Source organism: Pinus tabuliformis, chromosome 2_2, assembly GCF_031772625.1.
Source record: "Pinus tabuliformis cultivar Carrire ecotype Pingquan chromosome 2_2, CPIR1, whole genome shotgun sequence".
Taxonomy (NCBI): Eukaryota; Viridiplantae; Streptophyta; class Pinopsida; order Pinales; family Pinaceae; genus Pinus; species Pinus tabuliformis.
In genome coordinates, this window is record NC_142300.1 from 153,640,039 (window position 1) to 153,784,217 (window position 144,179).

Sequence of the window (144,179 nt, forward strand, 5' to 3'; positions counted from 1 at the left end):
CCCAACTTACCCTACTCCTATATATATTTACAACCTTCCATGTGCAAGAGGTTGGATTTTGGAGAGTGATTGTACCCTTATGCTGTTGGTGTGAGACTGATCTTCTCATACATTTAGGGTGATTGAAGGTGCACTTTGTGACAAAGGAAGGACAAGTCATAAACTTGGAGGAACTCTTCTACAAGATCAAGACCTATTTATGGTTGTAACTCACTCCATTTATATCAATATAAAGAGTTCTTTTTTTTTTCTATATGTGAAGTTGTTATTTCATGAATTTCAATACCATGTTGATATGTTGAATAAGGTAGATAAATGATACTACATAGATCTCGTAGTTTCTTGCCTTGTATTGTCTGGTTATGCAAGTTCTAATTTTGGTAGTTGGAACTAGGATTGGAGCATTCAAGCCAAAAAAAGATCAAAACATATGATAGATTCTAATTAGGTTTCATCCCTTCATCTACTTACTTTAAGGAAAACATTGGGTCCTTTGTCATTCTGTTGTTCTAGGTTAGCCATCAAACCTAGGGAAGATACTTTTTCCCAGAATCGTAAATCTTGCATAGAAAATTGGAAAATTTGATGGGGATCAGTGTATTCCCTTGGTGGTTTCTTTATCAATTGTTCTAATTTTACCTCCTTCATTTACCTTTGCTGCTTTAATCAGCCAAGAACATACCTAGGAAGTGATTGCATTGATTCTTGTTTGTAATTTTTGTGTCAGAATCCTCTTTCCCAGGACCAACACATCCTTTGGTCCACTGATAGAGTGTTTCACCCCAGCTGGGAGCTGTCTGTTCCTACATTGTAAATCACTGGTGCCTCTTCTGCACCTATGTTGATCTATGTTTTTAAACAAAATTTTCCTTTTTTGCTCAGTGTTTCCTTGATTAGCCTACTTCCAGCTAACCTTCCATGAGTCTTGAGCATCTTGTGGTCTCTCTAAAGTGTCCATTTAGTTTGCATTTGTGTTTGATTGCTTTCGGTAAGAATTAGTTTCATTTTTTAATTGTTCTTATCATTGGGTCACTTGCAAATTTATCTTGATTAATCATTGATTTTCTTGGATGAATTGTTTTTCTAGTCCTCATTCGAAAAAGTGCATTTGAATAAGTGATTATAATTTACATATTATTTTTCCTCATTTTTGAAATTTAAGGGTGGTGAAAAGAAACAATTTGCATTACCATTTAAGTTTTTGCATCTTTTTTGATTTAGGAACATTTACATGAAAGGGAATTGCATTGTGCATCTAGTTTGCTACATTTTCTATGTTGCATATTGTTTGCCTCTTCCCTTCCTTAGCTATATTTTTATTGAGGAGAAAGATTACATTTCCTCATGCTAGATTTGCATTTTAGGGAATTTAGGTGAATTCGTGGTGAGCCATAAAAATCAAACTTAATTCAAGATCAACTTAAATTTTCCTGTATCAACCTAAAGAGATTTTGTAACATTAACACAAACACATAGAGGTCAAGGCTAGAGATGTGTTCTAGCATCGTTAAACATAGGAGTTTTCATTTTTTTCCAGTGTTTCATCCTGGGGGTGAAATCTCATTCCATGTATGTGATTGTATAGGATCATTCTCCATGAACCTGGGGGTATTGGTGGCACTCCACAATCGTAAACTATATGGGAATGATACCATCAAAAAATTACACATTAGACAACAATACTATGAACTACACTCCCATGTACCATCATGTGTATTTTGGGAGTCCACATTAGATTGCTATCCATCAATAGGTAACCATGTTTGCCACCTTTTATACCATGATACACTAAACACAACATTCAGGGAGATTGGCTATCATATGTTAAGTCCTTGGCTCGCCAAGGTGTATATTGCAGTTCATGGTTGCTTGATAATACTTTATGCCTAGATTACCCTCTTTTTGATTTATTTCTTTTTATGTTAATAAAATTTACTATTCAACATGGAAGAACAAAATCCCCCACCCCGTCGTTCACGTAGAATTCAAAATAAACATCCTCTTCCACTAGAGGCTACTCTTGGCCATCATTAGATGCATAAGAACATGCAGACTACCAGTTCAGGAACTTTAGGAACCACTTCTGGTCCTTCTCCTGAATTTGATAGACCAGAATCATATATCCCCTTGAGTATCTAAACCGATGCTACATCTACTTTTGTCAGTGAAACTCACACAATCGATACTGAATTACCTGAAACTTTGTTTCCTAAGGTTATAGAACCTGACCTTCCTGAGTCAAAAACTTTATTTCCTGAGGTCATCAAACCTGATGAGCCTCAGTCATATTTATATGTTACTTCAGGTATTCCATCTTGTCTTCCTTTATCTCAGGCAAATCTTATTACTATATATCTCGGTCCTGACGGTGAACCACTTCCACCTAGACTTGCGAGTATTGAGGAGATCCTACAAGAAGAGCCTCATCCTTATACGCATTTGGAGGGAGTTTTCCTTTATCCAACACATCCTCTTCTTCCTCCTCCACCTCCTATACAAACAAATTTACCTGGTTCTTTTTGACTCACCCGCGAATTTCATGTGACAATCTATATCAGGATTATTAACCATGACTGGAACCGATATCACTCCCCAGCTTATGTTTACCACTATGGTTGAGTACATCAAATGTTGTTTCGGAATCTTTATTTTTGACATCACCAAAGGCACATCTGTATGGTGGCCCACCCATCCCACCAGGTTATCAGTTCTTATCTGGTACCTCCTCTAGTGCATCTTCTAGTTTATGGATATCGTCCATGTCTTGCACTTCGCAAATTCCACCTGATGTTGCTCTTATGAGTGTTGCTCAACATGCTCATTCTCCTCCTCCTACACCAACTATCGAGTAGTAGGCTGGCCCTTATATTAGTGGGCAAGGTCCTCTTCAACAACCTAACTATGCTTATGTTGGGTACCCTCCACATGGGGGATAGTTGCCTCCATCATCCCCTCCCCCTTTGGCAAGGGGGAAACCTGTTGTTGGTATCCCTCAAATTGGAAACCGACCTTATTATAGTCCTCCTTATCTTGGTATGGATGCTAGTTTTTGGAAGCCTACTTTTCCCATCCAACTTGGTTTGATGTTGGGTTCATTGCTTCTTTCCCAACCTATGCCATCTTAATCTAATATTCTTATCCCTTAATATATACCTCAACAAGCTCAAATTCGTGTGACTCAACCTGTATAGACTGCGATCGCATCTCAACCCATTCCTTCAGTATTTGGTACCTCGCAGGTCCCACATACTCAGCCTTTACAGGTTCCTTTACAATATCAATCGCTTGCAAAAGGTATTCCCCAAATTTCCATAGGACAGACTATATACAACATGAGATATCCTCAATCAAGCCCTCTTTATCATGGGACAATGCAAACTACCATCGGGAAACAATATAGACCTTATTATAATATACCTCAAGTGCCTTGTCAAGGCCAATAAATTCATGGTTATCCCCGGGCTAGTCAACAAGGTCATTTGTATTATGGATATAAAAATCCTCCTTATTCTGGTACCTAGGTTCCTTATTACCAAAACCCTCCTTATCCAAGAATCTAAATGCCTATTGCCTAGGTTATTCCTTCATATCCAGGTCATCCCATGTCAGACTTTAATCAACAGTTCCCTTTGTGGCCACTCTCAAGTTACCAGATTTGACTCAGGCTCACCAACGACCCCATTGCTCATTTACCTTGGTGGATGATTGTTCCTACTAAATTTCCTTCGAATATCTCTAAATTCAATGGGAATCTAGGAGAAGACCCATTGACACATGTCATGACGTATCATCTATGGTGTTCATCAAACTCCCTTAATGATGATTCTATTCAATTTCATATTTTCCAAAGAATGCTTATGAGTACCGTTACTAAATGGTATATTGAGTTACCTAGAGCTTCATTCCATGATTTCAGTTCCTTAGCCACAACCTTCCTCACGCACTTCTAGTTTCCCATAAGATACAAAATTGGAACGGAACTGTTAACTAGCTTCAAACAATCCAATTCCACTCACATTTCAGAACAAATTCATGAGTGGAGGTGTTGCCACCAGTTGGTCAAAACTTATGTTCTCAATCAGTTGTTGGCGGAATGGTTTACCAAATCTTTGTTGGCACCCATAACAAAAGATGTGGCCAAAGGTAGAGTCATGAATGGATATCAATTAATTGCTCGTGCACAATATTTGGATCTAGTTTGTACCCAATCCATTATGCTCTATGATAAGATACCTAACACTCCAAGACCTTCGAATATTGTTCCTTATCTTCCTGGTAAAGAATCTCATGCCATTAATGGCACTATTGGTTCTAGCAGCTTGTTAGAGTCGGTCTGTTCAGACCTCCATCAGAGATCAAAACCTCTTTGTTTCATTTCATTTTAGGTGTCTCATTCAACTCAATCATCTACATTCCATTAGGAGCATCGATCTTCTGATGAAAGGGTCTTGTCTCCATACTTCCCTCATGTCATGTACCTGCTGGCTTGTGTCTAATCATCAAAGTTCGTAAAATCAATTTTACAGTCATTAAGGATGGTCTTTTGTTCAACCAAGAGTCATTTCAGTCATTAGGTCTAGAGTTTCACAAATTTTGTCTTCAAAGTGTCCAATAATGCCAGTAGGCCCATTAGGATGTCTCCAATAAGTTTTCATTCCGAAATTTTCATTATCAATAATGCTTGAGAATGATTCTTCTTCAAAACTCTGTTTTGAAGAAGAAATCGTCAAATGCATTTTTTGTAATAAATATGTAATTTTTAAGGTTTTTAAAAGTTCTACAGTTCTTCGGTGTAGCCCTGGTCATCCTTTGGCGAAATCCAAAGCCATCATCCCTGCAAAAAATTGCCAAGAGTTTCATCATTTCAGTCAAAGAGGTGGGCTCTTCTCTAACATGTCTGCCACACTTACAAAGCCTCCTCGGTGCATGAAGCTCTGTGGTAGAATCACTGTCTTGCACTAGATTGAAGATGATGAACATTCCATATTTCATGTGCTGAAACATTGAAAGGATGACTACTCTTGTGCAAAAGAAGACTCCTGAATAGAAGTACAACAGCATTTATCACTCCCGCTCATCAAGATCGTTATTGTGTATCAGCTTGGGTTGGAAAGTAGACAGGCAGGGCTTTCCAACAAGCTATCATGGGCTCAATTTGGACTTCAGGAAGTGCCTCAAAATCAGCTCGAAAGTTGTTCTACGCATACAGGTTCTGGGCGCGGTGCATAGAGAATTTTTGCCTATTTTTCACTCAGCAGCTCAGAATTTCGCCCAGTTTTGACTAGTTTCACTTTTTCATGTAACTCTTGATCTACCTTGATGTAATTTCATGAAGATGATGTAATTTTGGCACATATTTACTTGTTTTAGTATATTCATTCACTAAAAATTGAAAAACAACTGAATGAATCAGTTTCCTAACATATAGAGGCAAGTTGTTTCATTGCCTATTTTTCAGTTCCTTGTTTAGATATGGTTGAAATAGCTCCTAGAATGATGAGCTCAACTCCTAGAGGCATGGGAATGAGTTAATATTTCCTATATCATGTAATTTCTCAGTCATTTTTAGGGTTGAACACTTGGGATTGCTTGGCACTCCATTGTACATCTGATTTTTGCATTTTTGGCAAAGGAAAGACCAGGGTTTTGCAACACTCTTTGGGATTCCTATGGCTCTGTGTTTTGATGGTGTTCCTCTCTATGTAATTTGTGAGTTCACTGATATTTATGTGCATCATTTCCTTCCCTCTTTGCTTCTAAAATTAAACAAATGAGTGATAAGGGTAGAATTCATTAGCTTGTTGTGCTCTGCCTATTAGTTTTGTTTAATTTTCAATGTTTTCGTCAGTTTGAAGAGGATTCTTGGTACCCTCTCGCCCTCTTTAGCTTCTCACCAGTCTGAAACCTCCACCCTTTACAAATCAAAGCATCAAAATGATTGCCTTTCTTGCCCCAATCAGAACTCTGCAAAACTGGCCTTCATCCCTGGACCCAAATTTGCCTTTCCCTTGATTCCAACAAAACTCCCAAAAAATAAAATCAAATCCTTACACTTCATACCTAGCCTAACATTAGAAGATATTTTAGTCATCTCAAGACCCATAGATCATCATTTGCTGAGATTGACCCAGAGAGAGCCCTCTCCTGTCCTCGTAGGGCTAGCTACGAGGCTGAGCGTGGTTTGATGTTGGCCCTAGATCCTACCTTTTCAGCCTGAGGTAGATCTAGGCACTAACACAACTCACAGACGGTGAGTAAACCATCTAGTATTTCTCCACCCGCATCTGCTCAAACCCTCAATACCAGCCTCCTGCAACTTCTACTTCAGAGATAAATATCGTTTCATATGATAAAGGAAAGTCTCAAAAGAAACATGGAAGCAAGAATAAAGGAAAAGGTAAGAAAGATAAAGATCCCTCTCTGCAGGACAAACAAAATAATCAGTCTTCTGCTGAGAAACAGAAGCCTTGATATCCTTGCTTGATTTACAACTAGGAATGCTTTACACGTGACTATCCTCACTGCACCAAAGTGAATCAATTTCTTAAATATTCCACTTCTCCCACAGTGTTGACTAACCTATTATGTAATCAAGATACTCATATGGTTTCACGACACTCATCTTCCTCTAACACGGTTTTGATGTTGTCCTCCTCAAAGTTGAGATCTGATGTTTTGGTAGCTACTTGAAACATGGATTATGGTAATGTGAATCCACCAAATGGTTAGGCTACTGATCAACATGCCAGTACGACAACATCCTTGTCAGATCCCACTCCACCATTGATTCCTACCTAATTGACTATGAAACCTTTGAAGGGCATTATTCATAAGTCTACTTTCAACCCTCGTGTAAGATCCGCTCAGAATTATAACATAGTTGAAGAATTGGTTCAGTCTATGTCATCTATGTCGACTCTTGAGGTGTTACAAAACTTCCCTGCCCAAAATAAGGCTTTACTTTTAGCTATTAGAAGTGTGGATCCATTGGATTCCAACCTTGTCATTTTCCCTCACGAGCACTATACGCCTTGGCTTCTAGCCCAATTAGCTTTTATAATCCAATTCGTCGTTTGTGGTGAGAATATTCATCGTTCTATCATGGATGAGGGAGCCTCGACTTGCATTATGTCCATGTATTTCTAGAAGGTGATTGGTTCTCCTCAACTGATTCAATTGACTACCACACTAAAATCCTTTGACAGGAGAATTTACAAACCTTGTGAGATTTTGAACTCCCTGCAAGTTGAATTAAGGGGAAAAGTTTTGTCCATAGAAGTTGAAGTTATTGATAGACCCCTTGATTACAATCTTCCATTGGGATGTACATGGGTTTATGCTATGGATGTTGTTGTTTCGACTTACTTTCATATGATTGCCTTTCCTCATAAAGGCGAGATTGTAGCCATAGACCAACTCACCGTTTTCGCCTTTGATTCAAATGTTACTAGAAGTGTCCCTCTTGCAGGGTAAACTCTAAAGTAATATCAGCATGTTGAAGTTGGATTGTTGAAGGATTCTTCACTGATGGGAACCTTTTCACTCCCTTCTCCTCTTCTTCCTGACAACTCATCGTCGGTAGCCTATATCAACTTGATAACGTCTTCTACTAGCCTAGCTAATCCATGGATTGTACCAGACAGAACTAACATCCAAAATTTTGGTGACCAAATTTTGCTAAACCCTATTGAGCTAGATTACGAAGCCATTTATTTGGCTTGTGTGGTTTCTTCCTTTGATTCGATTAATTGGGTAAATAGATCATAGGATTATGGTACGTCTTCCATTTCTTTCTCATATGTATTCCCTACTGATGAAAGCATCATGGAGATCATGATGTCAGATGATGCACCGTGGGATGGACATCACCATCGTTCCTCCTTACCTAATTCCATTGAGGATAGTCTCAATGATGTATACCTGTCGAACTCTGTCGAATTCTTTGCAAATTATATTTCTATTCATGAAGTCGATTCAGAAAAAAACCTTTCGATATCGAAGTGATAATGCCTCTTGATATTTCCATTAAGCTAGGTGTTGTCAAAAATATACACATTGGAGCATCTTGTTCCCCATCCAAGATCAAGACTTATTGAGGCCCTTTTTGTGAGTTCTGAGATGTGTTTTCCTAGACCTACGAGGAGATTCCAGTTATTGACCCAAATATAGTTGGACATGAAATTAAGATGTACCATGATGCCAAACCAATCTAAAAACGCCTCCATTCAGTTCATCCCAAGAAGGTTGCTAGAATTAAGGTTGAATTTGAAAAGCTTCTTTGATCTTGTTTTATATACCATGTACCTTTAACTGATTGAGTGTCGAATGTAGTTCCTGTCATGAAGAAATAGGGCACCATTCAAGTGTGCGTCAATTATTGGGATGTAAATTGTGAATGTCCAAAGGAAAATTATCCCACCCCGTTTATTGACCAGATTGTTGATGACTGTGCTGGCTGTGAAATTTATTCGTTTATGGATTGATTTTTGGGCTATAATCGAATCAACATTATCCTGACAAACCAATGTAAAGCTGCTTTTATCTGTCCCTGGGGAATTTTCACCTATAGGGAACTCCCATTTGGTATAAAGATTGCTGGGGCCACATTTCAATGCACTATGGATTACACTTTTCATGATATCAAACACATCGTTCAACCATATTTGTATGACCTCCTTTCTCATTCGAAACATTAGGTTGATCACTCGATGCATCTTCGGGCTATTCTCCTTCGTTGTAAATATTATAACATTCGACTTAACCCAAAAAAATGATTGTTTTGTGTTAGTTTTGGTTGACTTCTGGGTTTTGTCATATCAAAACAAGGAATTCATATTGATCCCCTGAAAGTGTAAGAAATCATTGATTTTCCTGCATCTTCTTCTCTTGTTCAGTTACAAAGACTTCAAGGGAAAGATAACTTCCTATGAAGATTTGTCCCTAATTACACTGAACTGGCCAAAGGATTCATTCGCTTACTAAAAAAAGGGGTTCCCTTCCATTGGGATGACACTGCTCATAAAGCGTTTGATGCCCTGAAAGATGTACTGGTTCGGGCATCTCTTCTATATCCCCATGATTATCAACGCGAATACTTTCTATATCTTGCTACTGCCATTTCTACTATAGCGATGGTATTGGTCCAAGAAGATAATTTAGGGACTAAACATCCAATTTATTATCTCAGTTAGAATCTTAATGACATCAAAATTAGATATTCCCATGTAGAAAAGTTGGCTTTGGTGGTTGTTCAAGCCATCCAAAGGTTTCACCATTACATCTTGCTTTGGAAAACTACGGTCATTTCAAATTGCAACCCTATGACATAAGTTTCGTCATGTCAATTACTGGGGGGAAAGTACTCGAAATGGATTGTCATTCTACAAGAATTTGACTTGGTTTTTATCAAATCCAAGTAAAAAAAATCCTTGATTTTCACAGAACTAATGTGTGATCTCGCTTCCCATGATTCAAAATCTAAATTTGAAGATTCTATCCCCGAAAAGTCTTTGTTTCTCATCTCATCATCTAACCGTGGTATGGAAATTTCCTGATTTATATCCAAACTCAAACTTTCTGGTCTAATACATCTTGCTCTGAGTAACAATTTATTCGTTACCAAACTTGAAAGTACATCATCATAGGTGACACCCTTTACCATCATGGTATCAATACAATATTATGAAGGTGCCTCACCCTTAAGGAGGTTGAAAAATCCTAAACGAATGCCACTTGGGGGCATGTGGTGGACATTTATGTGGTTATGCTACCATCTAGAAAATTTTATGTGTTGGTTACTTTTGACCCACCATCTTTCGTGACTGCATCCTCGTTGTCCAGAAGTTTCATGCGTGCCAAATATATGATCGTAAGAATCGTGCTCCACCCGCTCTATTGCATTCTGTTATCACAGTTGGTCCATTTTATGAATGGGGTATCAACTTTATGACATGTAACCCTCACTCATTTAAGGGGAATGGTTATATTAGTATCGCAGTTTATTACTTTACTAAATGGGCCGAGATGATGCCTACATTTAACAACACTGGTGAAATGGTTGCACACTTCTTTTTCAACCATGTCATCAAACGGTTTGGTGTTCCACAAGAAATAGTTATTGGTTGAAGGGAAAGTACCCCTAGGGTCCTTTGGGCTAGGACTCTACCAGACTGAAAATTGCTTATTCAAAGAAACACACACACAGCCATTATCTTTACTTTAAGCAAATTCTAATGTTAAGGGTACGTACCTAAGGTCCTACGTTCGAGAAGGCCTTTAGGGTCCAAACCCTTCTTGGAGTTCCCTTCTTCTTCCTTTGACCTGTAAAATAGAAAAATCAAAGAACACAACAGTACATGGACCAATACTTATATATAAACCATCTTCATGCTATAAAGTTAGTTATAAAAATCTTTAAGTAACTACTTGCATAAGAATTCAAGACAAGAATCTCATAAGCATAAAGAAAGATTGTTTCGGGAACCAAGACGTGTTTCTTTTATATAAAGGCAAATAAATTACATATAACGGAAAGATATCACTTGAAACACCTTCAGTAGGCTCCAAGCAAAGCTTCCTCCTGGATTCGTTCCAGCCTCAAGCCTCCAACAAGAGCTCCTTCCAAGTCTTACTCAATGATGACATAAAGGATGAATGATCACTAACACACATGGAAACAAGGGTTTCCTATGCAAAATGGGGGAAGTGCAGAAAGCACCAAGGACTTCAGACCTGGTCTATGGGGAAAATCTCAGCATAATAATCTTGCTCTTCTTTTCTCTCTCCCTTAGGCCTTCCCTTTGATGTCTTTTTATACCATCTCCAAAGTAGTTTTTTAGTTAGGAGTTGGTTGGGAATAGTTGGGCCACGGGCACTAACAGGTGATCAGCAGGTAAAACCCGCGATCTTCGCCCGAAAATGAGGAATTATTTATTTTTTTAAGTGTTTTAATACATACACGCGGGTTGGGTATACACAGACCCGCGTGTACACGCGTTTAACTCAAGGCAATGTCGCGTATAGGGAATAAAACACTGTTTTTTAAATTTTAGGACCAGGTCTGGAAGGAGGGGTTGCCCTAGGCCATGAGTGCAGCATCACAAACCATAAGAGTGAGATTTGGAGCTATAACAGATGCCCCCTAATATATGAGGTTAGAAGGGGAACATGATGGCCGAAATATATTATGTAAGTACATGGAAAGGAACTCTGTTGAAAAACCGAGGAGGACTGCACCATAATTCAGCCTGCCAAGCCACCGAAAGGAGATCAGAAAGAAACACTATCTGAGGCGGGCATACCCATGCTCAGAAAAAGTAAAGCATGTCTGCATAGCAAGTACAAGCGGATCCACTAAGTATACAAGTATAAATGACTGGAAGATACATAATGGATCATCTGATCATAATGAGTAAGTACATGTCTCATATAAAACTGTCAATGATGCTGAAAGATGCAACGGATCACTGATATCAAAGGTTGATCCCAAAAGGTACCAACTGAACATGATGGAATAGGATGGTACTATACTGCAAACTCAGGTGCCAACATATAGAATGTCGCCATGACTGACTGCAACATATAAGGTGGAGTGGTATCAACTAGCAGTAACAGGAGCAACTGTCAAGTGAACCAATGAATGCTGATACAACCTGAGGTCTTCACCGACCGCTGTGGTACATTTCTACACCATGGGAATAAATGATCTGAAGTCGACCATGTGAGAAATCGTTTGATTACCGGTCATTGATGTATACCGTTAACAAACGCGAGACTACTCACCGATAATGATAATGAGCGTCAAGGTACCCAGTACAATCTAACAAGTGTGAATAGATGAGATGAAGTCGAACACCTGTAAGAATCTATCGATCAGGAGACAATGATGGTTTCCCACCGTCGATAGCGAAGGATCTGCCACTAATGACTACAAACCCCAAGGTACTGCCAAATGGACTCTAGATCTTTGCCCCAGAGTAATGAGTCGGAGTCGATAGGGAAAGATCCGCTAGAAGGAAGGCATTAAGGCATCCTCCATCAATCTAGCGCGAGTGTAACCCGTAGGCCAATAATGTGGAAGGAATCGGACGAAAAAGATGTAGTAACCCAACCGAAGTACGTTTCCGCCGTACACAAGATGTGGCTAGCGCACGGTAGAAACCCTCTGAACCAACCAATAATGAAAGCTGACACAGAGGCGAGGTATCCACCAATAGGGTCAAATGGAAACCAAGGTACTGCATAAATCCCAATGTGTGATAATGTATGCTGACGTTGAACACAAGGTAAACCACTCAGTCAAAGACCCATGATACTGATCGATGTTGAGCACAAGGTGACCTATCAATAATGAAAATAGGGCCAGGGTGCGGCTCTAGGCATGTCCTCAGAGCAAGGTGTCGTCGTCGATAAGGACAAGACCCGCCAGCAAGAAGTCAATGGGGACCTTCTCAAACCGGCACGAGTAAAGGACCAATATAACTGATGTGATGATAGACATGACACTGACAACCAGGGATGGCCGACTGAAAAATGAGTCAAGAGACACCGCAGAAAGGACAACTCAGGCTAACTTCCCTTGAACAAAAGCACGACTCAATATGACTATGTGGCAGCATATGATGAATCTGTATAAGTTCGTCATGCAGGAGGCACGAACGAACCCTCCATATGATTGGAAGAGATAACCAATTGGGGTAGAACTGACTTGATAACAAGGTTATGGCGTACCTAAGTCAAACTAAATCCCACCCACGCAGAGGAGACTTTGTTTTGAGTGCTTTGTTCAAGGGCGACATGACTGACTCTAGCTACCAACAATAAATGGAAATAATGTCCCTGTTCCCGCTCTTTTTTGGAATATTTAATTTTTTTTTCTTTTTCTGATAAGCCGGAAAAAGAATAAAAGAATGCTATGGTACAGTGGAAAGAACGAGTGTCGGTGAAACAAATGATCTAGTTCCTGGGAAAGGAACGTTCCTATGCTCAATGCAGGGAGGTGAAAACTGGTCAGTGACACTCAGAGGTATGTTCCTTCCACGGATCTGGGTATGTCAAGCTGTAGAAGTCAAAGGTATGCAAGGTTGATTTTGCAGACATCATGGTCAAAAGTTGGCTTAAACACGAGTCCAAGTGAAGCCGGCTCTAGGCCAAAAGGTGCAAATGGTCAACATGCAATGCAAAAGTACAACTCGACACTCATAGGAGCCTCTAGGGTATAAGGCCAGAACGAAGCGAAGAAGCAAAGAGGAATGAGTCTTCAACGCATAAGTCATGGTGGGACTACAGAGGACTCCCGAGCCTACTCAAAACGAATCAGCATGGGCAACAAATGTCAGTGAGGTGCTAACTAGGATGCCCATGTAAAAGGATGGCTCTACCATCGTGTCATGATTTAAAGAATCGGCGAGTGAAAATGGCTTACGAACCATCACACGATGGGGTCGACCCTATGGCAGATGTATCGGTCAAATGGAGGCTAGTATGCATAATGCAACGGAAAAATGGCGTCCCTAACCTATATGCCAGTGAGAACACGATACCTGCCATGACGGGTCAGCAGTCATGGAACCATCTCGAACCGTCGAAGAATGTCCAAAATGTCCTGAAAAACAACCCAATCTCGACATTCCAAGCTCCCAAGTTAAAAGTGACATGAAACCAAACAAAATAAAATTTTGAAAAAAATTTCATTTTCAAAACTTATAAAAAGAAATTTTGGACTTACCATTTTCACCGTTTGACTTGGAGAGCAAAAATTGTGGAGCAAAAGGAGCAAACTTCCATGTGACTTATTCAACCGTTCAAACTTGCCGAAAACTTCCAGGTAAGCACTAAACTTGTCTTGCAATTAATTGTGATAGTTTTTAGGAAGTTTAATTGATGTTTTACCGTTGGATTTTTGCAAAAAATTCCTTTGCGGCGTACACGCAGGTTGGCTATATAGAAATCGCGTATACGACGGCCCTACACGCGACTGTATACAAAGGAACCCGCGTGTGCACAACAAACTAATATTATACACAAAACTAACGGATGGAAATGATTTTTTCTTCCAGGATGACTCTCACATGGCGTGAAAGAGAGCACTCAGCCGTGGATAGTGAAGTTATGAACAATGATGAGGCATTAGATGCCCTACGGGGATGCGGGTTGCTAAAATTCTTCAAATTGCCAAATATGAAAGCCAACACGCGTTTGCTCGAGAGACTCATTGATTATTGGGATGTCGATGAGGAAGCATTCATCATTGATCAGATGCCACTCAGGGTAGAAGTGGAAGATATATATTTTATCACGGGCCTTTCCCGAAGGGGAGAGGTAGTACATTCCCGGGGCAGGACACAGAATAGCCTCAGTGTAGATGACTATGTACAGATTTATTGCCCGGGTCATCGGAAGGTCGGGAGCCAGATCTCTATCCCACATGTGGCGAGTTTGTCACTCAGGATAATCTTGTTCACCATAGGTCGAGTGAACGGATCATCCTCACTACATCAGGCGTCACGGGTAAACATGAGCATGGCAGTGGACTGTCTCACTACAGTGTTTGACTGGTGTACTCCTCTCCTTGCCAACATGAAGGAACAACTCACTTCTATCAGGAGGGGACAGACCAAGAACTTTGGGTTCGGAACCATCTTGTGCACTTTCTTCTTCGAGAAGGTTCCCGCACTCCGCCCCAGGGTAGCAGTTTCCATCAGTAGTCCACGTGATCCACGCATGGGCCGGTGGGCTGACTTGATGAAACGTCTGGGGGGTGGGGAAGTCCCTAGGAATGCATTTAATGATGATTTCTTTACCTGGTGGGAGCAGCAAATCATCGCCGTGGATGATTACCCCTATGCCGGACTAGATTTCCGAGGAGATCCTGATCTAGTGTTACCACCGGATGCGGCATGGGGCGAGATTGGTAAGATTTTTTATTTTTATGATTTTATGATTTTTATTGGATTTTTCAAATATAATGATGAAATTTCAAAAATATTTTTTTGATGAGATTCAAATGACTAATATGATGATCATGTTCCAGACATTGGGTCCCTACGACCAGATGGATTCCCGCGGCATGGACGGTGTGGCCGAGGAGCCGAAGAGGCGGCTGCGGATGCGAAACAGACCTTAAACAATGTCCAACAACACTTGGCGAGACTAAGCTGCCAAGTACCGATGGCCGAGATAGAGGACCTTCCTCCAGATATGCAGCGTCATGTGGTTGGGATGCCACGTGACTGGGTTCGCACCTTTCGGTGCGTGGCCAATGCTATAGTTACTTATTTAGCTGCTCATCCAGAGCCGAGGCATTAGATATGCCTGACATGATTATGGGCATTTGAGTCCCAATTTTGTATATTTTTGGACACACATATGTACACTCGAGACGCTTTGATATATATATATATATATATACAGTTTGACTTTTTGATGCATGATTTTATGATGATGAATGATTGATATGCCAGTCTAATGCTTGATTAGCGATAGAATCAGCTAACCAATTTTGAGATCTTGGAATGTGCAAATAATTAATGTAAATAAATGATCTTTGCAACAACCTCACCCTTAAATATTGGCGATATAATAATGGATCTCTAACCCGATAAATGTTATTTAACTGAGACACTATCAATTGAGAATCAAGATATACTACCAACGAGTCGATCCCATAAGAGATTGCCTCGGATAATAAATTGATAACAGCTGTATACTCGGCCATATTGTTTGAAGCAGGACCGATACACACGCCTCTCGATATCATCAACTGACCAGTTGGGTAATAAAGTACCCAAGCTGCGGAAGCAAGATTCCAAGTGTGCCGACTAGCACCATCGGCGAACCCAAAATAGACCAAATCATCCATCAGCACCTGCCACAGTAGACCAAAAATCACTGATATCAGAAAACGCTCGACAATATATGTATAAATATATACATAAAGTACAAAGAAGTCATTGCCCAACCTGAACTAAGCAAAGTACTTCTTTAGGTAGAGCCCATCAGGAGGCTCCACCCATTGACTCCTAGGGTGTTTATAGGTACGACGATCGAACCAATCAATATACTCTCTTCGGCAAATGAATGTGCTGGAGCCAAAGGGACCGTACAAAGTACCCCTAGGGTCCTTTGGGCTAAGACTCTACCAGACTGAAAATTGCTTATTCAAAGAAACACACACACAACCATTATCTTTACTTTAAGCAAATTCTAATGTTAAGGGTACGTACCTAAGGTCCTACGTTCGAGAAGGCCTTTAGGGTCCAAACCCTTCTTGGAGTTCCCTTCTTCTTCCTTTGACCTGTAAAATAGGAAAATCAAAGAACACAACAGTACATGGACCAATACTTATATATAAACCATCTTCATGCTATAAAGTTAGTTATAAAAATCTTTAAGTAACTACTTGCATAAGAATTCAAGACAAGAATCTCATAAGCATAAAGAAAGATTGTTTCGGGAAGCAAGACGTGTTTCTTTTATACAAAGGCAAATAAAGTACATATAACGGAAAGATATCACCTGAAACACCTTCAGCAGGCTCCAAGCAAAGCTTCCTCCCGGATTCGTTCCAGCCTCAAGCCTCCAACAAGAGCTCCTTCCAAGTCTTACTCAATGATGACATAAAGGATGAATGATCACCAACACACATGGAAACAAGGGTTTCCTATGCAAAATGGGGGAAGTGCAGAAAGCACCAAGGACTTCAGACCTGGTCTATGGGGAAAATCTCAGCATAATAATCTTGCTCTTCTTTTCTCTCTCCCTTAGGCCTTCCCTTTGATGTCTTTTTATACCATCTCCAAAGTAGTTTTTTAGTTAGGAGTTGGTTGGGAACAGTTGGGCCACGGGCACTAACAGGTGATCAGCAGGTAAAACCCGCGATCTCCACCCAAAAATGAGGAATTATTTATTTTTTTAAGTGTTTTAATACATACACGCGGGTTGGGTATACACAGACCCACGTGTACACGCGTTTAACTCAGGGCAATGTCGCATATAGGGAATAAAACACTGTTTTTTAAATTTTAGGACCAGGTCTGGAAGGAGGGGTTGCCCTAGGCCATGAGTGCAACATCACAAACCATAAGAGTGAGATTTGGAGCTATAACAGTTATGGATCATGGAAAACATTTCTGGAATCCCATGATGACTGAACTAACTACTAAGTTGAGACTTTCCCATGAAAGTTCCACTCCCCACTATCCTCAAGCTAATGGACAGGTTGATGCGATCAACAAAGTTCTTAAGACGATGCTTCAACTCATGGTAGGGCTCCACAAATTAGATTGCCATTTTCTCATTTACACTGCTTTGTGGGCATACCAAACCTTAGTCATGACATCTACTAATTTCACACCCTTTTCGTTGGTATATGGCCTGGAATTTATTCTCCCAATTGAATGTGAAATTCCATCATTGAAATTAGCTATTAAACTTCTTGTTTCCACTTCCATAGAGGAGGAGTGTCTTTTACATCTAACTCATTTAGATGAAGCCTGGCGTGATGCTTCTATGGCCAGTGAAGCTCATAAAAGATGCATCAAGGCGTAGTATGACAAAAGTTTCAAGCCTCGTGTCTTCTCGGAAGGAGATCTTGTTATGTTATATGACTAGGAGTCTAATAAGTTAGGTTCAGGAAAAATTGAACCCATGTGGCTAAGTCCATATATTGTCAAGCGAGTCCTTGCAAAAGGGGCCTACGGGTTAGTAGATTTTGATGGAATTCCTCTGGCATAACCTAGAAATGGGATGTACCTCAAAAAACACTATGCTTAATCTCAAGTGTAGTTTCACTATGTACATACTATCTATAGGTGTGATGAATGTGTTTGCAGTGTGTCTTTTCAGAGTTTCACACAGTTTCTGTTGATTCCATTTACGTTTGGTTTGCAAATGTTAGTATCTCTTGAAACTTTTATCAGTTATGCTGATCATGCCAGTCGTAGTACCCAAAACTTATTAGTTGCAGCATGGGCTATGTTTGCTCTGAATGGTGAGTTAGTGAGTCTACAAGGGATTTGTATTGGTCGCTCCACCAACAACATCACTGAGTTTAACACAATGGTTGAGCTATTTTCTGATGCTATCTCACATGGTATCTGCCATATAGTTGTCAAAATTGACTCAACACTTGTAGTACTATAAATTTCTAGTTTTGTTCCAAAATCTTATGCATGGTTTTAAGAGTTCACCTTCTAGAAAGACATTTTTATTTCATACAATATGAACACATTTCTAGAAGTATAAACAAATTCAGAGACGCCCTAGCTAATCATGTTTTAAATAGACATTTGCAACTAATGTAATTAATTTTGAATTCATATCACATCATATTGAAAGTAGAATAGAAACCCAAAAACACTGAATATATAAACACTGAATATATATATATATATATATATATATATATATATATATATATATATATATATATATATATATATATATATATATATATATATATATATATATATATATATATATATATATATATATATATATATATATATATATATATATATATATATATATATGGCTACATTTCCCATATGAAAAACTACATACAGATATCTAAGCAGGCAAATCAAAGGTGCTCATGATAGAATAAAACTACACGAGCCATTTTTCACAGTAGTTGACCAATACGACTAGGCACTCCTATAGTGTATCACTGCAGTCATAATGGAATCTCATCGACCTTGTTTCATAAATCCCATGCATCAACCCTTCCACGTGGTGCTCTACCTTCTATAGGACATCTGCTACATCTAGATCTCATAGAAAATCATGTCCTACTGCAACAACCCGTGTAGGTTCTACATCCTCCTCATGTTGTTTTTCCCCTACGCAATGGAGATATGAAGCACCAATAGGTCATGTTACACTAAAATTTGTCACCATGACGATTTGCAGTTAGTATGGCTCCATCAACTGTCATACTATCCTCCTTGGCAAGTCTTATACCTCTAATCTTCATGTCAAACTCCAAGAAAGAGAGAAAGTCCTTAAAAAGTCAATTAACTCTGGTTACGCAGTTTCTCTTAACCTTACCTGCGTGTACGCACCCCAAGTTCACAATTCCTGCGTACTTGTACACTCTGTCTGTAAAGGGGTGGGTGCGTACTCCTGTAAAGGTCAAAAGGCGCAAGTTTCACTTCAAAAAAGTTACTTGTGGTCATTTCTAGAGCATTCTAGAAGCTTGTTTGACGTGTATTGAGATCCTCCAGATGGTTCATGTATCCCTATGAAAGAGGAACTTATCACATCAAGAGGGGAGCTATCCCATTCAAAGAGGAGCTTATCCCATTGATGGTGGACCTGATTAACTTCCTCTAAAGCACTATAAATACCGGCATTGGGCCAGAGGGAGAGGAGGTTGAAAGCTGAACATTCCTAAGGGTAGATGCTGCTGGAATTAGGACTCCCTTGTAAAGCTTGAGAGGAAAGATTCTCATCCTTTCCTAGCCTTATTTGGAAGTGGGTGAGCTGATCAAAGTAAAGGAAAACTCTTGCTGGACCCTAGGAGGGACCTGCACAACACCAAGGCTCAGGTTGTAATGGTTTCTTTTGTTTCCACTTAATACAAATGAACTCATTTTTCTCAACAGATTGTTATTCATGATTTGTTTCATATACTCCTTGGTCTGTATGATGGATATGTATTATTTTATGAGTTTATCAGGTGCTATTTAATCTTTTGGCTTGTTAGTGAATGCAGGTTTCGAAGAGAAGGAGGAGCTCATCCGGATCGGCGAGGCTGGACTACTACAAAGCGTTGGACTAAAGGTATGTTATTATCACCTGATTACTTGTATTCTAAATGCATATTTAGAGAAAGGTAGTGTTTACTTGTCTTGTTTTGCGTCATTATGCTGGGGGCATGCAAACTTATAACAAGCATAGTTTTTGTTTCAAGCTTGCGTAAACATGAAACTAAATCCAAGCATAGTTCTTTTCCTGTGTCAAGCTCGTTAAAAAATGAAACAAATCCTCCTCTTCTTGAGTCGAGAGATTGACTGGATCTCATAAATGTTAAGTATTTAGGTTAGTTATTTTAGTTTCTTGCATAATTTTCTTACAGTTTTAGGTCGAGTCTTTCAAATGATCTCGTAACTCAACCTTCATTTCATCCAACTGGTTGAATGAAATGAAGCTGGGGGGGGCATGCGCTCTAGCAGTTATGCTTAGGGGGCATCAAGCACAGTTTTCTCTCTGTTTTAAGCTTGTGTAAAATGAAACTACTTTGAAGCATAGTTTTTCTCTGTTTCAAGCTTTTGTAAAAATGAAACCTATCTCGAGTCAATTTCAGTTATTTTCAAGACTCGTTAAACTCATGAAAATACCGAGATTATTTTGCTATCTTTCATTCTCGTAAAACAAATGAAAATGCTGAGTTCTTTCCGTCTTTTCCTGCTCGTAAATTAAATTGAAAGTCGGCCATATGAGTACATTTTTTATCATTTTTTTGAACTCATTAAAACTTACGAAAAAAATGAAAACCATGAGTACATTTTTATCATTTTTTCGAACTCGTTAAAACTTACGAAAAAGTGAAACCTTAGAGTCATCTTTAAGCCCTTTTCTGACTCCTAAAACATGAAAAGATTGCCAAGCATTACTTTTACACTCGTTAAAACGGAATTAAAAGACGGTCCCCTTATAGCCCTTTTCTGACCGTAAAAACAGGAAAATATTGTCGGGTTTTTGTCGTTTCAAACTCGATATTGGAAATAAAACGACGTGTCCTTGATCGCTTTTTACTTTTTAGGTCAAAGACACTAACTATGAAAGTACTCCTTGGTCGCAAGATCAAGCGATTTCTCAAGTATTATTTTATACTTTTTCGGGCTTGGGAGACACAAATTTACGAAAAAGTTCAACCCTCGAGTCTTCTTAAGTTTTTCAGACTCTCTAAAATTGAAAAACACCGAGTTTCTCCTATACTGGACTCGTTAAAATTTCACAGTAAAGGACCTGTTCGATTACAAACAGGAATGGACCACTCCTTCTTAGGGTTCAAATCTAAACTATGTTGGACTCATCCGAAGGATGAGCTTATAATCAAGCATTTGTTATCCTCCTCAAGCTTGTAAAAACTAAAGAGGTACTTGCTAGAAATGGTGGGGGAAAAGAGAGGAAAATGAGCCTATTTGTTATCCTTTGTCTCAGAAGAAGCCTTATCACCACTCTTGAACACGACACTTTTCATTCACCTGGGTTGGGAAATCCTTTGCCTCACAGTTGATTGAACCACATTGAAAGTCTTCAGCCGGGTATTAACTTTGGGTCAATTGTCACCAAGCCATCTGTCGTGTCGTTACGTGTTCAAGAGGTCATTGCAAATAAACCATTCATCTGCAAAATACCCGTCATCCATATCGACCATCCCTGAGTCAGTCCTTACAGCTACATTTCTTCAACTTGATCTATGATTTCGTGTTGTGGGCTTGCCTGCAACGGGTCTCTTTCTATCGACATCAGCACATTATCTAGAAGGATGACCTAGAAATTGTTAGTACCTTGAAATCTGCATGCATCAATGGCAGGTTTCTCACCTTTGACGACGGTTTACATCATTGACTTTCGATCGAAGGATTCCATGAAATGTTCGAAATCAACTCATTCATTCACATCTCATGGATTGTACTGGGTACTTTGAGAACCATTGACATCACTGGTGGTCTCTCTCACACTTGTTAACAGTTTACATCAATGACTGGTAATCAAGTGGTTTCTATCATGCTCGACATCAACTCATTTATTCGCATGGATAGAATCGTACCTTTTCGGGAAGTAGAAATGAAGACCCTGGATCTAGTTTCCACCATCCAGGCTGCAAGGAGTTTTGTATTCATTGTATAGTAGACTAATCATAAACATATGGCTGCGTCCATACTGTGTCTACATGAGTCTATGATTATGATATACTGCGAAATCATTCCTGTATTAGAGCAATAGTTAGTTTGTTAGTTAAAGTTTTTGATCTGAGTATGGGAATGCCTACCTCAGCGATGATATGATCTCATACATGTATTTTGTGTTGAATACTTGCAGGTTCCGACTGGGCTCTCCATAAGATAATCCTTGAAATGATAAAGTACTTCACCCTTCCTAGATGATATGAAACCCTAATCTACTACAGGCTTCGCACTTTAGGGGGCAATCTGTTACACTAAAATTTGTCACCATGACTATTTGCAGTTAGTATGGCTCCATCAACTGTCATACTATCCTCCTTGGCAAGTCTTATACCTCTGCTCTTCATGTCAAACTCCAAGAAAGAGAGAAAGTCTTTAAAAATCTATATATCTCTGGGTACGCAGTTTCTCTTAGCTTTACCTGTGTGTACGCACCCCAAGTTCACAATACCTGCGTACTTGTACGCTCTGTCCGTAAAGGGGAGGGCGCGTACTCCTGTAAAGGTCAAAAGGCGCAAGTTTCACTCTAAAAAAGTTACTTGTAGTCATTTCTAGAGCATTCTAGAAGCTTGTTTGACGTGTATGGAGTGCCTCCAGATGGTTCATGTATGCCTATCAAAGAGGAACTTATCCCATCAAGAAGGGAGCTATCCCATCCAAAGAGGGGCTTATCCCATTGATGGTGGACCTGAATAACTTCCTCTAGAGCACTATAAATACAGGAATTGGGCCAGAGGGAGGGGAGGTTGAAAGCTGAACATTCCTAAGGGTAGATGCTTCTGGAATTAGGACTCCCTTATAGAGATTGAAAGGAGAGATTCCCATCCTTTCCTAGCCTTATTTGGAAGTGGGTGAGCTGATCAAAGTAAAGGAAAACTCTTGCTGGACCCTAGGAGGGACCTGCACAACACCAAGGCTCAGGTTGTAATGGTTTCTTTTGTTTCCACTTAATACAAATAAACCCATTTTTCTCAACAGATTGTTATTCATGATTTGTTTCATATACTCCTTGGTCTGTATGATGAATATGTGTTATTTTATAAGTTTATCAGGTGCTATGTAATCTTTTGGCTTGTTAGTGAATGCAGGTTTCGAAGAGAAGGAGGAGCTCATCCGGATCGACGAGGCTGGACTACTACAAAGCGTTGGACTAAAGGTATGTTATTATCACCTGATTACTTGTATTCTGAATGCATATTTAGAGAAAGGTAGTGTTTACTTGTCTTGTTTGTCACTAGAAAGCCTTAGCTTCTAGGGAGTTCGGTTTTGTCCGCAAAATTGACTCTTTCCGCATGACAAAATGGCGACTCCACTAGGGTATCTCTCACACTTGTTAACAGTTTACTTCATCGACTGGTAATCAAGTGGTTTCTACCATGTTCGACATCAACTCATTTATTCGCATGGATAGAATCGTACCTTTTCGGGAAGTAGAAATGAAGACCCTGGATCTAGTTTCCACCATCCAGGCTGCGAGGAGTTTTGTATTCATTGTACAATAGACTAATCATAAACATATGGCTGCGTCCATATTGTGTCTACAAGAGTCTATGATTATGATGTTTTGCGAAATCATTCTTGTATTAGAGCAGTAGTTAGTTTATTAGTTAAAGTTTTCAATCTGAGTATGGGAATGCCTACCTCAGTGATGATATGATCTTACATATGTATTTTGTGTTGAATATTTGCAGGTTCCGACTGGGCTCTCCACAAGATAATCCTTGAAATGATAAAGTACTTCACCCTTCCTAGATGATATGAAACCCTAATCTACTACAGGCTTCGCACTTTAGGGGGAAATCTGTTACACTAAAATTTGTCACCATGACTATTTGCAGTTAGTATGGCTCCATCAACTGTAATACTATCCTCCTTGCCAAGTCTTATACCTCTAATCTTCATGTCAAACTCCAAGAAAGAGAGCAAGTCCTTAAAAAGTCAATTAACTCTGGTTACGCAGTTTCTCTTAACCTTACCTGCGTGTACGCACCCCAAGTTCACAATACCTGGGTACTTGTACGCTCTGTCTGTAAAGGGGTGGGTGCGTACTCCTGTAAAGGTCAAAAGGCGCAAGTTTCACTTCAAAAACGTTACTTGTGGTCATTTCTAGAGCATTCTAGAAGCTTTTTTGACGTGTATTGAGTGCCTCCAGATGGTTCATGTATCCCTATGAAAGAGGAACTTATCCCATCAAGAGGGGAGCTATCCCATTCAAAGAGAAGCTTATCCCATTGATGGTGGACCTGATTAAATTCCTCTAAAGCACTATAAATACAGGCATTGGGCCAGAGGGAGAGGAGGTTGAAAGCTGAACATTCCTAAGGGTAGATGCTGCTGGAATTAGGACTCCCTTGTAAAGCTTGAGAGGAGAGATTCCCATCCTTTCCTAGCCTTATTTGGAAGTGGGTGAGCTGATCAAAGTAAAGGAAAACTCTTGTTGGACCCTAGGAAGGACCTGCACAACACCAAGGCTCAGGTTGTAATGGTTTCTTTTGTTTCCACTTAATACAAATGAACTCATTTTTCTCAACAGATTGTTATTCATGATTTGTTTCATATACTCCTTGGTCTGTATGATGGATATGTATTATTTTATGAGTTTATCAGGTGCTATTTAATCTTTTGGCTTGTTAGTGAATGCAGGTTTCGAAGAAAAGGAGGATCTCATCCGGATCGGCGAGGCTGGACTACTACAAAGCGTTGGACTAAAGGTATGTTATTATCACCTGATTACTTGTACTCTAAATGCATATTTAGAGAAAGGTAGTGTTTACTTGTCTTGTTTTGCGTCATTATGCTGGGGGCATGCAAACTTATAACAAGCATAGTTTTTGTTTCAAGCTTGCGTAAACATGAAACTGAATAGGTAGTGTTTACTTGTCTTGTTTGTCACTAGAAAACCTTAGCTTCTAGGGAGGTCGGTTTTGTCCGCAAAATTGACTCTTTCCGCATGACAGGTCAAATAGGTCCCACATCTGCATGAAAGTTCAATATTTTAGTCTCAGAAACATAAAAAAACACAAAAAAATTGTAAAACTTTGCAAAACTTAAAAGGTAAAAATTTCTTACCTGGAGAATCCCATTCCTCACCCTTGGGAAGCACGAACTTAGGTTCATCGTGGAAATCCATGCTTGTGTAAGGATAATTTTTTATCATAATAAAATGTTTGTGTAGCCATCTGAAGAAGGTTGGTGAAAATCTGATCATCGAAGGGTCGACATGTTAGGACATATGGTCTATACACCTCCTCATTTGTGGAAACCTCGGATCAATAGGCTCAATTATAATCTCCTGAGGCCGAAGTAATGGAACCCTCTCTAGTGCAAAGGAAACTAAGATCACACCATATCTAAAGTTCTTTAGTTTTCCCTCTTTTTATTTAGATAGTTGTTCTTTCATATTGACCAGAATTCCCTCACTCCAGTTGAAAAGTTTTGGCTCTAGACTTTCCAACCGATATTGCATGTATGATCAGCTTGCTACATGTAATGGTGGGCTACCTTCCAATCATGCAATAATGAATAAGATCATTCTCAAAGGTAACTAGGTCACATATTTTATGCTAATATTTCCATATTTGGTTGGATGGTCTCGAGGTCTGCAATAGGTGGAGATATAATATTTCACTATCTCCCCACCACTTCTCCCACCTAGGAGAGATGTGGGGGCACCTATCATAGACAAACCTGTTAGAAAATTAATGTTTTCTACCTTTATCTTGAGCATATGTTCTCCAAACCTGCACTCTTGTTTCTTAACATCCTATGATTAAACAAGATATTTCAATAATTCCATTTGTTGCCTCATACCACGAAGCCAGAAGAATTTTAGTAATCCATAGTTCTATAATTCCTAGATGGTAGAAGGATCATTTGATGCATTCAAATCATGTTCCTCATGTTCTCTTTCTCTCCAAATGAAATCCATTTTATGCTAATGAACCCCCGAAACATCAACAAGATATTCATTAGGATCCTTTTTATGAAAAAAATAAATTAAAAAATTTTGAGGGAAAACTGCTAAACAAATCTTGATTTTGCGCCCAACGCACCCTAGAATAGAAAACTAGAGTCTTGCACCCATGCATACAATGTATGACTCATTAGGTGCAATGATGTTTTCGACCATATGGGTCTGTGTTGGTCCTAGGGAGAAATTTTGGAACCCAAAGGCCCTCAAAACTCAGAAATGTTGGATGAAATCATAAAATGGAACCACAAAAGGAAAGAGGAAGTTTTTGACTCCTACCTGGAAGTGACAATACTCAAAATGGTCCATTGGATTGGTTTCAATCAACTGCACAAGATCGAGGGAAAAAGTACTCAGAGCTCTCACTGTTAAAGTTAAATGTGAAATGGTAAAAATGAACAATCATTTTTTAGTATATATGGTCATATTTTCATATTTTATTCATATTTAATGTTTTTACCTAGTCATGATTCATTTTCTCTATGAAACATGTATGTTTAATCCTTTCTGTGTTGTTTTGAGCATGTTAAAAACTCTTAATAGATGTTGTTGTGCTTTAAAAATGTTATTTTGACTGAGTAGTACACCTTTATATCTTTTTTGGGCTCTTTAAACCTAAAAAAAAGGAACCCCTTAGAGTCCTCTTTTAGCTCTTTTCAGACTCCCAAAACATAAAAATATTGCTGAGCACTTGTCTTTTCAAATTCATAAAAGTAAGTGAAAAGATGTCTACTCAATATAATTTTACCCCTTTTTCAGAATGAGATAGAGTAAGTACAAAATGAATAACTTAGTGTAACATGGCTAAGAGGTTCTCTTGAGTATTGTTTTCTACCTTTGTGGACTTGAGAGATTATCTACAAAAAGTGACATCTGGAGTTTTGTTTTTTGCCTCTTTTTCAAACTCTCTAAACATGAAAGAGATGTCAAGTTTAACCTTCACTGGAATCAATAAAACATCAAACATCGATGGACTTGTTGAGTATCATAAGGTCAAACCACTCCTTCTTAGGGTTCGTTAAATATAATTGGAGGGATTCATCCGAAGGATGAACTTACAAATCAATCATATGTTATCCTCCTCAAGCTTGTTAAAAAATAAAGAGGTATTGACCAGTATGGTTGGGGAAATTGGGAAAGCAGTGTACTCCATTTGTTAATGGCAGCGAGTCACTCTTGCACATGACACTCTTTCACTTCATCTCCATGTATGTTGGGTTGGGTAATGTTCTTGTCTTCTGGTTCACCAAACCTTCATAGAACCTCCATTTAGGTTTTGGGACAATGCTGCCAACTCCATTCAGTTTCATCAGTGTGTTTAAGAGAAGACATTCAGTTGACATTCGTTACAATACTATTAAGCCTTCATTACATGTTTTCCTTTCCTGATCTACTTCCATATCAACATCATTGTGATCATTCTCTCTCAATCATCATACCCGTTTCATGCCATTGATGAGGGATACATCAAGACCCTCTTGTGATGGGTCGCTTCCTGTCAACATCAACACGTTATCAAGGAAGTTGACTTAGAAGCACCCATCGATATCTGGGTTCTTGCATACATCAATGGAAACTGTCCTCGCTCCCGAAGACAGATTTACATCAATGGACTTCAAATGAAAGATTCTATGTGGTGTTCAACATCGACTCATTTATTCACTCTATATAGATTGTACTCGAGTACCTTGAGAGCCATTAACATCATTAACCAATAATCCGATGCTGTCTACCATGTTCAACCTCAACTCATTGATTCACATTGGTAGACTCGTACATTGGTTGATCATGTGGATGATATAGAGGACCTTGGATCTAGTTTCTGCCATCTTGGCTGTGATTTCACGAGTTGTACAAACATCATAATGTATTGTTGGTTGTAGTATACAACCGAACATTTAATTGTCAATCCGGGAGTTCGTAAACTTAGAGGTGCAACACTGGAAATTCTAGAGAAGGACTTCAACAAGTTGCACTAGTTAATACAATGACACCACACCATTCTTGAAACTGGATTCACTCAGTAAAAATAATTGTCACAAACTTTGACAGAAAAATTAAAGCATGCCTTGAAATCAATCTGAAATTAATGCTGGAAAATGAAATATGTTCCTGTAATCAGGACTCCAGTTCTTTAAAAATTACAAAAGTAATGATATTCTATTATACTTATAAATTCGAGTCCTTTAGTAAAGATATCTCATTCCTATACTAGAGCAACCACGTGCCTTTATCGAAACGAGTCTCATTCCTACACTAGAACTTAATGAAAGGAACTTGAATCAGTAGAAACAATTCTGGTACATAAAGGAAATAAAGCAAATCTTTTGTGACCGATTATCAGTGTGTTAAGAGACAGAGAAATAGTTAGACTTAGGTACATTTGTCTCTATTAAAAAATTTCCATCCTGGACTGAATTTGCTTTCCTGCATCGCAACAAAGTTCCTGCATTGGAACAAAGTTCCTGTACTGGAATGATATTTCTATACTAAAATGAAGTTCTAATACCAGAAGTATATTTGGTTCCTACACTGAGTAACCTGTTGGAAATACTGAGAGGGGGAGTGAATCAATATTTCTTTTTCCGACTATTGTTTTACTAGTTAAAACATATATATTCAGAACACAAGATGAACAATAAGAATAAGTGCTTTTATTAATATAAATTATGTAGCAAAATAGATACAATATATAGATGGTTGCAATCAGTTGCCAAGCTCCAACCTCCAGAGCACCAACTCTATTTCGCCAAGACACCAATATTGGAAGTAGGAGCACCAACTCCCAAGGAATTCAATCCTTCCAGTTCCTGAGACACCAGTCCCAAAGACACCTATCCTTGCTACTTCTGAGGCATCAACCCCAAGGACTCCAATCTATCTTACTTCTGAGGCACCAGCCCCAAGGTGTTGGGTGTGGAGCCTGATTATCTTCTATAGTACCGGTATATTGGACCCCAGTTCAAACGTTGCCGCCCGTAAAATAATCGCTGCCGTGGGGGGTCTAGGGGGGGCGGCAGCGACTTTTGGGAGCCCCCCCTGGCGGAGGGTTTCGGGGGCAGTGCCCCCGAAGCTAAAAACAGCTGTAAAATTGCCTTGTAAAAGTATAGTAATTTCTAGTCAATCTGGGCCGTTCATTAGGCGGATGATCTGACGGTAGAACTTATGTTTAGTTTAGGGTTTTTTGCCCTAGAAGGCAACCCCTCTCTTTATATGAGGGCATTATATTTGAGGCTGTGATATAGATGTGTATTCGGTGAGCGATAAACATAGAGGTGAGACTGTGAGAGAAAACAGAGGATATTACATCGGTTTTGCTGTAGGTTGTATCTCTTCATTTTGCTGGATAATAGAAAGGAAGGATTGGCTGTTCAGGGTGGACGTAGCCCAAACTGGGTGAACCACGTATATCTGTGTCTCTCTTGTTTTGTGCGTTTTCTGTGTTTATATTTCTGCAATATTTTATGTGTTCCATTGCTCCGTAATATATAATTTTCTAACAACTGGTATCAGAGCCGAAGGTCTATTTGGCTGATAAACTCGCAGGAAAGAAGGGTTCCTGGTTCGAGTGGGAGCAATGGCGGAAGATGGTAAGTTTAGGGTCGAGAAATTTAACGGCCAAAACTTCTCGCTGTGGAAGATGCAGATGGAAGATTATCTGTATCAGAAAGATCTATACCTACCATTGGGCGGAAAAACAAAGATGCCGACGGGTATGAAAGATGAAGAATGGAACCTTCTTGATAGAAAGGCACTCGGAACAATACGGTTGTGCCTTGCTGCGTCAGTCGCCTTCAACATTTCGAAGGAAACCACGATAGAGGGTTTGATGCAGACGTTGTCGAAACTATATGAAAAACCCTCGGCCTCAAACAAGGTATTTCTTATGAAACAGTTATTTAATATGAATATGTCGGAAGGTGGATCTGTTGCAAACCATTTAAATGATTTTAATACAGTTACAAGTCAGTTAAGTTCTGTAGGGGTAAACTTTGATGATGAAGTTAGAGCTCTGTTATTCTTGTGCTCATTACCAGAAAGTTGGAATGGTTTGGTAATGGCCATTAGTAACTCCGTTTCTGGATCTAGTACTTTAAAGTTTGATGATGTTGTCGGTGCTATCCTTAGCGAGGAAATGCGACGGAAAAGCTCCGGTGAGACATCGGGAAATTCTTTGAGTGCAGAGTCTAGAGGAAGAAAAATGGAAAGAGGAAAGAGCTCAGGATATCGCAGTAAATCAAGGAAAGGCAGATCCAAGTCCAGATCGGGGATAGTGTGCTGGAAATGTGGAAAGAAAGGACACCTAAAGAAAGACTGTAGATCTCGGAAGGGAAAAGAAGGAGATGCACAGCAAGAAAACAATCATGAAGCAAATGTGATAGGTGAGGTGTTACAAGATGCTTTGATTCTTTCTTTCGAAAATATTACTGATTCCTAGGTGGTAGATTCAGGGGCTTCATTCCATGCCACACCTGATAAGAAATACTTTCATGACTATGTTCAAGGAGATTTTGGACAAGTTCGTCTAGGTGATGATAAACCCTGTAAAATCGTTGGAATGGGTAAGGTTCTTGTAAAATAGCAGAATGGAAACCAATGGCTATTAAAGGAGGTAAGGCATGTTCCAGATCTAAAGAAAAATCTGATTTCAACAGGGCAGTTAGGCGGTGAAGGTTGTGTGACAACTTTCACAGATAAAGCTTGGAAGGTCACTAAAGGAGCCCTGGTAATAGCAAAAGGCGAAAAGGTTGGTACATTGTATTTATGCAATGGTATTTCTAACTCTGTTAATGCTTTAACTTCCATAGGAGCATATGCAGCATTATGGCATCATAGGCTCGGACACATGAGTGAAAAGGGGATGAAGATTCTTCACTCAAGGAATTTGTTGCCGGGTTTGAAGAATGTTGATTTGGACTTCTGTGAGAACTGCATTTATGGAAAACAGAAGAGAGTCAGATTTCTCAGAGTTGGGAAAGAAAAGAAGAAAGAAAAATTAGAGCTTGTGCATACAGACGTATGGGGACTTGCTCAGGTATCATCTCTCGGTGGCTCTCGTTATTATGTTACTTTTATTGATGATGCAACTAGAAAAACTTGGATTTATTGTATTAAGAATAAATCTGATGTATTTGATACTTTCAAGAAATGGAAAGCTTTGGTTGAGATTGAGACAGGAAAGAAATTGAAGTGTCTTAGATCAGACAATGGAGGTGAATATTGCAGCAAAGAGTTTGATAGGTACTGTTCAGAGCATGGAATTCGCAGAGAGAAGATAGTTCCAAGAACACCACAAGAAAATGGTGTGTCAGAAAGGATGAACAGAACAATCATGGACCGTGAAAGGTGCATGAGATTGCATGCAGGATTGCCTTTACAGTTTTGGGCAGATGCTGTAGATACTGCTGTTTATTTAATAAACAGAGGACCTTCAAGTTCCTTGGATGGTGGTGTTCCAGAGGAAGCATGGACAGGGAAAAAGGTAAACTACTCTATTTTAAAACCTTTTGGTTGTGAGGCCTTTGTCCATATTGATAAAGAAAATAGAACAAAGCTTGAGGCAAAGTCAAAGAAATGTACCTTTATTGGATATGGTGTTAATGATTTTGGTTATCTCTTATATGATTATGAAAATCACAAAATCATTAGGAGCAGAGATGTAATATTCAATGAAAAGGTCTTGTATAAGAATCAGTTGCAGGAAAAGAAACAAGAAAAAGATAACAAGGAATACGCAGTTCTTGATGAAATTACTGAAAAAGTAAAGGTGCTCGAAAATAATAATAATCAACAACCACAACATCAGCAACCATCACAACAACAACAGGCACCCCAAACACCTGAAAGTGGTGTTAGAAGATCTACCAGGACAAGTAGACCTCCTGAACGATACTCTCCTTCATTATATTATTTATTGTTGACTGATTCTGGTGAACCTGAATGTTATGAAGAAGCAATGCAGGTTGAAAGCAAGAAGAAGTGGGAGGTAGCCATGGAAGAAGAGATGGACTCCTTAATGCATAACCAGACTTGGGATTTAGTCAGGTTGCCTGCAGGAAAAACTACATTGAAGAATAAATGGGTTTACAGGTTGAAGGAAGAAGATGGAGGAAAGCAAAGGTACAAAGCTAGACTTGTGGTGAAGGGGTTTGCACAGAAGAAAGGTATTGATTTTGATGAAATATTTTCTCCTGTTGTTAAAATGACTTCAATAAGAACTATTTTAAGTCTTGTAGCAGCTGAAGATTTGCATCTTGAGCAGTTAGATGTAAAGACAACCTTTCTCCATGGGGATTTGGAGGAAGAGATATATATGCAGCAGCCACAAGGATATGAGGTGAAAGGGAAGGAGAAACTTGTGTGCAGGTTGAAGAAGAGCTTGTATGGTTTAAAACAGGCTCCAAGGCAGTGGTATCTAAAATTTGACAAGTTTATGTCTGAACAAGGTTATACTAGATGTCACTCTGATCATTGTGTTTATCTGAAAAAGAAAAATGATGGCAGCTATATTATATTGTTATTGTATGTAGATGACATGCTTGTTGCAGGATCTAACATGCAGGAAATAAATGTGCTCAAAAGAAAATTGGCAAATTCATTTGCAATGAAGGATTTGGGTGCTGCAAAACAAATCCTTGGTATGAGAATAACTAGAGACAGGAAAAATAGAAAATTAACATTGTCTCAGAATGAGTACATACAAAAGGTGTTGAAAAGATTTAACATGCAAAATGCAAAACCAGTTAGTACACCTTTTGCTAGCCATTTCAAAATTAGCAAAGAAATGTGCCCAAAGACCCAAGAAGACATGGATTATATGTCTAAAGTTCCATATGCATCAGCAGTGAAGTTTAATGTATGCAATGGTCTGCACAAGGCCTGATATTGCACATGCAGTGGGAGTTGTAAGCAGGTACATGAACAATCCAGGAAAGGAACATTGGATGGCAGTGAAATGGATTCTCAGATATTTGAGAGGTACCACAAATCAGGCATTATGCTTTGGTGGTTCAAACATATCCCTACAAGGATATGTTGATGCAGATATGGCAGGTGACAGAGATAATAGGAGGAGCACTACAGGATATGTATTTACTGTCGGAGGAACAACTGTCAGTTGGGTTTCAAAAATCCAAGTGTTGTTGCACTTTCAACAACAGAAGCAGAGTATGTTGCTGCTACAGAGGCTAGTAAAGAAATGATTTGGTTACAAAGGTTTATGGGTGAATTGGGTAAGGAGCATGAAATGGGCACGTTATACAGTGATAGTCAAAGTGCCATTCATCTTGCAAAGAACTCAGCATTTCATTCCAGGACAAAACACATACAGCTCAAGTACCATTTCATACGATCAGTGTTGGAAGATGGAGAGTTGAAGCTGGAAAAGATACACACTAGCCAGAACCCTGCAGATATGCTAACAAAAGTTGTAACCAGGGAGAAACTGAGAATATGCTCAATTTCAGTTGGTCTTCAAGGATGACGGTGAAGATGAGAAACAGCCAGGTCCAAAGAGGAGTCATTGTCCAGCAAATGGAGCAGCGGTGGAGTTGCTACAATCAGTCTCCAAGTGGGAGATTGTTGGGTGTGGAGCCTGATTATCTTCTATAGTACCGACATATTGGACCCCAGTTCAAAATGGGGCGGCAACGCCGCCCGTAAAATAATCGCTACCGTGGGGGGTCCAGGGGGGGGCGGCAGCGACTTTTGGGAGCCCCCCCCTGGCGGGGGGTTTCGGGGGCAGTGCCCCCGAAGCTAAAAACAACTGTAAAATTGCCTTGTAAAAGTATAGTAATTTCTAGTCAATCTGGGCCGTTCATTAGGCGGATGATCTGACGGTAGAACTTATGTTTAGTTTAGGGTTTTTTGCCCTAGAAGGCAACCCCTCTCTTTATATGAGGGCATTGTATTTGAGGCTGTGATATAGATGTGTATTCGGTGAGCGAGAAACATAGAGGTGAGACTGTGAGAGAAAACAGAGGATATTACAGCGGTTTTGCTGTAGGTTGTATCTCTTCATTTTGTTGGATAATAGAAAGGAAGGACTGGCTGTTCGGGGTGGACGTAGCCCAAATTGGGTGAACCACGTATATCTGTGTCTCTCTTGTTTTGTGCGTTTTCTGTGTTTATATTTCTGCAATATTTTATGTGTTCCATTGCTCCGTAATATATACTTTTCTAACACAAGGACTCCTATCCTTCTTGCTTCTGAGGCACTAGCCCCAAGGACTCCAATCCAACTTACTTCTGAGGCACTAGCCTCAACGACTCCTATCCTTCTTACTTCTGAGGAACCAACCCCAAGGACTCCAATCCTACTTACTTCTGAGGCAACAACCTTAAGCGTTCTGACCCAATCTTGTCAAGGTCAATTTGATAGTAATGTTCTGCTCTCAGAACTCTTCTCTACTGAGTTCTATTTGATTATAGGTTCACTGCAGTCTCCAAGCTACAACATCAATGACAACCAATATTCTTATGAAGTAGTCTTCCCAATTCTTCATATTGCCCACATAGAGTGTCTAGTTCCCTTCATGACTTTTGATAATATCTTCACACAACTTTAGTCAGTCTACTGTTAGCTGCACTAAGCTCTGCATAAAGAACAAATTTTTGTTCAATCTTATGTACTCTGCTGGCTACTACTCCCCTTCGACTATTTGTTGTTCTATTGGCCCTTCAACCCTCTTTCTATTCTGCCAGATCCTCTCACTGCCTCAATCTCCTCCAGCTTATTTTCCACTGCGTTCAACAGCCTTCAACAGTGTTAAAACAATGTTCTCTTATTTTCCTATCTTTTATTCATTCCACATGCCTCTGTCTCCTCCAGCTTATTTCCAAAAAAATTCTAAACAACGTTCAACCACGTTCTTGTTCTCTGTTTTAACTATTTTATTCATTCCCCATGCCACTGTCTCCCGGTTTCCTCTCTTTGCTGGCCATTTTTCTTCCTCAACGCTCGCTTATCCTATCAGGTTCCTCCTCGGTCGCTGTCATTTCCTCTGTCTCTTCATGCTCACTAGCACTCCTGAGACACATTACTTCTTAAGAGAGGTCCAAAAATGCATAGAGAAATCATGTCTTACGTTAAACTATAATAGCACTCCTTTTTACAATAATTACAAGCATAGACAGAGACAACATTGTTTAATAGACAACCACATCCCAATCACAATTGAAATTGGCTTGATTCAGCCTCCTGAACTATAGTTCAGGCCTCTTGAACTATCAAGATCATTATTATATTGCATTTCTACCTCAAAAGCCCGCGCACAACAAATATCAGATACACAGGAAAATCAGAAAAAAACACAAGCGAAACACTAAGGGCAGACTTCAATTTTAATTCACCTGCAACTATTCCTGTATCGGGTCCGGTCTTTATCGTAATAAAGGCTCAAGACTTCCTGGGGTCCTTTATACATTGACCCCATGACATCGCCAATGGCTGACGAGCCAATCCTCTAGCGGATGCGATCTAGCATTTTACAGTTGGACCATCGGGTCCATGTTATAATTGCAATCGTAGGTTCGGGGGTGACAACTCTTTATTCATTGCGATTATCGTGGATGCGATATAACATTAGGGTGTGATATAATAGGACCATATAGTCCACATACATTATCGCAATAAGAGGTTTGTGGGATGACACTTAATAGAACCCACCGATATAATGTTCTGCTTCGCCTCAGATAGTGTATTTGTAATATATATGCTTTGGCTTCCGTTTGCGCCTCCGATAGTGTTAAGTGCATATATGTATGGGTTTTTCCTTCATATGTATGTTTATGCCATGGATATTCTTAAAGCATATATATATGGTTTTTTGGCCTCTGGTTGTGTTAAATTGATATATATATATATATGGTTTTCTCCTCCGATAATGTATTCTGTGCATACATATATAAACTCTACCTTTTCCGCTCTGATAGTGTATTTGCATATGTGTTTAAGTCTTCTGCCTCCGATAGTGCATTTGCTAGCATATAACTCTTTTGTGGCCTATACGGCTCCCGATGGCTCCCGATAGCTTTGTATGCTTCCTCTGTGGCTCCGATAGCTCTGTTTGCTGCCTCCCATGGCTCTATTTGCTCTTGTACTTTGGCATATATGTATGGTTTATGGCTCGTCCTTTTGGTTCTTCTTGGGCATGTATTACATTTAGCGCTCCTCCGATATGGCTCCTCTTGCTCTGATATGCCTATTTTGGCACATATATATATATATATATATATATATATATATATATATATATGGCTCCTCCTGTAGCTCCTCTTGTTGTCTCTGTTCTTCTGCAATATGCTTTGATATGACTCCTTTGGTAACTCCTCTTGCTTATGGCTTCGCTATCCTAATGGCCTTGCCCGTGTATCTTCATGGATCTGTTTTGCTTCCCCTTGGCTTCTAGTATATACGATATTTCCATATTAGTATCTAGAATATTGCCATATTGACATCAATGACAACCTAGGTCAAAAATGACCCCCTTTGTTTTTGATGGCAATATTATTCTTCTCTCCCCCTTTGACATCAATGGCAAAGGACTCCCCCTATCAAATTGCTTCTGTTCTTCATGAATGGTAGATCTTCATGGGTTTGTGACTCCCCCTGTCATAGTGCTCTTCTTCTTTTTACTCAAGATAGAAGGATTGATGCTTTATCATCAATTTGCACATTATTCCCTCTTCATGTCTCAGAACTACTCTATCATGGATTCAAAAATGCTTAAAGATACACTACTCTAATGCTTTCATTCATATTACAAATGGCCATATACCAAGTCTCTAAGTCCAGGATTTTATGCTTCAATCCATATTGTTTTCTTCATAGGAAGAATTGAGAGACCTTCATAGTCCGAATCAGGAGAAACTACCACCGAGATTGTCTATCTTTCCATCTTTCTTTAGATCTGCATTTCTTTGTGTCACTGTGCTTCTCCTTGAGTAATTGCCATCCAGTATTCAACTTCACTGCATTTGGATGAAAAAGTGAAAGGTTGTGCCTTGTTGTTGCTATATTTTCTCAATAATTTGTATCAGCTTAAGTTATATTTGACTACACAACATTCTCCTTTCTATGAGCCATCTTTTCCTTGTGTCCTTGTATAGGTCTCTACATGTTATTTCTTTTAGAAAATTTAGATATACAATCTGTGACAATCTTTTAAAAACATTCTACTGATTTGCATCTATTTGCAATGCTTCAGTTTGTTATATGTTGCCAGCTGCTCTTACTTCAAACTCCATTCCAAATGTATCAGATCTTATTCTTCAATGGAGTACTCCTGAGACATGATCTTCATAAAAGAATGATTGTTAATATATCTCAACAAGGATTTCATCAGGACCCTTTTCACTAATAGCTTCTGCAACAGTGATCAAGAATTACAGGCTCCCCCTAATTATATGCATCATCTCCTTTTGGCAGAGTCTTCTCATAAAATGCTTAGATTGTCAAAATTCAGGCCAATGACATATGTTGTTGGCTAGAGAGCTCAAGGGACTTTCGGATTATATTTCCTTCCTTCTGCATACTTGTGTAACTTTCTTCTTTTGCATGGTGCTAGCTTGTGTAAGAGACCAAGTTAAGTTACAGTCTCGTGCCATATGACCAATGTTATGACACTTGAAGCGTTCTACATTGTTCATGAATAAGAATTCATGTTTTCTTCCTGCAAAATTGTTTCTTGGAGATTGTTGGGGACTATAACATCTATCTCTATGAGATGATTGGGGACCATAACATCTATCTTTATGATATGCTTTACAGTCTTTTTCCATGTGACCAAAGTTTGTACAAGAATAACAATAACCAAAAAATGAACTTTGGTACCTGGGAGATGGAGGTTTCCTTGATGTACTTCTGAAGCCTTTCTACCTTGAGATCCTTTGATGATAACCATTTCCTCTTGCATTTTTCACATCATCTACGTTTCTTCTTGGAATAGGATTTCTTCTATTGTAGCCTTGATTTTTCTCCTTGCCTTTGCTGGAACTGGGAGCATCACCATTTCTTTCTGGCTTCTTCACATCTCTTTTGTTTAAAGCATTTTCATTTTTGTTTGGGGATTCACCTACATACCGAGACCTGATTTATCAGATGGACATCTGTGATAGCTGAGCATGTCATCCAAGGCTTGAGAGCTCTTCAAGATTTTGTTTATCCCTTCAAACTTTGTTCTAAGGAAGACAATCTCTTCTTCCAATCTTTCACACTCATTATTCTTCTTGGCAAGTTGTTTCTCAGTTTCTTCCTTTCTATGAGTAGCTTCATCTACTAATATTTTAAGGGAGATGATATCTGACTTCATTTTGAAGATTTCTTCATCCTTTTCTTTCAGTTGATAGATCATGGTGTTTCTTTCCTTTCCTGCTTCATCAACATGTCCTTCTATTACTTCCAATGCTTCCATGGCCTTTTCAGCTCCATGTGCTTGTTTCCTTTATTCTTGTAGTTGAGACTTGAGAGAGGAGACCTATACCTTGTACTGACCAATATCTCTTCAAGTTTGTTCAAGCCCTTGTGCCTTTGTTCAAGTTGACTTGACAAGGTATCTCCCTGCTTCTTTGCTTTATTCAATTGATTTGTCATGGATATGACTTCTTCATGATGCTTTCTTTTTCTTTGATGATATTCCTTCTTAAGCTTGGCAAGCTCTTCATCCCTTTCTTGTACTTGAATCTTGATGATGTCAACTTTCTTTCTTGTTTGATATTGTCACCAACTAGTGTTATCTTCTTAAGTTCCTCATTTTTCTTTTTCAACTTGTTAATTTCTTCCATGGTAGTCATAAGTTGAGCGAGGAGTTCTTCTACAAAATCTTTTTCATTCTCTTCATCTTCTACGATGGGTTCTAGATTTCCTTCTTGATTTCCATCATCTTCATGACTAATGGTCATGGTCAATGCCCATTTTGAGTGAAGGTCATGAAGTTTGTCCCATATACCCTTTGCTGATGAACATTTTCCTAGATTGTTTTTTACAGAATCAGGTAGCCCATTCAATATTGCCTTCATTGCTTTTGCATTGTACTCCTTGGATTCTTCATCCATCCTATTGTCAGCAATCACTGATTTCCATATTTCAATGCCTTGAGTCTGTAGGAAATTCCTCATTCTTGCTTCCCATATGTTAAAGTTCCCATTGAGCCTTGCAACCTCCTCAAATTGTTTGTCTTCTATTTTCGTAGTAGAGGGAGACATATCCTTAGCAGGATTGGAGATTTTCTTCCTTGACTTCGCCATTTGTGTTCTAAAGATCAACCTTCAAGCTATTAGGCTTTGAATGAAGGTACTGGCTTTGAAACCAATTGTTGGAAATACTCAGAGGGGGGGTAAATTAGTATTTCTTTTTCTACCTATTGTTTTACCAGTTAAAACATATATATTCAGAACGCAAGATGAACAACAAGAATAAATGATTTTATTAATATAAATTGTGCAGTAAAATAGATACAATATATAGATGGTTGCAATCAATTGCCAAGCTCCAACTCAGACTTTGGTGAGGCTCCAACCTCCAGAGCACCAACTCTATTTCTCCAAGACACCAATCTTGGACTTAGGAGCATCAATTCCCAAGGACTTCAATCCTTCCAGTTCCTGAGACACCAGTCCCAAATACACCTATCCTTCCTACTTCTGAGGCATCAACCCCAAGGACTCCAATCCTTCTTACTTATGAGGCACAAGCCCCAAGGACTCCTATCCTTCTTGCTTCTGAGGCACTGGCCCTAAGGACTCCAATCCTACTTACTTCTGAGGCACCAGCCTCAAGGATTCGTATCCTTCTTGCTTCTAAGGACCAGCCCCAAGGACTCAAATCCTACTTACTTCTAAGGCACCAGCCTCAAGGGTTCTGATCTAATCTTGTCAAGGTTCATTTGATAGTTTTTTTCTTCTCTCAGAACTCTTCTCTACTGAGTTCTGTCTTATTATAGCTTCACTGCAGTTTCCAAGCTACAACATCAATGACAAACAGTCTTCTTATGAAGTAGTCTTCCCAATTCTTCATACTACCCACACAGAGTGTCCAATTCCCTTCATGAATTATGATAATGTCTTCACATAGCTTTATTCAATCTACTATTAGCTGCACTAAGCTCTGCATAAAGAAAAATTTTATGTTCAAGCTTATGTTCTCTGCTGGCTACTTCTCCCCTTCGACTGTCTGCTATCCTATTGGCCCTTTAGCCCTATTTTTGTTCTTCTTGATCCTCTCGCTACCTCTGTCTCCTCCAGCTTATTTTCCATAGCATTCAACGGCCTTCAACAACATTAAAACAATGTTCTCTTCTTTTCCTGTCTTTTATTCATTCCTCATGCCTCTGTCTCCTCCAGCTTATTTCCACAAAAATGTTCAACAACGTTAAACCGCATTCTTTTTCTCTGTTTTACTTGTTTTATTCATTCCCCATGCCTCTGTCTCCCAATTTCCTCTCTTCGCTGGCCCTTTTTCTTATTCAACGCTCGCTTATCCTATCAGCTTCCTCCTCGGTCACTGTCGTTTCCTCTATCTCTTCGTGCTCGCCAGAACTCTTGAGACACATTACTTCTTAGGATAGGTCCACAAATGCACAGAGAAATGATGTCTTATGTTAAACTGTAACAACGCTCCTGTTTACAATAATTACAGGCATACACAGAGACGCCATTGTTTAATGGACAACCATGTCCCAATCGCAATCAAATCAGCTTGATTCAGCCTCTTGAACTATTGGGAGAGTTATTGTATTGCATTTCTACCACAAAAGCCCACACATGGCAAATATCAGATACACAGGGGAATCATAGAAAAACATGAGAGAAACACTAAGGGCGGACTTCAATTTTAATTCACCCACAACTATTCCTATATCGGGTTCGGTATTTATCACAATCAGGGCTCAAGACTTCATGGGGTCCTTTATACATCGACCCCATGACATCGCCGATGGCCGATGAGCCGATCCTCCAGTGGATGCGATCTAGCATTAAGTTGTGTTACAGTCGAACCATCGGGTCCGTGTTATAATCGCAATCGTAGGTTCGGGGGTGACAGCTCTTTATTCATTGTGATTACCACGGATGCGACATAACAATAGGGTGCAATATAATAGGACCATCGAGTCCACATACATTATCACAATTGGAGGTTTCATGGGTGACACTTAATAGAACCTGCCGATATAATATACTGCTCAGCCTCCGATAGTGTATTCGTAATATATATGCTTTGGCCTCCGTTTGTGCCTCCGATAGTGTTAAGTTTATATATGTATGGTTTTTTCCACCATATGTATGTTTATGCCGCTAATAGTCTTAAAGCATATATATATGGGTTTTTGGCCTCCGGTTGCGTTAAATGCATATATATATGGTTTTCTCCTCCGATAATGTATTATGTGCATACATATATAAACTCTACCTTTTCCGCTCCGATAGTGTATTTGCATATATGTCTAAGTCTTCCACCTCTGATAATGTATTTGCTAGCATATAACTCTTTTGTGGCCTATACGGCTTCTTATGGCTCTCGATAGCTTTGTCTGCTTCCTCTGTGACTCTGATAGCTCTATTTGCTGCCTTGCATGGCTCTGTTTGCTCCTGTACTTTGGCATATATGTATGGTATATGGCTCATCTTGTTGGTTCTTCTTGGGCATGTATTACATGCAGCGCTCCTCCAATATGGCTTCTCTTGCTCTGATATGCCTGTTTTGGCACACACACACACACACACAGATATATATATATATATATATATATATATATATATATATATATATATATATATATATATATACATATATATATATATATGGCTCCTCTTGTAGCTCCTCTTTTTCTCTTTGTTCTTCTGCAATATGCTTTGATATGACTCCTTTGGTAACTCCTCTTGATTATGGCTTGGGTATCCTGATCGCCTTACTCCTATCTCTTCATTGATCTGTTCTGCTTCCCCTTGGCTTCTAGTATCTAGGATATTGCCATATTAGTATCTAGAATATTGCTATATTGATATAAATGACAACCTAGGTCAACATAACCTTACTTAATAGTAGGATTTTGGGTTCTTGTACTAGGGTGCACTATTCTTGTACCAGGGTATCAAATCCTGTACTGAGAAAAATGTTCCTGTACTAAGAACTTATTGCTCCTGCACTAGAAATTCATTGTTCCTACACTAGAACACACTATTCCTGCACTAGGACTGTCTTGTTCCAATTATCCTTCACTTGAATATGAATGCTTTAAAGGTGGGAATAAATGAAAACCGAGAGGAAAAACTTAAGCTTTAACTTTCATGAAAGAAGACTCCAAATCCAAAGCAAACGTTCAATGAAAATGACTATAAAAGCTGGAAAGGAAATCTTGTAATGGTAGAAAAGGAAACACACTTGCATTTTAAAATAAAAGTGCCTATCCAAAAGTCAGAACTTAACCCTTTTTAGATCTCAGTCATAATAATAGATAAACTTTGTTTTGAATGATAAATTCCATAAAATTATTAATCTCAGAACGACACCATAAACGATCCCTGTAATCAATAATGTTGAAGTTGCGTTCATATTCGAAATCGTTATGGTTTAATCCTTGTATACAAAGTTGTTGTTATATTGTTGAAGTTTGTATTCATATAAAATCACACATATGTTGGAAAGAAAATGATTTAAAATTCAAACTTATAACCTTAATCAATCTTTCAGAAATAACTCAGAAAACATTTCTCATAAAAAAGGACAAAACAATGCAATGCTTTCAAGAACATAAACAAAAACTAAAAATGGAAATGGAAATTAACTTCAATCACATGAAAAATCCTCAAATCTGAGATCATGCACAAAAATTCACGAGGGTTTCATAAAATCTACAAGCTCAAGCATGTAAGAGAAATTACTTTGTTCACACCAACATAACCAGATCTAAACAACCTACGAAAGATAGGGAGAATGATTTGGGTTGGCTAGGCCCTAGCCAATCAACTCATTTCACTTTACGAAAACTCTGAACTCAAATGCATGAAGGAAGCATAAAAAATAATGACAAGAATATAAAATGAGTGAAACCAACATTAACTCCTTCTTTATTGAAATTCTTATGCAAATATTCATTACAAAACAACTAATCCAACCTCGAACTGATCATAGGTAAGGGGGGAGAGCCCCCTAAAATTGATCCAATAGCACGCAAGCACAATGAATGGTTTATTTTCTTTCCTCCTAAGCCATGATTTGGCTTTTATATAATTTACAATTACATGCTAGGATTTGAGAAAACCAAACCTTTGAAAACAAGGTGAGGGATTGAATCCAAACTACTTCCCATTAATAGGATACCAGTAAAAACATTGTCCCATTAAGGAAATTCAGATCTGATGCGAATTTCCTATTTTTTTGGCAAATCCGAGCAAGATCCTAAAATTATGGAAAATCAGTATTTTTTTATAAAACTGCCTCAAAGACCCTCGTGCAACTTTTAAACCATTGCAAATATTGGGAAAAAAATTGGGTTCTAGATAAATTTTTATACTGGTAAAATACCCATATTCTCAGATTTCCAAGATTCTCCTCCATATTCACACAAATCAAGGTCAAACTTGGTAGTTTGGAAACTGTGCAGATTTTGAGAAGATTTGTTGATTTACTTCTAGACACCCATACGTGAGACTTGGGTGCAATCCAAATCATGGTAAGGTGTTAGAACATCATTTTTAACAAAAACCTTCATTGGTTTTCCTCGGAAGCATGCCAAGATGTCAAAGCTCCAAATTTGTTGCTCTCTAGTGCAGGAATGCTACTTTATAGTGCAAGAATAGGTCAATGAAAGATAAGTGCACCTCTGACTGTCAAAGATGATTCAAGGTAATTCCACATGAATTTTTATACTACCAGCTAGCATTTTCCTCTGTGGAAAGCTTGAATGATGAAGTATTCCAGATATACCTGCATTTTGGTGGAGGATCTCTATGGAGTGGAGGACCTACATTAAAAATATTAACGAACATCAAACCTAATAAATGCATATAAAGAAGGTATAACATACAAACCAAAAGTAAATCTTCTCTATTGTATCAAAATAATGTATAAGTGCAACATAAAGGTTCATAAACTAGTAAAACAAGGGTGCATTAGAATATGACAATTCTGGGACCTAACATGTATCATGGCTATGATCATACTGACAATCATCTAGTCATGTATCCACAGTTAGTCATGAGTGGATAGGTCTTTTTATCATTTTACATGTAATGTTAGCTTACGTGCTGAGTGTGGGTATGCCTCCCTTAGCAAGAGGATGCCTGTTAGGAGGAATTTTGAATCTATGGATAAATACTAATTCCCTAGGTAGGTAGCTACCTAGAACAACATATTTAAAGAGATTATCCTTTTTTCTATAGATGAAAAATAAGACAAGGGAATCAAAGGACATACTTGTTTTTTTTTTCCTTTTGTCTCCTTTGTATGGCTCTCGTCGCTCCTTCTTGAACTTAACTCGCTCAAAAAGTATCTGCAAGCATAAACAGAAGACAAAGAACCAATTAAAGAAAGAGATATATCGACTATAAGTAAATGGAATCAGATACATTCACACATATAAACATCATATATCAATATAAGCATATAGAAAAAGGTGTAAACAACTTTATTAAGTAGAAGGAAGAATTACAACCATGAAGTTTGATCCATTGTCACTGTTCCAGCTTGGGTTCCAACCAACATCACATTAATAACACATCACTCTGGCAGCATAAAAAGACTTTCTTATACTCTCAATTCTCACACCAATAGTATCTCCTTACAAATTTTCAAAGTCCAGCCCTTAATCACTTAGATGAGTGCTCAATTTATAGGCAAATGGAGGAGGTTTGGGCATAAATGAGGGTATTGAATGGCTTCCCAAACTTAGAGTTAGTTTCCATGAAGGAAGTGATGAGAGTATACGAGGTTACTTAACTCATTCCCTATCCAATTTCGAGCTCATGGGAGATGATAAGTGTGGGAATCTTCTAGATGGCTCCAGAAGATAAGAATATTCCCAAACTCCTATGTGAATTTCACTCAATCTCGCCTAGCAAAGGTCAAAGTGGGCCTAGGTGCTCTGAAGAGCACCCTGACATGGGCCTACCTGAATTGAAGCGCACTTATCCTTGTCCAAGGTTGCGCTGGTCCCTCAAGGAGGCATTTCTGGAGGTATTCATGCCGAGAAACTCTCAGGGAAGGAGATATTCAAAATAATGACTTTTCTAGGGCATGTAGCAACTGAATTGGGGCTTGATGAGCCCTAAAAGTACTGATCTGAATGATGGGAGTGATGTGTCCAAATGGATCTGTAACAGCTGCCCCCTAAAGCATGAAGTTGAAAACGTTAATGTCGAGTGATATGCTTTACGATGTGATGAGGACATCCGAAGTGGTTGGTGACCTGCATCGATTACAATACATATTATCATGATACTTTGATTTTTTCTCATGAATCATTGAGGGAAGGCATACCCATGCTCAACATATAAACTTTCTTTACAAGCACATAGATAGTCGTCTACAGATATAGACCCATGATAGGATGACCGTCAATGTAACTCCATTGTACGGATGATTTGGTACATTTCCCGAAATCGTAGCTCGGATGGATGAAACTAGATCCAGGGTCTTCTATCTCATTCAATCATTCACTTAAGTACGAGTCTAACCATGCGAATATGTGGTCTGAAGTCGAACATGGGAAGACACCACTTGATTACCAACCAATGATGTAAGTATTTAACGGACGTGAGAGAAATCACCGATAATGATAATTATTCTCAAGGTACTACAGTAAATTATGCATGGTGTGAATTGATTTTTTGATGTCGAACACCATACAAAGTCTTTTGGTCAAAGGCCAATGATGTCAACCTATCGCTGGAAGCGAGAAATTTGCCATTGATGTATGAAAGCCTCAAGGTACTGGAAGGGTGTTTCTAAGTCAACTTCTTGGATAATGTGCTGATGTTGATAAGAAGTGACTCATCGCAGGAGGGCCTTGATGGATCCCACATCAACGACACAAAATGAGTTTAAATGATTTTGGAGATGGAATTTGACTAACGACATAAGGTTCAGGAATGGCGGTCATGAAAATGAAGGTTTATGACTATTGCAAAGTTTGAATTTCAAACTGAGTGACTTCTTTTGAACATGTCAGTGACACTGAATGGATTGGTAGCATTGACCCAAAAAAAAAGTAATGGATGGTATGATAGACCAAGGTATGATGACCATCAAGTAGATAACCCAACCCAAATAGTCACAATGATGAAGTGAAACTGTCATGTTCAAGAGTGACCTATTACCATAAAGTGGTTTACCCCTTTTCCCATTTTCCCCAATCATTGCTGACCAGTACCTCTTTATTTCTATCAAGCTTGAGGAGGATAACATATGCTTGTTGTATATTTCCACCCTTCAAGTGAATCCATCGCTATATAATGTTTTAACGAGTCTAGCGAAGGTGAAACTCAGTCTCTTCATGATGGACAAGTTTGTCGCTATTTGATGTTTTAACGAGTCTAATGACAATGATAACTCGGTCCTTTTCATGTTTAGAGAGTTTGAAAAGGGAAAAAGAGAAAACTCGACAAGTTCTTTTTTGTAGTCTCTCAAGTCTGAAAAAACGTAAAACCATACAAGAGAGAACCTATTGACCATGTTCTGTCAACGTATTCCTTTTTCGTAAATAATCTATCACAGTCCATAAAAGGGTTAAACTTATACTGAGTAGATGTCATTTCAAATACAATAATGAGCTGAAAAGGACATGCGCTCGACAATCTTTTCATATTTTTAGGGTCTAAAAAGAGCTTAAAGAGGACTCCATTTTGAGGAATGAGTGGTGTCTAGGATAGCAACTGGTTCCAGTGATGTTAGAACTTCTCAAAAAATGTTGATTTATGTGAAGAGGTTGGCTAATAAGACCACTCATTGCAACTGTTCCTCAAGAAGGGTAAACAACCAAGTGAAAGCATATGATTGGCCAAAGAGATGGTGGTGATGGAATGAAACAACCAAGGCTCATCTAACGGAAGAGGCTGATAGAATGGCAATCACGAGGGTTAAAATGGAGATGGGTTCATTTTTACACAATCTTGAACCATAGGGAACTATGCCTGGATTCAATTTCATGTTTACACAAGCTTGAAACAAAAAACTATGCTTGGATTCAGTTTCATGTTTACACAAGCTTGAAACGAAAAACTATGCTTGAGATTGGTTTTCATGCCCCCAACATGATGACTCGGTTCTAGGTGCATGCCCCTCAAGCTTCATTGCATTCACCTAAGTAGGCTACTCATGGCTATGAGGTGGATGGAATGAAGGTTCATATACGAGATCAAGTGAAAGACTCGACTCGGATTTTACAAGATCTAATCGAAGACTCAAATTGGAACTTTTCTCCAAGGGACCTTGTTTCATTTTTTAATGAGTTTGTCACAAGACAAGGAACTCTACTTAGATTCCTTGTTTCATTTTTCAACGAGCTTGACACAAGACAAGGAACTATGCTCATGTCCTTTGTTTCATTTTTTAACGAGGCTGAAACAAGACTAGGAACTATCCTCATATTCCTTTTTTCCTTTTTTAACGAGCTTGACACAAGACAAGGAACTATGCTCTGGGACTCGTTTCATTTTTTAGTGAGGTTGACACAGTAAAAGAACTATCCACATTTTCCTCGATCACAACTCATAAGAGGTCATGACTTCCAAGAGGTTCTCATCAGATGGGAGAACAATGCTCTGGAAGGGATCCATAACAAGGAATCCATTAGAGAGATCTGGTTCCAATGCCCCCAATACATAATGTACAACGTCACTGAATTGATCGTCAGTTGATGTAGGCATGGAATGGATTGCCACATAATTAACCATGGTGGGATGATACCATTGGTACAAAAGGACCATTTAGGGAAGATAGTTGACTGGAAGCCATATTTGGACTGGGAAATGAAAGCTGGTCAATGGTGACAATTTTGCCTTCATGCGGGAAACACATCACTTGAAAGAGTGTTGAAACAATAGCTCCCATGTCATAAACATAGTCATGCCCAAGAAGTAAATTGTAATCTAAAGGGCCTGTGACTACCATCACATTAAGATAAACAAAATTTTCTCCCAAAGTAATAGGCAACTAAGGAAGGATCCCTAATGGTTGACTGGTTCCTCTATTAAAAGCCAACACATTCTGGGTAACAGGCACAAGTGGCGGTGAACCAAGCACTTGCTAAGTAGTGGAGGAAAGGATACTCTTATATGCAGCTTCATTTATAATAGTGCCAGGTACAATCATATTACAAGCCTGTAGTATGATCTGGAAAGGCACATAAGATGGAAGATGACATCCTGCTAGTCATTCTAATCGAAGGAAGTGACTAGACTTCTTGGAGGGGGCACCATAAGAACGAGAGAATTTCCCCCTTGAGTTACAAGAATGGGAGGATTTTCCTCCTGTCTTGGTGGAACAAGAGGGTTGCCTCCAAGTACATTGGAGTTTGAAGAAATGAAAAGAACCTGAGTGGTATCATACTCACTCTCTACGGGAATGGTACGATTAACTGAAGTTGAAATCGGGTTAACTGTTTCCTCGACTTGTGATTGGTCAGGTATAGACTCATGGGATTCACATTCAGAGAGAGTGGGTTTGACCGATGTTTGATTTGGGTCAGTCACTTTATCAACTAATGAAGGATTAAGGGAGAGTCTCCTATAACTAGATGTAAGTCGTTACAGCGAAGCAAAACGGTTATCCAACACTTTTTTGGCTTCATCCAGATAGGGACAAAGGTGAATAGGGTGATTCCCTTCACATAACCTATAGGGAAACTTAACTTTACCCTTCCTTCCATGAACTTTGCTACTACTATTTGATGGTGTGTCACCAGCATGATCTCCAGAAGTTTATGACGCAGGACAATGTGAACGAGAAGACCATTCTTCTAATATCTGAGGAATATGAGGACAATTTCGAAGAAGATGGTCTCGCATACAACATTTGCATGGATATCAAACTTTGTGAGGCTTATGGGATGGTTTCTCATCAAAAGTTTCATTCGAAGCAATGGTTGCTTGGTTTCCCCCCTGCTGAATTGGCTTTTTCTTCTTCTTCTTCTTCTTCTTCCCTTTCTTCTTCTTCTTAGCCACCTAGTTACTAGTATCAATACTTTCACTAGGTGAAGAGGAAGAAGGGGAGGAAGAAACAACCGACGAAGAAGGAAAAGGGTCAACTTTGGGATCAACTAGAGGTTGGTTTTTTCCAGTTGGAGGAGTACTCGATTGTGGAGAAATCATGACATTTTGAACCAAGGAGGTTGAAAACAACCATACTAGCAAGCCAATGGTAAATCTCGGAAAGGATAATGTAGCCATATAAGGAGCACCAATATTTCCAAAAGGAGGAAAAGTACTAGGATTCCCATCAAAAGGAATTCCTTGATTGGTCAACTCTGGATTTGTTGCCATATGTCTCAACCTAATATCAACTAAAGAGCGAGCGTCGAGGATGTTATCTGCGGTCAATTAATTTTATTTTAATTAAAATAACTTTACAAAATAAAAGAGGTGTGACCTAGGAAAAAGGATTACCAAGCAACTATGAACTGCAGAATACCTCCCGATGAACCGAGAAGTATGGGCAGACAATCTCCCCGAATGTTGTGTTTGGTGTATCATAGTGTGCAAGGCAATCGAATCAGTTACCTAAGGATGGATAGCAACCTACTATTGTCCTTCCATATATACCCAAAAGTACGTGGAGTCCCAATTCGTATTAGCGTTGTCTAATGTGAAACCACACAGTGAGATCATTCCCATATACTTTACGTACTATAACACCGCCCTATATACACAAAGGTACGTGGATGAGCTACGATATACTCACATATGTGGAATGAGGTATCACACTCGGGATGTATCATAGACAAGTTAGCGACAGCTGCTATGTTTTACGAAGTCGGAACACATCTCTAGCCTAGAACCTCTAAATGTTTTGCATTAGGTGACAATGCTCCATTAGGTTAATTCAGATGAATTTTAAGTTGATCTTATTAACAATTTTCCTTTCAAGGTTCACCACATGACGTATGTTTGCAATTCCTAGAATGAAAATAATATGATAAGCATTCTTTCCATTCAATTTAACAATGAAAACCTTAGTTAATAGGGATATAGAAATCTAATTCTTTTAATCAATGAACAAAGAACCCATTTAATGCAATTTCCCTAAAGTATTCCTATGAGCACACACAAACTCTTTTAATGCACAATGCAAGTTTTTATTTTCAATTCCCTTAATGTTGTGATCAACAAAAGGAAACTAATGCACATACAATCATCCAATATTTTTGCAAGAACAAAAAATTTACGACAGTTCCTAAGGAGGATCAGCGCAACCTTGAATGGGAGACTGTTCGCTTCGGAGCACTATCCTCAAGCCAAGGGTTCTCTGTAGTGCTCTGTCTCTAGACCAAACCTGCACTGGTGCTAGAGAGGCCATCCTAGGGGCTTACAAGCACAATTTTCACCAAAAAACACTTCAAAAGGCTGAAACAAGATCTATGGAAGAAATTAAGTTCTACTAGAGTGTACTAGGATGAAGGTAAAATAGCTAGAACGATGATCATTCCCTAGTGAAGTTGCCAATTTGTTATTAGGATTTTTCATCTGCGGATAAATACTAATTCCCTAGGTAGGTAGTTATACCTAGAACAACAAATTTAAAGTGTTTATCCTTTTTCTACAGATGACAAATAAGACAAGGGAATCAAAGGACCTACTTGTTCTTTTGCTTTCCTTTTGTCTCCTTTGTATGGCTCCTGTCGCTCCTTCTCGAAAATAACTTGCTCAAAAAGTACCCGCAAGCATAAAAAGAAGATAGAGAACCAATCAAAGAAAGATATCTATCGACTATAAGTAAATGGAATCAGATAAATTCATACATATAAACATCATATATCAAGATAAGCATATGGAAAAGGGTGTAAACAACTTTATTAAGTAGAAGGAAGAATTACAACCTTGAAGTCTAATCCATTGTCACTCTTCCAGCTTCAGTTCCAACAAACATCACATCAATAGCACAACAATCCGGCAGCATAACAACACTTGCTTATACTCTCAATTCTCACACCAACAATATCTCCTTAGAAATTCTCAAAGTCTAGCTCCTGATCACTTAGATGAGTGCTCAATCTATAGGCAAATGGAGGAGGTTTGGGCATAAATGAGGGTATTGATTGGCCTTCCAAACTTAGAGTTAGTTTCCATGGAGGAAGGGATGAGAGGATAGGAGGTTACTTAATTCATTCCCTATCCAATTTTGAGCTTATAGGAGATGATAAGTGTGGGAATATTCTATATGGCTCTAGAAGTTAATAATATTCCCAAAATCCTAGTGAATTTCACTCAATCTTGCCCAGCGCAGGTCAAAGTGGGCCTAAGTGCTATGCAGAGCACCCTGAAATGGGCCTACCTACACTGAAGCGCACTTACCCCTGTCCAAGGTTGTCATGGTCCCTCAAGGAGGCATTTCTAGAGGTATTCGGGCCAAGAAAATCTCAGGGAGGAGGCATTAAAAATAGTGACTTGTCTAGGGCATGTAGCAATTAAATTAGGGTTTGATGAGTCCTGAAAGTACTGATCTGAACAATGGGAGTGATGTGCCCAAATGGATCTGTAACAATGTCATGATGTAAAAGTATTATAATAGGAGACAATCTCGCGAGTTTTTCTTAATCCCGATTTGTCACAAGGTAAAACACTTCAGTTGTTAGTCATCATCTTTGCCTTTGCACTTTAGGGGGCACTCTATTATAGGCCATTTTTTCACATTTGACCAATAGGCCTCATAATGGGATCAATCAACATCTTATTCCCCTTTACATCATCATTACACAAAAACCTATGCATGACTCTCTCATTCCTCATAATTTCTACCTTAGATTGCATCAACTAAGCCATTTTTAGGACAAACACACCTTGGCCTCTTTTTGTATAATGTTCACCTACAGATTGCTCCACTGTGGCTTGCGTTGATCACCTATAGGTTTCTCCCCTTTGCACCTATGTTGGTTCTAGAAATTTGGGGAAAAGAGAGAAAATCCCGAAGCCCCCATTTGCAAAATATTCTAGGATCTATTGCAACCATTTACCTCAGATAAAACATTTGGATCGTGTCCTATCCTACCTTGGATTTTCCATCCCTTATCCTTAGATCTCATCCTCCTATAGAGAGTGAATCTCAATCCCAAGATTGCTAAAAGGGTATATACGAAATCCCAACTTATCCTACTCCTCTATATATTTACAACCTTTCATATGCAAGAGGTTGGATTTTGGAGAGTGATTCTACCCTTATGCTGCTATTGTGAGAGTGATATTCTTATACATTCTAGGTGATTGGAGGTGCACTTTGTGACAAAGGAAGGAAAAGTCAATAAGTTGGAGGAACTCTTCTACAAGTTCAATACCTATTTAGGGTTGTAACTCACTCCATTTATATCAATACAAAGAGTTCTTTTTTTCCTATATGTGATGTCGTTATTTCATGTATTTCAATACCATATTGATTTGTTGAATAAATTAGATAGACGATGTTATATAGATCTCATAGTTTCTTGGATTGTGTTGTGTGGTTGTGTAGGTTCTAGTTTTGGAAGCTAGAGCTAGGATTGGAGCATTCAAGCCAAAGAAGGAGAAAAATATATGATACATTCCAAGTAGGGTTCATCCCTTCATATACTTACTTTAAAGAAAACATTAGGTCCTTCTTTTTGTTGTTCTAGGTTAGACACCAAACCTAGGGGAGATACTTTTGTCCGTAATCATAAATCTCGCATAATAGTTGTGATGGGACATTTTTTTTTAAAGACTACAAAAAGGACTGATCACATCATTTATAGATATTTTATGCCTGAATATATATCTTGCCAATACAATAATCTAGTTATAGCATCTTAGATCAATCTCATAGAAAAAAAAAATGGTGGACGAGGGAGATGGAAGATGACAGGATCAAACCATGAATGTATTATGGAGACTTACATTCCTATGATACATTGGCCATATTAGTAGATGATGCAAATGGAAATCCCTAAAGCTAAGTCTATAACATTCAATTGTAATCTAATCTAGTATAAGAGATCTCAAAGGTATGGTTTTTGTAATTTATAAATGTGGCTATTGAATACTCTTGTAATTTTGTAATTTTGAATAGAGAAATGTTTCCCTCTTATCTAGGATGGATTCATAATGGTGTATATATATGTTATATAAGTTTTAGTTGCCTTTACGTGCTTAAGTTTACAAAGTACACCAAATTTCAAAGAGATGCTTTAGAATCAATAAGGATTTACATTTAGATTTAATTAAAACTTCTCATCTTAAATTTTTGAAATGTTATGTGTATAGTATTCATGTTGAGCATGCAAGAAATTTATAGATCTATATACATGTCATACATATTTGGATTCTAGAAAATCTATTTTAGTATGCAAAAACCAAGTTGATATGGTCCATTTTACTTAAAATGGAAATTCAACAATCTAGGTTATGAACAACATTGAAATAATTTTATGTTAGTAATAATAAATGTGTCATGTGTCATTTTGATAAAATATGTAATTGAAGGTCTTAAGATAAAAAATTGATTGAAATACATGCATAGACAGGTAAATTTAGGAAAGTGAATAAAATTATATAAACATATCATTAATTGTTTAAATTAACATACATTGACTACACTAAAAGACACTTTCTCAAATTGAATATTAAATTGATATACATGATATATTTTAGGTCATTTTAAGTATTAAAGTGACTTGCATCTTTGTAAGATTGTACTTATTTCCTTAGTCTATGAATCTAGAATTCAAAATTGTTATTTTGTAAATTTTTACTTCGTGGTTGTTCTTAATTGAATGTCTTAAGTTAAGGAATTGATTGAAACATTTTATAGCCAACCAAATTTAGGAATGTTCATAAAATTATATAAACTTATCTAAAAACATATCATTAATTTTTTTTTGGTATATTAAATTCTAATACATATGAATTATATCATGTGTTATGACTAAGTTGTTGTAGATGACCTTAAAAGAAATAAAATTTAATAAAAAAAGTTATTAGTTGGACATTACTAGTTGAAGACATTTTTTAATTTGAATTTAAAATGTATTTAAATCATATTTGTGTATTTTAATTGAACCATGAACATATATTTTAGTTCATTTTACGTATCAAAATGACTTGCATCATAGTCTAAGATCGTACTTATTTTCTTAGTTTATTTTTTGAAAAGTCAAAATTGTTATCTTGTTAGCTATGCATGATATTAAACTATCCATATGAAAATACATACAAATTACATTATACACAAGAACATCTACAAACTGAAATAATAAGAACCCATAAACTGAAATATTTCTCATGCATCCTTAAATTATCCATGAATGAAAATATACAAAGTCTGTACGTCACATGTGAATATGCCCAATGAAATGGGTCTGAAAATATACACACTATTTATGATCCACTCTAGAAAGTATCCCTTCTAGACCTCTTATGCATGTTCCGCTGTGTAGAGTGAACGTCCATAAGATGGTATTGTGATATAACACATTCAAATTCAAATTAATTAAAACATTATTTATACAAATATAAACAATCTGGAATAAATGATTTTGAACTATGCATTTAAATAGTCCCTAACCTATGACTCAGTCGAGTGCAAATTGAAGTCAGGTGGGATGGGGGTCTGATCAATATGGGTTTGGTGCTTCCCTACCTGTGGCTCAATGCCTCCATAGCCAACATCCCACTCATGTGTCCACATAATTGCAACATCGACACCCCTCTGCATCTAGGCCTATGTACACAATGAAAAACACAGATTATAATTATTATATGAATTAATTAGCATGCATACATGTAACCTGAAAAAAAATGTTGAAATCTTAAGAATAAAAAAAATAACCTGAACTATTAGTTCATGAGTGTTATGAGGTGGAGGAGACTGAGCCATGGAAACATGTACTAGAGGAGGTTGCTCTGGCAGGTCAACTGCCCCCTCAGATGACTTCCGAAACTCATCTATGCAGATGGGCTTTGCATGCATGTTATCATGAAATTATTAATATAAATGCATTCTAATACAAACTTATTAATATAAATAATATCAAATTTAATGATAAGAGTCAAAAGTTTCATATATGTATATATGTGTGTGTGTGTGTGTGTGTGTGTATATATATATATATAGATATATATGTATGTATGTATGTATGTATACATACATACAGATATATATATATATATATATATATATATATATATATATATATATATATATATATATATATATATATATATATATATATATATATATATATATATATATATGTACTTAGTCTGTGTCACGTGGTCTGTGCACCCTCCAAGTGTCACAGATGGTATCACGACAAGTACGTGCATATGAAAAATGTTGGTCATGCCCTAGACTCTGGAGATATGAATCATCATATAATGAAACTAGTGGGCCATGATGCAACGAAGGTGGTTTGCTCATCTCCCCATGTAATGTGACATGTGCAATGGCCAATGTCCTTTGCATGTTATCTGCTATGGTATGCCTAGTCTCAAGGCCAAGATGTGATGATTTCTCTAGCCCTGTCGGCAATGCCACACTCCGAGATGGTCGTGGCAACAATCTCAGAGGTGGTGCTACATCCACATGGTCCCTACAAGCCCTAATGCATTCATAAATATGTCCCAAACTGGGTCCATAAAACTTAGATCCGGTGCTAGTGTAATCTGACCTATATGTAGCAAAAAGTCTGCATATATATGCTTTACAAAGTAAATGGGGACCTAGTCACGGTGGGGGAACTAACCCCAAGCTCCAATCAATCAATCATAAACAGAAGAGGCATCATCAACATTCTTAAAATATTTTAGCATAATCTGACCAACATGTCTAACATGAAATTCCGGAGGGATGTTACACAACTCCACACGAATATCAATGTTCTTGGTGGCATGTTTCACTACCTTTCAAGTATGTGGGACTCTAACCTCTAGCCTCCTAATCCTATGTATTGAATATAAGAGGTGGCTTTGTGGGCTTGCCCTCCGGTATGTCTCAATCAACTTATTGATGATATCTAGCATCAGAGACAAACTACATCTAGTAGGTGAACTAGCAGAGATTTTATCTAGATCTCATGTGATCCATGTTTGTTGGGCCCTAAAATCCTCAATTTTGATACTAACTATAATGTAACAGCCCTAGTGAAATTTTCATGTAATAAAAGTTAATAAAGGAAAAATAATACAACGGTTAAGGGACACTTATTCCAAGCTGAATGTTGGGAAAATATATCCTAGTGGGAATCATTGGATGTGTGTTTTGGCTAAGGAAAATTAGCAAAGGCACTAAAAGGAAAAAAGGTATTTTTGGCACATTTATTTATGAAAATAAAGGAAATTAGGAGAAAAGTAAGGTGAAAGGTCACAGGTGGCATGTGAGGAGGAAATTGAAGGAAAACAATGGAAAATGAAGAAAATAGAGGCCTCATGCATAAAAATGCTTTTGAGGATTAGATCATGGCTTTTGTTAATTCAATTTTGGAGCTCGCTCATTATTCTCTCTCTTTCAATCTCTTGGTCACTTAAAGTTTTCTTGGAGCACTCTAGTTTGGAGTGAAGGAAAGGGAAAGCAAGGAAAGGAAAGGAAATGCGAGAAAGGATCAAGGAAAGGAAAGTAGGATCAAGCAACTTTAGCAGGAATACCTGCAGGTAACCTTTTGCATGTGTGATTAAGTAGCTTGTTTGGACATGCATGGCGTTTCATGTTAGTGTATGGTTCCCTTGTTATTGGTGGCATGATTTTTCCAAGTTATGGCAATGGATTTCAGCCTAGCCTAGCCTCTTTCCAGATGCCATGGTATGTTCACATGTTATTTTGATTTTAGAACTTTGGAATTGTCATATGGATTTTAGAATCTGGGGTGGAGGTGGTCTCAAGGTTCATTCCCAAAGGCCTAGGAATTTCTTGACTGGTTTTGGTGGGATACACGGTAAAGCCTGAGGGAGCAGTATCGATTTAGGGCCTAGTGATCTAGGTTTGGATTACGGTAAAGCCTGAGAGACAAGGAAATGAAAAATTCCTCAAGGACAGTTATGGATTCTAGATGGCATTCCAAGTTATGTTCGTTTGTGATCAAAGCACTAGTTTTGGTGTGATCATGGTTTGATGATGGTGGAGGTGTTTTAGCCTCTGGATTCCCTTTCTTGTTCTTGGATTGGTTTTTATATGAGATCCCACATTCATGCTTGGAATATGGCATGGGGGTGACTCGCTGAAAGAGAAATTTGGTTTAGCCATGTCTATGGTCTGGTGGTATGTGGAAGTCCCGAACCTATTCGGATTTTCCTATGATTAATAAAAGCTAAGTTCTCTTAATTTTGCATTGATTTATATGTGGATTTAATGGCTGTCATATCTTTGATATTTATATGGTTTTATGATGGTTATAAACATGGTTGAATGACTAGTTCATGTCATCATTATTTCATGTAATTACTTGTAACTGTTAAATGGATGGATGCAAGACCTAATTTATGATGTAGTAGTTCAATGGAGAAGGAGGTGATCCTTCTGGTTATGTTTCAGAAGTCGTTTCAGTCGTTTATAGTTTGTCTTATATTCTAGACATGTAGGTTGCATTGATGCCAAGTGTTTGATAGAATGTTAGTCCCAGTTGGGGATGATCAGGACTAGTCCTAAGGGTGAATTTTTTATTGATAAGCATTGTTATCATGTTTTTATGAATTCTGAAAGTTACAACAGGTTCTGGGTAGAGACCAGGATTCTGGGCTAGAAAAGTGGCTTAAATCTTGGGGTCTCTGGCACAGAACTAGAAATTTTTGTCCACAATCATTGGTAGGAAGGACTGTGACAACAACTTTGCGTTTCTAGTCACTCCCTTGGCCATATCATGAGAGAAACTATGGCCTAAGAGTTGCAGAATAGCAGTGCGACCCAGGAACATGCTGTCTAAGCGGTTGACATGTCTCTTGGGGGTTTTGTGGATGATGTTGGATGATTGTATGTGATATTCCATTGATTCCATTTCCTTAAGGTGACATAGGAGGTTGAATATGATTGTAGTAGAATCTCTCCTCATGTTTACCCTGGTTGTCATGGTTACTTTGGGTAGACCCGGGAGGGGGTGTTACATATAACATCGTTCCATGGAGGGATCGACACTACATTTTGATCCTCTCCTTCACCCTGTTGAGGGTCTGCAAATCATATATATATATATATATATTATAACAAACTATGATCATAATAAGATATACATTAAATTCAAAGACATTAATTGAAGATGATTTAAAAATTAAAGACAATTTCAAGAGATAAACACATAAAGTTTAAAGAGGATTTAGAATGCAAGATGTATAACTGCAACAATTGAAGAAGGTCCTCCATCTATAGCAAGATCATCAACAGACACATAAACATTGCCTCTCACACTCCAACTTGTGTCAGAGCGAGGATCTACAAGTGGAATAGACACTCTAGTATGGCTATGTGATCTAGCCTGACCATATATAATAGATCCCCCAACACTCCAATGAGTTGCGGTTGGAGGGTGTCCAAGATATGGCTTTGTAAATTACATATAATACATATAGGCTAATCCAAGAAACAAATGTTGACATAGAAAGAATGTTTACAAGCAAGCTATTTATCAACTCAAGTAGAATAATCTAGGTTAAAGTCCTAAACTAAATAGAGTGTCTATTTTGATAAATTGTCAACCTAAGTATTGAGTTCCTTGTAAACACAATAAAAAAATGTAACCTTGGAAATCTAACTTACACTTTTTCCCATTTACAAATAATGCATTTTATTCGTAGAGTTGAAATATGTAAATATCTATAATTTTTTTTGAAATAAACCTATTTGCAAAACTAATCAAACTTCATGCCAATTAAATACTCCATAATACAAGTTCTTGTAATGTTTGATTTTGACACATGACATGTACTAGGTGCAAGCACATGAAGACAATGTTTCTGGTATGACACACTACATAATGAAATGGTATGATACAAATTAGAAAAGAGTCAAAATGCTTATATATTCACTTTAATGCACTTTTGATCATGGATTTAATGTATGTATCAATGATGCATTGTTGAACCTTAAACTTATATATATAATTTATTATTTGAGTAATGATTTTGTAACTTACACGTCCTATATTTTTATTTAACTATATAATGCAACATAGCATAACTATAATGCGCACACACACAAAGATATATATATCTTTGTGTGTGTGCGCATTATAGTTATGCTATGTTGCATTATATAGTTAAATAAAAATATAGGAAGTGTAAGTTACAAAATCATTACTCAAATAATAAATTTAATAAGGGTGGTAACTAATAGATATATGGTTGTCATGTATCATTATATTAAATAATTCTATAAATATGAGTAATAAAAATTTTAAGTAAATTAAAAATTATAGATCAACTTTAGTCTTCAAAAAATTGTTGAGAATTACCTATCTTATGTTAAATTATGAAGAGCACATTATGTTAAATAGTTATAAACTATGTTAAATGTTATATATGTGTGTGTGTGTGTGAGAGAGAGAGAAGTGTTATAATTATAACTATGTTTTTTTTTTCCTCTAAGAAAAGTCATAATTTTATTAATGAAAACAAAATTACATTTTGTGTATGCTGAGTCGCATTCCATCTACAAGTCAAAAGACCTCAGAACAAGGGTTCATTAGCTACAGTTAATGTACATATGGGGGGTAAAATCACATTTTCCTCCCCTTTTTCTTCTCGACCTTGCGCCACTCCCCTTGAGACGACATCGTGGATACAAGTTGAAGTGGATTTTCAGCGCCTGGTCAGGGATTTTCCTTGTTAGAATCAGAGGTGTATGATGTGTGTAGTATTTTGGTTTCACCATTTTCCATTGTATTTGGCATGTTTTCTGGTTGTGTTTCCATAGGTCCTTTTGTAGATGTCTCCTAGATTTCTGCTTCTTTGTCTGTTTGATTGTTCTCATTTGGTATGGGCTCTTCCACTTCAATATCCTCCTCCTCTTTAGGATTTGATGGGGGGAATTTCCATCCCTTGTGTTGTTTCCCTATTTTTTCTTCCTTCGGCGGCCTTTTTTGTCTCCAGGACATGTATTTTTTAGGTGTCCTATTTGTCAGCATATTCTACACCTAAATGTTGTGTTTTCATAGTCTAGTGTCTGTATCCAGCTTCGTTGTTTGTGCTTCAGCTGTATGCGATCTGGTAAGCCTTTACTGAGATCTACTTCCACACAGATGCATGCGAATGTAAAAATTATTTCCTCCACTCTTTGTGTGTCCATTTTAATATATCTGCCAATGGTATTGCCTATACCTACTAGAACCTTTTGGTCCCAGAAGTGTATTGGGAGGTTGTGCAGACAAACCCAAACTGGCATCCTGGAAACAACCATAGTATTGGCATCGAATTTTGGGAACCATTGTGTGATGAAAAGGCCTGAAGATCCCCAAAACCATGGTACCTCAGGTATCACTATGTCTCTTAACTCTATTGACTGGAGTTTGACAATGAAAAACCCCTTAGAACAGATGTGGATCTCACAATGTAGAGTCCATTTTGTGAATATCCAATGGAAAAGTTCAAAAGGTTTTGGCCAAAAACCATTGAAACAACAAAGGATGGCTTTTGATTCATAATTATTACATTCCTTGTCTGTTTCTGGTATATCTATATTTAGTTTTGGTGTATAGTTCAACTACTCCACTATGTATGGACTGTGTTCTGTTCCAGCTTGCATTGGGACTGCTGTAGGAGTTTTTTTCCCCTTGTAAGATGTTCTTGAATGATATTCCTCCATTTTTGTGCTTCTGTTGTGGATCTGTGTTGTTTTTTGTTCCTGTGCTTGTCCCATTGCCTCCTGCTGTTTGTTTTATAGGGCTGAAAGTCACTGCACCACCTTACAGCCTTAGATTGAGTGTTATAGTAGATTCTAACATAATGTTGTAGTCCAATATGGATATGAGATCCTGTAGAGTTTTTCCCTCATATAATAGATGTTGTAGTCCAACTAGGTAGCCAATTTATTGTGCAATGATATTCTTCAGGTTCATAACACAGTCTGTTGCATGGACCCAAATCAAGGTAGATTTCCCCGATGGGGTTTTAATAAAAATTTGGAAGCGTTTAGAAATTACCAGGGAAGGGGGTTTTGTGGCCCTCTGGGTCATGCATGATCATGTAGCTTCAATTTATCCATAATGCTCAGTAGTCTGTTGGTACTCCTCTTGCATCTTGTTAGCTTTGACAATTTTGGTCATCCTTCGCGATCAGGTGAACACGTCTTTGATTCTAGTAGACTATAGATTCTCCAAAGGCATTCGAGCATCCACAATCCAGTCACCTTTGGGGGCGGGCATCCGTCTGACTATTCGAGAGCCACATTTCTTGTCAATTTCAATGTGGGGTTTCTAGTTACCCCAATAACCCCTCCTCCCGAGAATAACCGATAACTTGGCCAAATTAATGGCTCCGTGTCTTACCATGGCCTCCTTTTTTCTGTACTTATCACCTAGCTTGACATGGCCATTTCCATCACCCACGATTTGGTTCTCCTCAATGGCCAACAAGAAGAGATAAATTTGCTCTAGGGAATGGATTGTTTTGTCTTTTACTAGGCGGTCGGGTTTTGTCACGAATATATTTGCTCGAGGGAACTTCCCTTCTTCATCTCTTCGCAATCCTCGGCATCCCCCGTGACTATCCCCACGGCCTTTTTTGCCTTGACTTCGCCCAAGCTTGTGTCTGAATCCCCCTCCTCTTTTCGCCAATGCTTCATTCTTTGTGGTTCTGCCAGATCCAGATCCAACCTTCTCATTCTTGTGCATGACCTCCAAGCCCTCTACATCTTGATTAATAATGACATGCTTGCCATTCAGCCATGAGTTCTATGTGGTATAGATGAAGAACTGGGAGCCATTAGTGTTAGAGACGACATTGGCCATGGCGAGGATGCCAGGACCCGTGTGCTTCTTTACAAAGTTCTCATCGGCAAACTTCTTGCTGTAAATCAACTCCCCACTGGTACCTTTGCCCCTTGTGAAGTCACCACCCTGGCACATGAACCCTGTGATCACGCGATGGAACACGAACCCTTGAAGTGCAGGGGCTTTCCTGAGCGGCAGTTCTCACCAGTACATAAATCACGGGAGTTCTCGACCATCTTTGATACCACATTCACATTGAGCTCCATCACTATTCTGCTGATTGGGCCACCGTTGATCTACATATCAAAGAAAACCTTTGGGCTCAGCATCCTGAGTTCCAACTCCTCAGCTCCTCCTCTCTCCCATTGTACCCTCTGTACCTTCTTCTCAACCTCCAAAAACATAAAACCACCATAACTATAACTATGCTATAATATCTAATTATATAGTTATGTTACATACTATGTTATATTATATAATTATATATCTATTTATGTTGTATATATAATAGTTATAGTTATGCTATACTTTACAACTATAAAATGTTATAAATAGTTATGTTAAGTGTTATATATATACATATAGATCAGGGGTTAATAAAATTTATTTAAATTAAAAAAAAAAAAATGAAATAAAATTTCTTATTTGATTTAATAGAAATTCACCATGAGCAACCATATTCACTATATCAATTGAAAGTTCCTAATTTATTTATTTATTGAAGTTCTATAGTTTAATTGCTTTATGTTTTGAAATTTTTTTGGGCATATTTCTCATCAAATTTGTTAAAAATTTAAAATGTATTTTTAATAACAAAAAATCACTTTTTTTTTTCACTAAAATCCTAAAAAAAAAAAAAAAAAATCTTTAAAATATAAAATAATTAAAAATAAAATTTACCATAGAAAATATTTATAATAAACATGTTAATATTGGAGGTATACAATGAAATTACAAAAAAAAAAAAAAAATTAAATCTAAATTGTAGTTTTTTTTTTTGCTTTTCAAGGGGTTTTTTTGTGGTTTTCACGGGTTTTCTTAGTGGTTTTTTGTGGTTTTCATGGTGACTTTCAGGATTTTTTTTTTGTAGTTTTTGTATGCTAGTTTTTTTTTCAAATTAATTTATTTTATTTTGTAGAACAAAAATTAAATAAAAGAGACAAAAATGACAAGAAAAATACCTCATCTTGAGCCTCTGGGTCATTCGCATGGTTGATGGGTAGCTGGATTGAGTTCCTCCATCCCGGTTGAGCTTAGAACTCTTCTATCGAATTCCTTTTCCTCTCACAGACCAAACAAAATAACTTGTGAAAGTTGTGTTTAGGGTATTTGAAGTAAAAATAACACTCAATTGAGCTATATCTTTTGATTGAGCCATAAATCTTGATCGAGTCGTTAACCCAAGTTAAAGTGAATCTATTGAGAGTTTTTTTAAACGCTCAATTGAGTTATTTTTAAGTGACTCATTAGCTCGATCAAGCACTTAATTGCTCGAACAAGCACTTAAAATTTCTCGATCGAGCATTTGTTTTTTAGAAAAGCGTGCCCTCATTTCGCCAAAACGCATAACCCAACTCCATGCTTTGTCCCCCATGCAACTAAAGCCTTTTAGCCACACAAATGATGTCTTCCTTATGATTTGAAGGTAGGGTTTGCTTTTTACAATTCCTGCAGTTGACCACAGATATCTGAAGTTGACTACAACCTAGTGAAGTGATATTTGTCAGTAAATATGATGGAATCATCTCTCTAATGTTGTTTTGTTGCTTTTCTAGATAGTTGTATGGATGAAGATATGGATCATTGTACTCTCTCCTTTGCTAATCATTGACAATGACAATCTAATAAAAACAAGAATTTGAAAGTATTTACCCGTAGTGGGTTTTTCCCTAGTCTCTTACCAATCCTGGTGTCTATATGTGTGAATGTTTTTCTTCTATTGTTCCTTTATGTTCTGTTGCATTGATGATGATATTGTTCTTTCTATATAGTTGCAGATGTTGCTGAATAATGTGGTAAATTTGAATAATGACATAATGTTTTGGGGTGAATTTAATATGCAAATAATGAAATGAAATTATCAAAGCAAAGAACAATATAGCCCTAAGAAAAATTTAACATGGTATCAGAGGTGAGCTGAAGAAAAGTCATTGAATATCACCTCTATGAAGACACCATTGATGGAAGAAGGAGAAGATGGAGGAGACATAAAATAATACTAGGGTCTGAAGGAAACCCTAGGCAATCTGGTTATTAAGGTTTGATGGATATTATGAGGTTAGGGTTTTGAAGGAAGCTTAGATTATGAAAAAGGTTTGAGTAATGCAATCTAGAAACCCTAGCATGATCAAAGTGAAGATGTTCAAGAATTTGAGATAGGTTTGATGTAGCACTAGATGGGATAGTCTCTATTAGCCCTAGTTGTTGATGAAGTTGGTTGAAATATATTGAAGGCAACATTGTTATATGGGAAATGAACAATCATGACTCTTGAAGGATGGTTCAAAAGGGAGATGATCACCTCTCATTCAAGATAAGTAGTTTTTCCAATTTATGTTACTCCTTTGTGTTTTTACTCTTCGTTAGATTCATTGATTTGATCATTGGTTATACTTTTTGCATGTATATTTGAATATTTTGATGCTTCTAACCTCCTCATATGCTGTGATAGGAATATACTTCTTGAGGATCATCTGAGGTGCAAGAAAAGACGACTAGTGCAAGAAGAGAAAAGTTACAGTTTCCCATGACAACTAAGTTATACAAAGTACAAAGGTATATGAATGTGATAAGGTATGTATATTGCTTTAGCTGCAACATTGGATGGCAAGGTAAGCACTAAGGTATGATTAGAATATCGCCTTCATAAATGACCCAAGTATGCATATGAAAGTAAGTTTGATTTATTGTACATGTGATATATATTGGTTCTCTTGATATTGGACAAGTATCTTACATTCTATTAAGTCATGGTAAAGCTACCTAGAAACATTGATTTTTGATATGGTAGGTTGATATGGTAAAGCTATCTCACATCTAAGACATAATGGATTTCGTGATCCCATAAATAAGGTTAGCACATTGATTCTTATATATGGTAGCTTGATACTATTGATATTATTTTTGATAAGCATGATAACCATGATGATAGAAGTGTAACAATGGGATTGCTATTCCAAATTTTCTTGTTGACCATGGTTAGGTTTTGATAAGTTTAGTAATTATGACATATGGTAAAATTGGGCGCCCAATCTTGATGATTGGATAATATAATAAAGAAGTGATGAAGTGATTATGATCCTTGAATTATGATGATACACTTGTTAGCCACCCTAATCATATGACTCTAACCCTTTATGAAAGTTTGATGTCATATTCATATGTGATGATGATGTGGTTGATGCTAACATGTTATGACCATAATTAATATATGTTTTAGAATTTGGTATAGTTTGATTTTATGATCTAACAATTCTACTGATGCATGACAATATTATGATAGACATGTTGATGATTTGAATGATGATGAATGAAGTGGTTTCTCATTAAGAGGGAGAAGCTATTCATAAGATACCTACACATATTATCATTTGCATTAAATTGATTGAAGATTATTTGTTGTTGAAGTAATATTTTTTTCAGATATAAATAGACAAATATATGATATTTTAGGTTTGCAGCTAGTTCTAGTCTGAGTAGAGAGGGTTTCTCTTAGTCTAAGCCCAAACTGCATGGAAAAGGCTTAAGAGTGCAGTTGTAAGCCTCTCATCCACATAAAATAAGGCTTATGGGTGAGGTTGTCATTGTAGGTTGGAAAAACTAAAGCTTTATGCATGAAATCAGGAGTGCACTAGGAGTACGACAATCCTATAGATATGGAGCAGAAAATAGAAAGTTCTATGAGTAGGGAAGTTTGAATGTTTGACTTACTATAGAGAATGTGAATGTATTGAATAAACTTATGTTTATAGGGGACCATAATATGCATCTCAGTAAGCTATTTTGATTTGATCATTGAAGCTAGTATATGACAGTAATTGATAATAGTTGCAAGGTTTCAAAAAGACTTGGCTTATTGGTTTAATATAAATGTGAAACATTAGATTTTTTACACGATTATTTATAATTCATAGATACGTTATAGCTTATGGATTGATTGAATTCAAAATAATAAAAAAATATGGTTTTTAACTTGATAACTAATGATTTGATTTGATAACTGATGATTTTCCTCGATGATAGTGTTATGTGAGCATAGTGACTTCTTGTGACTAATATTGGTATAGTGAGTATGTATTGGCATCATTTCCTTTGGCACACTTGTTAAAATATAAAAATTTGTGATTAATACTACAATAATATCATAATGAATGCATGAAACTTATAAGACATATCCTTGATGTATAATGACAAAAATAATTCATATTATGATTATGTGGATGGCCCGATGGAGTTTGAAAATGCTTAATAAAAATTTGTTGACAAGAAAATAGATGAAGTCATAACTTGGTATTTGGATGTGAGCTCTACCTAACACCTGGTCCAAAGCATTTGTCACATTAATATTGGTAGAAAATTCTAATACTTTGTTACTAGTTTTTTATATGACATCTAAGGCTTGATAAGTTGAATTAGTTGAATTTGATTGCATAGTGTTGATTTGTGTGAGGCTGAGTATATTGGTTTGATTAGTATAATATTTGTAGATAGAATCATAAGGTTTGTAGCAAGATTTCCGAGCTTGGTATGTCCACATTGACAATTACACGGTGAAGCCAGGAAGATGTGTCAATCCAATCCTTTACTTCAAAAGTGGTCCAAGGTATGACTTTGATTTTGTGTTTATATGCTGATGGTATATTATTGATAGCTATATTATTTTGGAAAGTGGAAATAAAAATCCTTGGAAACTTTCATTGAATTTCAAGAATTTATGTAGAGACACTATTGAAACTAACTTGGCAATCGATAGTTGATTGAAGCATTGATGTTCCGTGTGAACACCTGTTTGTATATAAATGTGTTTTACATAGAACTTGAGTCAATTCATGATTGAGCCACTTCATACACATTGGGTTGTCGCCAAGAACACTTTGAAATATTTTCATGGGACGATAAATTTTTGGTCTGATATATTCTTCCTATGATATATGAATGCATGGATGTACTAATGTTATTTTGGATCATTATTTATGAGATGAGCACAATTGGGTGTTGCCTTAATATGATATTTTCCATGATTTTTTGGATGAAAAGTTTGTAGCATTAAGCATGGCTAAGGTCAAGTACAATTTTGCTAGCATGGCTAGTTATGAGGCGAAAATAAAAAATCTTTGGAAAGCTATTTTGAACAGTTTTGATGTGATAGTGATACATTGCAATGACAAAGAGTGGCATTTGATTGGAAAAGGATCCTGTATATAGATGGGACTAAGATATCTTCATATATTGAGACAATGATGTTATATGAAACAATATTGGGCTTGTGGTTGCTACCTCCATAAGAGGGAGGATGTATAAGGTATCCTTTCTTGATATGTGTGTGTGTATGTACACACACACACACACATAATATTTGATTTGATGTCTTGCATGAATAGGAGACTATTGTTATTGAGACATAATGATTAGACTCTTCAGTGAGTTGTTTAAGTTGATACTATATATGAGCACGATGATATGTTTCTAATCTATAGAGAGTAGGGCTAATTGAGGACACTAAGCTAACTCTTCCCCTCTATCTGAGCTCCCAGGGTGAGGAATTGAGAAGGAGGGTTCTTGGGGTTGAGGGATCTTTGGACAATAGGGTATCACCCCTATTTTTTACCCATAGGATCAGAGATGTTTCTCCCCTATCTTGGTCTATGCAGAGTATACCCTAGTTGGGATCATATGCATAAGTTGGGCTTGTTGGGAATATCGCTCCCCATTTGGCAAACAGATTGAGAGAGTGATTGGAGGTGTACAATCAAAGTTTATTATGATGTAGGTGTTCTATTTCATGACTATTGAGTGTCATTGTTGGGAAGATCAACAATAAATAGGATGGTGTGATCCTTACTTCGTATAGCAAGTGGTATCTCACCCATTGATTGCATCCTTGGATGGTTGTGATCCTTTCTTGGTGAGTGGTATCTTGCTTATTGCTTGACATGGGGTGATAGTGTCCAATAGGACCTTCCTCATTGTCATTGGTTTTCGATTTTAGATATGCTCCCCGATGTGGTTCGGGATGAGCAGGGCTACCTAATGATAAGCTCTCTTATGTTTTCTCGGTGGTAGCATTGGACTCCCCACTGGCAGTGATTTCAAGTGGTAACAGTGGCTCCCCGATGAATGGAGGGTGGTAGCTTAGGCTCCCCTCTGATATCAAATTCTTCTTATTTTAGATTCGATAATGTTTAGCATATGAGTAGAGACAATCAAGAGATTAACACAGTTGATTGGTGACGACATTTGATGACAAGATACTTGATAGGAATTGATTTGATACTTACAATGATTATGTGATGTCTTTGGAATTTCTCCCTAGGTAAGAGGGAGTGTTAATTTGGCATCTCATTGACAAATTCCAACCATGGGATGATATTCTCTTTTCAAGAGGACTAATTTTTGGGATGGGGTCCTCGGGGGTTAAGTTTTGGTCAAATTTTGTAAATATGTAAAGTCTCCGCGAAATGTGAAAGTGGAGCACAAAGATAGTATGAGTCAAAGGGGCTTTAGTCCCTTAGGTATGTAGGTGATAGGAGGTTTTGAGACTTTCCCATGGTCCACGAACCATGGTAGTGTAATCAAAATGCTATATATTGATGAGTCATAGTGAGTCTAGAGAAGTAACTAAGATAGAAGATCATTGTTTTGGGAAAGAAGCTAAGGTAGGAAAGGTCTATTTCCTATACTTAGGAGAAGGGGAAGGCTTATGCAATTAAGTGTGCGGAGACCTTGGCAAGTCTACAGGCTGAGTGCGTGGGCCCCTGCATCCGAGTGCGTAGAGAAAAGAAGTCTGTACTCAAACTATTCTACTTAATAAATGAAGTTTTGAGCTAATTCTGATGCATCTGTGTATTATTTCTTATTTCTGGAAGTTTTTATTATTTCTCTTTGTGTTAAACTTTATATGACTTAATGCTTATTTGGTGCGTGAAAGTAGTAAATCAATAATATTTATGCATGTTATGAATAATTAAGAACCTTTGTGAAGATCTGGGAGTTGATTAAGTGAATTTATTGTAATCATCTATTCGGAAGGGTTAGGGTTCGTGGAGATAGATATAAACCATAGGAACCACAGGAACATATCAAATTGATCTTTGGATGCAGAAACCTAGTTTTGTCACCCCCTAATATTGCTTCGGGTGAGCCTATAGCCTGCGCTACGCAGGTTGTTGCTGAAAGGGCCAACAATTAGGGTTTTGTTGGTTGGAGCAGATACCATTGAACCTGGGTCAGGCCCCATCAATACAACACTAATTTTGACTATTGAAGTGCTCAATTTGGAGAAGCGAAAGTGTACTTTTGAATTAAATTCCACATGTCCACAAAAGGATAGGTCGACCCAAAAGATAAATTGGTCACCCATGGATGGCAATAAATACAAGTCAAGTGACCCTTATTTGGAGATCGTCATGAAGCAATTTTCTATTATTTTATTTGGTTTTGGCTTGCACAAGTCTGATGAAAGTATGTAGAGAATTGGTTCACATGAAGTTGAAATTGTAGGGTCTGAAGTTCACATTTCTGCTTTAGGGTTTTGAGCCTCAGCCATAGGCTTCCCATAGTGAAATTTTGGTTGCAACCTCACACAGGTTGGTTCATGCGTGTGGCTAAAACCTTCCAACTGAACACACATCACATCTTCTGTGCAGTTGGAAAGTAGGGTTTGTTTTTGACATTTTTTGTAGTTGACCACAGAAATCTGAAGCTGACTACAACTTGGTGAAGTGATATCTGATCAACACATATGTTGGAATCATGTCTTGAATTTTGTTTAATTGTTGTGCTAAATATTTTTATGGATGGAGATATGAGTCCTTGTACTCTCTCTTTTTCTTAATCATTCCATGAAAATCTAATAAGAAGAAGAATTTGAAAGGGTTTTTCCTGTATTGGGTTTTTCCCTGGTCTTCGACCAATCCCGGTATCTCTATGTGAATTCTTTTCTTCTATTGTTCCTTTATGTTCTATTGCATTGATAATGCTATTTTTCTTTCTATATAGTTCATATGTTGATGAATAATGTAGAAAATTTGAAAAATGTCATGATGTTGTGGGGTGAATTTAATATTCAAATAATGAAATACAATTATCAAATGCAAGAACAATATATCCCTAAGAAAAATTTAACATCTCTCCCTCTCTTTGTCTCTCTCTTCTTCCCTTTCTCTCCCCTCGCCTATATATATATATATATATATATATATATATATATATATATATATATATATATATATATATATATATATATATATATATATATATATATAGAGAGAGAGAGAGAGAGAGAGAGATATCTCCCTCCATATCTCCTTATTTATATCTATATATAACCTCCCCAAACACACACATTCTCTCTCTCCATATCTATATAGCTCTCCATATTTATCTCTCCTTCCCTCTATCTCTATTCTTCCCTCTCTCTCCCTCCATCTATATCTCCATCTCCCTTTGTCTCTCATTCTTTGTCTCTCTATCTCACCCCCAAACATACACACTATCTCTCCATATCTATTTATCTCCCTCTCTCTCCCCCTTCTCTCCTTCTCTCTTCCCTCCGACTCTCCTCACTTCCTCCCTCCATCCCTCTCTCTTCCCCTTCTCTCTCGCTCTCTCTCTCTCTCTCGCTCTCTCTCTCTCTCTCTCTCTCTCTCTCTCTCTCTCTCTTCCCCCCCCCCCCTTACCACTCCCTCTCCCTCTCTCCACCTTTCTCTCTCCATGTCTTTCTTCTTCTATCCCCTTTCTCCCCCTCCAACTCCATCTCTCTCTCTCTCTCTCTTCCTCTCTTCCCTCTTCTGTCTCCCAATTCCTCTCTCTCTTCCTTACTCTCTCTCCAAATGATCGAGAATTTCCACTTTCTGTAATCGATTATATACGCAAGGTCTAATATAATATTACTATATTATATAATATTTTATTTTTAAACATTATATTACTCAAAAAATATTATATAATATTAATATCATATTGTATTTTATTATATTAATTTTTTTGTTTGTCAAGTTATTTGAGTTCTATAAAGATTACTCTAGGGTTGGCCCATGGCTTCAGAAACCGTGACCTAGGGGCATCTAAACCATAAAAATCACTCAGAGATCACACCCGGCCTGGGCCACACCAACCCTTAACATGGTTGGATTTTTACGCACGAAGTTTTTAACTGATGACCTTTACATCACAGAGTGACTTAACAGTACATCCAATCACCATATATTCTACGCCTCATGAGAATATTATATTAATATTAATATAAAGTTAATAATGTTAGATATTATATAATATAATATTAAATATTATATAATATTTTATACTATAACATTATATTAATATAATATACAATTTATATTCATATTAGTCGATAATTATTTTATAAACTTAGATAATAATAAATTAACATTAAATCTAATATTAATATTAAATAGGTCTATTTAGATATACAACTTATTAATAAATATTGTTACAATTATTAAATCCTTGATATAAAAGTGAATATAATATTATTTTGATTATACAATAATTGATATGATGTTATCTATGAGTACGTTATAGGGATCCATATTGACTCATTAGATAGGTTATTAATCCTGATCCTAATGTTAATATAATGTTATATTTGACCATTAACTATGTGCAATTATATTTAAATCCATAAAATGTTTCATCTATCATCCTATCAAGAAAAGAGTTATAATATTATACATATTTGTTATGATATTAGGATTAGGTTTGTTATTAATATTAATGTTAATATCATGGATTGATCATTTTGTTTTTATATGGACTTTTCAAATGTGTTATTAAAATATTTATTAAGTGAGATTTAGGGGCGTATAATTTTTATCCTTAGACAATTGTCCAATGCACTAACTCACAATCCAAATCAAGGTGCACAGAAAAACATGAGTTAATTAATGTGTACATTTTACAAATTCATCGCTAACACGATCCGTCTTCCCAACCTAAGTAATTGGTGGAGTGATCAGGGTTATCATTATCTACATCCTTCACTAGTTTCTTCCTAAACATTTCTCTTATGATCGTACGTCATTTTTCGATTAAAATTCTTTGGGCCCATACCTTACCTTAGTAAGATAGGAGATTTGGTGATATCAGTGATGGAGGAATTTGATAGTATCACATAGAAATACTCCATTTCCAAATTGAATACCCATAAATTTACTTAATTATGGTAGGTAGACTGATTGTTTAATAATCTTATGGCCCAGATTACCATCGATATTTTCGCCTTCCACTTCCCATTTTTTCCCTATGTCTTTGACAATGAGGATCTTACAGTCATTTGAGGTTCTTTCTGTCACTTTCCTTTACATTAAACTGGACTTACCTTCGAGTGGGCTCTTCATGTGTAGTTGAATATGGAGTCTCTTCTTAATATGGGAAGCAATTATGGTTAACTATGGATAACTAATGTAAATTATGGTTAATCATGATCCATATCGCTCAATCATGGTTGAACATGGTCATTTATGGTCTACCATTGTCCTATGCCACATTGTGATAAAGATAGTCTCAATATGAATATCAACCATGGTCAAAACATGGTCAACCAAGGTGCAACGTCATATTGTGAGAGAGATTTTCTCAATATGGAAATCAATCATGGTCAATGATGGTCAACCATGGTTAATAAGCATGGTCACATTGTGACAAAGACTATATCATGGTTTGAAATCACATTTTAACAACCATGGTCAATTATGGTCAACCATGGTCCAATGTTGCATTGTGACAAAGATTGTATCAATATGAAAATCAACCATGGTTAACCATGACCAACCATTGTCCAACGTCACATTGTGCCAAAGGTTGTCTCAATATGAAAATCAATCATGGTCAACCATCATCTAATGTCGCATTGTGACAAATATTGTGTCAATATGAAAATCAACCTTGGTCAACCATGTTTATTTTAGGGTTTATAATATTTATCTTAGGGTTTATATACTTTATGTTTATAATATTTATCCCTTAAAATTATTCCCTTGGGTTTATAATACCTTGGGTTTTTAGTATTAATATGCTGGGTTTATTATTCCCTTAGTTTTATAATACCATGGGGTTTTAGAATTAATTCCTTGGGTTTATAATATCTATCCCTTAGGTTTATCAATCATGGTCAACCATGGTCCAACATAACACTGTGATAAATATTTTCTCAATATGAAAAGAAACCAATGTTGTATTGTGACAAGTATTGTCTCTATATGAAAATCAACCATGGTCAACCATGTTCCAAAGTCACATTGTGTCAAAGATTGTCTCAATATGAGAACTAACCATGTTCAACCATGATCAATAACCATGGTGGCATTGTGACAAACATTGTTTCTTGGTCCAATGTCACATTGTGACAACCATGCTCATCCATCGTTAACCATGGTCCTATGCCGCATTGTTTCAAATAATGCCTCAATATGAAAATCAACCACTGTCAATCGTGGCCAACCATTGTTCAACATTGTTAGTGTCAGGCAGTTTTTTCTACCACCAGTGATCAAATGTTCTCTTTCAGAATGTCCATTAGGGTTTAAGGTCAAGTTTTTGTCATTTAGCTAGGTGTTCCATTCAAAAACTTTGGTCACTAGTTAGTGTGTCTAGGGTTATTTTGAATCCTTCAAGATTTCCATGTCCAGTCACTGTCGTCACTCAGTTGGATGTGCCATCATTGAACAAATCATCATCATCACTTCAGTCATGTCACCATGGTCTTCATTTAGCTCGGTGTCTCCATTAGGTCATTAGGGTATCAAAGTCACTAAAAATCTCATTTCATGCATAAAATCCAGCAAAGGAGGAGTGGTAATAAGCACGTATATTTAATGAATTTTGATATCAAATGTAATTTTATGTTTTCATATGTAATAACTACTTCAAAGTTCCATGTTCCAAAGGTTGATGTTCATAGTTCCAAAAAAAAGATTCAATGTCTCAAAAAAGGCCATAAAGTTACCAAAGTTCAAATATCAAAGGTCATAAGTGTCAAGGGTCCAAATTTAAGTTTAAAAGGGTAAGGTGAATTGTTTTTTAAACTCATTTGAACTTTCAAAATTCAAAGCATCTCTCAGTTATCATCGTGCAGGAAAAGAACTTTGTGAGAATTCAGGGTTTTACTATATTCTTTGCGAAATGTGACCCTTCTGTGGAAGATTTCGACCTTTCTATGGAGGAGTGCGACCCTTTTGAGTGAAATGTGACCCTTATGAGTGGAGCATGACCCTTATGTGGAAGAGAGTGACCTTTCTGTGTAGAAGTGTGACCCTTTTAAAGAAGTGCGACCTAAAAAAATATTCAATGTCTCAAAAAAGGCCATAAAGTTACCAAAGTTCAAATATCAAAGGTCATAAGTGTCAAGGGACCAAATTTAAGTTTAAAAGGGTAAGGTGAATTGTTTTTTCAACTCATTTGAACTTTAAAAATTCAAATCATCTCTCAGTTATCATCGTGCAGGAAAAAAACTTTGTGAGAATTGAGGGTTTTACTATATTCTTTGTGAAATGTGACCCTTCTATGGAAGAGTTCGACCTTTCTATGGAGGAGTGCGACCCTTTTGAGTGAAATGTGACCCTTATGAGTGGAGCATGACCCTTATGTGAAAGAGAGTGACCTTTCTGTGTAGAAGTGTGACCCTTTTAAAGAAGTGCGACCTTTCTGAGCAAGAGTGACCCACAACGCCACTCTTCAGGAAATTCACAGTATAGGTATTTCTTCTTGTTTTCAAGGGGACTTTTGATTTCTACAAACTCCCAAGGATCATTCAAGGACTCTTAAATCCTCTGCAAGTAGTAAGTGACCATCCACACCATTATTTCAAATATTTTTCTCAATGTAAATTGATTGTTTCTCAGGGTTTTTTCTAGCAAATGTTTGGTGAATGAAACCTAGCTTCTACTGATTTACCATTGTCATCTATCATCCATGAAACCATAAATTTAAAATCTCCTATCATTCCACCACTCATTTTCAATTGATTTCATCAAACCCTAGCCTTCCACTATGTTTTCAACTTTTAGAAAACTTCCACTTCAGTTTTATCAACATCATCTGGCTAGCATTTTACCCTTCAACAAATTTAATGGAGAGTGAACCAGAGAGTGAGAAGAAAGTGCAAAAGGGAGGACATCATTCAAGGTTTGAGCCATCCAACATAAGATAAATCAATGCTTCTCCATTTTCCCAAAAATGTTTCAAAAATGTTTGTTGTGTGAAGTTTTATGAGTAGGTCGCAGAGTTTGGTTCTCATGTCCCTTTGACAAGCATCTTTTCCCAAAATTTGAACATAGATAAAGCTGTCATAGCAAGTATTGAGTTCAGTGTCTCAGCAGATATTATTTCTTCAAACAAAGGTATTCCACATCATGGTGACACTTGGTTCAAAGGTATGGAATTTTCCCTTGATGATTAAGGTGTTCATAAAACCTAATGTCAGAGAGACTTCTAAACATGTTTTTTGTTTTAGACATTTGCTTAACAAGTATGCCCCTCTAATGAAGCTTATTATGAAGTATTTTACATGTGAAGATAGATTCTCTAGATTATACAGGTATCTTGTTAGCTTACTTATTCACTTCACCTCTACAAGAACACTTAATTTGTGCAACTTTTTGTCTAAGAGTGTGGTGAAGATGACTGAAAATTTGACAACAGGGGGCAACCTCATATCACCAATTTGTTTCACCATAGCCTGATCATGATTGTGATTATGCATAAGCTTTCAGTCAATAAAATCACTTGGGAAACCTTTTTGGATAAATTAAAAACTTCTGCTATCATTAGCCCCACTGTTTCTCCTAACAAAACAACACCATCAACGTCAAGGTCCACACGGTCGATGAAGCATGGTTCAACAAGAAAACAGGGAGAGTTTTAGAGGCACCTAGACCTAAGGTAACCAAGACATATCAAAGAGGGAATAGGCTTATGTTTTCCCCATAAATCGTGGAAGGGGCCAAGCCTTCTACATCAGCACAATAAGGATCATATTGGCAGAATGAGGAGACTATCCATTAGGACATACACATAGTGGACTTGGAGTCCCAAGATGATCATCAAACAGTGAAACTAGTTATTAGAGAGAAGGATTCTCAGATCATGGAGCTTTTGGACAATGTGGCAAGAGAAAAATTCGTCATTTCCTTCCTTGAGCAAGAAAACGAGTAGCTTAAGGCAAAGCAACTGCTTTTAGAAAAATATTTATTTAAAACTAGAATGCAAGAGTCCAAAGGTAAAGCAGTGTTGGGGCATGATGAACATGATGAAAAAGAAAAGCAGGTTGGAAGGAAGAGGCCTAGGACAAAGGATCTCAAAGGAAAATTATAGAAGGAAAAAGACCAAAAGCTACTAAATGAGGTTTTGAGTCTTAAAGACAGAATTTCTATGGAGATTAATGAGGATAGGGAATATTGGCTAGGCAAACTCAATGGCCATATTGAGAATCTTATTGAAAACACTAATAGGGACAATCAGATGTTGAGGAAAATGGCCCATCACTATCAAAAAAGGAACCAGATTGCACAAATCAGAATCAAGAAATTGAAAGCAAAATTGAAATAGGTCCAAGACAAGTAAAGGGAATCAAGGAGAAGAGGTAAAAGGATTAAATTATTGACTAAAGCATCCAATAATGTTTATCCTATCATACATAACATCTAGGGAACAAATTTTGAAATTTTTGGAGCAATTTGGACTTTATTTTTAAATTTTGCAGAAAAAGGCACACAAAAGTGTCGTGCAGAGGTGCAACCCTTTTTCCCTGGACATCCAAATGAAGTTTTTCCTACATGCTTGGATGCAAAGGATGCGTACTTGCCAAATATAATCCTAGTTTTGCATGAAAGCTTCCCATTTTGATCAGAAAATAAAAAACCTCACCTTCTTCATGCCTTTACCAATAAATCTGGATTGGTGCGGTGTTTTTGATTAAGGTTGGCAGAATGCATTTTTGGAGGCCTTCCCATGGCTTAGTTTCAAAAATTCAAGATGTTATGGAAACTAGACATGAAAATATATTTTACCATTCTTTCACACTGCAATTTTGACTTCAGGAAGATACCTAAAAATGGCTTCAAATAGGCGCTACCCTTCTACAAAATTTCCTATTTTGGGGCATGCTGGTGAGACCTTTTCACTGACTAGTGCGACCCTTTTGGTTTTGGCACGACCCATCTGGTATGGTAGCTTCTTGATTACTGAGTGATCGAAAATTCAAGATATTATGATATATTAATGTTACTTTAGGTTTTTTAGTTTTTTTTTCCTCACTTTATGAGGAAAATTGTAATTAATGAGGAGATATGCTCTCCTAAACATTAGCCTAAACTGTGGAAACTGTCTCAACTATCCTAATTTTAGGTGAGGACTCATGAAAGCCAGTTATGATGAGACTTGAATAGAATTTTTGACCCGATGAGATGTTATATGTTTTATTTTCCTAATAAGATGGAAGGGAATCATTTTCCATGGGTTAGACATTTGCGGAGAGAAGCATTGTAGCCTGTATTTGACGTTTTTGGAAATCAAAGGACATAGTTTGCAGCTATTATTTAGGAATTCCTGTGCAGTAATTTTATGATGTTGTTTTTCCTCAATTATTACTTTATATGAATGATATTTAGCTTCATTTCTATTCTTCATCTCTGCATTGGTTTTACTTGCAGTTTATAAACAAAATTATTTTCACTAAGATCTGTTTTGATGGAAAATTATTACATGTTAGTTTCACTCCTGCTTAATGAATTCATGTTTCATTCTCATTAAGACCTTTATGTTTCTTCTAAACACCATAATACACCAAAAAAACCTAAAATCCATCAAAAACGTGTTGCTACCTTGCTCCTTCATATCTTTGTTGTTGTAATCCTTTGACCCTTTGACCTAGCTGCCTGATTTTTCTCCCTTATCCAACATAAAAAACCCTAAATTTTCCAAAACCTACTTAAGCCTAGCTATATAGCCTAAAATCCTTTAATTATCATCCAATTATCTCTTGGTTGTGATTCCATAGAGAGAGCCCTCTTTGGCTTGGTATGGCTAGCTACCAAACTGAAAGCTTGGTCTGTGGTTACCTCCGTCAATTTCCTCATCAGCTTGGGTCATTATGGGGGATAACAATTTGGCGTCGTTTTCAGGGAAACGACTGTGATATCATTCTTGGGGTTAGTTCCATTAGTGCTTTCAAGACTAGTTTTGTAGGCGACATATTCTAATATCCAAAGGAAGGCTGATTTAAGTAATCTCATCAAGTTCAAGGCGTAATAACTCTAGCTCCTAAAAGATACATGAGGTCAAATCCTGACCCAAGTCCATGTACTATTGTTGATGATCTGGAGAAGTTACTTAAAAAACCCAAAAATCCTATTTTTGAAAGTGAACCTAGAAAATTGGTAAAAACTACATCTCTACCTGATCAAGTATTGATTTTTGAAGATATTTATTTTGATATTCACTTTGAGCAATCTTTGTTTCAATATAAATCTGAGTCTTCCATTTTGGAAGTGGTTTTTGATCCTATTAGGTTTGATTCCTACCTTCCTTCTGCTAAATCCCTCTTTTCCAAAACTGATCACGAGTTGTGGATAAAGTTTGATAAACTTCAAATCTTAGCAGACCAACTTCAAATCACTACCAAGAAAGCTTACATTCAATATCATATTAAAAACCTGGCTATTGCTTCATCTTCTACTTCATCTCCAAACACATCAGCTACATCATCGTTCGTTTTTTTTACCACTATCTCATGAGGTGCCATCATCTCCATCAACACAACCTATTGTAATACCTACACAACCCATGATAGTACATCTTCTTCCTCCTCCAGTAGTCATGGAATGATTTGCTCCTTTACTATTACTTGGTAAACTTGCTGCCCTACCTCAGAACTATGGTCAAAGACTCCCTCTATTTGATGGAACATCAGAGATTACAACTCAACAACATGTTGACAAACTAATAGATTTTATTGACCTTGAAGAGGTTGATGAGGAGGATGCAAAGATGAGAATCATAGCTCAGAATTTTTCCGGAGATGTAAAGAAATGGTTTCGCAGTTTGGCAGCCAATTCCATCAATAGTTCCTAGCGCTTGATAGAGTTATTCTTGGTCCGGTGGTAGTAGAAGAAAAATCGATTACAGATTTTGGCTGAGTACACTACTATGAAAAGAAACCCAAACAAGTAAGTGCAGGATTTTACAACACAGTTCAATCTGGTTTATAATTTGATTCCTAATGACATCAAACCCCCCCTGGTTTAGCCCTCTTCCACTATCCTGATGCCTTCGATCCAGACATGGAATATCAGCTTAGGGAGAGAGATCCTGCAACTTTGTAAGAAACGCAGTGCAACGTTGTAAGTGTACAAGCCAATTTGCTTATCAAAATGTCCAAAATCAAACTGGACAAACCTAAGAAGAAAGTCACCATTAAGGAGGAGTCATCTTCTTCTTTCGAGGTAAATCTTGACACTCTAATTAAAACAATGGAAAGGATGATGGACATAATGACTATTTTTGATAGAGAAGTGGAGCCTTTGATAAGGAATCTGAACTACAGGGGCCAACAATAATCATAGTTCTGAAATAAGCAGAAAGAACAGAAAAATCAGGATCCTCAACAACAGATCAAAACACCATTTCAGCAAAACTACACACAAGGCCCAGAAGATGATGAATAAGAAATTGTTGAGGCTAATTATTTCTTTGAGGAAGATGAATCACTTACCATTTTGACTGAGGAATATCGTTTTATCAGGAATTAATAACACCAAGTGATCAACAACTTGTCCTTACCAATGATGATTCATGGGGAATGCATACTAGAGAGTATCAAAGTGGATATCAAAATGCCCTCAATCATTTGCAGAAACAATACAACTTGAGGGGAAGAAATGTCCTTGTCACATTACATCATAAAAGGTAGAATGTTCAAAAATATACATCAGATAAAGAAGTAGCTCCTGCAGATCAAAACAGAGAAAAAGAAATTTTCATTCTGATTCGGCATAAAAAGAATGAAGCTTCTACCAGCAATGTGAGGAAGGACAAGGAGGTTCAAGCTGAAAGTCAGAAAAAGGAATATCAAGCCAAAGGACAACATGAAAGGAAAGGCACTGCAGCAAAAGAGGTAGACAAACAATCTATTCTGTTTAGCTTAGAGAATGAAATTGTCAAATTGAAGGTTTCAATTCCTCTAACTAAACTAGTTCATAATGAAAAGTACAAATTCTAGATTGCTAAGATGTTGAAAGTAGATCAAATGTCAGATACTGTCAATGTTTTCGATGATGAGCCTACAATTTTATTTGGTCCAGCTATAGAGGGAAGTCATGAGGATAATGAATTTCCTCCTTTCTCTCTTAGTTTGAAACTCCATGAGTTTATAATCCATCATGCCATGTTATATTCCGTCACCTCACATAATCTGATTCCAAAAGCTATTATGGACAAACTAGGATTATATATTACTCAACCTTACCATGATTTGTATTCCTTTGATCCGGGGAGAGTCAAATGCCTTGGGCTTATCAAATATCTAGTAGTTTCCCTTGACAAAATCCAAGCCAAAAATGTATTGATGGGTGTAGTGTTTGTTGATATACCTCCATGGTTTGACATGTTGATTTCACAGTCTTAAGGGGCAAAGCTGAAAGGAACCTTGCAACTTGATTTTTCATATGCTACTACACTGGTATTTGGTCAACTCAAAAAACTATACCGGGAAAAGAAGATGAAATTCATGATTAGTTGCAAAGAAAGACCAAATAATTACCCTATCCATGTTGTACATACCGATCTAGACTCTTTCATTCTGTATAGTGATTTGAATTCAATTGATGATGGTAGTAAAATTGTTCAAATTTCAGAAGTTTCGGATGTCATAAGTAGTGTACAAGAAGATTCAATTTCAGAAAAACAAGAAAATGATACTAAAAGTTTGCAGCCGGAAATTTCATCCGAAGAGATTGTTGAGAGAGTAAGTCATCCTCCAGAAAATCAGAAAGATCAGTCCTCTAAAATTATGTTTCCCGATGAGGAAGAAGGTCTTTGGACCATGGATTTTGATGGTGCATTGGGGAAGGAAGGAGCTAGAATCGACATGTTGATCCATGGCCCCTTGCATCAATCATGTAAAATTCCTCGAAATGTAAGATTAAGTTCATATAAATTGGCTTTTTATTGCTTGAATAATGAGGCAGAGTATGAAGCACTAATTGCTGGCCTTAAAATTATAAAAAGACTAGGAGCGAAGTGATGAGCCTAGGTATTGAAACAATAATGCTGCAACTTGTTGTTGGGAAAAGTATCCAATACGGAATGACCCTATCCCACTCTAAGGGTGATAGTACCTCAGCAACAACCGAATGCAAAGCTATTCAAGATTACTTCTTTATGAGATGTAAGAGAGAGGAGAAAGAGATCCACTAACTGTTATCTTCCGCTAATGATTGATCCAATCTTCCCTCTTCACTGCTTGCTCCCAGCTCCTTGCTCTTTCACTGGCCCAGCTACACCAAGATCCTGCAAAATTACAAGAGAGGGAAACTACAAAGAGCATACATTCATAATTGATTCAAGGATTAGAATAAATCAAATATACAAGTATCAATACGCCATTGAGACACATGCATATAGAAGAACTTCAAATGCTTTATTAATGGAAGAAGTAAAGTTCTGAGAGTGTTACAACCATAAGAGGCCCAATCCAGCAACACCTCCCAGCAGAAAGAAATCTCCTCTTCACCTCCTTCAAGCAAATCACCCAATAGTTCTAAACTCAAACCAACAGCACTTCCTTACAGTCACAAGATTCCAGCCTCCATAGACCTCATGAGAGAGCTCTATATATAGGAGTTTTGGAGAAAGGATGAGTCAGCTTGAGCTTGGCATGGAGCTGACTAGTGTCCCCTCCCACTTCAGTTATTCTTCAGTTCTTGAGTCCACTTGGAGGTTCTTGCTTCCACTTGGAGATCTAGACCCTCTTACTCATCACAAGGCGAATTCCTTGATCCAAGTGTCATTTTGGAAGCTTCTTGGGCATTTGACACCTTGAGGAATGACTGTGCCACTTGGCCAATCTCGCCCAGCACAGGTAGCCTTCATTGCTTTTGACATTCAGCGCAGGTACAGAGTGGAGCAGTTGACATTCAGCGCAGATGCTCAGTGGAGCAGTTGACATGATCCAGAATTTGCTTGATTTTTAGTGTTTTCAGGTGGAGAACTGATATTTATTGTTGTGGTTTGCTGACCTTGTTCCTCTAGGGGTAGGAACAACATGTTTAGGGACTTTGGATCCCTTAGATTATTGACATTTCATGCTTCATGCTGTTAGGAACAAAAATGTCTATAACAGTTGCCCCCTAAAGTATGAGGTCGTTTATCGGGTGAAATGCTTTATCAGGAGGATCCGAAGTTCATTCAATCGCTGAGAGGTGACCTGTAATAAATACAATACAATACATTATTTTTCATTCTGCTTTCATGATCTAGCTGAGGCGGGCATTCCCATGCTCAGCTTTATAAATTCATTTTGGTACATATAACAGACGATCGTCTGATGGTAGACTGATAATTCTCTGCTGAAATTATCATCCTTTGAGTAGGATGATCATCTGCTGTAATGATGTACATATCAAATGTCTTTATATTTCCTGAATATATATCGCAGCCCGGATGGATGAAACTAGATCCGGGGTCTTCAAACTCGTTCGATCTTCACTCTAAGTACAAGTCGATCCATGTGAGAATTGCGCTGAAGTCGAACATGGAAGGACATCGCTTGATTACCGGTCAATAATGTAAACCGTTAACAAGCGCGAGAGGAATCACCGATAATGATAATGACCCTCAAGGTACTGCAGTACAATTCACACGGTGTGAATAAAGGAATTGGCGTCGAACACCACGCAAAATCTTCTGGTCGAAGGTCATTGATGTATACCTGTCGCCGGAAGTGAGAAACTTGCCATTGAGGCATGCAAGCTTCAAAGTACTGAGGGGGGTGTTCATAGATCAACTTCTTGGATAATGAGCTGAAGTCGACAAGAAGCGATCCGTCAAAGGAGGGCCTTAATGAATCCCACATCAATGACACGGAACGGAGCTAATGATTTTAGTGGAGGTGAAAATAATCTGTGAAATATGATTCAGGGTGGCGATCATGGGTGGATGAAGGATAATGTATGGCAGTGGATGGGACACGGTTGACTCTTTCTGAACAACATCTCTTGAACATATAACGACACTGATGTGATGGATCGGTAGCATTACCCCAAATGTGGATGGTTTGGCGAGGACCATGGTGATGAGACCGGTGAATGAAACAACCCAACCCGATGTGATACGGAGGACAAAGTGTCATGTTCAAGAGCGACTTGCTACCATTAAAGCTTTGAGGTTCTCCCAATTTTTCCCCAGTCATTTCTGACCAGTACCTCTTTATTTTTGTCAAGCTTGAGGAGGATAACATATGCTTGTTCTATAACCTGCCCTTCGGGCAAGCCCATCACTATGTTTTAACGAGCCTAGCGATAGGGAAACTCGTTCTCGTCTAAAGACAAGTTTGTCGCTATTTAATCATTTTAACGAGTCTAACGACAAGGAAAACTCGGTCCTTTTCATTTTTAGAGAGTCTGAAAAGGTACAGAAAGTTAACTCCAAAATTTCTTTTTCGTCATCTAATCCCTTAAGTCCGAAAAAGTATAAAACAATACAGAAGGGATGAGTTTTCGATAACTTTAACGAGCCGAATAAAACAAGCGCTCGACCTTTTTGTGTAATAATCCCTCAGGTCCAAAAAGATTAACATCTAGAGGAGGGATAGCTCTTCCGGTCACTTTTAACGAGCTGGAAGGCCAAAACTCGGCAAACTTTTCATATTTTACGAGTCAGGAGAAAAGAGCTCAAGGAAGACTCGTCTTTTGAGGAACGAGTGATAAACAGGGATAGCAGCAGATTCCAGGTACAGGTTGGAATTTTCCAATCACGGCAGTGTCACAAGGATGGCTAAGTGGAATCACTCTTCGCAGCTGTTCCTCAAAATGGATAAACAATCATATGGGGGTGAACGATCGGCCAAATGGAATGGAGGTGGCAGGTGCAAACACGACCAAGGATTTTATGGCTAATAAATTTACGATCACAACGGTTATTTACCGGAATAGGTTCATTTTTTAATGAGCTTAAACTCTGGAAGAAACTATTGCTCATGCTTTTCTATTTTTTAACGAGCATAAATTCCACGGTAAAACTACTTGATCTTATGTTTATTTTTTAACGAGCATGAACTATGTACTAAAACTGCTCGGTTATATGGTCAAATTTTGATTTTTTACCATTACTAGCTTTTCTCTTTTCAAGTATAGTACTGCATTTTCAATTGTTGCAACAAAATTTGTTAGAAATGAATAATATTTGCATGAAAATGAGATTATAACCCTAATATTTCACTTTGAACTACGTAAAAAGCCATTAAAAGGTGTTTTTACCTCTCATTTACCATTTCATTTGCATTTGGTTTGTTGGAGCTCTGGAGGTGCCTCTTCTTCCTTGATTTTCACCAGTTGATTCCGGGAGATTCTGCGGACGATTTTTGGTGCCGTCTGGACCAGGTAGGAGCTAAACCCTAGCTCTTTCTTTTCATGGTTTCATTTCTCTGTTTTAGGCTTGTTTCCCAGTATTTCTGAGCCCCAGGGGTTTTGCAAAATCGCCCTAGTTTCAGCGCAGGTTCCCCTTTCAAAACCTGCGCTAAAGGTCAAGCTGCCTTAAGGCAGCCTGACCCTCAGCGCAGGTGGGAGACTCTCTGCCTGCGCTGGGCTCAAAAAACTGAGTTTTTAAGGTCATTTTTTGATGATTTTTTTTCGCCAGTTTTTCATCAAAATCAGGAACTTACTCTTTCTCTTGTTTGCTTTGCAGGGAACCTTGAAAAAAATGTCCCTTACATGGCGAGAACGAGAACATGAAGAGGAGGACATGATTTCCCTCCATGATCCGGTCACGGTGAACGCGCTGCGGAACTGTGGCCTGCTGAAGTTCTTCCGTATCTCTAGCATGAGAGCACAGATTTCTTTGCTGCAGTACATGCTTGATGCTTGGGATCCTGTTAACCAAGTGTTCCAGATTAGGGGAAAGGTCATCCCCTTGACCATAGAGGACATGTACTTCTTGACTGGACTGTCAAGACGAGGTGCCCCCATTTCCTTATCAGGTACGGCCCGGGGGACTGATTCCACCAGAGATTATGTCCACCAGTATTGCAGGGAAGGTTCTCAGCCGAGCAGAGACGACAAGATTGTTATCCGTGAGATTACTGATCGGGCTCTCAGGTCCATTCTGTTCACTATTGGTAGGATGGCCGGCAGTGCAGCTCTACATGTTGCCAACAGGTCTTATATGCAGCACGCCTTGTAGTGTCTCCAACCGAAAGTATTCAACTGGTGTGATGCAGTACTTGTTCAGATGAAAAGTCAATTGACCAAGGTAAAGGACGGGAAGCTGAAGAACTTTGGATTTGGTTCTATTCTGACTGCCTTCGCCTTGGAGAAAATCCCACTGATGCAGCCTCAGTACATCATACTCGACTTGCCTTCTCCGACCGAGCCACGCATGCAGAGGTGGGTCGTCCACATGTCCAGACACGCTGGTCAGCCTCAGATTACTTTTACCGAGGCCTTCTTCAAGTGGTTCGAGCGCCAGGAGATGGCGTTTTCCGAGTATCCATATGTGGGTATGGATTTCCGAGGTGATCCGGATTTGGTGCTACCGGATGGCGAACAGTGGGGCGCCATTGGTAAACTCCTTGACCATATTATTATTTACTGTTCTTATTCATAATGTTGTTGTGCTTTATTCTATCAAGACTTTTAATTGTACTCTTGGGTGCATGCAGATATTGGTCCTGTTCGTCCATCAGTTCGTCCGAGATCGCCAGCTGCTGCCCCGGCAGTGGAGCCTGCTAGGAGAGTTGTTATTCGCGATCTTGACGATACTGAGACCCTTACAGCTGTGCAGGATCAGGTTGAGAGCCTTACTCGTGGTCTTCCGGATGTACAGATTAACGAGTTACCTTTACAGCTGCAGCGGCATACTATCGGTGTGCCTAGACGATGGACTCGTCTCTTGCACATGATTGCACAGGCCGTGACGTACTATCATGAGCACCACTAGGCTAGGGTGCCCCCTAGCATCTTTTTGAGTTTTTAGGTCATATGACCAATTTTGTCTTGGTTACAGAACATTATGTATGAACTATATAAACAGCTTATATGTATTTTGATTTTCGAGTTTTATTCTGGTTGATTTATGTGATCCATATGTACAATCTTTAATGATGTGTCCTTTTTATAAATGTTGCAAATGTCTATCTAACACATAGTTTGCTAATGAGTCAGTTAATGTGTTTAAGTTTCTTGAAATATGTTGATATTGAATTGAATCAAATCGTCTTTCCAAGATCTTAACCCTTAGGAACATGCGATAAATAGCTGGATTGCGAACAGAATATATACCATTGAGTTGTAGTATTACGAGCTGTGAGTCTAGCCTGACAATTAGTCGGCGTATGCCACGTGTGATGGCATCAGAGAGTAGTTCTATCAACGCGCTATACTCAGCGATGTTATTCGTTGATTCTCCAATACACACACCTCTGAAACTTACTAACTCGCCGCTTGGATCAAAAATGGCCCAGGCTGCGGAGGATAGGTTCCGCGAACTACGACTCGCTCCGTCGGCATATCCAACACATGTCTCCAAAAGGATCGACATCTGCAACAAATGAAAAAGGTGGATCACTCGACCAGAACAAATACTTTAGCGAAAACAAAATACAACAAAATCATGCAGGTTACTATTTAAGCATAGTAACGCTTGAGGTACAACCCGTTGCGGGGCTGCGCCAGTGGAATTCCGTCGTAATCCATTAACTCGTAGGCTCCTTTTGCTAACACCCTTTTAACAATATAGGGGCCCATCCATAAGGACTTGAATTTAACTGCTCCCAATTTATCGGATTCTTGGTCATAAAGCAAGACCAAATCACCTTCTGAGAAGATACGGGGTTTGACATTTTTTTCGAACTGAGCCTTGACTCGTTTCTTATGGGCTTCGTTAGCCAAAGCGGCATCATGACGGGTTTCATCCAATTGGATTAATTCCAAGAAACGAGCCTCTTCTTCTGAAGTTCCGGGGAGAAGATCGATTGCGAGTTTAAGCGACGAAATTTCGCACTGGATTGGCAAGACTGCTTCCAGGCCATACACCAGTTGAAAAGGTGTGAACCCGGTTGCGTTCTTTACCGAGGTTCGGTAAGCCCACAAAGCTGAGTACAGGATTAGGTGCCATCTTCTTTTATGAACCCCGATCATCCTTTGCAACATACGCTTCAGGACCTTGTTGATTGCCTCAACTTGTCCGTTGGCTTGCGGATAATATGGGGTAGAGCTGTCGTGAGATAGCCCTAGCTTGGCAGCTAATTCGACCATCATGTGATTGCGAAAATGCGACCCATGATCTGTAACTATAGCCTGTGGTACACCGAACCTGGCGACTACATGATTGAAAAAGAAAAGGGCAGCTGTTTCACCAGTGTTATCCAATGTAGGCATCGCCTCGGCCCATTTCGTAAAATAGTCAACATCGACTATAATATACCCATGCCCCCCGGTCGAGGTGGGGTTACATTGCATGAAATTGATGCCCCACTTGGCGAAGGGCCCAACAGCAACTATCGGCTGTAAAGGTGCGGGTGGTCGTCTGGTTTTTCTATCAAAGATTTGACAAGCATGGCAACTTCTGACTGCGGTTATGCAATCTTTGAACATGGTTGGCCAGAAGTATCCTGCTCGTAAGATTCTTTGTGCTGTTGCATATCCAGACTGATGCCCCCCACACGCGCCTGAATGACACTCATTCAGGGCTTTTTTGGCCTCCTCATGGGTAAGGCACCTCCTCAGAACTGTATCGACACCCCGACGGTAAAGTGTATCACCGACGATCATGTAGTCTTTTGCTTGGTATCGTATACGTTTTTGTTCGGAGCGAGAGGTGTTAGGCCTGAATTTTTGGGTTTGGAGATAAACTATGATATCTCCATACCACTCATCGCTTACAGATATCAGAAACAAACTTTCGTCCACGATTGACTCTTCTGATGTTTCATCGTTGGACGACGATGGGAGATCGCATAACAATTCTGCGAAAACTAGAGCTTTTTTTGATTTGGATTTCACAAATTCCAGATCAAACTCTTGAAGGATCGCTATCCATTTTGAATATTTGCCCCCCAGCAACTGTCGCGACAGTATATAAGTCATGGGGTTGCAATCTGACAAGATGGTAGTTTTCCGAAAGAGGACATAATGTCGAAACCTTTGAATCGCTTGAACAGCCGCAAGCGCTAGTTTTTCAACATAAGAATATTTACTTTCTGTATCGTTTAAGTTTTTACTTAAATAATAGATAGGATGTTCAATTCCATCGACTTCTTGAACTAAAACCATTGCAATGGTCGTATCCGCTACAGCCAGATACAGGTTAAAATCTCTTTGATAGTCCAGGGCGTACATTAATGATGCTTTTATTAGACAATCTTTCAGAGCATCAAAGGAAGCTTGCGCCACCTGGTCCCAGACAAAAGGTACATCCTTTTTCAAAAGACGAGTATAACCCTTAGCAAGTTCTGCGTAATTTGGAAAGAACCTCCTCAGAAAGTTTGCTTTCCTTTGGAGTTTCTGAATCTGAAGCAAATTTGAAGGTGGAGGCAAATTAATGATTGCCTGAACCTTGCAGGGATTGAGACGAATCCCATCCTTAGAGACTACAAAGCCAAGTAAGCAACCAGAACCGACGCAAAACACACTTTGTGCGGATTGAGTCTTATCTTCTAGTGTCGGCAACGTAGAAATATCGCTCTTAAATGTTGCGGATGATCAGTCCGCTTTCGCGAATGAGCCGGAAGATCGTCGAGATAAGGTTGAACAATGTTCTTGATGTCATGGAAGGCATAATTCATTGCCCTCTGAAATGTCGCCCCTGCGTTCTTTAAACCAAAGGGTAATTTTCGATAAGCAAATGTGTCCCACGGACAAATAAATGCAGTCTTTGACTGGTCCTGTGGGCGGATATTTATTTGATTATACCCGGAAAATCCATCCATAAATGAAAAGATTTCACATCCGGCGCATTCATCAATTATTTGGTCGATGAAGGGTGTAGGGTAGTTGTCCTTTGGACAAGCTTGGTTTACATCCCTATAATCAACACACACTCTAATCGTTCCTTGTTTTTTCATAACAGGGACAATATTCGATACCCAATCGGTTAGAGGAACCGGGTAGATGAATCCAGCATGGAGAAGTTTTTCAACTTTTGCCTTAATGGCAGCGGCTTTCTTCGGGTGCACTTGCCGAAGCCGTTGTCTTACTGGTTTGACATCAGGATACATTTTAATTTCATGTTCAACTATACTCGAGTCGATGCCTGGAATTTCATCATATGACCAAGCAAAGACATCTCTAAATTCGCGAAAAAGAGCGTTATATATTTCCAGTTCTGAAAGGGAACAACCTTTGCCGACATAAATATTCTCTACAACATCTGTTTTAGTCGAGATATTTATGGCTATAGTCTCTTCAATATTGGATAGGTTTCGCTCGGAATCCACCGTGTTTACAGTATTTGTTAGGAATTCAAAAACTGAAGGGTGATAAAGGTCACTTTGAGTATCTTCTTCATATTCAGGAAGAAGGGAACGATGGTGGTGATCATTCCATGGTGCCCCCTCAATCATCATTGATTGTAAGATTCCTTCGTCAGTCCCATGTATTTTTGACCAAGGATCTAATGGGGTTCCATATTCTCTAGACCTATCTACCCAAACGCTTGACGAGCGTTGATTTGGGCTCGCCTCCCATGCTTGAAACATTGATTGCTACAATATTTCTAAAGGGCTTGGGGGCAAGACCATTGAACGATCCATGTCAACTTTCGTGGAAGATATCATGTTGCAGGTTGCTACAAACGGTACATTTCCTATATAAATAGGAGGTGGTAGCGTGAAAGTTCCCATCAAGGTGGGGTCTTTCAATAATCCTACTCCGATATCTTGAATTGAATGGTTGCTTTCATGGATCATGGGAATGCTTCCTGTAACCTGTGAACCATTAGGCAGGAAATTCTGTTGGTCGACGATCGTAATCCCTCCTTCAAACGAGAATGCGATCTTCCTAAAATAAGTCGACACGATAGCTGCCATGGCATAAATCCATGGTCTACCCAGTAGGATGTTATAGTCAAGATTTCCATCAATGACCTCAACATCAATTTCCACCGTTTTTCCTCCTAGTTCAACTTTCAAGTTATTAAGGATACCGTAAGGGGTATAAGTCCTTCCGTCGAAAGCTTTTAATGTCATCGAAGATCGCAACAAGGTTGGAGATCCTAATGTTTTCCAGCAACTCATCGACATAATACATGTCGAGGCTCCCTCATCAATTATTGTTCTATGAACAGTTTTGTTGAGGGCTTTCACTTGAATAAGGAAAGCTACCTGAGCTGGTAATTGAGGATCATATCCTTTGTGATCAAAGGATACAAGATTGGAATCCTTAGGATCAACCCCACCAATTGCTGATAACAAGGCCTGCCTTTGGGTTGGACAATTTTGTAGCACCTCAAGAGTCGACATAGCAGATGGCGATTGAGCCAAATCTTCCACTATGTTATAATGCTGCGCCGCTCTGGCGCGAGGATTAAATGTCGACTTGTGTACTACACCCTTTGGCGGTTTTATTGTTAATTCAGGGATGATGGGTGGTACAACTTCTGCCGAAGTTGTTGTCGAGCTACTTGGTTGATCTTTACCTTTTTCGTTCGACGGCTGAGGATTCCCATAATCTTTGTTCCTTGTCGAAATCAAAGCATCATTCTGCTGTTTTGAAACTGACAACATAAGCACTTGTGACGGGGAAGCATTTCCACTATCAACAAGATTTTGACCTGGGTTGGGAAATGGATCAGTTAACACAGCTGAGGTTTGGGAACTTTTAAAGAACCTCTTTAACTCAGCTTTGAATGGGCAATTCTTTGTGCCATGATCCTTATCATCACATATTAGACATGGATAATTTTGTCTCCCTTTCCCAGGAGGGTTTGAAGAATTTTTTCCAGGGGATGACTCACCCTGTTTCTTCTTCTTCCCTTTGTTTTGCTTTTTCTTGCTTCCTGGTTGATTGGTTTCTTTGCCTTTATCTTCCGATACGGCATTTACTTCCGAAGCAAGAATTTCTTCTTTTGCATTTTGATCCGAATTCTTACGGGATTTCTTTGATGAAGCCTTTATCGATTTCGCGTTTGCCGTGCTAATCACGCCGTCACCAGCATGAGAGTCACTATTTGATTTAGGAGGGGGAGGAATTGAAAATTCCGGTCTAGGGGCGTCAGGTATTTTGTCATAGAGCGTGCCAGACTGAGTATAAACTAAGTCCAAATACTGCGCACGAGCAATGACTTGCTCCTCTGTTACGACTCCCCCCTTGGCCACATCTTCCGTGATAGCCGGAAGTAACGACTTTATAAACCATTCAGCTAATAACTGATCGGGAACATATGTTTTCACCATCCTGCGACGACGACGCCACTCATGTATATGATCAGATATATGGGTAGCAGTTGTCTGTTTGAAGTTGGTTAATATTTTTGTTCCCGTTTCATACCTTATCGGTAATTGAAAATGGGTTAAGAAGGTTGTGGCTAGGGAACTAAAATTGTCGAAAGAGGCTCTTGGCAATTCAATATACCATTTAGCTGCTGGACCTGTCAATGTCCTCTGAAAAAGGCGAAGTCTTATCGAATCGTCGTTTAGGGTGTTCGATGAACACCACAGATGAAAAGTCATCACGTGATTCGACGGGTCTTCACCTGGATTTCCATTGAATTTAGGAATGTCAGATGGAAGTTTATGAGGAATCGTTGGCCACCAAGGGGCATAAGCAATCGGATCGTTGGTTAACCGGTGTAAATCGGGTAACTCTAAAGTCGCCACGAATGGTAACTGTTGATTCAGGTTAGGCGAAGCGTAACCAGGGTACGATGGAATCGCTTGAGCAGTGGGCCTTTGCATACCAGCATAATGTAATTGATGTTGGTATGACGGATACGGTTGGTGGACTTGACCACTGTAAAGTGGTTGGTTTTGACCGTTTTGGATATACGGTTGTCCACTGTTCGCAAAGATCTGCTGCTCAGAACCTTGGTACACTTGCTGGAATTGCGGTCGTTGGTATTGTACAAGCCATGGTTGTGACGCCATGTTCTGTTGTGCTATGCTAACCGTTGGACCGAGGTGTGGGGTAATTGTACTCGTTTGGACCTGTGTCGCCCCACCAGTTGGCGATTGTGGTTGTGACCCATGATCAAGTGGTTGTTGCATTACAACCTGAGAAATCTGAGGTTGGCATGCAACAGGTATCGCTTGAACTTGTGACACTGTTACAATAGCCAGTGTGGTTGGGATGTTCGTCACAGGTACACACTGTTGCATAGAATATACAACCCTTGGTTGTTGTGGTAGCATAGGTACCCAACTACTTGATGCAATTCCAGTATAACCTGAACATTGTTGTGAACTCACGTATGGGTACCCTCCCGGAGGGGGTAATGAAAGGGCATATTGCCCCCCATACGGTAGCAATCCAGAACTAAAGGGGATTGATGGCCCAGATTGACCTCCAAATGGATCAATTTGGCGAGTTTCAACATAAGAGTTACCAGGTATTACGCCGGATGAACAAACTGGAACAGACCATACTGTCGAAATAGTCCCTTGGTGGACTCCTTCTAGCGGTTGAGAGCTAGTTGGGACAGCTGGTATGCCGGCAAACATCGTCGGAGTGACGGCAGGGACTTCTGTTGTCGCTGTGTCATTTGACACAGTCCTAGATGATGACGGTTGTTCAGACATCTTAAGTCTATCCAATAGATTGCCTAGCGATTCTACAGGAACTTCCACTTGTGGTGGATTAACTTCTGATGAAGGAAATAGAGTGACCCTGACTCCAAAATGAGTTGGAGTACTTGCTTGCAGATCCTCTGCAATTTCCTCTATCGCAATCAAACCCGGTGGAAGAGGAAGACCGTCAGGTCCGTAAAATATTTTTGGTGCCGAAGAAGTGGTTGTTTCGACATCGACAGTTGTTTGAGGAACAAAACTCTCTGGACCGGTTACAGATGGAACTGGTTCAGTTATACAAGTATTTGCCCCCAGACTAGGATCAATATTACTGTCCTTTTGTGGCTGTTGAACTTCTTCTATAGAGGCAGGGTTTCCAGAAATGTTAGGAGTAACCGGAACCTCAGATGTAGTTGGAACACTTGTTCTAACTTTTAAAGGAGATTTTGAACCGGTTAAACGAGTTCGCTTTGTCCGTACTGTTTTCGATTTCGGAGACAAAGATGGTTGACTCGTAAGCCTCCACGAACGACGGGGTTTCAATTGACTTTCTTCCACGATTGCGGATTACTCGATCAACCAAAATATCAAAAGGGGAAATTTGTGTTTCCGAATTGAATGAATTTTATTAGACGCTTTTAGACACAACTTGCTTTTTCACTTTTTAAGAGTCGAGAAAAAGCTAAAGATGACTCTAGTCTCCTTCGATGTATTAACGAGCCCGAAGTGACAAATGCTCGGTTGGACTTTTTCAGTTATAGAGTTTGAAAAAGGCCAAAAGAAACTGCTCTGGAGATCTAGGAAGAGGGTGTGCCAAACCTTTCGCAAAACCACAGAATACGTTTTACGGTACAGGTGGTCGATCTTCGTGAATGCTGTGTTCACTGCATTGCGATCAGTAGGGTGGCCGACACGGCTTCCTATGGATAAAAGATATATGCCTATAGGGGTCTCCCAATATATACGCGACGGTACGTGGGAGCACAAGTCCGTATTAGTGCCACAGACTCTCAGGAGGAATCACCCACCTTCGTCGAGATCGACAGTCACTATGTTTAACGACGCCGGAACACGTCTCTAGCTTAGACCTCTATGTGTTTGCGTTATGTTTCAAAGCATTGTTAGGTTCATTAAATATATTTTAAGTTGATCTTCTTAAAGTTTGCCTTTCAAGGTTCACCACGAGATGTTTTGATACAAATTCCTAAATGCAGTCTAAGATGAGAAGCAAGCTTTTTCAATCTTTTCGACTTATGAAAATCTTAACTACTGAGGGAAAAGAGAGACAAAATCTTTTCACACAGATCAAAGAGCATACACTAATGCACTTTTCCCTAAATCAACATACAAACTTATATGCAAAATGCAAAATATGCAGGTATTTCTTTTCTCTTTCTTAATGTTTGTGCGACACAAAAAGAAAGCTGTTGTATAATTTCGAATTCAACTTCAAGTGAAAGCAAACAAGCTTGTCCAAAATCAAAAGACACCTTAAGATTTACTTGTTTCGACACTAGAAATATATAAACTCAAGCCATATGACGAAAGCAAAAGCTCAATCAGCTATGAACAGCAAATAAACTAACTCTTAAGATCAAAACGACACTTAATCACAGGTCTAGATCTAAGAGGTCACAGCAAGACTAGTTCACTTTCGTTATGGGAAACTGTAAATGATACAAGAAATACACAAAGAAAAAACACAGTTTCTTTATACAACTGAGGCGGAATAGTGGCAAGGAAAGTTGGTTTCAGATAGGTACATTGACTGGCAACATGCAGCAAAACAAGAGTGAAAACAGGGCAAGAAACAGCAAGAAACCCCAGTAGCACTAGGCAAAACTGGTCCAGCGCAGGTAGTTCACAGGAAGTTTGACCTTCAGCACAGGTGGCCCCTTCGGGAACTGCGCTGAAATGCAGACAGCCTTCACACAGCCTGCACTGAGGAACGAAACTTTCGTTTCTCTTGGTTTCCGGGTCACAGATTGCTCAAAAATTCACAGTTTTTGGCCAAATCAGAAGCTATCAGTCAAGTACACACTAAGGGATGAAAAGGAGGATGAAAAGCTATCACTAAGAGCTTATTAGAGTCCTTGTGGATCAGCTCTCCAAATCATAAACTTGCCCAGAAACTGAGCTAGAGTAGATGTCCTCTACTTTGCATTTGAGAGATCCAAATGCAGTTCGATTCGGTACTCCCTGTGTTTATGAAATGAATAGCAAAAACACAAACAACCAACAAGGTACGATCCCCAACGGAGTCGCCAATTTGTTGTTGGGAAAAGTATCCAATACGGAATGACCCTATCCCACTCTAAGGGTGATAGTACCTCAGCAACAACCGAATGCAAAGCTATTCAAGATTACTTCTTTATGAGATGTAAGAGAGAGGAGAAAGAGATCCACTAACCGTTATCTTCCGCTAATGATTGATCCAATCTTCCCTCTTCGCTGCTTGCTCCCAGCTCCTTTCTCTTTCACTGGCCCATCTACACCAAGATCCTGCAAAATGACAAGAGAGGGAAACTACAAAGAGCATACATTCATAATTGATTCAAGGATTAGAATAAATCAAATATACAAGTATCAATACGCCATTGAGACACATGCATATAGAAGAACCTCAAATGCTTTATTAATGGAAGAAGTAAAGTTCTGAGAGTGTGACAACCATAAGAGGCCCAATCCAGCAACACCTCCCAGTAGAAAGAAATCTCCTCTTCACCTCCTTCAAGCAAATCACCCAATAGTTCTAAACTCAAACCAACAGCACTTCCTTACAGTCACAAGATTCCAGCCTCCATAGACCTCATGAGAGAGCTCTATATATAGGAGTTTTGGAGAAAGGATGAGTCAGCTTGAGCTTGGCATGGAGCTGACTAGTGTCCCCTCCCACTTCAGTTATTCTTCAGTTCTTGAGTCCACTTGGAGGTTCTTGCTTCCACTTGGAGATCTAGACCCTCTTACTCATCACAAGGCGAATTCCTTGATCCAAGTGTCATTTTGGAAGCTTCCTGGGCATTTGACACCTTGAGGAATGACTGTGCCACTTGGCCAATCTCGCCCAGCGCAGGTAGCCTTCATTGCTTTTGACATTCAGCGCAGGTACAGAGTGGAGCAGTTGACATTCAACGCAGATGCTCAGTGGAGCAGTTGACATGATCCAGAATTTGCTTGTTTTTGAGTGTTTTCAGGTGGAGAACTGATATTTAGTGTTGTGGTTTGCTGACCTTGTTCCTCTAGGGGTAGGAACAACATGTTTAGGGACTTTGGATTCCTTAGATTATTGACATTTCATGCTTCATGCTGTTAGGCACAAAAATGTCTATAACACAACTCCCAGTGCTACTAGCTTTACTTGTCAACCCAGGGCTGTTACAAAATTGGAGGTGACAGTGCTATATGCACACGTAGAAGTGAAGGTCCTGCCTGTTGTCACTATTTATCTAGAAAGAGACCCCAGGGGTTCCAAGAAAAACTTCTATAAGGTTAGAAGAAGCTTAATGATTTAATGGAAGAAGAGCACACCTATTCTAAGAGAGAACTACTCTACTGCATTAATGAAGAAAACAACATGAAATGATAAACTCACACCATAACCTAACTAACCAATTAAACAACTATGCTAAGTAGAATTGCTAAAACAATCACTAACCTAAGGCTGCTATCTAATTTGCAGAAGTAAAAAGCATTAAACTATACTAAGGTGTAAGAAAAGGAACTTAGACTAAATTGGTTTTCAAGCGGAAGAGCAATCAGAGGTCGAAATCAATGGAAAGAGGATGTAAGGATGGAGTAGCACATAGGGACCATTGGATCGATCAATGAACAAAAGATGGACAGTGGAGATATTATCACGGGGCTTTAAGCAAATAAAGGGATGAACAAGGTTAATGAATAGGATGAATGGTGGAGATCTTATCGCAGGGCTTAAGTGAATAAATGGATGAACGAGGTTAATGAATAGGATGAACAGTGGAGATCGCATCACGAAGGCTTAAGTGAATGGATGGATGAACAAGGTAAAAAAGGAGGTGAATGGCCGAGATCTAATCATGGAGATTAAGCCAAGAGATGGACGGACAACGTAACGAAGATATGAAAGACTGAGATCTTATCACATTGATGAACTTAAGATATGGACAAACGAGGTTAACAGAGTGATGAACAACTGAGATCTTATTGAATGGATGAAGTAAACAGATGGACGACAGAGATCATATCGCAGGAAAAAGGAATGTGCAGAAATGATGGAGCAGGTTTCTAAAGCGGTAAGTAGTTTCTCGTGCACCCTCAAGGCTGTAAGATGTATTTTAAAATTTCGCACGATTAGCCTGACTGTGCAACATGTAGCACAAGAAAACCACTTTTCTTGTGTGCTCTCGGGAAGATAATAGCCATGCACTAATCCGCATGAGATTTCACAATAGCCATTAGATCAGGCAGGGTTGATCAACGGTGGAGATCGACCAAGTTAGTTGGCGATCGGGTGAAGTGACAGCTATTGGATTAGGCAAGGCAGATCGATGGTGGGGGTTTAAAGTGCCTAAAGTGATCGGGTGACACGATTGCTATCGGATCAGGTGAGGCAGATTGATGGTGACGACTTAAAGTGCATAAAGTAAGTGGAAGACTTCATGCGAGGCAACAGTTAGAGAAAATAATGAATTGGATGGTGATTATGAAGGTTTGTTGTGGATCGGACGGCAAGGAAGCGATGCATGAAGAACATGTTGAAGGAGTTTTCAAAGGGAAAACGACAGACCAAAAACTAGTGAGGGTGAAAAAGTAACTACATCAAACAATGAACTCCATAGCTCATGTGAGAACCAGAAACTTGTGTTTTTGGGGGTTGCTGAAGGGTCTCTTCCTCAAGTCATAGTCCTAGAGGGAGAAGATGAGGCCAAAACACCTGCGCACAACCTTATGGTGATGTTTTTCTCCTAACTAACATGTGAACTGAAAGAAGGCATAAATGGAAGTAAAATGAAGCACAACACAGATGAACAAAACTAGAAAGCTATTTAAGCAAATGTACAAGTAAACCAGAAAGCTATTTAAACAAATAGACAGAAATCCATGAAACTACTTAAGAAAGTAAACATAAGAGAACTCTATGCTAGCATACAAGTATAGTAAAGAGGATCTTTAGCTGCTTGGGTTGGGCCTTAACCCAAGAGCTTCAGCCCTTGGAGCTAACTTAGAGATGGATTAAACAGAACTCATTCTTATTATAAAAATAATGGATTACAGAACAAACTGTCACAAGTCTTTGCAACTTACAAATAAAATAGAGTTTTGCAATAGAATTCTAAATCCTACTAAGGTCCTAAACCTCTATATTTATACATGTGAAGTCTCTAATGATTTTCTTCCCATTCAGGATACTTGGCCTCTAATTCAAGAAAAACTGGTTTCTGTCCTTTTCACTTTATCAACTATATTTTGGTCTTCAAAGTGAGGGATGTTTGCACTCCGAGATGGTGAAGGAATATTTGAATGGAAGGATAGTAAATGAGGAGGATTTACCTCCTATAATTACTCTCCCTTGTCCCATTCTAGTTTTACCAAGGTCTTTGCCATAGTTCCTTGCTTTTATCCTTTATTCCTACATTTCATGCACATTAGACCACAAAGCAACATGTCCAATTCTAATTCATTTCATAAACAAAATATAATCAAAAGTATGCAATAAGTTGTGAGAATAGTTGGTTTGACTAAGATAGGAGGTGAATTAAGGCCAATTAAGGCTCATATAATTACTCAATGATGAGGCTCATCATCACCCCCCTACTGAAAGTGTTGCTCATCCTCTGAGAAACTTAGTCAATGTCCATGTCCTTCATGGCTCTGGTAGCCTTTGTCACATCCCATGCTTCTAATGTTGTCTCTTCTTCTTGTTTATAGAAGATTGCTTTCCTTTCTGCTTCTTCCCAATGCCTCTTTTCCTCTTCTTTTTTTTTTCTTCTTTTATCATCCCTAGGAGTAGTGGTGGGCTGAGTTTTAGGCCTATCCAATTGACCTTCAACCTTTGCATTGATTTCTTATGCATCGGTGTCCTGTTGATTTCCTCTCTCAACCTTTGAGGGGAGTGATATTCTCTGATCTTCAAGCTATGTGGCAGTGTGTCCCATCTCCTTTAGAAGGCATGTATACTATCATCTCTTAGCAGCCTAAACATATCCTCAAAATGTGAAATTTCTTGCTCTAAGATAGCAAGATATCTAATTGCCAGCTGAGGATCATTTGCAATTAGATTATGGGTGATGATTAGGGCCATGGGATTTGACTGTTCAGCTCTGATGAAAAGATGTTCATTTTGCTCTCTAGTCAATATCCTTTTCATCTCTGCAGCCCTTGACTTCTCATGGTTCATTGATGATGCCAAAGCCATTAATTGTAGATCTCCTAGCTTTGCATTAGGATCCCAGATATTCATGTCTATGAGGGCCATGTTGTGAAAGTAAAACTCAACCATTTTGGCCCTATCTTCTGGTGCTCTTTGATCACAAAGATCAATAAATTGTCTGTAGTCCTGAAATGGCATGGTGCTCCTTTGTGCTAGTGTTTTAATCTAAAATTGTAGCCATTGTCCTTTGAGGGAAAGAGCATAGGATTTAGTTGGCATCCTACACTGGATGGCCTACAAGGAGAGGTTGTCCATATGTGCTAGTTGGTCTTTCTGTTCCTACAACTGTCCTCTCTGCTTTTCTTATCTTCTTCCTTTTGCTGTTCTTTCGCATCTCCATCAGTTTTTTCCTCTGTTTCAGCATCATTCCCTTGTGTTCTATTTCAGTATCATCCTCCTTGTGTTTCAACATGTTCCTCTGTATTAGTAGCTTCTTCATTCATCTCATCCCATATAGATCTGTATATTCTTCTTCTTGTTTTTCCTCCTCCTCACTGACAAAAGGGATAACATCATAGGTGACAGTTTTAATTTCATCCTCTGATGGTAAGTTTATGAAGACTTACCATGTTATGGGGATCTTGAGGCTTTGGAGGGCATCCTTAATGAGGATCCTGATCAACCCATGGTGAACTAACTGCTAGGAATTTCCTTCCTTTACTTTGCTGCTGGAGTCTATGAGTGATTGCATCAAGAAATAGGTTATGTTGAGTCTTTGGTGAACTAGTGTTTCTACCCCAAATCTTAATTATTCAAGCATTCTCAAATGGTTGCCATAATAAAATTGTATCTATGGACTCTTGCATTCTCTTTTCACTTATTAAAGAATTCCTTTTTTCCACCTTTTCACTTATAAAACAACTACCTCTTAACCTTTACAACTTTTGATCAAATCATGCATATGAGTGAGTGAGTGCGATGCTTACCTGTGGTCTTGATGCCGCACTGCAGTTGTCAAATATCAGAGGTGTTGCTTATGGTTATTCTTATTCCTCCTTTGATGTTTTTTGATGGTCTATTAGCTTTTGCAGGTGTCTGTGACTGAAGATATGATGTTGTTGCTACTGCTGTGGAGCTCTTGGATTTGATGTTGTTGTTGCTATGGAGCTCTTGGATTACCACTTGGCAATGTTTGGTGTCTCCCTTAGAATTTCTTGATCACGTTGCTGGATGGTGTTGTGAGGATGTTGTAATGAATGGACAGAGGGAGTAGGAGTGTATGTGTATGTAGGGATGATGGTAATGGTTGGGGTGATTTTGTTAGAAAACACAATCTTCACCTAAATTGAAGAAATGAAGTGAACAACAATATAATTGATGGAGGGATGCATGGTAAGGAGTGGAGGAGATGAAATATATGTGAGGCAGGATTCCCTTTGGATCTTCTCTTTGCTCCTAAGTTGTCTTTCTCACCCATCTGCACATAGCAATTATTTTTTTTTCTTTTATTATATATATACATACACACACACACACACACACATATATATATATATATATATATATATATATATATATATATATATATATATATATATATTAAAAACACCTAGCCTTCCTCAGAGAGGTTTTCACCTAAATACTTATTCCTTTTTCTCTTTTTTCAGTGACCTGATGAGGGCGGAGCTGGAACTTTCTCCACCATCATCACTGTCTTATTTATATTGTTAATGAACTCTTGTTGTGATAAATTCCTCTTGTACATTTTCAATCGGTGTCCATTAACTAGCAATGGAATGGCTTCTTCATCAATAGTTATGATTTGCATTAAACCATTGTCATGGCATCTTTCCACCATATAAGGTCTGAGCCACCTTGTCCTTAGCTTGCCCTTGAAGTATTTAAACCTGGAATCATATAACAATGCCCAGTATCCTTCTTGAAATTTCTTCTCCTTGATGTTCTTGTCATGCCAGATCTTCCTCTGGAGCTCAAATATCTCTATATGTAGGAGGGTTTGCATTTCGAATTCATCCAAGCCATTTAAATGTAATAATCTTTCTTTTTGTGCATGACTAAGATCCAAATATAGTTGGGCTGCCATCCTCAATGTGTTATATTCAAACTCAATGGATAGCAAATCCTTTTTCCCATAGACCAGCTCATAGGGTGTAAATCCATTGGTGGTCTTCCATGTTGTATTATAGGCCCAAGTGGCCTCAACTAGTCTCTCTGCCCAATCCTTCCTGCTGTTGCTCACTAACTTGGTTAAAATGTTCTCCAGTGCCCTGTTGGTCACCTCCACTTGCCCATTATCTTGTGGATGATAAGGAGTGGAGGTCCTATGCTTGATTTTGTGATGGCTGAGCAGTTCTTCAATCATGGTGGAGGTAAACTGGCTTCCTTGGTCTATGACTAGCTCTCTAGGGTACCCAAATTTGTAGAATATCTTCTCCCTTAGGAACACAACCACCTTTTGTTCTATTGCTACCTTAATTGCCTTGGTTTCAGCCCACTTAGTCAAATAATCAGTGCACACAATGATGTACTGTTTTTGCTTTGAAGGAGGGTTGATAGGCCCAATGAGGTCCATGCCCCACTTGTCAAATGGCTCGAAAGTCACTTGAGGTTGTAGGGACATTTCATCTCTTGGAGTAGGATTTACGATCCTCTGGCACCGATCACACTGACTAATGTATTTTTTCACATCTTGATGAAGAGTAGGCCAATAATAGCCTGCTTGCAACACTTTGAATGTTTTCCTCTTTGCTGCAAAGTGACCTCCACAAGGCCCATCATGACAAGTTAGAAGGATGTCAAAAACTTCCTCTTCCCTTACACACCTTCTCAAGATTTGATCTGGGCCAAGTTTGAATAGATTTCCCCCAGTCTAGTTGAAAGGGGTGATTTTCCTGATTATCTTGCTCTTTTCTTTGGAGGGCAAGTTTGTTGGGAACTGTGATGATACCAAATAGTTTGCTATATCAGAAAACCACGGGGAGAGAACTAAAATAGAAAACAAATTCTCATTTGGTAACTAGTCATCCAACATTCCTTCTTCACCTATAGGTAGATTCATTCTAGCTAGAGAGTCAACAACATCATTTTCCTTACCAGGCTTATCAACAATAGTTAGATCAAAATGCTATAACAAAAGCAACCATCTTATAATTCTAGCATTTACATCTGGCTTGTTCATTAAATATTTAACTGCAGCATGATCAGTATGCACAAATGTTTGATAGCCTGTAATGTAATGCCTAAATTTGTTGAATAAATGCACAATAGCTAGGAGTTCCCTTTCGGTCACAGTATAGTTTAGCTTAGTCTTTGACAGGTTCTTACTGGTAAAATAGATGGCATAGGGAAATTTCGCCTCTCCCTGACCTAAGGCTGCTCCTATGGTTTTGCTTGAGGCATCAGCATGAATATGAAAATGGAGGGCCCAGTTTGGGCCTCTAAGGATTGGTGCAGTGGTTAAATTACCCTTTAGGATGTCTAAGGCCTCTTGACACGTCTTTGACCATATAAACTCAGAATCTTTGGCCAACGATCCAAAAAAAGGAGAGGCCAACTTGTTGAAGTCCTTTATAAACCTCCAGTAATATCCAACTAACCCTAAGAAACTCCTAACATCTCTCTACTTTTGTGGATGTGGGACTCTTTGGATGATTTCTATTTTGTTTGGGTCCACCCACAGTCCTTGCTGAGATATTGAATGACCTAGCACAATCCATTCACTCATTAAGAATTCACATTTTTCTGGACTGAGAGACAGATTCATTTCAATGTATTTTTGTAATACTTTGCCTAGGTTAGTCAGGGCTTCTTGTAAATCAGAGCCATAAGGTGTAAAATCATCCATATAGATTTCCACTTCATCATGTACTAATTTAGCAAAAATACTCAAGATTTCTCTCTGGAAAGTGGCAGGAGTATTTCATAGGCCAAAAGGAAGGACCTTATAGGAAAAATTACCCCAAGGACAAGTGAATGTGGTCTTATCCTGGTCTTCTAGGTAGATTTTGATTTGGTTGTACCCATTGAATCCATCTAGGAATGAAAAAACTTATTCCCTACTAAGCCATCTAGCACTTGGTCAATGAAGGGTAGGGGGAAATGATCCTTCTTTTTGGATTTCTTCAACTCCCTATAATCAACACAAATACTCCACTTACCATTTTTCTTGGGAACTAGCACTAAAGGAGAGACCCAATCACTGTCTGAGATAGGGTAAATGAATCCTACATTTAGCAGTTTTTGCAGTTCTTATTTGACTATGTCTTTAAGTGCTAGATTCATCCTCCTTTGTGGTTACCTGACTGGCTTGCACCCTTCTTTGATATATATGTGGTGTGTACACATTGAAGGGTGTACTCCCTTCATTTCCTTGTAACTCCAAGTGAAGGCTTCTAGGATTTCTCTCAACATGTTGCATAGCTTTTCTTCTTCTAGAGCAGAAAGAGATGGATTAATTTTCAAATTTCTCTCTAGGCCAAATTATATGGTTTTGACATGGAGTGGGTTGGATTTGGCCAAGCATAAGTCAATTGGATAATTTTTCTAGGCTTCCCTTACTTCTTCTAATGGTAATAAACTAGGAGTTGGACTTTGGAGCAGGTGTTCAATTAAGTCATCCTCATCTTTCTGTCCTCCTTTTATGGTTGCTTCCAAAGTATAAAGTTGGGCAGAATAAACTCTGTCTTCTTCCTCCTCCTCTAACCATAAAGGTAAATCATGATCTAGGGTAGGTTGAGAAGGAGGGCATAGGACTAACTGTTTAGACATATTCCCATTCTTGATGGTCATATTCCCAGCTTTGCAACTAATGTAAGCATCAACTGTGACTAACCATGGCCTCCCAATGATGAGAGGGTAACCAGTACGCTTAGACTTAGGCTGGAGAACTATGAAATCTAAAGGGTACTCCCAGGAATCAATGGAGACCATCACATCCTCCACAATTCCCTCAGGGGTGACTGTGGAAGAGTCTGCAAGTTGCAGAATTGTTGTGGTCTTTCTCAATGACCCTTGGAGGTTGAGCTAGAGCATGGTGTCCTCAGTCATCACATTAATGGTAGCCCCATGATCAATCAAGGTGTGTGGGACAATGGTGCCATTGATGTGCACATCTACTATAGGGCTTCTAGGGTCTAAATATTTTAGACATATTACATGCGCCAACATTAAGTCAAACAACTGCCCAATGACATTAATGGTGGGGGCATCCCTTTTTCTTCTTCCTGGATGCTTGAATCACTTCTCCTTAATCAGCTTGTTGTAAATGGGAACACCTTTGATTGCTGAGAGAAGGGGGATATTTACACGTAGATTTTTCAATTCTCCCAAAAGTTCAGTTTCTTCTAGGGTAGGCTAGAGTGGTTGGGTTAATCTCTCAGGAAAGGGTGGATTTACTTTAAGGTTTCTTTCCTCTCTTTCTTCCTCAACCTCCCTATGTGGAGAGGAAGGTTGGGTGTCTGGGAGAATTCTCATAGATCTTAGGTTGATCTCCTAGATTTCTACAACATAAGTTGGGTATGATATCTCTCCACTATATACTTGTTGAGCTTGCCTATTGTTTGGGTTAGGATTTGGCTGGGTAGGCATCTGGGGTTGCCTAGGTGGAGCAGAGTGCAGGATTTTTGGTTGGGTAGGTGGTGGAGGCAATAGGGCTCAAATATTGTTGAATTGGGGCCTCCACCACTGGGGTGGGGTATTCCACTGATGTTGTGGCTAAACATAAGGTTGAAATGACTGGCTGGCTGGCTCGGATTGATACTGAGATGCATAGGACCAAGGAGGGGGTGTGGACCAGGAAGGATGAGTAGGGGATCCCTAAGAAGGTATAGTTGTGGTTTAGTTGGGGTTATAATATGCATGGGATGACCCTTGCATACCCTGCTGGTATTTTCTAGGCCCAGGAGGTATCCTTTGGTTGATGTAGCAACGTTGATCAGTGACCCCTTTATCTCCTTGATATAAAAATTTGAGTCTAGGTAAAGAAGGGCACTTGTCTGTGGAGTTGTTTTCTTCACAGACTGAGCAAACCTTAATACAATTCAATGGGCATTCATTCCTAGGATGCCTCCTGGTGCATTTAGGACAAAAGATGGCAAAGGCTCTTTCTGCTTCCTCTTACTTCCTTTTGATGATCATGGTGTCCAATTGCAAGGTGAGGGTTTGCAGCATATCTCTTTTGAAATCTTCTAGTATATTTCCAATTTCACCCTTTATGGTTAAGTTGGAGGATGATGTACTGGCCATAGGTTGACTTCCCCTAGCCTTTTTCCTAGCTTTCCTAAAATGGTTTCTAAAGACAGTCTTAATATCCTCATAGGGTAATTTGTAGACATATACTTCTGCTATTATATGTAAGGTATCCAAAAGATCCTCCCTTACTCCTCTAAGTAGGACCAGCTTTAGTGACTCAGGGTTAAGTGTGCACATGGCCCTATTGTAACTGAGTTGGAACCTTTTTCATAGTCTTCTAGGGATTCATCCTGCACTATGGTCATCCCAAAAATCTCTTCTTTAGTATTCTTTTACCTACAATAGTCCCTATATTGTTGTTAGAATTTTGTTGCATCTGAGCCCAAGTTGTGATGCTATCTCCAGGTAAACCCATGAACTAGCGCAATGCTGCATCCTTAAGGGTAGATGGGAATAGTTTTAACTTTTTCTCATCATATGTATAGTCATAGGTTCAGCATATAACAAAAAAATCAAATAGGAAAGTGTCAGGGTCCTCTGTAGTCATGCCATGGAAATGAGGTAGAGCAGAGGAGTTTATAATCTTCATCTTAGTGTCCCCATTGGTTTCCCTGATGGGGAAGGCACTCTCAATTCTCTCTCTATCTCCCATGTCATTTTGGTTTCTATGCATTGGTTCAATAAGAATGGGTTCCTCTTCTTCTTTTTCCCTTGTAGGTTCTTAAAATATGTAAGGTTGCTCACCTAAAGGTTCATCCACTTCACAATCACCGAAGAAGAGAGAAGGTTGACAGTTGGATGTAGAGGGGGTATTTGTCAAGAATTTCCCTGAATTGTCCCTATTCCTACGAGGCATGAAAGGAAATGTTTTTTTGGGTTGGTTTTTGTAAGATTTTATTTAAATGTAGAAAGTACTTGTAGAATGGAAAGGAAAGAAGATAATGACAAATGAAAGAAAGAAAGAAACTAGATTACTTTTGCAGAAATAAACTAATGGAAGAAAACCGAGGATAAGAAGTAGAAGAAAAGAAAGTTCAAGAATATAAGTAGAAGAAAAGCAGTAATTACTTCTACTTAGACACCTCCCCGACAACGACACCAAAAAGTGATGAGCCTAGGTATTTCAACAATAATGCTGCAACTGCCAGGGCTACCAACTTTACTTATCAACTCAGGGTTTGTACAAACTTGGAAGTGACATTGCTATATGCACAAGTAGAATTGAAGGTCCTTCCTTTTTTCACTGTTTATTTGGCAAGAGACCCCAGGGGCTCCAAGCCAAACTTCTATAGGGTCAGAAGAAGCTTAATTATTTGATGGAAGAAGAGCACACCTATTCTAAGAGAGAGTTACTTTACTGCAGTAATGAAGAAAACAACATGAAATGCTAAAATCACACCATAACCTAACTAACGAATTAAAAAACTATGCTAAGCAGAATTGCTAAAACAATCACTAACCTAAGGCTGCTATCTAAGTTTCAGAAATAAAAAGAATTAAACTATACTAAGGTGTAAGCAAAGGAACTTAAACTAAATTGGTTTTCAAGAGGATGATCAATCGGAGGTCAAAATCAATGGGAAGTGGATGTAAGGATGCAGTAGCACATAGGGATCGCTAAATCGATCAAAGAATAGAAGATGGACGGTGGAGATCTTATCGCAAGGCTTTAAGCAAATAAATGGATGAACGGGGTTAATGAACAAGATGAACGGTGGAGATATTATCGTGGGGCTTAAGTGAATAAATGGATGAATGGGGTTAATGAACAGGATGAACGGTGGAGATCATATCACAAAGGCTTAAGTGAATGTATGGACAGACAAGGTAACAAAGTAGGTGAATGGCCGAGATCTAATCATGGAGATTAAGTGAATGGATGGACGAATGAGGTTAGCAGGAGATGAATGGCTGAGATCTAATCGTGGAGATTAAGCCAAGAGATGGATGGGCAGGGTAACAAAGAGATGAATGGTTGAGATCTTATCGTGCAGATGAAATAAAGAGATGGACGGATGAGGTTAATAGAGAGATGAAAAAATGAGATCTTATCGCGTGGATGAAGTCAAGAGATGGAAGACGAAGATTGTATCGTGGGAAAAAGGAACATTCAAAAATGATGGAGTGGGTTTCTAAAGTGGTAAGAAGTTTCTTGCGCGCCCTCAAGGCAGTAAGCTGTATTTTAAAATTTCACATGATTAGCTAATTCTTGACACGTAGCATGAGAAAACCACTTTTCTCACGTGCTCTTGGGCGGATAAATCTCATGCACTAATCTACGTGAGATTGCTCGATAGCCATTGGATTAGGCGGGGCTTATCAATGGTGGGGATTTGCCAATTTTGTTGGCAATCGGGTGAAGGAACAACCATTAGCTCAGGCAAGGTAGATCAACGGTGGGGGTTTAAAGCACCTAAAGTGATCGGGTTACGCGATTGCCAATGGATCAAGCGAGGTAGATCAACAGTGGGGAGTTAAAGTTCATAAAGTAAGTGGAAGAATTCATGCGAGGCAATAGTTAGAGAAAATAATGAATCAAATGGTGATTGTGAAGGTTTGTTGTGGATAAGATGACGAGGAATTTATGAATGAATAATGTGCTGAAGGAGGTTTCAAAGGGAAAATGACAGAAAAAGAGAAGTGAGGGTGAACAAATAACTACATCAAACAACGAACTCCATAGCTCATGCGAGAAGTAGAAACCTGTGTTTTTTGGGGTTGTTGAAGTGTCTCTTCCTCAAGTCATGGTCCTAGAGGGAGGAGATGAGGTTGAAACACCTATGCACAACCTTATGGTGATATTTTTCTCCTAACTAACCTGTGAAATGAAAGAAGGCATAAATGGAAGTAAACTGAAGCACAACATAGATGAACAGAACCAGAAAGCTATTTAAGAAAATGTACAAGTAAACCAGAAAACTATTTTTGGGCGTGGAATCCCCCCAAGGCATGTTTTTGGGCTTAGTTCCAAAGTTTTGACTAATATCATTGTAAAGACTCGGTGATTTATGGGTGCGGAGCACGAAGTCATAATAGAGTCATAGGGTTGTTCAGCCTTGTTCTTTGTAATGTACTGTAGGTTTGAAAGATCTACCCATGGTCCACAGACCAGGGGATTGTATACATAGAGTGAGGCTCTAAGTGTAGAGAAGGGGGAATCGAAGAGTCTATAGATGGAAAATAAGGAATAGAGGCATTGGTTCAAGTGTAAGTCATGTCTTTGAGTCATAGAGTAGCAGAAGGCTTAGTAGTCCGCAGCTAAGTGCGCGGACGCTTGCATCTGAGTGCGCAGGGTAGGTCGAGTATTTAACCATGGGAAGAATTAATAAAAGAGAAGTTTTACGATATTGTTGGGCCTTACTTACTGATGTAGATCAAGCTTCAATTTCTCTGTCAACCTAAGTAGGTACACTTAGAGGGAATATCTAATATATATATATATATATATATATATATATATATATATATATATATATATATATATATATATATATATATATATATATATATCTAGAAGGATTTTGTTTCTAAATGATAGCTTAGTGTGGAAAAATCAACAATGCTCTTTTAAAAGAGGTTTCTCTTTGTATTTTTTAACACTTAAGCATTTACTTAAATGAAACAAATGTAATTGTCTATATGGAAACAGAGTCCTAATTACTTATCACACAAAAAAACAAATGAAATATGTAGCTTTGGAGATCAATAATACTGGAACCTATTACAAGGTTCAGTCATCAAAATACCAATTGAGCTCTACAACTACAAATCATAACCAATGAACAACAAACTATAAATCAAGCTATGAGATAAAAAAAACATGAAATATCAAGCACAATTATCAATTTCGAGATGAATATCAATTGAGGTTTTCTTACAAAAATCTTTCACCACAGATATGGATCTGTTCAATTAACAATTTCAAATTTTGTAAACTTGCAGCATATGAATTGAATGACAATTCTAAGTATCAGATCTATCTATGCAATTGTAAAAGAAAATTCAAGGAAAAGTGTACTAGCTCTGTAGTGGGGGCCCTCCACACTTTGCAAGCACACCTTAGACTAATTCAAATGAAGGAAACCACTGGATCTGAAACATTAATATGGACTCCAACATTGTATCTCTATATTCAAGTCTGGAAATAAAAAATACATAAATTGCATTCCCAAGTTTTTCATGTATCAAAAACTAAACTACATAATTCTCCTTTTGAGTTATTTATCATAAATATTAACAATAAGAGGAAGCTATTTGTACTCCTCATAATCCTAAAGAAATCCTAACAATTACATCAAAGGAGGTTGAATTAGTTCAGATCCTAAATTTGAGAAAAATCTCAAAAATAGCAAAATATGTTCACAAAATCTGGAATTTCTGCTAAAATAGATGGGTTTGACCAGCGTTGACCGGCCACCTATAATATTCAAATCCAAGAGTGGATAGATATTCCACCATCATTTTACATTTAAGATCAATCCCCAGATCTTCAAATTTTCCAACTTGTCCTGCAACATGTCAAACCATGGAGTCGTTACAACAACTTGTAATTTTCTGGAAATTTTCAATTTTAACACAAAAATTCCTAAGATTAATTCCAAGATAAGAATAATAGAAATAACATTATATCAGTTAGTTTCTAAGGAATATGCAGGAAATTTAAAGGTTAAATAAAGGAAAATAATGAATAAAAGAGGGGTTTTACATAAAATAATCAGTCATAATTGGTATCAACATCTCCCCCAAACACAAGACTTTGCATATCCTCATGAAAATGAATTCTAACTTGTCAAACTCTTCCCCCTACTTCTGCTTCTGCCTCTGCCTCTGCTGCCTGGAGTAAAGTATTGATTTTCATTTGGGCCTTATATTCAGTTTTCAAAATTTGGTATTTAGTTTTGATGGCCTTCTTTTGTTTGTATAATTTATAGGCCCTCTTACCAATCTAAACCTTGTAGGCTTGGAGTTTCCTGCCTTCTTCTTCAACTTCTCATTTTCATCCTGGAACTTTTTACTTTTTGTTCTAAGGGTTTCATTTTATTTATTCACAACTCTTTCCAGAATTTCAGACTCCATAAGTTGTTGCTGCAATTTTTCAATTTTCCTTTCCAATTTCCTTTTCTTTTTGCCTGAGAATTTTTGTTCCTGTGGTTCTTCTGTCTTTCCCTTTGTTTCCAATTCTTGTATATTATCATACTGAGGCTACTGTAAGATGTCATATTCTTCCACTGTTTTCCCTTTTTGACCAAATTTAGTCTTTCTAGACCTCCTTTTATAGGTGGTAAAAATCTTGTCCTTCTCAGCTTCCTCAATTTGTTCTCTTACCATTTTTCTGGCTTTTACACTGATATTAGATGGAGAAAAGGTATTAGGTCTATGCCCTGAATATTCCTCTTCTACATCATCCACATCAACCAATAATTCTAGATTTTGTTGCCTTTATTGTTCCTCTTCATCCGCTGTAAATTCTTTAGAAACTAGAAATATTTTCCAGGATAATCCTATATTTTGCAATTCAAATTAAATTAAAATTTTCACCAAGCCAAAATGATATAAGCTCCTATCCATGTTACTTCTACGTTTTTGTATATTTTTGGACATCTTAGTTAAACTCTGCAGAAGAAAATATGGTAAAATTATAACACAGTCTCCCCTCAGAAGCATCAACAATTTAATATGATAAAGATACACTATACTGTATCTACCCTCACATGTTATGAATTTTTGAATCACATAGTCTATTTCATCCCAAGGATGAATAAGCCAACTCCTAGGAACTCCTGTCTTCCAATTAACTGCTGATACCCTTGATCTAGGTACAAAATGTGTCCAGGATTTCCCTTTAAACTTCTTGGTTTTGAAATATTTCTCTCCCTCTGGACTTATGTCTATAGCTTGGGCAATTATATCCTCTAAAACACTATGGTTCCCTACTATGGTTCTCTCTCCAGTGAAAGAAGAAGCAAATTCCCTAGTTATTAACTTATTGTGTCCATTAAATGTTTCCAGAAAAACTAACCACTGTTTTGCTCTAAGGATGTATACACAGTCTTTATGCAGTTTAGAAATATCAAGTTGTTTCAGATATATTCTATTTTCCATGAGAATTATATTACTTTTTACCTTTCTCTGTAAGAAGAATTGACCAAGGGTTTTGAAAAAAAACTACCTGGTCCTACACTGACCTGAATGTTGTTCTTATGCCTTGAACTTCTCCTCTCTGCTAGAGTGAAAACGGCTGCTGTCCTCAAATTGGAATCTCCTTCTCAATTCTTGGTTGGTCCTGTGTAATTTTTCCCTAAAGACTTGTATGTTGACATTTCCATTATCAACATACTTATAGCTCTCCTTATTACAATTCATGCATACCTCAAGGAGGGTTTCTCAGGCATTTGGGGTTTCTGGGAGCAGAGAAAATTATTTTCTATGCCTTCGAGCTTTATCAAACACTCACTAATTAGCTCTTCACCTTTAGACACATCATTCAACACTAATGAACCTTTCCTATGATGTTAATAGTAATGAACCTCTCCTACACCACAATACTCAGTAATGATAAGCCCGATGGTTATAAGGAACAATCACATTCAATTTTTATAAATGATGAGCTTCAGTATAATGGCATGGTATGAACCCTAGGTGAGATCATGAGTAACTACGAATCATTATGTTCTCCTTTAATTACTTGAAACTATCTGTTGATCCCTATCATGATGACATTTTGTCATAATATTTCCTTAATACCCTTTTCAACCATCATCTAAACGTTTCATCATAACATATGCATTTCGTCAAAACAATTTGGTTAAGAACCATGAAAAAATTTGGATGGCTATTTAAATCATTGAACCTGTACCTTAGAAATGTATGATATGTGATTGTGTTTAACTAGATCTGATTAGGTTTGTTTTAGTGGATCTGTTGGCACATTTGACTAATGTAATGGAGTATAGGCTTATGGATCGAAGTGTTATGTATAGGATAAAGAAATAGGATCTATAGGTTAGGATGGATAGTTTTTACGAGTAGGAATAAATCCTATAGGGATAGAATAATGAGTATAGGCTTAAGGATCAGGATATTCAGCTGAGTGAAGGATAGGCTAAGTGAATATGATATAGGATAGGTTGAATGATTGAGAAACTGAAATCAATAAATATCATTAACCATTATTTAAAATTCGAAATTAATAAAATAAATTCAAGTATTAAAATGAAATTTTTTTACAGCCTTAAGATGTTTTCTTGTTGAAATTTAACCCTGCTTGACTTATTTGATGTGTACAGGCATGACATAATCTGATGATACAGTCTTCTTCTTCTTAACAGGTCCCTTCTAAAAAATTATCAAGCAACAGGTCCCTTTGCTGATGTGTTCTAAATTTATATTGAACAAATCCTTCTTGAGAAATAATGAACACCAATCCTTTGTTTAAAATTCCACTAAGAAATGAAAGTAAAACAAATTCCTTCCTCTGCTGTAATGAAATTATGAAAATAAGGAGATGAAAAAGTATGAAAAAGTTCAAACTTTTCTCCTGCCCTGCTGATCATATGAATTGTCCTCGAGTCATCAATTTGAAATTCAAATAGTCAAAATATTTTATTTTGAAATACAAATGAAATAGAATGATATCTTACTGGTGAATTCCTTGGTTTTCCTGTAATAAATCGAGTTTAGAGTGTGCCAGAGTCTAGTTTTCACATCTAAATTGTTATTGTTTTTTATATTTTATATTTTATTTTTTTTATTACTTTGTTTTAAAATTTAAAGTAGAAAAACAACTAAGGCATAGACATCACAACAGACTGCTGTACTATCTAAACCTCATTTTGTTGTGTCACTTTTTTCATGAAATCTTCTTTGCTGACAGGTTTATGGTAGATCTTTAGACTGTGCCCATTTACTATAAATGTTCGGTCTTCTTGGTTAATGGTTCTAATTTTGACGGATCGATTTCAGAGAACTTCAAGAATTTCATAAGGGCCCATCCAATGTGTTGTAAATTTGGCTTTATAATCTTTAAATTTGGAGTCAAATACTAGAGCCTAGTCACCAACTTTAAACTCCCTCTTCTTGATTAATTTATCGTGCCACAGTTGTGTTTGTTGCTGGATCAATGTTGTCCTTTATACTGCTTGTTGTCTCATCTCATCCAACTTATTCAATTTCATAATTCTTTCTTGCTGTGCTTTAGAGAGATCAATGCCTAAATCTGCAGCCAATTTGTAAGTATGTATTTGAAATTCTATTGGTAGCATGACTTCTTTGCCATACACTAGCTGATAAGGTGTAAACCCTATTATGTTTTTCTATGTGATTCTATAAGCCTAGAGTGCCTTATTGAGCTTATGTACCCAATCATTTTTGTTTGTTACCACTGTTTTAGTCATGATCCCTTCCAGTGTCTTGTTTGTAGATTCCACTTGGCCATTGGCTTGTGGATGGTAGGGTGTACTCCTTCTGTGTTTGATTTTGTACTTGTCAGTGACGTCTTGAACCAATATAGAAGTGAATTGAGTCCCTTGGTCTGTTACTATCTCCCTGGGCACTCCATATCTAAAAGAGATTCCTTCAAAAAGGAAATTAACTACTGTTTGCTTAGTTTCCCTTACAAGTTCCTTTGCTTTTGCCCATTTTGTCACATAATCTGTACATACTAAGATGTACTTTTTACACTTGGAAGGTGGATTAATGGGTCCAAAAAAAGTCCAAATCCCATTTTTCAAATGGCCCTAGATGTACCTATGGCTGTAGTGGCATCTCATCTGAGGTAGTTAGTCTGCCCATGCGTTGGTAGCTATCATAACTTTTCACATACTTCTTTGAATATTTGAAAATTGATGGCCAATAGTATCCAAGGCTAAAGATTTTGTGTGTTGTCCTCTTGGTTGTAAAATGGCCACCACAAGGTTCATCATGAAAATATTTTAGTATGTCAATGATTTCATCCTCTCTGATACATCTTCTAATAATTAAATCATAACCAATATAAAACAATTCTCCATTAACCCATGAATATCTTGCACTTTGCCTTGATCAATATTTTCTTCTCCTTTGAGCTGAATGATGGAGGTATATTCCCTATGGAAAAGTAATTAGATAAATCATCATACCATGGTGTTAATATTGAAATTGCAAATAAATGTTCATCAGGAAATAAATCTTCAACTGGAACAACTTCACCTGGATTTTGTAGTCTAGAAAGTTAATCTGCTACCTGGTTCTCTTTCCCTGGTATGTCCAATACTGTGAGATTAAATTCCTGCAGTAATAGTAACCATCTTGTTATCCTACCATTAGTTATAGGTTTGTTCATTAAGTATGTAATGGCAGAGTGGTTAGTGTGAACAAAGACTTCATAACCAGTTATGTAGTGACGAAATGTGTTCACAACATGTATGATTGCAAGCATTTCCTTCTCAGTTACTGTGTAGTTTAGTTCAGTAGGAGTCAAAGTTTTAGTGATGAAGTAAATGGTATAAGTTAAAGCATCTTATTTCTGCCCTAATGAAGCCCCTACAACTGTATCAGATGCATCAGTGGAGATGTGAAAAGGTGAAGTCCAATTGGGTCCCCTCAAAACTGGAGTTGTGGACAATGTCTCTTTAAGTTTCTCAAAAGCATTTTCACAAGCATCATTCCAATTGAAAGATACATATTTTGCAAGAATCTTAAACAAAGGCAAAGCTATCTTACTAAAGTTTTCAATAAATCTCCTATAATAGCTTGCATAACCAAGAAAGCTTCTTACATATTTTTGATTTGTTGGAATTGGCAATTTGACAATAATTTGAATTTTGGTTTGATCTACATTGATTCCCTTGGAAGAAACATGATTTCCTAAGACTATTCCCTCATTCAACATCATATAAAATTTTTCATTGCTTAAAGACAAGTTGGTTTCTATACATCGTTTTAAAACTTTCTCAAGATTTAGCAAAGAATGGTTAAAGGAATCACCATATATTAAAAAGTCATCCTTATATACTTCAACACATTCATGAACCAGATCATAAAATATTGCTAATACTGCTCTCTAAAATGTGGTTGGAGCATTGCACAAACCAAATGGTAAAAATTTGTAAGCATATAGGGACAGGTAAATGTTGTTTTGTCTTGGTCTTATAAAGCTATGTTGATCTGATTGTAACCGCTAAAACCATCCAGGAAGGAAAACAATATTTTTCTAGCTAATGTATAAAACTTGGTCAATAAATGAAAATGGAAAATAGTCTTTAAGGGTGGCTTTATTTAGTTCTCTGTAGTCAACACAAACTTGCAACTTACCATTTTTCTTGGGAACTATCACTAGTGGAGATACCCACTCGTTGTCAGAGATGGGGTAAATGAACTTTACTTTCAGTAGCTTCTGCAATTCATCTCTTACAATCTCTTAAATCATGGGGTTCATCCTTCTCTGTGGTTGCATCATTGGTCGAATGCTAGTGTCTGTATAGATATGGTGAGTGCAAGTTTCCTTGTGAATTCCTTGCATGTTAGTGTAGTCCCAAGCAAATGCATTTTGATATTTGGTCAGCAAATCAAGCAATTTCTGTTCTTGAGATGAATTTAAAAATGCTCCAATGTTCAGTGTTATTCCTGGGCTGATTTCTATAGTCTTGCTTTGTGTGTTTGTAACGGATTTGATTGGAAAGATATCTTCAAATAATGTTTTCAGAGAATATATGGTACAAGTTTCCTAAAAGCTCTTTTCCAATATTTGATCTGTAGCTGTGTATTGTGCATTTCTCAATTCCTTTGAAACATCAGGTTGAGAGATAAACATTTGTACCAAATCTTCATTATTGTCTTCCCTAAAATCGTAAATTTGATTGATGCTTAAAACATATTTTATTTCTTCCCTATCACTGTATTTATCATCAAGCCATAGGTTATGTGTTACTGCTAGAGCTTGGGATGATGGGTATAAGGTAAGTTGTTTTCTCCCTGTTCCTTTGGAAATGATCATATTACCCGATCTACACCCAATAAATGCATTAGCAGTTTCCAACCATGGTCTGCCAAGTATGAGAGGGTGTCCTCCTAAATTTGACTTTGGCTAGAGAACTATGAAATCAACTAGATACTCTCAAGAGTCCAATGAAACAATTATATCTTCCAGTATCCCTTCAGGAATGACTTTAGAGCGATCTGCTAATTCCAAAACTATTGGTGTTGACTATAAAATTTTTCAGCTGAAAGGTTTTCATTGTATCCAATGTCATGACATTTATTGCAGCTCTCAAAACAATGAGAGTATTTGGAATGGATGTTTTGTTGATGATTGTTGTAACTCTAGGTATACTAGGGTCAACATATTTCTCCATAGAAATGACATTTGACATACGACCAACTAAATTGCTAATAACGTGAATGGTATGTGGATTAAATATTTTCTTTGCAAGCTTTTTAAGACAGATTTCTTTGATGACTTTGGTATAAATTGGAATATCCTTAATTTCCTGGAGCAATGGCATTTTTACATACACATTCCTCAGCTCATCTAGAACATCGAATTGTGGCAGAGGTGTGGGTAATTTTGGTTGAAGTAACTGCTCAGGAAAAGGAGGTGACTACACTATCTTAATTTTTTTTCCTTGTTCTAAATCATCTTGTTTAGTGTGTGTTGGCAATTCGTATTCATCAGTTTTATTCAAACTATATTTCATTGAAACAAGTGGAGGTGAAGGTTCTGTGTGAAGAGTTTGACTGCATCTAAGTTCTATGTTTTGCAAAGGTAGAATTAGGTACGATGGTCCCTCATCCACACTGTATGCTGGCCTATCCCATCAATTATTTGGATTAGCTACAGGTTGAGCAGGTAGCTGCGTAGGTTTAGGAGGTTGATTAGATGGTAATTGTAGTAGTGGTTGATTCATTAGTGGAGGTGTAGGTAATGTTTGCTGAGGATTTTGTTGTTGATAAGCAATTGGTTGCTAAGGGTATTTTTGTGTGTACTGTGGTGGATATGGCTAAGAGTATTGTTGTTGAGGAAATGACTACTAATATTGATGAGGTGGTTGTTGAGGAAATTACTGAGGATGTGAATATCCTCTCCATCCCTATTGTGGATAAGATTGTTGTTGCTGATTAAACCAATTTTTCTTGGCTGCCATGGTCTCTGAGCTCCCAAAAAATATAAGTTCTCCATCTCTGCATTAGCTTCCAAATTATAACTTTGCAAAACTTTTATTTTAGAGCAGTCATTAGTGTCATGATTTTCTGTACAAAACCCATAGACCTGAACATTATCTAAAGGAAATTCTTTCAAAGCATGTTTTTTTCGGCATTTAGGACAAAATATAGACACCAGTTTTTCTTGTTCATCTTGTCTTTTATTTGCTTTCAGAGTGTCTATTTGATTTCCCAAAGTGCTTAAGAGGTCTGTTTTAAAATCTTCAAATAGATTGCCTAGTTTAGCTCTGGCAATATTTCCCGTGGCAAATTTAGTGATTCTAGATGTCGCAGCTCTTCTTCCATTTCATCCTCTACTTCTGGAGTACTTCTGACACAAGTCAACAATCTCATCAAAAGGTAAATTAGAAATGCCCCCTTAACCCATGAGATTGAGGTCATCTAGATATTCTTCCCGGATGCCCTTAAGAAATATTGTTCAAATAAGATCAGTAGACATGGCTCTATGTTTTGATCTTGCAAATTGTATAAAAATATTTCCAAGTATTCTTCTAAGGTCTCATCTTCTTGTTGATTCATTCTAAATATGTCATCTTTAGAGTCTTTTGATCAACAGTAAGGTAGATACTTTTTCAAAAATATTTTTCTCATGTTATCTCAATCAGTGACTGTGTGTTCACCTGATCCCCGGAACCACCTAAGTGCTGATGCTTTTAATGTGGCAGGAAAAAGTCGAAATCTATGTGCATCATCTGTATTTCCATAGGTTCGGCATACTATATCAAATTCAAACAAAAAATGAATTAGGGTCTTCAGACGCCATACCATAAAATTTTGGTAATACAGAAGGTGAGATATTTTTCATTTTAATTTCCTCATCCATGTACTCTCCTCTATATTCAATTGGAAATTTAAATGTTGATTCCTCTTCTTCTAGTGGATTTTGATTTCCTACAAACAGAGTATCATTTCTTTGTTTTTTTTCAAGATCTCTTTATCTTCTCCTTTCTTCGATTAGTCTATCATATTCTCTGAGTTGTTCTGCAGTAGGTCCTTTGGCTAAGCCTCCTTCTTCAACCATTGTGATATGTGGCTTGTCTAAGGTTTCTATCTCTTCTTCATGTTTTGATTCTTGAGGAACAATCTATTGAAGGATAGGTTGTTGGATTCTTGTACTATTCTCTTTTAGCTTCCCTACTGTAGAAGACTCGGGTATATGTCTTTTCTTTGCCTCATAAGCTAGTAGGATTTGTCTTTCAACGAGAGTAAGTCTTTCGCCCGATCTTTGTTTTTCCTCAAGTTCTTCCACAGTAACTTTTCTAGTTGGTGTTGTGTACTCAATCCTCTCTAAAGTTTCTTCTCCCAGTGGGGGGTTAGTTGTTAGGAAGGGGGTTTTTGTGAATATTCCTTTTTCATCCCTAGGTATAGACATAAAGAATCATGGCTTAAAGAATTAAAACTAAATCTATGTTTTTGTTGTTTTGTTTATTTGAGATTTTTTAGATGATTTGTTTTTCCTAATTCTTCCTAGTTGCACCTCCCTGGCAACGGCGTGGCTTCAATTTCCTTGTCAACCTGCGTAGGTACACGTAGAGGCATTGTCTAATATATATAGGTATAGAAGGATTTGGTTTCTAAATGATAGCTTACTGTGGAAAAATCAACAATGTTCTTTTACAAGAGGTTTCTCTTTGTCCTTTTTAACACTTAAGCATTTACTTTAATGAAACAAATCTAATTGTCTATATGGAAAGTAGATTCCTAATTACTTATCACACAAAACAGTAAATGGAATATGTAGCTTTGGAGATCAATAATAGTGGAACCTCTTACGAGGTTCAGTCATCAAACTACCAATTGAGCTCTGCAACTACAAATCATAACCAATGAACAACAAACTATAAATCAAGCTATGAGATAAAAAAAACACGAAATAGAAAGCACAATTATCAATTTCGAGATGAATATCAATTGAGGTTTTCTTAAAGAACTCTTTCACAAAAGGTATGGATCACTTCAATTAAAAATTTCCAATTTTGTAAACTTGCAACATATGAATTGAATGGAAACTCTAAGTATCATATCTATCTATGCAATTGTAAAAGAAAATTCAAGGAAAAGTGTACCAGCTCAGTAATGGGGGCCCTCCACATTCTGCAAGCACACCTTAGACTAATTCAAATGAAGGAAACTACTCGATCTGAAACATAAATATTGACTCCAACATTGTATCTCTGTATTCAAGTCTGGAAATCAAAAATACATAAACTGTGTTCCCAAGTTTTTCATGTATCAAAAACTAACAACATAATTCTCCTTTTGAATTATTTATCATAAATCTTCACAACAAGAGGAAGCTATTCGTACTCCTCATAATCTTAATGAAATCTAACAATTACATCAAAGGAGGTCGAATTAGTTCAGATCCTCAATTTGAGGAAAATCTCAAAAATAGCAAAATAATGTTCACAAAATCCGGAATTTCTACTAAAATGCAAGGTTTGACTAGTTTTGACCGGCCACCTATAATATTCAAGTCCAAGAGTGGATAGATATTCCACCATCCTTGTATATTTAGGATCAATCCCTAGGCCTTCGAATTTTCCAACCTGTCCTGCAACATGTCAAACCATAGAGCCATTACAGGAAGTTACAACAACTTGTAATTTTTTGGAAATTTTCAATATTAACGCAAGAATTCCTAAGATTAATTCCAAGATAAAAATAATGGAAATAACATTATATCAATCCGTTTCTAAGGAATATGGAGGAAACTAAAAGGCTAAATAAAGGAAAATGATGAATAAAAGAGGGTTTTTACATAAAATAATCAGTGATAAATTGGTACCAACACATATTTCTGTGTATCTTTTCCTGTTTTATGTATTATTGGGTATGAATTGCAAGTTTATTGTTTATTCACTGTGCGAAATAATATGGATGTTATGAATAAGTAAAGATAATATAAGGCATCTATTTACATGAAGATAACTCACTGTTATAAGAAGATATGTAATGTTCATGGGGGTGACTTAGGGAAATAGTACAGATCGCTATTCCAGCAGCGCGAAAGCCCTAGAACCCTAGGTTGGAGCTACACATAGGTGAATATGTCAAGGTGAGAAGGACAAGGAAGAGTGTGAAGTAACCTACGTAAAGGGACTCTCAGTTGGCCCACATCAACCCCTCAAACATCTCAATGGTGTGAAAACCTGGTTCCAACAGCCCCCCATACTACCTCGGGTGAGACCTCAGTTTGCGCTCCGCGGACTATTGCCGAAAGGGCCAATAGTATAGGGATATGTTTGGCTAATTAACTCTGAACCTAGGTTAGGCCTCAAAAAGAAAACAAATGGTTCTGTTGATGGGAAATAATGAAGTATTGGAAAATGTCGGCAGGCAAGAAGCATATTCTTTTACTGATGGGTTCTCAGGGTACCACCAGATCAAAATCGTGGCAGACGATAGGAGCAAGACCACCTTCGCGACTGAGTGGGGCTGCTTTCAATACATTGTTATACCATTTGGGTTGAAGAATGCGCCGACCATATTTTTGCGCATAGTTGTTGCAGCATTCAAGAAATATATCCACAAGTTCTTGGGGGTTTATCTGGATGATTGGATTGTATTTGGATTGGTTAAGCACCATGTAGAGAGCTTACGCTTGATGCCAGATACCTAAAAATGACACCAAATTGCGCTGAACCTGAAGAAGTGTATGTTCCTCATTCCCTTTGGGAACCTGTTGGGACATGTGGTTTGCAAACAGGGACTGATGGTAGACCTCGTGAAGATTGAGGTAATTTTGAATTTGAAAGCACCGCGGAGTGTTAAATAGCTGCGCACTACCCTAGGACATATGGGGTATTACAAGAAGTTCATCAAAAGCTATTCCCAGATCATCATGCCGATTGAGAAGCTGTTGGAAAAAGATGTCATGTTCTGCTGGAATGATGACTGTATGAAGAGCCTGGATGTACTAAAAGAAAAATTGGCCTTTGCCCCGATCCTGGTCTTCCCAAAATGGGACAAGGAGTTTCATTCCACATTGATGCATTGTGTATAGTGCTGGGAGTGGTACTAACACAAGGGGGTGGAGAGGGCTTGGATCACCCTATCGCGTTCACGAGTTGTAGATTGTCTAAAGAAGAAAAGAACTATTCCACCACTGAATGCGAGGGATTGGCTATGGTGTACGTGCTCCAAAAATATTGACACTATTTGCTAGGGGGACACTTCAAGATGTATACAGACCATTCCGTGCTGAAATACTTGGTCAATAAGCCTGCTTTGGGGGGGCCGCATATGCAGGTGGCTCTTATTATTCTAAGAATATGATTTTGAGGTCGTTGTGAAGCCTAGGTGCCTGAACACGGGACCATATCACTTATTGCACATTGAGACAGGAGAGGAACCTACTAGTTTGGAAGAAGGATTACCTGACGCACAACTCTTTTGATCTGAAAATCACTCGTGAGTGATCTCAGTTACTTAATTAATGAATGAAGGTATTACAGACTCATGTGCTAGTGTGTTTTTATGTTATCTTAGGCAATGAATTGATTAGATTGCAAAATACACAGACAGTGGAAAATGGAAAATAGTAAGAGAAACATAGTAAGCAAATGCAAGAACACAAAAAATTAATAAGGAGTTCACCCAATCCTCCTGGGCTACTCTCCAGTCTAGCTTTTAGTGGTGGTCTTTTTATTGTGTCTTTAAATCAAAGTTTTTACAATGAGGAGCTTGATTTGAGTCTCCTGAAATAGATGATGCTTAGTAGGGTGGTTCTTGTATTCCCCAAGCCACTAGAGTGCACAGACTCCCCCTTACCAAGTCTTGACCTCAACTGGTCTCAATGGGATGAGTCCAATTTCGTTCATAGTTCCCGATAGATATCCTCTCAGGGATTACTTGAACCTCTCAAGCCTAGTTCTATCTGCTCGATGCTACCTTAGGTCAGCTCTGCTCTCTATTGTTTGCTTCACTTTCTGTTCAATTTCTCTGTATCATTGTCTCCTTCTTCTTTTCTCTCCTATTCTATTCTCTGTCTATGCGTGGCTTAAAGCCAATCCATCCTCTGACTGTTCGCATCCTCTTTTGCCTATTCAAATCACCTGCTACTGTTCTCTTGGAATTCCCTGCCTCTGCGTCATCACCACTGTGTAACGTCTCACAGGGAAGTGGGCACTTGTCCTTTCACGAACTACGCCATCTCTTCTTCAAATAGTTCGGTATTTTGGTTACTCTGCATAATGATTCATTTTCCAACTTAGCGGTCCAATCAGACTTCGAACTTTTATATGTTGTAGCTTATTTTCCCTCTAGGTCTGGTCATTCATCGGGTGCAATCTTCGTCATTAGATCTGGAGCCCCCAGATCATACGGTGTTCACTCTTATCGCGTGGTCAACTTGCTTTGACGTTAGCCCACGATGAGAGGCGGTTTTCTCTCTCATCCATTGGACACGTGTTGTTCGTTGTATGGCATCGTTGGGTCTCCTGACAATTCTGCTTACCACCCAAAATGGCTCCGATATTCCACCAATTTTGGAGTGCAGGACTCACCTGTCATTTCAGTGCTTTTCCCATGGTTTTTAGCTTTCCTTGTGATTGAGTGCTCGGGACTATTCGTTCCCAAGGGGTTTTTCCCAGCGCATCAGAAATGGCCTCTGTTTTCTGATCCAGACTTCCTAACTGCTAATTTGCATTCTGCTCGATCTCCATGGGCCTCGATTAGTGTGCTTTAACTGAGGTCCTCGTCATTCCTTGATGGCTACAAACTCCCACCATCTAGAGGTCCTTCCTGATAGCTCTCACAAGTTTTTGAAGTCTGTCATGATTTGATACAATCATAGAACTCTGATAATTTTTCATGGATCATTTTCGGATCACGACCTTCCCATTGAAAAATATTTTGGACCACCAAAATTTGATTTTCAAGCATTGACTAAGTGAGGGTACAATTGTCTCACTTGTCCAATCTCTATCCACTTTGCATTGCTCGGCTTCAAACCCTTGAGCCCAACTCTAAGATACTTAAGATATCCCCTGCATGTCGTTCTTACCTTCCTATCTAGAACTGTGTCTTCCCGCAATTCATTAAGATATTCAGGTAACAGGTCATCAATAGAAGGCAATTGACTCTGCTCTTTAGGATCCTCAATTAGTGAAGGTTCAAATAATCTCAAGCAATCTGCATTCACGACTGAGTAGATGTGCATGTAAGCTGGTAGATCAAGGCAAAAAGCATTCTCACCAATTTTCTCAAGTATCTTGAAGGGTCCATACCTGATAGGCTTTAGCTTTTTACCTTCACCTTGCATTCTGTCCTTGCTAATATACAGCCAGACTTGGTCACCAACTTGGAAACTATGCTCCATTCGATGCTTGTCATGCCTTGCCTTGTACTTGGCTTGACTCTTTTCCAGTAGTTCCTATACTACCTGGTGGATCTCTTGGATTTGTTCAATCAACCTAGTTACCTTTTCCACATCACTGTGTCCCTCAACTGTGGTGTCTTTACCAAAGACAAAATCCAAAGGAGACCTTGGTGTGAAACCAAAATAGGTCTCAAAAGGAGATCTCTGTGTAGAAGAATGTTTTGCTCAGTTGTAAGCATGCTGAACATAACACAAATGTTCATCCCAAAGCTTAGGATGTTTGCTGCAATATCCTATGAGCAACCAGATCACTGTCCTGTTGACTACTTCTGTTTGGCCATCGGTTTGTGGATGGAAATCTATGCTTTTCTTCAATTTGTTGTCCATCAGTTCCCACAAACTTGACCAAAACTTCGCCACAAATCGGGTGTCTAGATCAGATACAATGGAAGTGGGTAATCAAAAATGAACCCATACATGTTGAAAGAACATTTTTGCAGTTTGTTCAGCTATAATCTATTTATTACAAGGTATCAAAATACATATTTTTCTGAACCTATCCACAAAAACATACAGATAATCATGACCTTTCCTAGATTTAGGCAATCCTCCAACAAAATCCATGAAAACACTTTCCCAAGGATTAGAAGGAACTGGTAATGGAGTGTACAAGCCTAGTTTTCTATTGCTAGTACACCCTCTTACACATCTAGAAACTGTCTCATTCATTTTTAGCCAATAACAAAATCTTTACAGCTGTGCAACTATTTTACTTACCCCAAAGTAACCTGATATTAGAGAAGTGTGCGCTTCTCAAATTATCTTTACTCTTTCAGTTTGTGGAATGCATAGCTTCCCACAATGATATAGGAGTTAGTCCTTTACATGATAATCCAATGCTTCTACTCGTTTGCCCTGAATTAAAGTTGCATATACATCTTTGAAATCTATATCTTGAGCATATTGTTCAATGTAGCTCTCATGTAACACAGAATTATGCTTAAGTATAGTAGGTGCATTTATAATGGGTCTAGATAACATATCTACAACTTTAGTGTGTATGCCCATTTTATATCTGATGACTAAATGAAACTGTTGTAGAAAACCCATCCACATATAGTGTCTTGATTGCTGCAACTTAGTTTGGGAGTGTAGATATTGAAGTGGTTGATGATCAGTATGTATTACTGTCTCTTTGCCCATTAAGTAATGTTTCCACTTTTTCACACTCTGTACTAATGCATACAATTCTTTATCATATGTAGGATAGTTAACTACTGCATAATTAAATGTCTCAGAATGATAACATATGGGTTTACTGTGCTGTGTCAACACTGCTCCCATGGCATAGTCACTGGCATCCATTTGTATTTCAAATGGTCTTTGAAGATCAGACAATGCTTGTACTAGTGTTGTACTAATCTTTTCTTTCAAGGTGTCAAAGGCTTTCTGCTGTTTGCCTGCCCACTAAAAGACCTTGTTCAATCCTGTTAAAGCATGCAAGGGAGCTACAATTAAGGAAAAGTTCGAAATGAACTTTCTCCAATATTGTGCTTCTCCTAAGAAGCTCCTAACTTCTATAGCAGATTTGGGTTTAGGCCAGTTTACAATGATTGCCGCCTTAGAGGGATCTATCTTCAATTCACCACCCCCTGCTATATGTCCCAAATAATTCAAATATTTTTTTCCAAATTCACATTTTAAGAGTTTAACATAAAAATTTTCTCTTTTAAACATCTAGTGTCTGCTTAACATTCTTTAAATGTTCTTCCCATGTTTTGCTAAATACCAGAATGTGGTCCTACATTTTGGATTTACTTAGAAGTAAAAGTCTTTACAGAATAGCCACAGGCCAAGAGACCAAACCAAAAGATGAAGACAAGGCAGCTAAATGGGAAAATAGGCAAGACCAAGCACGTGGGTTGATAGGGATGTCTATTTCTCCAGATCTTAGATTCCATATTGCAGAACTTGATACTTCTGATGAAGCAATGAAACAGATTACTAAAGTCTTTGGAATTAAAAATGAACTTAAAGCCCATCAACTTGAAAATGAATTGCTTACATTGGACCCCAATAATTTTTCTTGCATTGAAGATTTTTTGTCCAAGTTCAAGACCCTTAGACTTCTCTTGGAAGGTTTTAAGGTTAAGAAAGAAGATAGTAGCCTTATCTACTCCATTCTTACTAAGTTGATACCATCCTATTCTGTGTTTTTTTCCACCTTCCATTCTACAAGAGAAGCCTTCATTTCCCAAGGACAAACCTACAAGTCCCCTTCCTTTGATTCCTTTTGTGATTCTTTAATAAGAGAACAAGAACAACTCTTACACCTTGGTCTTCTTCATCTTGGAAACTCTTCTAAGAAAGCATTAGCTGCCCAGCAACAACCAAATCTTAAGAATCCTAAGAAGTCATATCCTAAAAGGAATGGTCCTAAAACAAATAGGGTCGTAAGCAATTTCCGCCTCAAAATGAAAAATCCTTTCAACAAAATGATAAGACAAATAAAAACAAATGGAAGAAGACTGATAGACATTGCAACTTCTGTAATCAAGATGGCCACTTAGAATCCAAAAGCTTTAAGAAGATGGAAGCCTTGGAAGCAGCAATGAAGAAGCATAACATCCATTTGGAACAATCTTCAACTTCAACTTCATCTTCAAGAATGGCACTTTCTGCATGTGGTTGTCAAACATCTCGGTCTGGCTATGCACTAAATGTATCTTCTTCTTCTCATTCTCATGAGTGGCTCATTGATTCTGGAGCTTCTTATCACATGGCCAAAAACAAATCCATGTTTTCTTCTTTAAATGATTGTAACACCAAAAATATATATGTTGGTGATGATAGATCTCTTAGTGTTGTAGGGACTGGAACTGTTCATCTAGACAATGGTCAGTTTAATGATGTATTATGTGTTCCAACCTTATCCTGCAACCTTCTATCTGTATATCAGATAACCCATTCAGGTGAAGGTAAAATCGTTTAATTTTCACCTCACGATATTGTAATTAAGGACCTAAGAGATCCTAGACATATTTTAGCTACTGGCATTGCTGATGATTCTACAAGGTTGTATAAGTTCCACAACTTTGGGTCATCAAATCTTCCCTCAGTATTTGTTGCTCATAATGATGAAGTGAGCAAACTTTGGCATGAGCGATTTGGTCACTTAAACTATCGCTCTCTTTAGAATCTATGTAAAGAAAATATGGTGACAGGTCTTCCAATGGTATCTTGCAGAGATGGTGTTTGTTCCGGATGTGTACTCGGAAAACATCATCGGGACAGTTTTGAAAAACGTGCCTCTTGGCACGCCTCAACCCCTTTAGAGCTCGTGCATAGTGATTTATGTGGTCCACTTCCAGTTGCTTCATTCTCTGGCTACAAGTATTTCTTAAATTTCATTGATGATTTCTCCAGACGCACTTGGGTATACTTCTTAAAACTCAAGAGTGAAGTATTTAACATGTTCTTGGCATTTAAGGCCTTTGTTGAAAAACAATCTGGACATCAAATTCTTAAGCTAAGATCTGATAATGGTGGAGAATATGTTAAAAACACATTCATCAACTTTTTCACTGAGAATGGAATTCAAATGCAACATATTGTTCCATACACTCCACAACAAAATGGTGTAGCTGAAAGGAAGAATCGCACCTTAAAGGAAATGGCTAATTGTATGCTTCAATCTAAAGGACTTAGTCTTAATTATTGGGCAGAAGCAATTAACTGTGCAAATTACATAATAAATCACACTCCTACTAAGGTTTTAAAGAATATCACTCCAGAAGAAGCATGGCGCTCAATCAAACCAGATGTAAGTCACTTTCCTATTTTTGGAAGTGAAGCATGGGCCCATATTCCAGATGAGAAACATAAAGCTTTAGAACCTAAGAGTGAAAAATGTATTTTTGTTGGATATTCTGAAGATGTCAAAGGATATAGAATTATTCCACTTAAGTCCAAAAATGTTATCATTAGAAGAGATGTAAAGTTTGCTGAAAATATATCGGCCTGCGAGCCTAGTTCAGCGGATGTGCCACCTCTCCCTATCTCTTCTACTTTTGAAAATATTTCTTCTTCAGATGATGAAAGCGAGGATGAAACTCCTCCCCCACCTTCTCAGGATCCTCCTTCAGCTCCTCAGCTTCCAAAATGGGTCCGTGCTACTTGGGATGCAGCAGGTGATCTTGTCGGTGATCCTACAAATCAGTGACGTACACGTTCTCAGTTCGAGAGAGCCTCTTCTTTACTGGCTCAAGCTTCAGTGAATTATGATCCTGACACCTTTGCAGAAGCTTCAGGCCATCCAGATTGGGAAGTGGCTATGAATGAAGAATATCATTCATTATTAGCAAATGATACATGGGATCTTGTTCCTCTACCAAAGGGACGAAAACTTGTTAGATGCAAATGGGTTTATAGAACCAAGTATGGACCATATGGGAAAGTTGATAAACATAAAGCTCGTCTTGTTGCTAAGGGTTTTTCACAAGTTGAAGGCATTGAATACACTGAAACCTTCTCCCCTGTTGCCAAAATGAACTCTATCTGCCTTGTTCTTTCCCTTGCTGCCTCTTTCAAATGGGAAGTCCATCAGATGGATGTTAAATCCGCCTTCTTGCATGGGGACTTGCATGAAGAAATCTATATGGAACAACCTATTGGCTTTATACAAACAGACTCCAGCTTTGTATGTCAGCTTAAGAAATCCCTTTATGGTCTCAAGCAAGCTCCTCGAGCTTGGTATGCCAAAATGGATAACTTTCTTTTAGAATCTGGCTTCTCTAGGTGTCATTCTGACAATACTGTCTACACCAAGAAAGTGGGAAAGTCTCTTATCATTCTTGTTCTTTATGTTGATGATCTTATCCTGACTTGTAGTGATCCCAACCTTATAAACCATGTGAAGTCTAGCCTTAAAAGGAAGTTTGAAATGATAGACTTAGGACACTTACATTATTTTCTTGGTCTTCAAGTCTTGCAATCCAAGGAAGGTATTTCCCTTTCTCAGTCCAAGTATGCATGTGATATTCTACGCAATTTTCACATGGAAGACTATAAGCCAGCCCCTTCTCCCTTTCAATCTAGAGTCAAAATTTCAGTCACTTGTACTTCTCCTGAAGTTGATGCTACCTTATACCGTCAACTTGTAGGAAAACTTTTGTATCTAACCCATACTCGTCCTGACCTTTCCTTTTCCGCTGGCCTTCTTGCTCAGTTTATGCAAAACCCACATGAAAGTCATTGGAAAGCAGCTAAAAGAATACTTTGTTATGTTTGAGGTACAGTTCAGTTTGGGATTCATTACAGTGCTGAAGCAGCTCCTCTATTGGTTGGTTTCATTGATTCCGATTGGGCTGGTGACCCTGATGATCGGAAGTCTACTGCAAGTTATGTGTTCACTCTTGGTTCAGGACATATTACATGGGCTTGCAAGAAACAAGGTGCCATTTCTCTTTCTTCAGCAGAAGCAGAGTATCGTGGTGTCGTAGAAGCTAGTAAGGAAGCCTTGTGGCTTCGTCAGATCCTGTCAGAGTTTGGCTTTCAGCAGCAACATCCGACTACACTTTGGTGTGATAATCAAAGTGCCATTCAGCTATGCAAAGATCCAGTCTAACATCAGCGCAGCAAACACATTGAACTGCACATGCACTTCATCGGAAAGCTCATTCACGATGATGTTCTTGAAGTGCAATATTGTTCAACAGATGATCAAGTTGCAGACATCTTTACAAAGGCTCTCACAGAGGTGAATTTCACTAAACTTCGATTTATGGTTGGAGTTCAGGAAGTTGTCACTAAGGGGGGATAGGCACTAGTGCCTCCTTCCTTCTCCTATTGTGTCATATTTTTAAATCCTTCAATCCTATCCCAAGTTGTTCTTAAGGGGCGATGTTAGGATATTCTGATGCATAGGAAATAGTTAAGTACAACTTGGTCTAGTATAGAGTTAGGTAAAGTGTGTTTCTTTACTATGTACATTTTGTAACTTACAATCCGACGGTCATGATATGTAGTGATATGACGGTTCATTCTCTCCTCGATATTACCGACACTTGATCTGTGGCTTGACACCCGATTGGTCCATGATCTCTATTTAAAGAGCATGGAGGGTCACTTGTAGGGTAATCCATCTATGAGAGAAGCATATGTAAATTTTCATTCTTTTATTAATAAATTGCCTGAAGTGGCCGCGTTGGCTCAAGTCGTGGACTGTTTCCCTCTTTGAGGGTTTTAACCACGTCAAAAGTACTGGTGTATTGATCTGTGATCTGTTTGTGAACGGTGTCCTTTGGTGTTCTGTCTGAGGAACTAACCCTGTAAATTCCTACACAAGGAGTTTCATGTCCGCATTGACGCATTGTGTATAGTGATGGGAGTGGTACTAACACAGGAGGGTGGAGAGGGCTTGGATCACCCTATCACATTCACGAGTTGCAGATTGTCTAAAGAAGAAAAGAACTATTCCACCACTAAATGCGAGGGATTGGCTATGGTGTACGTGCTCCAAAAATATTGACACTATTTGCTAGGGGAACACTTCAAGATGTATACAGACCATTCCGTGCTGAAATACTTGGTCAATAAGCCTGCTTTGGGGGGGTGCATATGCAGGTGGCTCTTATCATTCCAAGAATATGATTTTGAGGTCGTTGTGAAGACGAGGTGCCTGAACATGGGACCATATCACTTATTGCACATTGAGACAGGAGAGGAACCTACTAGTTTGGAAGAAGGTTTACCGGACGCACAGATCTTTTGATCTGAAAATCACTCATGAGTGATCTCAGTTACTTAATTAATGAATGAAGGTATTACAGAATCATGTGCTGGTGTGTTTTTATGTTATCTTAGGCAGTGAATCGATTAGATTGCAAAATACACAGATAGTGGAAAATGGAAAATAGTAAGAGAAACATAGTAAGCAAATGCAAGAACACAAAAAATTAATAAGGAGTTCACCCAATCCTCCTGGGCTACGTCTCTGGTCTAGCTTTTAGTGGTGGTCTTCTTTATTGTGTCTTTAAAACAAAGTTTTTACAATGAGGAGCTTGATTTGAGTCTCCTGAAATAGATGATGCTTAGTAGGGTGGTTCTTGTATTCCCCAAGCCACTAGAGTGCACAGACTCCCCCTTACCAAGTCTTGACCTCAACTGGTCTGAATGGGATGAGCCCAATTTGGTTCATAGTTCCCGATAGATATCCTCTCAGAGATTACTTGAACCTCTCAAGCCTACTTCTGTCTACTCGATGCTACCTTAGGTCAGCTCTGCTCTCTGTTCTCTTCTACACTTTCTGTTCAATTTCTCTTTATCATTGTCTCCTTCTTCTTTTCTCTCCTATTCTGTTCTCTGTTTATGCGTGGCTTAAAGCCAATCCATCCTCTGACTGTTCGCTTCCTCTTTTGCCTATTTAGATCAGCTGCTACTGTTCGCTTGGAATTCCCTGCCTCTGCATCATCACCATTGTGTAATGTCTCACAGGGAAGTGGCCACTTGTCCTTTCATGAACTGCGCCATCTCTTCTTCAAATAGTTCAGTATTTTGGTTACTCTGCATAGTGATTCATTTCCCAACTCAGCGGTCCAATCAGACTTCAAACTTTTATATATTGTAGCTTATTTTCCCTCTAGGTCTGGTCATTCATCGGGTGTAATCTTCGTCATTAGATCTGGAGCCCCCATATCCTACGGTGTTCACTCTTATTGCGCGGTCGACCTGCTTTGACGTTAGCCCACAATGAGAGGCGGTTTTCTCTCTCATCCATTGGACACGTGTTGTTCGTTGTATGGCATCATTGGGTCTCCTGACAATTCCGCTTACCACCCAAAATGGCTCCAATATTCCACCAATTTTGGAGCGCAGGACTCACCTATCATTTCAGTGCTTTTCCCATAGTTTTCAACTTTCCTTGTGACCAAGTGCTCGGGACTATTCCTTCCCGAGGGGTTTTGCCCAATGCATCAGAAATGGCCTCTGTTTTCTGATCCAGACTTCCTAACTACTAATTTGCATCCTGCTCGAACTCCATGGGCATCGGTTAGCGCTCTTTAACCAAGGTCCTCGTCATTCCTTGCTGGCTACAAACTGCCACCATCTAAAGGTCCTTCCTGTTAGCTCTCACAAGTTTTTGAAGTCTGTCATGATTTGATACAATCATAGAACTTTGATAATTTTCCATGGATCATTTTCGAATCACGGCCTTCCCATTGAAAAATATTTTGGACCACCAAAATTTGATTTTCAAGCATTGACTAAGTGAGGGTACAATTGTCTCACTTGTCCAATCTCTATCCACTTTTCATTGCTCGGCTTCGAACCCTTGAGCCCAACTCTAAGATACTTAAGATATCCCTTGCATGTCATTCTTACCTTCCTATCCAGAACTGTGTCTTCCCGCAATTCATTAAGATATTCAGGTAACAGGTCATCAATAGAAGGCAATTGACTCTGCTCTTCAGGATCCTCAATTAGTGAAGGTTCAAATAATCTCAAGCAATCTGCATTCAGGACTGAGTAGATGTGCACGTAAGCTGGTAGATCAAGGCAAAAAGCATTCTCACCAATTTTCTCAAGTATCTTGAAGGGTCCATACCTGATAGGCTTTAGATTTTTACCTTCACCTTGCATTCTGTCCTTGCTAATATACAGCCAGACTTGGTCACCAACTTGGAAACTATGCTCCATCTGATGCTTGTCATGCCTTGCCTTGTACTTGGCTTGACTCTTTTCCAGTTGTTCCTATACTGCCTGGTGGATCTCTTGGATTTGTTCAATGAACCTAGTTTCCTTGTCCACATCACTGTGTCCCTCAACTGTGGTGTCTTTACCAAAGACAAAATCCAAAGGAGACCTTGGTGTGAAACCAAAATAGGTCTCAAAAGGAGATCTCTGTGTATAAGAATGTTTTGCTCAGTTGTAAGCATGCTGAACATAACACAAATGTTCATCCCAAAGCTTAGGATGTTTGCTGCAATATCCTCTGAGCAACCGGATCACTGTCCTGTTGACTACTTCTGTTTGGCCATCAGTTTGTGGATGGAAATCTATGCTTTTCTTCAGTTTTTTGTCCATCAGTTCCCATATACTTGACCAAAACTTCGCCACAAATCGGGTGTCTAGATCAGATACAATGGAAGTGGGTAATCCAAAATGAACCCATACATGTTGAAAGGACATTTTTGCAGTTTGTTCAACTGTAATCTATTTATTACAATGTATCAAAATACACATTTTTCTAAACCTATCCACAAAAACATACAGATAATCATGACCTTTCCTAGATTTAGGCAATCCTCCAACAAAATCCATGAAAACACTTTCCCAAGGATGAGAAGGAACTGGTAATGGAGTGTACAAGCCTAGTTTTCTATTGCTAGTACACCCTCTTACACATCTAGAAACTGTCTCATTCATTTTTAGCCAATAACAAAATCTTTACAGCTGTGCAACTGTTTTACTTACCCCAAAGTAACCTGATATTAGAGAAGTGTGTGCTTCTCAAATTATCTTTACTCTTTCAGTTTGTGGAATGCATAGCTTCCCACAATGATATAGGAGTTAGTCCTTTACATGATAATCCAATTCTTCTACTCGTTTGCCCTTAATTAAAGTTGCATATACATCTTTGAAATCTATATCTTGAGCATATTGTTCAATGTAGCTCTCATGTAACACAGAATTATGCTTAAGTATAGTAGGTGCATTTATAATGGGTCTAGATAACATATCTACAACTTTAGTGTGTATTCCCATTTTATATCTGATCACTAAATGAAACTGTTGTAGAAAACCCATCCACCTATAGTGTCTTGATTGCTGCAACTTAGTTTGGGAGTGTAGATATTGAAGTGGTTGATGATCAGTATGTATTACTGTCTCTTTGCCCATTAAGTAATGTTTCCACTTTTTCACACTCTGTACTAATGCATACAATTCTTTATCATATGTAGGATAGTTAACTACTGCAGAATTAAATGTTTCAGAATGATAACATATGGGTTTACTATGTTGTGTCAATACTGCTCCCATGGCATAGTCACTGGCATCCGTTTGTATTTCAAATGGTCTTTGAATATCAGGAAATTCTAGTACTAGTGTTGTACTAATCTTTTCTTTAAAGGTGTCAAAGGCTTTCTGCTGTTTGCCTCCCCACTGAAACACCTTGTTCAATCCTGTTAAAGCATATAAGGGAGCTACAATTAAGGAAAAGTTAGAAATTAACTTTCTCCAATATTGTGCTTCTCCTAAGAAGCTCCTAACTTCTGTAGCAGATTTGGGTTTAGGCCAGTTTACAATGATTGCTGCCTTAGAGGGATCTATCTTCAATTCACCACCCCCTGTTATATGTCCCAAATAATTCAAAGATTTTTTGCCAAATTCACATTTTAAGAATTTAACATAAAATTTTTCTCTTTTCAAAACATCTAGTGTATGCTTAACATGCTTTAAATGTTCTTCCCATGTTTTTTCTAAATATCAGAATGTCATCCAGATACACAATAACAAAATCATCAAGAAAAGGTCTGAGTACATCATTCATTATTCTGATGAAAGTAGCAGGAGCATCAGTTAAGCCAAAAGGCATAACTAGCCACTCATACAACCCCTACTTTGTTTTGAAAGCAGTCTTCCATGCATCTTGTTCTGCAACTCTGACATGATGGTATCCACTATGCAAGTCTAGCTTGGAAAAATAAACAGCTTCTTTCAATTGATCTAAGAGATCATCTATGCGAGGAAGGGGATAACGATTTTTTATTGTTATCTTATTCAGTGCTCAGTTATCAATGCACATTCTCCACGAGCCAGCTTTCTTTCTCACCAAAATGATTAGTGATCCACATGGTGATGCGCTAGGTCTGATGAACCCTTTCTCAAGCAAATTCTGCACCTGCTTCTTGATTTCTGCATTCTCTAAAGCGAACAACCTGTACATTCCAATGTTAGGAAATGGAGCATTTTGTTGCAAAATAATATCATGCACTATTTCCTTTTTGGGTGGCAGACCTTTAGGTTCTTGAAACAAGACATAATACTCTGAAACAACTCTTTCTAAATCAGCTTGTTGTTTAGCATCACAACCCTCAAATGCATTGGCTTTATCAGGTTTCTTTTCCTTTACAACCATCAGTGAAAATTGTTTGCATGAATTTATCATTCGTTTCATCTGCCTTGAGTTTATGAGAGTATAATTATTCTTGATCTTATGAGCTCTTACAAAGTATTCGATTCCATCTTTAATGAGTAGATACTTGTTCTCAGCTCTATAGAAAATAGCTTTTCTGTCATACAAGTAAGGGCTTCCTAAAACAATTCCACATATATCCAAAGGAATTATGTCTAACTCAACCTCATCTATAAATGCTGACCCAAAAGTAAACTTGAGTTTGCATTATCTAGTCACTTGTAGTTGTGCTTTATCATTTAACCATCCTAATGGTTATGGTTTCTTGTGAGGTGTAGTCAGTAATCCCAACTTCTTTACAATTGCTTCAGAAATTAAATTTACTGGTGAGCCACTATCAAACAAAGTATCAATCTTTTGATGTTTGGAAATAACTTGAATATGGAAAAGCTCATGTCTTTTTCTCTCATTTTCTTCATCAATAGTAGATTGTGCAAAATTACTAGTAGATGCTTTAGAATTATTACCTTTTATACCTGTGGCTGCAATAGTTGTTTCATCTCCTGAATCTGACCCCAAATCTTTCTGAATAGCTGCAACAATCTTCTTCTTATTTCCCTCAAACTTCTTAGGTATTAGCTCCGGATGCAGAATCCAACAATGCTCATCATCATACCCATCCTTCTTACAGTGAGTGCATGAAGCCTTGATTTTCTGTGCAGTGTTAGCCTTCCTTGCTTTCCATTACTATTTTCTTTTCTCCTTATTCTTGCTTGCAGTGGGTTGGGATGATCCCCCAACTTCTAGACTTCCATTCTTTCCTCTAGCTTCTAGATGAGTAGCTTGTACAGATACCTCATATATACTAGTGGGATTAAACATGAGGATAGTATGCCTCATGTAGCTGTGTAGACCACCAATGTAGTTCAACAGAGTCTCAGGTGAGTCTAATGAGATTCCTAGAATCAATGCTCTCTTTCTAAATTCTTGGGTGTATCCTTGTACACTTTTCCCTTTCAACTATCGAAGAGTTTGCCAGCTCATCATGGCTTACTGCATGTAGGCCAATTGATAGAACTGTTTTTTGATTGCAGAAACAAACTAACTCCAAAAAGAAATAGTCTTACCATGTCTCTTCATGTCAGCTTGGGTCCTGCCTTCCCACCAAACCAAGGCAGTGCCTCCAAGGCGTAGGTTTTCTAGCTAAATCTTGCTCTTGTTTGGATCAATACTTTGCACTCTACAATAAACATCAATTTGTCTAATTCAATTGTCCAGCTTTTTTGCATTCAACTCTCCATCATATATAGGTAAATCAAATTTAACATCTAGTTTAATCAAAGATGTCTTCTTTTTATGTTTAGGGCTATTAGGAGGTGTGAGAAAGCTTTCCTCTTTCCCTTTGCCTTTTGAGTGGTCATGGAGGAGAGACTCATCTTCTCCTTTGTCTTGTTTGAAGCCTAATGAATCTTCATCCTTATGTTTTCTAAAGTCCTTATACATTTCCTCTACCATGGACATTATGGCTAGGAAAATATCTATGAATTGAGGGTCTAGCCCCATAGAACCTTCCTCTGGCATTGTCTTCCGAGGATAGACTCTCCCAATTTCAAGATTAGTTTCGACCAACTCTCCTTTACCAAATTTGAGCTTTGATCTAGTTAGCATTCAACAACTAAATCCAACACAAGCTTGTCTAACCTTAAAAGCCTAAGGCTCTGATACCACTTGATCTGAAAATCACTCGTGAGTGATCTTAGTTACTTAATTAATGAATGAAGGTATTATAGACTCATGTGTGGGTGTGTGTCTATGTTATCTTAGGCAATGGATCAATCAGATTGCAAAATACACAGACACTGGAAAATGGAAAACAGTAAGAGAAGTGCAGTAAGAAAATGCAAGAACACAACAAACTAATAAGGAGTTCATCCAATCCTCCTGGGCTACATCTCTGGTGTAGCTTTCAGTGGTGGCCTTCTTTATTATGTCTTTAAAACGGAGATTTTACAATGAGGAGATCGATTTGAGTCTCCTAAAACAGATGATGCTTAGTAGGGTGGTTCTTTGATTCCCCAAGCCACTAGAGTGCACAGACTCCCCCTTACTAATTCTTGACCTCAACTGGTCTAAATGGGATGAGTCCAATTTGGTACTCAGTTCTCGACATATATCCTCTCAGGGATTGCTTGAACCTCTCAAGCCTAGTTCTGTCTCTTCGATGCTGCCTTAGGTCAGCTTGGCTCTCTATTCTCTGCTTCACTTTCTGTTCGCTTTCTCTGTCTCACTATCTCCTTCTTCTTTTCTCTCCTATTTTGTTCTCTGTCTATTCATGGCTTAAAGCCAATCCATCCTATGACTGTTCGCTTCCTCTTCCGCCTCTTCAGATCACCTGCTGTTGTTCGCTTGGAATTCCCTGCCTCTGCATCATCGCCACTGTGTAACATCTCACAAGGAAGTGGCCACTTGTCCTTTCACGAACTGCACCAGCTCTTCTTCAACCGGTCCGTTATTTCGGTTACTCTGCGTAATGATTCATCTGCCAACTCAGCAGTCCAATCATACTTCAAAGTTTTATATGTCGTAGCTTAATTTCCCTCCAGGTCCAGTCATTCATCGGGTGCAATCTCCGTTGTTATATATGGAGCCCCCAGATCCTACGGTGTTCGCTCTTATCACATAGTCAACTTGCTCAAATGTTAGCCCTCGATGAGAGGTGGTTTTCTCTCTCATTCATTGGACATGCATCGTTCGCTGTATGGCATCACTAGATCTTTTGACAATTCCGCTTACCGCCGAAAACACTTCCGATATTCCACCGGTTTTGGAGCGTGAGACTCGCCTATCATTTCAATGCTTTTCCCAAGGTTTTCACCTTTCCTTGTGACCGAGCGCTCGAGGCTATTCCTTCTTGAGGGGTTTTTCCCAACGATACGTGATTAGAGCTAATCGCACATCAGAAACAACCTCCGTTTTCTGATCTGGACTTCCTAACTACTAGTTTGCATCCTACGTGGTCTCCATGGGCCTCGATCAGCATGCTTTGATCGAGGTCCTTGTCATTCCTTGCTAGCTACAAACTACCACTGTCCAGAGGTCCTTCCTGTTAACTCTTTGTTCACAAGTTTTTGAAGTCTGTCATGATTTGATACAGTCATAGAACTCTGATAATTTTCCATGGATCCAATTCGGATCATATTTGTTGTGCATGTAGTGGATGGACACTTTGAAGATATAATCTGCTTTTTGATGACAGGAACTGTGCTGAAAGAATACTTTGTCCAGCAGAAGAAGGAACTGGTGGTGGGTGTGTCATATTTTTTTGTCATCACGGGGCACTTATATCAGATGGGAAATGACAAGATACTACGAAGGTATGTACCTGAATTTGAATGAAGTCAAATCCTCACAGAAGTGCATGGGGGCATTGTAGGAGGACACTATGCAGGGCGAGCGACAGTGCAAAAGATTCTCCGAGCAGGGTTGTGGTGGCCAACCCTTCACCAGGATTCAAAAGCACATTATAAGGCTTGTGATATATGTCAAAGAATAGCTAAACCATCACGAAGGACGAGATGCCTTTGAATCCATGAGTGACACTGCAGCCCTTTGAAAAGAGGGTGATTGAGTTTGTAGGACCTATCAAACCTCAATGAAAGACGGGTGCGAGATACATTATCACCGCGACAGAGTACCTGACTCATTAGGCAAAACCGCAACTAGTAAAATATTGCACGGCTGCCACGACTGTGAAGTTTCTGTTCGAAAATGTATTGACTCGCTTTGGATGTCCAAAGATCTTGATGAGCGATCATGGTAGACATTTTCTGAACGAAACAATCAGTGCGCTAAGAGAAGCATTTTAGGTGTATCATCAGAAAAGCACACCGTATCACCCACAAGCCAATGGGAAAATAGAAGCATTCAACAAAATACTAGAGAGATCACTAACCAAACTTTGCAATGCACAACAGAGTGATTGGGACTTGTGCGTTCCTGCAATACTATGGGCTTATAGGAAAACATGCAAGAAACTGAAAGGACAGACACCTTTCCGATTGGTCTATGGTGTGGAAATTGTCATCCCAATGGAGTATATTGTGCCTAGTTCGCACATAACAGTGCTCACAGGTATGACAGATCGCAGAGCCTTGGAAGAGAGGCTTGCATAGCTGGAAGAACTTGAAGAGGAACAAACCCTGGCTGGCTTCCATCAGCAGGTACAAAAGTAGTGCGAAAAGGCCTAGCACGATGGCCATATTAAGTTGCACACCTTCGAGGTAAACGATTTAGTGTTACTGTATGACAGTAAGTTTTGATAAATTCCTGGGAAAGTTCAGAATGCATTGTCTGGGACCATATGTTGTTAAGGAGGTCACAAACGGAGGCGCATTGAAGCTAGTAAAGGTAAATGGAGAACCTTCCCCAGAAAAAGTAAATGGCAGTCGATTGAATCGATACATGGGTGCCCCAGCTATGTGACTAGTTGACAGAAGCACAATATTCATGCTCGAAGTAGTTGGAAGAAGGCGCGAGACTATAACTAGATGCAAGAGATGTAGGAACAGATGCAGGGAAGCAGTTCTGACACCGTGACCTTAGAACAACGTGTACAGTAGATTCAACGGGCAGTCGCTCAGTGTGCTATCAACCTTGTAGCTGTTGAAGAAGAGTTGGAGTGTCTCCACTCAAAGATCTCCACACCAATAGAGTGACTTGAGGGTGAGTCACGATGTTTCTGTTGGGGGCCTATTGGGCATGGAATCCCCCCAAGGCGTGTTTTGGGGCTTAGAGCCCAAGTTTTGACTAAGTCCATTGTAAAGATGCTGTGATTTATGGGCGTAGAGTGTGAAGTCATAATAGAGTCATAGGGTTGTCCGCCCTTGTTTTTTGTAATCTTATGTCAGTTTGAAAGATCTAGCCATGGTTTGTAGACCAAGGGATTGTATAAATAGAGCGAGGCTCTAAGTGTAGAGAGGGTGGAATCGAAGAATCTATCGATGGAAAAGAAGGAATAGAGGCATTGGGTTAGGTGTAAGTCATGTCTTTGGCTCGTAGAGTAGGAGAAGGATCTGCATTTGAGTGTGCAGAGGCCTAGTAGTCTGCAGTTGAGTGTGCATACCCCTGCAGCTGAGTGTGCAGGGTAGGTCGAGTCTGTACCCATAGGAATAATTAATTAAAGAGAAGTTTTACCATATTTCTGTGTATCTTTTCCTATTTTATGTATTATTGGGTATTAATTGCAAGTTTACTATTTATTCACTGCTTGAACTCATATGAATGTGCTTAATAAGTAAAGAGAATATAAGGCATATGTTTACATGAAGATAACTAACTATTATAAGAAAATAGGTAAAGATCCCAAGGGTGACTTAGGGAAACAGTACATATTGCTGCTCCACTGGCGCGAAAGCTCCGCAGCTCGGAGTTAGGGCTGTGCGAAGGAAAATATATCAGGGTGTGAAGGCCAGGGAAGCGTGCGAAGTAACCTATGTGAAGGGACTCTTAGTTGGCCCACATCAACCCCTCAGACATATCAAGGGTGCGGAAACCTAGTTCCAACACTCCCCCATACTACTTCAGGTGAGACCTCAGTCCGCGCTCCACAGACTGTTGCTGAAAAGTCCAGCATTACAGGGATTTGTTTGGCTAATTAACTCCAAACCTAGGTTAGGCCCCAACAAGCCAACAACTATTTAAACAAATAAACAAAAATCCATGAAACTACATAAGAAAGCAAACATAATAGAACTCTATGCTAGCATACATGTAGAGTAAAGAGGAGCTTTTGCTGCTTGGGTCGGGTCCTAACCCAAGAGCTTCAGCCCTCAGAGTTAACTCAGAGCTAGCTTAAACATAACTCATTCTTATTATAAAAACCATGGATTACAGAACAAACTGTCACAAGACTTTGCAGCTTAGAAATAAAATATAGTTTTACAATAGAAGTCCAAATCCTACTGAGGTCCTAAACCTCTCTATTTATACATGTGAAGTCTCTAATGACTTTCTTCCCATTAGGGAGGCTTGGCCTCTAATTCAAGAAAAATTGGTTTCTTTCCTTTTCACTTGCTTAGTTGTCTTCTAGTCTTAAAAGTGATGGTTGCTTGCTCTCTGAGCTGGTGAAGGAATATTTGAATGGAGGGGTAGTAAATGAGGAGGATTTACCTCCTATAATTACTCTCCCTTGTCCTATTCTAGTTTTACCAAGGTATTTGCCATAGTTCCTTTCCTTTATCCTTTATACCTGCATTTGCCTTGATTTTATCCTTTATTCCTGCATTTCATGCACATTAGACCACAAAGCAACATATCCAACTCTAACTCATTTCATAAACAAAATATAATCAAAAGTGTGCAATAAGTTGTGAGAATAGTTGGTTTGACTAAGCTAGGAGGTGAATTAAGGCCAATTAAGGCCCATATAATTACTCAATGATGAGGCTCATCACGAATAGAATTTCAGTTTATGGTGACTCCGAGTTAATAATTAAGCAAGTAAAAGGGGAGTACTAGGCCAAGCATACAAGGATGCGAGCTTATAGAAATGTTGTCCTTGACATTCTTAAGACTTTTTCGGAGTATACTTTATCTTTGATCCTTAGAGCTCAGAATATGATGGCTGATTCTCTTGCTAATACAACAAGTATGGTTAAGATTCCTACCCGTTCAGGTAAAAGTATTCAATTTTTGTCAAACACTGCCTAGCTTTCCCTGACAATTTGAGATATTGGCAAGTGTTTTGGGATGACAAACAGATCAATAACTTTTTTCAGATGGAGGATGAATTTCTAAATTCCCATATTGATGATATATGTGATGAAGATGATCAAGAAACTGAAGCAACATAGGTTGAAATATGGGATTTGAAAGACAATAACATTCCATGAGGTCTTGTACCTTTGGAAGAGTTTTTTGATCATGATGATGTTGCTAGACATCCCACCATGGTCCCAACAAAAAAAGGTGTTGAGGATGTAAATATTGGCACAACAGATAAGCCAAATATGGTCAAATTATCAAAGTCTCTTTCTCCTGAGATCAAGAGTAAGTATATTGCTTTGTTGACAGAATTTTCTGATGTATTTGTGTGGGGCTATTCAGATTTGAAGGAGTATGATAAAAACATCATTCAACACACTATACAGGTCAAACTTGGTCAAAAGCCATTTCGCTAAAAGCTGAGGAGGATTAATGCTAAATTTCAGCCATCTATTGAAAAGGAGGTAAATAGGCTTTACAAATCTAGTATTATAGTTCCTATTTGATTTTTTGAATGGATGTCAAATCTCATGGCAGTTAGAAAGAAGACCGAAGATATTTGCCTTTCTATCGATTTCAAAAATATGAACAAAGTGTCCTTAAAGGAAAACTATCCCCTGCCAAAGATGGACCATATCCTGCAAAGGGTAGTGGGATCTTCCATAATGTCATTGCTTGATGGATACTAAAAAAAACCTTCAAAACACCATGGGGTACATTTATGTATGCCAAAATTCCGTTCAGATTAAAGAATGCAAGAGAAACATTCCATCAGGCTATGGAGATTGCTTTTGCCAATGAAAAGGATGTTTTTCTAGTGATTTACTTGGATGATCTCAAAATTTTTTCTAAATTTGATGACAAACATTTACATCATCTAAGGATTGTCTTTTAGAGATGCAAAAAATTTGGCATTTCGCTGAATCCTAAAAAATCCTTTTCACCATGGAGGAAGGTAATATGGTGGGCCAATTCATTTCCAAGGATGGCATCTGGATTGACCCTGCAAGAATTGAAGCTATTTAGCAGTTATATTTTTTGAGGAACAAAAAAGAAATTCAGTCATTCAATGGGAAAAATAACTTTTTAAGGAGATTCGTCCCTAACCTTGCTAAACATTTGAGAGAGATGTTATATATGTTGAAAAAGGACAGTTAGGTGAGATGGTTTGAAAATGACAAAATTTATTTCAATGCAGTCAAATTTTCATTATCTACTGCTCCTACTTTAATCAGTGCCGATTATACTTTATATTTTATCATATTTTCATTCGCCTTGGAACATACTTTAGCAACAGTCTTGACGTAAAAGAAGTATCATAAAAATGAACAACCCATAGCATTTTTCAGTTGAACAATAAGGGATGCAACACTAAAATACAACATTACTGAGAAGAAGGATTTGGATTTGGTAAAAATTCTTAAAGACTTTGGAGTTTTTTTTGCCATGAGTGCCAATTTTTTCAGGGGAAAATAAAACTTTTACCATTTCCTTTGTAGCCATTTTTGGTCTCAGCTCCATTTTAGTAGTGGGGTTTTGATTTTGTTGGAAAATAAATCCTTCTTCATCTGCACAACACAAGTGGATCCTGACAGCCACATACTACTTTACGAAATGGATTGAAGCAATTCCAACTAGGCAATCTACAGATTCTGATGTCATTCAATTTATTAAAACTAATATCTTGTCTAGATTTGGCTGCCAACAGAAAATAATCACTAACAATGTTGCCGCTTTCAAGTCCAAGAATATGGTGGAGTTCTGTGAAAAGTTCCATATCAGATTAGGGCATTCTACTGCTTATTACCCACAAGGGAATGGGCTGGTTGAATCCCCTAACAAATCTCTAATCAACATCATTAAGAAAGTTTTGGAGGTCAATAAAAATAACTGGCACAAAAATCTCATTAATTATTTATAGGCGGACAGAGTCCGTATTAAAAAATCCATAGGCATATCTCCTTTTTAGTTGGTGTACGGGGTTGATACTGTTATTCCTTCATCCCTTGATGTTCTTGTCATGAAACTTCTACAGGATGTGAGAAACGAATCAAATGATGTGCAACGAAGGATAAGTCAAAAGA

The 144,179-nt window shown here is 38.2% G+C and overlaps 1 pseudogene; it reads right to left on the reverse strand.

Moving 5' to 3' along the window:
* Positions 1–61,433: 61,433 nt before the first annotated feature.
* LOC149191883 (peptidyl-prolyl cis-trans isomerase 2-like) lies at positions 61,434–62,278 on the reverse strand (annotated as a pseudogene).
* Between the last annotated feature and the right edge of the window lie 81,901 nt (positions 62,279–144,179).